Below are 144179 nucleotides of genomic sequence, written 5' to 3'. Positions count from 1 at the left end.
TAACTAATAAATGGGCTAAGTCTGAGAACACAGAAACATGAATTCTAACCAATAAAAATAAAATAGATAAGGCTACAGATGAACCTATAAAAGCTTATCAGTTTCCAAGGAAATCTAAGATTAGATTCTCATCTTTGCTTCAGTAACTGCTGCTTGTAGGCTGAAATACGTTCCTTCACTTTGATTCCCAGGAGGAAAATATCCATAACTGCCAAAAGACAACCAGAAAAAAAAAAAAAAAGAAAAGAAAAGAAGAACTGTTATCTGTGATGCAATTTGTCATGGATAACAAGCTGTAGTATTAACTGCTGAAGCCAAAGTTTTGTTCCAAATCAACTTATTAGGTGCCTACTTGTATATATCCTCATCGTATGACAATGTATTTTTATAGGATAATTGAATGATTTTAGTTTTAAAAGGACAAGTCAATTGAGTTATTTGTGTGCCCCTTTCTGACACAATAACCTGGAAGTTAAGACTAACAAGTTAAGCAACCCTACTGATTGTCAACTCTGTTAGGCAATGGCATTGGGCAAGCCTGTTGCTTAAGGCAGGGTAATCTGAGAATGATAGGGAAAGAAATGTGGTTTGACCAGAGAGAGTAAGTAGAAAAAGGTGAGGGTTTTCTGCAAAACATTTTGCATAATGTATTTTTGTCTGGATTAATGTGAGAAGCAGTTTGTGACAATACAAACAAATTTATACATGTAAAATTATCATCAGAAATTTATTGTTAAATTACTCTCAAGAGGTGAGGTAGGGTTATAAGAGACACCCTTCTCTGAAAATGAAAACCTACTGACATACAAATCCTCAGCTTAACAATACCAAGGCTAAGTTCATTACGTAAGGAATGACTTGCATATAATTATACTATAACTGCAGGCATATACGCTATAACTGCAGGCATGAATATCACAGAACAACCTGCTGTTACTCTTGTGCAATGCTCAATTTGAAGCAAGGTCCAGACTAGTGTGCATGACCATCCAATCCATAAGTAGTAGGATACCACACCTCATAAATCACAAACTTCAGCAAATTTCTGCTGTGACTAGGTTTTAAAAAATGCTTTGAATGCTAAAAGGCATTTTGCAGTTTTGCCATTTTGATGAAAATCACAATGTTTTGTGCTTTAATATACAATAAGTATAGTGTTAAATTATACCAACAAGAAATAGATGCAAAGGTATTAATGGTTTAAGTCTTCTTTTTTCTGGAATAGCCTTTAAATGCCAGTTTATTGCATAGAGAAATTAATCTGGAGGGTGTTTATTGTATTGATATATCAAGATGTATGACTATTTAGATCTGTGCATTATCAGTTTAAATACTGAATTTGCAGAATCAAGGAAAGAATCACATAATCTTGTCAGCGCTTTACAGCATCCTTTCTCTGGTGTCAGGAGCAGTTCACTGTAGCTGTGCCTTGTGTTCCAGCAGTTCCCAGTCACGTAGCACACTTGCATGAATTACAGTTTGAATTAATTGCATATTTGATGATTTGCAAGAACCCCATTAGGTGCTGGTTTAATTGTTTGTGAAAATAATCTGAAGTCAAGGAAAGCTCCATCTGACTCTCCAGCCTTAGGGCTGTTTTAGCTGTTAGTCTTCAGCATATATGACACTTAGCATCAAAATTAAAATATTAATAAATAATAGATATTAACATGTATTACCCCCTGTGTAAAGGGCCTCTGGAGGAGCAACCAGTGAAATAACTCTCAGTCACTAATGCCTAATAATTTCTACAGTACTTTTTCTTTATCTGAAAGATATTAAGTGAATTAATGCCATAGCTGGCAGTACTATGTGTAAAGTGTTCTATGCTCTGGACTAAACACTGAGGCAATATATTAAATGTGGTCCAAGAATATAAAAGCTGTGTTTGATATTGTAACATTGATTTTTTCTTGACCTTGCAGAGCATGATTACGCTCTGTCAGAATCAAATGACCGATTTTAATCTCTCTAAGTGGAGCTTTTCTTTTCAAAGTACTGTAGAGTTTACTTTATTCTTTTTATTATAGCATGTGATAAGTAGGAGAATATGATGATCCTTCTGAAATACTGCTAGATCCATCTATTTGTACTATGCATATTAGCTGCATGTATTTTCATTAAAAAAAAAAATCCAGTAACAACTGGAATAAGAATGACTTTTTCAGAACATGCAGTTTGGTGAGGTTTTCTTGCTGTTTCATTTTTTTTGGGGGGGTTGTTTATTTTTTGCTTTTGCTTAGTGCAATATTTCATTTCTGAAGAAAATATCCCCCTATCATCACAATCCTGGCTCTGGAAGAAGAGGAATTCTGTTTCTCCTGCTGCTAAAAGCCAAGGCAAAACAGGTGATGTTAGTCTCTTTTATTTGCAAACACTGGCACACAGCAAATGGTTGGAAATTATAAATATCTTGTATTTATAATCTCTATACAATGTATTTATAATCTCTATACAATTATATATAATATATATATTATCTATATATAACATATATATTTTATATATATAAAATATATTATAATTTATATAATTATAGAGATAAATATAAATAGTATACTATTATTATAATAGAGGTTTGCCTTTTTCTTTTTTTTTTTAATAGCGTGTTTACTCTAATTGCAGGTATAGCACATTGCTGAGGAGACATCTGTCTTAGGCCTGCTTGGAAACCTTTGACAAGCCACACAGATGGAACTACGTCTTGGCTTGGGGTCTCTTGTCCCAGACTGAAGCTAGTGTGACTAAACACGTTTGTGATTTTTTCAACATTACTGATCCAGTCTAGCTTTTTATAAAGCTAACTTGTTCTGTTTAGTTGTAAGTCGAAGGGTCCAACCTCACCCATTTCCCTTTTATATTTCAATCTGTGTGGGAGAGGGAAAGTGCATTTGGAAAAGCAGAACATAGCTTGGCCATACTAACTGCTAATTTCAGATATGACCCTACAGCACGCACAGAAATTTGTGATAGACCAAATATCTGTGAGGTTGAAAGACTCAGGAGGTAACTTATCACTGTCTTACCATGCAGCGCTTTAGCTTGTATTACAGTAGCCCTCGGCCCACTTGGTTCAGTGTGCTAGCACAATCCTCACACGTTATGGGCAGACCATTGCGTGTTAGCAGTCACAGAGCCACTTAAGTGGAAAATTACGGTGCTGGATGAAATAGGATCCGCTGCAATGACTAAGTCTGTGTTCCCAAATGCTCTAATTGCTGCAACCTAGGTGGGTCCTGAAATAGTTTTGGAGCAAAAACATGAATATACCTGCCAACTATGCAAACATTGGTAATAACGTTGCTGCAGCCTTACAACCGTAAATAATACACCTGACCTCACCTTCCCCGATGTTAGTTTGAGACCTAACAATTAAGTGATTTCAGCTGCAGAGAAGTGATTGATCTGTTAGGAATCAGATTAGGTTAAAGAGGAAGATTCATCCCTGTTGAAGAGTCATGCTACAGTTTCTGGCACAGAGAAATTTCCATGGGGCTTTTCCCTTTTGGAACTACGTAAAGTCAAACCTGAATACATGCTACTAGAGAAATAACAGTTCTTACTTGAATTGCTTCTTTTTGTCTCTTCCGAAGCTGGAAGAGGGAGCAAAGGGTTTTCTCTAGGTCTGGAGCTGAGACCCTGTCCAGCAGAAGTAATCAATTCAAAATACTCTGCTTTATGTTTAGTACATTTCAGAATTAAGTAGTAATGCCCATAAACTTAACAAGGTCAACTGCATAAAAATGTCAGAAATGAAATGTCAAGAGAGAACTGAGTTAATTCAGCTCCTGCTGAAGTCAGTGAAAATTGAATTTATTTAGGATACTGACTGCTAAACTTGAAATTCTTTAGGAAATATAAGTAAAAATACTCAATGATCCAAAATCAGACACAAAAGAAAATTTTTTTGCTATTTTTTTGCTTGTGAGTTTCCCTCCATTAAGATTCGATCACATGAGGTTGTTGGAGCTGTGATTCTTGTTATTCTGATTACTTCTGGTAGCTGATCTGCAATGAAATAAGGAATCAAAAATACGAAAGTAGAACGGAAGCTTCTGACAAATAGTCCATGGAAATTTTCCAGGGAGAATGTCAGCTTTTCAAAATCAAAATTTTTCATGGGATTACCAGGGGACTATAGATGAAAGAGCCTTCAATATAGGCCTAGAATGGAAATTCATACTGGCGCCAGAGATATATCCACTCAAAAATGTCTAGTACTCAAATAGTTAAGGCAAGCATGCTATGTTCTTGCTCCACTGAACGTAAGAAACTTGAATACAGTGAATTAGCACACACCTAGAGCTGCCCAGCTTCATGGCATCCCTTTCTGCACTACAGAGAACTAGAAGGTTTAAAAGTTTCCACGCTGTGCTGCTCAGGCAGTCTGGCATGAGCCCTTAGCTGGTTTCCTGGAGCACCCGTGGCACAGGACTGTCTATGAATTAGCCTGAAGCACAATTCAATAATGCAAGACATTGATAAGCCTGAGGCATGTTCTCATGGCTGCTCCTCAGATGTTTCCTGTGGGCAGCCCTGCCAGCTTGCCAGCGCGTTGCGATTGCTTGTGATCCTTAAAAATACAAAAAGATAACCTTTGTTTGCAACCACATGAGGCCTACCTGGGTGCATCTTGCCTGGAATTACAGCTTCTCATATCTCAAGGAAATTGCAGAACTCCCCAGCTCTATACACGTTATCTAGCCCATGCCTCCATGCTTTCATAGCAAAGCTGCTTTCAGTGGTGAAGTTGGCAGGCAGCACTTCTGAGCATGTGGCTCCCATTTCACAAGGCCTAATTCTGAGAAATCCCTGCTGCCATTGAGATCCTCAGCATAATGCTATTTTGAGCAGCCCGGCTCTGGTATACTTATATTAGACGTGGTAGCCTCCTTCTACCTCTTTTCTGATAAACTTGCAGGCAAATGCAGATGGATTTCCATCCACTTCTATTCTTCTTTAACTCTAAATATAGGACACAGTTCAACAAGCAATGGAAATAGCTTCCCCTCAGAGAATGAGAGTTTTTGTCACAGATTTTTTTTTTTCAGGTTAGAAAGGAAAGAACTTCCTGGTATGAAAATGCATTCAGAAGTATTTAAATTGGTAGTGATGATTATTTTTTTTTCAAAAATAGCAGCTTTATTTAAAGATGATTCTAATATGGACAAATAAAATCATATTAATTATTCTATCTGGATTTTTTGACCAGTCTATACTAAATTATTCATTTTGATATTTATTGTACGGGGGTAAAAAAGGAACTTCGTAAAATAACTAGCTTTAATAGAAATTAGCCTTTTCTAGAAATGTATTATTTTACTTACAGAACCCTTTTTGTTCCCTCAGACCATAGCTGCAAGTGATCAGATTCAGTCTGAGCAAATAAATTCCTATTTAGGTTAGGATAGTGAGTGGACTGATATCATTCCCATTAAAGTAAATGAAGGCTTGACGTCACTTCTAACGCCAGCACAACTGAGCTATTCCACTGGCTTTACTGACTGCAAAACCTAGCCTTTTCTCCATCTCACAAAAGTAATTGGTTGGCAGAAGTGGTACAAAACATATAGATCTTCTCTTCAGAATACCAGTCATTGCTACATTTAAAATTTTGGTCTTATAATAAAAGAAAATAAATTTAATGTGCACATGCATGCCTTTCCCAAGATGTATTTTGGGACAAGAAAAGGATTGCAATTTTGTGTTTCATTTGGACCAATGGCTATGTTATGAGATGTTCTGCAGAACACACTTTTTTATGTTAAACCTCTATGTTTCTTTCATGGCTGAATGTTATTGCATTTTTGCTATTGGCAAAAAAAAAGTTGAATACTATTAGTACAAAATTAAAGTTCTGTAGCAAAAACCTTCTGATGCCTGGAATTCTGTGTGAAAAATTATGTTCTTTTACTGTTTCTAACAATCAAGCTGTGCTAATTTGTCATGAAGTTGCCTTTTCCTCTGGTGGAATATTCCAGTAATTGCAATACAAAAATTTATACCTTTTAGCTGAATTTCTATTAAGAAGGCAAAACTTAAGAAATATTTCATTTTTGCAAAGAAGGCAAATGCCAGATCATTTGCCTTTTCTCTGAGATCCTCTGAAAAATTCCCTTTATATAACAATATGCAACATCTGCTTCTTCTTTTTTTCTTATCTGCTATGAGGAAGAAGGAAATTAAGTGTAGTGTAGTAAAGTTTTTCTACTTTACTTTGTTTTATTCACTTAAAAATGCACGTTAAAATATGCAATATTTTTACTTCACAAGGAAAATGTTTCCTTAAAAATGCAATATAATAGTAATAGTAATAACATTAACAACAATAACAACAACAATAATAATATAACATAATGATATGCTGGCATACATTGATGTCTTAATTTTTTCTAAAGAATAACTTCTCTAGTAGCAGGAAGCAAAAAATAAAAGCTATGATGCTGGAATTTCAGCCCCAGGAATGAGGGATCCTCTTCTATCTGTTTTCCTATTTTAAACAGTACCATGTATTCCAAGCAGCACTTATATTCCTGTCCTTCTTTCAAAATTGCCAGCCTCTCCTACATAAAAAAAATAACCTCCTCTCATGGAGCAGTTTATGTTGGTGCAATGCATAAGAAAGAATTTACTGTAGAAAATAAAAGTATCTAAACAGAGAAATATGTGGCATGTGATAAAGCTGCAAGACAGACCTCAGAACATATGCTTTATTACCCCTGGACATAGAGTGCTACATTTTATTGCAGCTGGCATGAAACAGCACAGAAGTACTATGTGATAGGGAAACAGCCGTTTTCAGCGGCAGCTACATCTGGAGCACATTGTGAATTCTTAAGCAGCTCTTCCTCCACACAAAATATCAATGAGGAATGACTTAACTATAAAATGAGCATGCAAAGACTGACTGCTCTATTTTAAATTATGACTTTTAATTAAAAAGAAAAAAAAATGCTTCCCAGGCACCAGTTTTGAATATATAATAAAGTTTCATCTAGACCAAACAGATTCCTCAGCATAGCCTGTAGTTCAGATCCCTGAACCACCACCGCTGGGGATGTAGACACAGAGGGTTGTTGCTCCCTTTCCTTGCTGTGATAACTGCTTATGCCCTGATAATTTTCATAAAGGATAACCGATCTCCTCTCATGCCAAAGTTAGTCTCCCAGATGTGCTCACATCTGTGTAAAACAGAAGCATGAAGCATGCCAACTTCAGACACAGTCTTGCAGAGTAACTGTGAGTGGCCCTATCTCCAGGACAACATTAAAGACTGATGCTTCATAGGGAATTAGTTTGGTTTTCTCATTGCAGAGATACAGCTAGCATAGCTCCTGTCTCATCCCTTGAGCATAAATCCTTATAACAGATGAAGTGAAATAACTCTCCCTATTTCTTTCATTTTGTAAGAACATGGTTAGTTCTCTGAAATTTTTCTTGTTCCTGTTAATGAAACCTCATCACTTTCAAACAGCAGCCATAAATGCCCTGTCTGTTTACTAAAAAGCTAATTGACGAACATTTCCTTGCCTTCCTAAAGCTGTTTGTTTATTCTTTTGCTCTGGTTGGGTTTACAAGCCTGGCTCCAAGAAGCTTTATTAGGCCTCACCAATGTATGGGAGGTTGGCAGGCTTTAATGCTCTCCTGCTTTCTTGGGGAAGAATTTTGCCACCTGGTACCATCCAAAGAAACTTAACCTCTTGCTCAAGATTTCTCTGTTATCTGAGGACTGGAGGGAGCAAGCTAACTTTTAAGAAGTTTCCACAATTTATTGATTTAGAGGCTTAAAAGCTTTATTCTTGCAGAAGACAAATTGTAGACACTACAAGACACTACAAGAAAAACTGAATTAGCAGATGGATAGATAGATAAAGGAAACCAGTATGTACAGCTATAAGTATTAACTTGTACCTTTTTCAACCATCTTTTTTTTTTTTTTTTTTTTTTTTTTTATGAAACAGGAAAAGATAAGTAATCCTTTTCTGTAAATGCATATATTTACATGCATTTTGTTTTCCAGGCAGCCTCTACAAGCTTCATCTTTACTTTTCAGTGAGAGAATTATTAATGTGAGGACCTTTTACCTTCCTCATTAAGTGGTTAGCAGTTGCATGTACACACAGGACAACCAGCTAATACTCAGGGGAAAGAGTGACAAAATAATGATGCATACTACCTTTCCCTGGAGGATGTATAGGAAGTTCCTGCAGTGACAGTGGAACTCTAAATGAAAATTGAAGCTTTTATCTAAAATTATTACCCCCTGCAAAGTTCCAAAATACTCTTAGAAATGGAAACAATACTATCAGGGACCCAATGTAAAGAAAAAATAAAGTGTTGAGATTCACTGTTGGGAGTGAAGATGAAATGAAAATTAACCTTTTAAATAGAAAACAAATCTATTCAGGTTGCACATCAAGGAATCATTTTTCCTCCATTTCTAAAATTATAGGCTTCTCTTTTTGTATCTTAAATAATGGCAGGCAGAAATAAATAACATCTCAGGGAAGGAAAGGATACCAAAACCTATCTTGTAAAATAAGCTAATCCCCCCCCTTCCAAAATCCCCAGGTTAGTCATGCTATTATCTAAAATGTTGTATAGAAATAACTAGAGGTTAAGTAAAGCTCTAGATTACTTCTAGAGTCAGTATTTTGTTACATGTACCCTTACTATATAGATGAATAAGGTATTTTCTCCTTGTTCTTTGCAAGTATTCACTATTAAACCTCCTACTCCACAAGATGGAACATGCATATTTCTTTGCAGAAGTCTTTGATGGAATTCCCTACAACTTTTTTTCCTCTTACAAAGGGTAGGTGGAGGGAAACCTCCTTGTCACTAACTCTGTATATTTTTATATTTAGATTAGAAGCTGAAGATCTTTCCATTTACTAGAGAAGGCACAGATCTCACCATGCTGATCTTACTGCAGCCTGAAAGAAATGTGCCAGGTCCCACCTTGAACTATGAGAGTGCTTTCATTCAGACAAAGTTCTGATCATCAGATAAACTTTGCTTTAAATTACTTACACTAAACTGCAGACGGGTTAGCCTAGCCATGAAGCAAAGTAGACTTTTAGTCTCAGTCAAAACTGGTAGTAACCTGACTGCAAGAATGAGAGCTTATCAAAGTTTATTATGTTTTGTTCTTTCCTTCTAAATCATGGTTATTTAGGATACAGAAGTGAAACTGATGATAGATTAAGTTATTTTATAGCTTAACTCTTTTTATTAAAAAGGAATATGAAAAAGCCACCTTGTTTTGTATCTTAACCACAATAGGAATCAAACAGGTGACGGCTTTCTCTTTACAGACACAAGCCTCTTACTGGTAAATGCTCTATTCAAAAGCTGTTTTCATCTTTATTCTTACCTTAAAACTTATTTATAAGTATTTCACTAGTGCTTCCATCTGTCTCTTCCCACAGTGTTTCTGCTGCTTTTATCTCTCACGTGTGCCCAGTACTGTTAAACAATATTGTATTTGTTTTTAACCTTCATGAAACCCTCCTACTCAGATAGCTTAGCTAAGCTTACTGTCACTATAGCTATCACTATAGCTTACCTAAGTCTGTGCTCTGGATAGAGCTCTTATGCTTCAGCTTTTTTATTGCACAGACAAGTTTAAATGCTTATTATATTCATTGTAAGCAAAAAAAAAAAAAAAAAATGTTATCTTTCCAGCTTCAATAGTAATTCATCCAGCTGCCAGCCTAATATCACCTACATTTCAGGTTGCTCGGAAGCTACTATCCATACGCAAATGTTCATATATTGTCTGCTCAACAAGTGTTGCTGAGAAAATTGATTGAGAAAACAAAAAATATTCCAGACTGTGGTAATGGTAGGAGAGGAAGAGTGGTGAAACCAGGCTGACCCTTGTTACAGTGTAATTATTTTTAGTACATCTATTACATGGAAGCTCTATACCGTTATAATGAGTTTTTGGCCGCCCAAAATATTCTCTACCAGAATACAGCAAAGACTGTCCCCTTTTCATTATTAATAGAAACCTTCCCTTATGATTCTCTAGAAGTGTGAGGATAATTAAGGAGAAAAAACAGCTGTAGGACAAGAGATTCACTGCTGAACTGAGCCTGTCTAGGGGAGGTGATGAAATCCTGTAATTGTGCCTTGAGTGACTAAAGTTTTTCTCTAGGAATTTTGGCCTACAGCGATAAACTGTGATCATGTCTCAGAAAGGTCTTTACTTCTACCATTTGCTCATAAAGAAAAAAAAGTAGAGATTACAGAAAAGAGAGACAGAAGAGGAAAATAAATATTTACTCATTAAAAATCAAATTAAGGGCCTACTAGTGTTGGATCCTGCTGTTCAGGCCTGAGGTGAATCTGAATTTAAGCTGCAATTTCTGCATAGGATGGAGAGCTGCAGTCATTAGAGGATACACTGAGGCATGAGGGTTAGCTGTGAAATAGCAACCTGAAAAGCGCTTGCAAGACGGTGGGCGATATTTTTAACAACTGCTCTGATGTGCTATATTGCAGTGGGATGTGGTTGCCCCTAATAGATTCCACTGTGGAAAGAAAAGTATCTAGCTAAGTAAGAAAATAATTTGGTTCCTTGAGAGTTTATCTATGGGAAATGAAGTTAGCAGTACTTTAAAGAGCAGATTAGGAAAAAAACAGAGTATTGCCAGCTGCACCCTGATCTTCGCAATGAGTGTTATGGACCGTAGTCCATTCTGCCCCAGAAGAAGATCAAGTGAAGATCATTTATCCTTAGAAAGCATAATCCTTCCCCAAGTAGATCAGCATAAAAACTGATGGAACAGTTTCTTTATGGCAATAATATACTTTTGCCAGACATAACCAGTCTCCTACTCTCTTCAGCTAAAAAACTGCCCAAACTTCTCAGGTTCAATGAACTTCAGGATGTATTCCGCTTGTGCTGCATCCTTGGGTTTATTCAAGTAGGAACAGTCCTAGTATTTTATTACCAACAATCACTTTATTTTTTTTTCCAGAAGCATGGGTGCAGACAGTTATACCTTCAATCTCTCAAGTCTCTGAAGACGTAGTAAGGAATGATGTTGAACCTAAATCACAGACTACCATTCACACATCTGTTCCTCTACCAGGCAGTGTTGTTGATTCAGATGAGATACAGAAACATCCCTCCTGTGTGATTAAAAGTGTTATGACTGAAGAGGAACCTGATCAGGGTAAGCTGCCACTTTGAGCTTCAGATATTCAGCATGATACTATGCTTGTTTTCCACAAAAAGGCAGATTGGTAGCCCAGTACTGCATTGTAGCAAATTATGCAGCAGAACTGCATAAATGTTATAGTCTATATCTCATCATCAGCACTGAATAGCCTGAATATGGATGAATATGAATATGGATGAAATGGGAAAGTGCTTGCCCTAATTCAGCATATGGATAGTAGAACTGGTCCTCCTGAACAAGAAATGCATATCAGCCTTATGCCCATTAAAACCAAAGCCAGTAGGAGAACAGAAATAAACTTATATGTTCTATATCTTAAATTCTATTTTTTAAAAAGGTATTTTTTATCAGAAATTAACCAACGTCAAGAAAAAAATGAGGTTTGTTTTGAGTGACTAAAAATTATGCTCTGATTCTAGTTGTATAGTGGAAAAGGAGAACTTTGATCAGGCTCACAGCTCAGAAAGTATTAAGCTGCCAGATGCTGTGACTTGAACACCTTTATAAGCCAATCTTACTGGTAAAACTGAAAAAGAAAAGGAAGAGTTATTAGAAATATCTAGTACCTGCCATACCATAGTTTTATGTGTATTACCCTACAAGTGTGGTGTGAAAACTTAATATTGAGTATTTCTGGGGGGAAGATCCTCTATATAAGATGCTCAACTAAGGTAAAATGGATAGACTGATTTTTATTCTTCATGAGTTAATCTACACCATGGAAATTTCGGTGTCCTTCTTCTCCATGGATTACTACAAACTGAAAGGGAACTGTGCACTCATTTCACCAGATGCTATAGCAAGCTCCAGCTATACAGTATATATTTTTTCCTAGTAGGAAACAATATCTGTATGTCTGTTTTCCTTTAAGGGTTGCAAGATAAATCTTTATCCTAGATAGGAAGATTGAACCTGTAGTATCAGCCTGTAAGTGCTAATAGTCTAGTGGCTAGTTCTATCTAATTTACCAAAAGCAGAATAATATGTAGTGGAGGGCTTTTTCCAGAAAACCTGTGTTTTATGTTTTCAGAAAGTCTCCAACTCAATGGAAAAAGCCAAATATGAATCAAATAAATGTAGTTCCAAGCACTGAAATATCAAAGTCCTCTGAGAAGTAGTTATTGTCTATATAAATTAACATGCATCCTTAACTGAATAATTGTCAGAAAAAAAAAACTAATATATTTACATATAATATATGTATGAATGTGCTATAGTTAAGCAAATAATAAATTCAAGAGGAATAACAACTTGAACTAAGAGCACTCTTCTCCACATGTATTTATCCAGTTATATATTTTGTAAATCATCAGAACTACGTTTTGGACAACAAGATACTTATGGTTATATGCCAATAGGACCTGCTGATTCTATCTAATAGCTAGGTAGACTAGATTTATAACTAGTACATTTTACTGAAATATCCAATAAAATCAATGTGATGAGACCAATATTTGGCTGTAGAAAATCATTGCACTAAAAATAAATGAATATTTCTTCAGGATCTCACTAAAATGGCCCTAGATCAAGACTTCCCCAGTGGCCAAAACTTCTTTCTTTCTCATCATTGTTTGGACCTATTCAGAGAGTTAGAGGGCTCCTTTAGGTGCAGTTCCACTTTCATACCAGGATACTTGGAAAAAGTGCTTGTATTGAGTGTTTTGGTTTACATATCTCCTAGCAGAAGTGTTCCATGCATGCAGAGTGCTCTCTAAGAAAATTGAGTCAGATGTATCTCCTCTAAGAATCTGATTTCCCCACTCAGAAACTTAATTTCAGAGGCAAAACTGAAAACAGACTAGATTTTCCTGTGCGCAGCAGAACAACTGATATTAGTTGCAAATGGTCAAAAGCTCACCAAAGTTGCTAGGCATAATAAGTGGTCGTAACCAGTAATATCATGAGAAACAAATTTGATTTCAGTATGTCTCTATTTTCAGGATCCAGTAGAATCATTCAAGTCTCAGATATACCTTTGTCCTGCTTATAGCTCTCCCAGTGATGTCCTAATCTCCTCCTGTTTTGCTATCATTTTTACTCATATAATACCATGTAGGGTCCAACAGAATTGGTGTACAATTATATATTATCACATTTTAATCCAGTAGTTTAAAGAATTAAGAGAATTCAGAAAATTACAGTGATTTTCCCTTGCTTTAAGGACCTGCATTTTGTTAACAGATGGGCAGAGAGACTCTTGGCTGCGCAAACTTGGATTCAGCACAAACAAGTGGTCGTTTCTGAATTCCTTGATTGGGTGGAGTGAGAATAGAGCTATAGAGAAAGGTACAGTGGTAAGAATAGAAACTAAATATTCTTGTTTTGTTGACACTTGGTACATTACATAGATGGGGAGGTTTTTTTCCCTGTGTGAGCTGAAATTTCTGAGTGAAGTTGAGGCTTGGATTTGCACAAGTCACCATTCTAAATGATCAGCTCAATCTGTTTTGACCATATACATCTTGTAGTTGTTAATTATGATAGTTAATTAATTATGATACTTAGAATAATTTTGTGTTTCTGCAAGAAGTGACCTGGTCTTAAGACCAGTTAAGGATATCTGATCTGCAAAAATGTAATGAAATGTTTTTTATGAAAAAAAAGACAGTAATAAAAATTTAATAAAGGCAGTAGCTACAACACTCTGAATGGAGTCTTTCAAAACCACTAGCAAAAGGTAGTTGTAAAGGAAGCTTTAAAGTGCCAATTTTAATAATCATAAAAAACAATTTTCCTAAGAGGATGCATCTTTATGCATGATTTTTATCTACGCTTTTATTTGCAATTTTACTGGCAAAAATAACTGTAAGTATTTAAAGTATAAATAGATATGGACAAGTAGTTGTCCTTCTGCCTATGTGCAATTGTATCACAAGTCATAGAAAAGTCATAGAATCATAGAATCAGTAAGGTTGGAACGGACCTCTGGAGAGTCCAACCTCTCTGCTCAAGCAGGGTCACTTAGACCATGGTAGACAGGGTTACACCCAGGTGGCCCTTGAAGATCTCCAGAAAAGGAAGCTCCACAACCTCTCTGGGCAACCTGTGCCAGTGCTCTGTCACTCTCACAGGGAAGAAATTCCCCCTCACGGTCAGGCGGAACTGCCTGTGCTTCAGTTTGTGCCCTTTACCTCTTGTCCTGTCACACGGGACAACTGAAAAGAGTTTGTCCCCGTCCCCTTGACACCCTCCCTTCAGGTACTTGTACACATTGATAAGATCCGCCCCCCTAGTCTTCTCTTCCCCAGGCTGAAGAGGCCCAGCTCTCGCAGCCGTTCGTCATTGGGCAGGTGCTCCAGCCCTCTGATCATCTTTGTAGCCCTACACTGGACTCTCTGCAGTAGCTCCATGTCTCTCTTGTAGTGGGGAGCCCAGAACTGGACACAGTACTGGAGATGAGGCCTCCCCAGGGCTGAGCAGAGGGGCAGGATCACCTCCCTCCACCTGCTGGCAACACTCTTCCTAATGCACCCCAGGAGACCATTGGCCTTCCTGGCCACAAGGGCACATTGCTGGCTCATGGTCAATTTGTCATCCACCAGCACTCCCAGGTCCTTCTCTGCAGAGCTGCTCTCCAGAAGGTCAGCCCCCACAGCTTGTACTGGTGCCTAGGGTTATTTTTCCCTAGGTGCAGGACTCTGCACTTGCCCTTGTTGAACCTCAGGAGGTTCCTGTCTGCCCATCTCTCCAGCCTGTTGAGGTCCCTGTCAATGGCAGCACAGCCCTCAGGTTTGTCAGCCACTCCTCCCAGCGTGGTATCATCAGCAAACTTGCTGAGGATGCACTCTGTCCCCTCATCCAGGTCGTTGATGAAAAGGTATTGAGCCCTGGGGGACGCCACTAGCCACAGACCTCCAACTAGACTCCACGCCACTGATGATGACCCTCTGAGCTCTGCCTTTCAGCCAGTTCTCAATTCACCTCACCATACACCCATCTAACCCACACTTCTTGAACTTATCTAGGAAGATGTTATGGGAGACAGTGCCAAAAGCCTAGCTGAAGTCAAGGTAGACAATGTCCACTGCTCTCTCCTTATCTACCGAGACAGTCCTTCTATCATAGAAGGCTATATCAGATTGGCTAAGCAAGATATCCCCTTGGTGAATCCATACTTACTACTCCCAATCACCTTCTTCTCCTTCATATGCTTGAGGATGATATTTCAAATGAGCTGTTCCATCACCCTTCCAAGTCAAAGCCATGTTGCTTGTCTGTCGCCCTGAATGTCAATCATCTCCTTTGTTATCAAACAAAAGTTTCAAAACTCTACTTACTGTCTTGAAAAAAATCATAAAATGTATATCTGGAGTATCTGTGCATTTTTATGCTTTATTTCGAGTTGTTAAAGGCATTTTTGATATCCAGTAGAGCATTCAAACACATCTGGAATTTGTTCTGCTGACGACCAAAAAGTCACTGAGCTGGAGGAATGCTGGAGGAAAGAAGAACTGCCATATATTCCGTACCAATTAGCTAAATTATATATCACCAAGGTAAAAAAAAAAAAAAAAAAAAAAAAAGAAAGAAAGAAAGAAAAGAGTGAATGAATTATGTACAAAAGAATTACTCATTGATTGTACTTTCTCTTCTCATAGGTATACTAAGTGTGATTTCCCTAGTAGATTTTTTCATACAAATTTACTTTACCATCTTACTGCTTCTTCTGGATATTTGGAAGGCTGCTCTTAAATTTTGAGCATTAACATGGAAATAAAAACATTAAAATGTAAATGGTTAACTTAGTTTAGATCAGGTCTGAGGCTGCTTATTTGCTGGTTCCAGATATTTGTCTACGTAGAAGGAAATCCCTTGTGACTAATAAAGAGAAAGCCCTCCTGTTTTCATATATTTCTCATCACAATCCTTGATTATTGGAAGTGGTTTTTGACTTGTAGTGTGAGGTTTTGTTGCAATTTCAGCAGTTTATGCAATAGCAATACCTAGCACAACTTGGTATTTTCTGCTTAACCATGAAAGCAACCTAAACTTCCTTTAAAATTAATTTTTTAGTTCAATCATTCCCTGAGTTAATGAACTTCATAATTTTGTTTTATATCATGCAATATATATGTAGATATATTCCTGTTTAGTGGTTTTAATGTGCTACCTTTCAATTTCATTAAATATTCTTGTTTTCTTGTTCTTTTATTATGCAGCATAGAATTTCTATGGTGACTCCTCTGGTAGAGAGTACAGATTTCTGAGCTAAGAAGCAAGTTAAAATATCTGAAGCAATCTAATTAAGGCAGCTCAGAGCTCTGTGGGTGACAAGAATGATAAACCTACCTGAATATTTTCAGTCTCCCCCAACAAGAGTCTTTTGATATCTGTTAATATTTCAATTGTGTCTCTGTAAAATTCCTCTGCTTTTGCAATATCATTTCTATTGAGGACAGTATATTTGGCAGAAATTGGACGGTATATTTGAATACCACTTTGCTTCTTCAACTACTTTTACATCTTTGAGCTGTGTCAGTGTCAGACTGTAGGGATTTTTCACTCTCAAATTAACAATTTGCAGATACCCATAAGGATTTAATTTACCGTCACACAGCAATGTTACCCACCACAGCCATTTTAAAATCATGCATCAACCTCCACAAAAGTCTGAGATACTTTCTCTGTTGGTGTAATTTCATCTCAGCTATTCATTGTCAGCCAAATCTGTATCATATTAAGCCTGAACAAAAACCTGAAACCAAGTAAGCCTCTGAGAGGCTCCATACTTTTAATAACTTGCACATAATCATGTTCATTATTGCTGTAGTTCATCCCATAGTGTCTGCTAGTCTCATTTGAAATGCAACAAGTATCAGTTTTGTGTAATTTGACATTGCACCTAACAGATGAGGAAGTCAAAAGGAAAATGGACTGCAGGAACTGGGATGAAAGATAGTGGAATTTCCCTTTTGCGACTATTATGAACAAGATTAGGAACAAAATGGATAAATCTGAGTCACTAAGTCTCCTGATGCAATTTTAAGCTTAAATGACTCATTTTCAGAGGGAAATAAAGGTCACTTTACCAATCATTTATGTATACATCATTTTTTATTGGTCATGAGAAATGCCTTGGTGAACCTTAAAGTCAGTTTTGAAGTTTTTCGAATGATTTATAATGGTACAAAATAATAAATAAATGTGAAGTCTGTAGTAACTAGAATGCTGTCTTCGCCTCTGTTTAATCTCTCTCTTCCTTTTTTTTTTTTAACTTTTTCCCAGCAATAAGTCTCACAACGCTGTCTGTTTCCCAAGAACTTTAGAATGATTGTAATGGTTCTCTCTTCTGTACTTAATTCAGATAACTATTGTAACTCAAAAGATATAGAGGTACAATCCTATGACCAGAAAAGAAAATCCAGGTCAAGCCAATAAGTATACAAATTTATATTCAATAATATAAAATAAGTTTTAATTGCTGAAACCTGAAGGTTTTGGACTGAAATCCTGTTGGTTGTTTGTCTGCTTTCAAGATCAAATTCTTCAGTGTACTGAATTACGAATTACAAATTACGTATTACAAATATAATTTGTCATTAACATTTTGAGAAATATATTACAATGATTGTGCATTAATGATGGTGCATTAAAATTGAAGTTAGTTGCCAGTGTTCTAAGTTGATCATTTTCTTCATCTTCTTCAGATTGTAGAAGACATGCAGCAAATGAAAATCAAACACGTGAAAACAATCAAAGAGCTAGATAACATAAGGAAAGAAAACCAGGTAATTCTACTGAAGCATTAGCATCATTTTCAGATTATACCATTAGCCAAAAGAACTCTGAAGGATAAAATTCACTTCATTTATATATATATCTGCTTTCAGCTACCCATTCAAAGTCTCCAGAAATATTATCAAGTTGTCTGAATGTATCTGACTTGCAGTTTCATGAAATCTGGCCTTTTGTCATCTGTGACTACAGTCCTTGACTTCCTCTATTTCCTTTCACTTTTCTCAGTATTAAAGGTGGGATCAGACTCATAGAATTGGTAAGGTTGGAAGGGACCTCTGGAGACCATCTAGTCCAACCCTCAAACGAGTGGCCTTTACTGGGATTGAACCCATGACCCTGGTGTTACTAGCACCACGCTCTAACCAGCTGTGCTAAGCCAAATGGTCACAGGTATTTTCTAAACTCCATTGTCACAAAACTTTCCTATTAAATGTCATGATCCCCTAGTGACTGATATTATGGCTAAAATATTCACAGTTACATCAAAGGTTATTCTTAAGATGTAGACTTAGATGTTGACTCTCTTAGGAACAAACTTAATGTAAAAGGCTATGCCAAGCTATACTAGTCTCTTCATTGTCAAAGTGGAGAGCACTAGAAAGCTTTAGGGGTTTTTTAATCTGTGGTATATTCTTCTTTACCTTGCATATGGAGTCCTTTCCTCTTCCATCTTGAGGAAGTAAATCCACTGTTTGATTAACCTGGCTTGCAATGGTTACTGTGAGATTAATGAAGTTAACGAACCTAACTAAGATAATGAAGAAATCAGATCTGACAGCCTAGTATTATATAAATACAAAAATATGGTCATTTCTCAAATACAGACAAGATGCTTGTCTCCAGTCCAAAACTGCAGGCTGGCTGACGCTAAAAGTGATGTCCCCATGATTCCTGCTGTCAGCATGCCCAGACAGGTCGCTACGCACCTGAGTTTAGTCACCCATATTCTGCTGACGTATTCTATGTATTCTCTTCAAAAGAGCAGGTCCCCTTGCAGTAAACTCCGCCAAGGTTACAGTAGGGATCTGCAGGGACCAGCCTGGGCCTGTAACCCCATGCTGCCACAGTTGCCTGGGACAAAGGGTGGAGGGGACAGTTCTGCATCAACATTAATCAGTAATGCTCCCAAAATCAAAAGCTGTGCACATCTTGTTTGGCTCCTTTCTACTTTAGTCACTGCCTCTTGTTGTTTATTCACCGTGTGATTTTTCTTTCTTAATCCAGAGTAAGGCAGGCAGTTCGTTCCTGTAGATATACGATTTCCATACAAATAAACTTGATGCTGCCCAAAGGGCACGCACAGAAAAGAGATACAGAAAGTCTTCTTCAGCCTCCAAGGTGAGGTGAACTAAACAAAACAAACTCTTTAGATTACAGAGCATACTCAAGAGAGTTCATTAGATGTAGCGTACACTGACCTTTGTTCTTAGATATGGAACAAGATTTCATTAAAATCTCAAGTTATTTCAGCTGCACAAAGATTGTGATATCTCTTCAAGCCTGATTCCATGCTTCACTAATAATTTAACACTCACTTAGTCAAATCTTAAATTTTTACGTGTCTGTAGACTATTAGGGGTATAGATAGAGAAAAAGAGAAATAGAGTGGGAGAAGAGAAACACAGACAAACAGATGGTTAGAGAGAATTGCCTGCAGGACAACGACATAAGGAGAGGGATTATAATGATTTTTTTCATTGAATTGCTTTTGTTATGGCTATTCTGATGTAGTTAAAATATTTGAAATCAGAAACACTCCTAGAAGCACTGAAATCATTCATTTTTACAAAATTTCTGATTTGTTTGTATTTGTCTGTATTTGTTTATACTAGTAAATATTATACTAGTAAAATTTTACTGCCTTATTTAAATGGAGCCTGATAGAGTTATGTTTTGAGCTGCTTGTATTTTATCCTGCCATGCTTTGCTTTTCTGAGCAAAATTTTATTTCTTTAAAGTTACTTTTGCTCTGCTTAGAGCAAATTCACTCTGGTGTGCTCCCAGAAAGTACTTGGTCTTTGTTTCTTCAGAAAATGAGAGAGAAAATACTTTAGTAGGAGTTCTTGCTCAAAGTCTGCAGCCTGGGAAGAGACAAAACTTCTGTGCCAATATGATCAACATGAAAAGTTTACAGACAATAAAAAATAATGGAAAAAAGAGAAAAAAAGTGGTAGTGAAAACCGTTCTTTTCCTCTTGCTCGGCTTTCCTGTTTTACTTACATTTCATTTAATCAACAATCTTTTGTAATACAGGAACAGACTGTAACTATGATGAAGAAACATTATGGTGATAAAATGAGGAGTCTGAAAGCCCGGTTAGAAGCCTACCAAGAGCTAGTGAACAAGAGGAGCACATACTGGCAAGATACTATTAAGGTACCCAAGAAGTACTGGTTTTACATGGGAAAAAGAAGCACAGGTACTTCCAGAGGTTGCAGAAGCAGCTGGTAACTCATCGTAAGTTCTTATTTGGGAAGGACAGTCAAATTAAGAAAACAATTTGTGAAATTACTAAAGAACCATGTAGATGGTTTTCTGGAGATGATTTTCTTCCTTTGGGAGATGAATAATACCTTAACCAATATGTATTCAGAACACTTTTCACAGCCTAGGCATCTTCACTGCTCCAAGAAGAAATCAGTGTGCTGTTCTGCCTTGCTGTCCGTACACTTGAAAATAGCTGGGTTTTTTAATGAAAAAATATTCACTGAATATTTACAGCTATATTGTACACTGAATATAGTACAGCTAATAATTGCTAGTAGTGAAAAAGGTTTGTGCTATTCCTCCTTTCCCATGGAGAAAAAGGTTTCTGCATACTCAACCCTTTCAAGACTTTGGAATAAAACTACCATCTATATATTTGTTTTAAGATGGTTGGTTGCTTTCTGTGCCCGATCCTCAGGACTTACCAGCCTTGTCCACTCATTACGACATCTCAAAAGGTATGGCACAGAAAAAGATATAATGGCCTTTTTGCAAAATGAAGCCTTGGCATAGAAATTCTGATCCTTTTGCCATGTTCTGCCACTTTCAGAGTCTGAGGGAAAGGAACAGGCAACTAAGCCAAGAAAAGGAAGACCTTCTTCACCAAATAAATCAACAAGCAGAGAAATGGGAAGAAGAAAAGGTACATAAAGTTAACTTGGTTTTCTTTTTGGAGTAAGACAGCATTCTTATTTCCATTTCTTATCTGTGCAGTTCCATGAGTCTGGGCAACAAGGGTATTGTGCTATTTACCTTTAAATATATATTTCTAAATTGGTTAGGACTGAGATGCCTGTGCTGCTTAGGCACCTGTCTTCTAATTTTAGAGCACCCAAATAGTTTTTGAAGATAGAGGCCTTTAAACACCAGTGAAAATACCATGCATTTTTTTTTATCATACTACCTTTTTTTTCCTGCTAAAAATCATGAGTGTAAATTTTCTTTCACATTTCACATTTCCTTTCTTTTAAATAGTTGTAAACTTGCACTAAATCACATTGTTTATTTTTGATTCAATGGTTTTTTTTTTTTAGAAATAACCAAAAATTTCACCTGATCTGAACCACTACAACACTGCAATACAACCGATTAACCTAACTAGTAAAAATGTCTGGCATGGTAGTCAGAAGGAAAAAGAGATGTGCCTAAAATTACTCAGGGCTTGCAAAATTTCTTTCTAACAGTTCAACTTTATAGAATCACAGAATCACAGAGTGGTTGAGGTTGGAAAGGACCTCTGGAGATCATCTAGTCCCACTGCCCTGTTCAAGCAGAATAGGGGGGAGAAAAAAAGGGGAAAAAAGATGGTTAAGTCAAAAGAAAACATATATTTTTATATATTGCAAGACCATAGCAGTTCAACTCTCTAATTTATGATTTAGTTATACTAAAATGAGAGGGGAGTGTCTATTTTTTCTGAATAGATATAGATTACCTTCATGCATCCTTCATGCATCCTAGAGGCAATTAATTCCTTTGTAGAGAGAGAGATCCAGTCCTGACTCTTTTTTCACTACATTAATATAACTGCACAGAATTTCAACAGAATAAGCCTTCATTTTTGCTTACAGTGAGCCTAATAGCAAGGTTATATTTTATGCAACAGTTATGTAGTGTCAAATGTCATGTAACATTCAACAAGGATTAAGTTTTTAAAGAATAAAATAGATTGCTAGGATTAACATCAATAATCTTTTCCTGATATGCCTGACACAGTCTCAATGTTTTACCCAAATACATTTTCAAATTATTTAATTTATTCCTAATTATATCACTGACCTGTTTTATCTTTAACACGAAATCACTTACTTGTACACTGTAAAATTCTATGCAGTGCCAAATTTGGCTCTATGTGTACACTGAAAAAGCATGACCTTCTAAATATTACAGTATGTAGTTCTGGATTTGCCTATTGAAATTTACCTCTAGAAATAACCTCTAATGAAATTCATTTTTGTGGGTACACTGCAAAAGATTTTGTTAATTTGACCTGCCAATTGATGATTTGGTCAGAATTACTCTCCCCTTAAATCCTGAGGTGCATTTTATTTCGCAAATGGAGCCTATCTTCTGAGGTAGGAAACAGCTGAAGTTCACCTCAATTTCTTGTGACTGTGACAAAAGAAAGACATTTGCTGTTTATTGTGGATAGAATCTAAGAGCATGGCCTGATCTTTGTCTATTTTTTCTGAACACTTTTTAATTTTCCATGTAATTCTTACGCAACATTACTTTATAATAACCAATTTTCATTGCATTATTGCAAAGCATTTATTCAGTGACATCTTAACTAACAACTTAGAAAAAGACTCAGAGCCAGATTGTCTTCTGCATTTATGAAACTGAATGCAGATTTCTGTAGTGTTTCAGAGGCCAGGGCTCAGGAAACAGTATTTGTTTAATGATGTAGCACCACCTTTTGATTAAGTTCTGTGTAGCAACAGTATTTAAAGTCAGATTTTCGTTTTTCATGCTTTTTCAACAGTATCTTCCACATAACGCCCACTTCCTGATTGACAAGCACTCAAAAATCCCAGTTTTGGAAAATCCTTTCACCAAATTGTTTTATAACAAGTTTATGCTTATTTAATAAGGAAAGGTGCAACCTACACAATATTAAGTTGTTAATTATTGCAGGTATTCTCCTCTAGGTAATATAATGAAAACTGAGGACACTGATTTCCTGCTGTGTTCTCTTCTTGTCTTGCAGACTTGGATTCTAGAAAGTTTGTCTAAAAACCTAGATCGTCTTTACACCCAGCACACCTTGAGTGAGTTTTGTATTTCAGCCACAGACTTTCTTAGTCTGCCTATTTTCTTTCCTGTTTGCTTTTCTTATGCTCTGGTGCATACCAGCTGAAGTCAATATAAACTTTTTCATTGTAATACTGTGTTTTAACTTCGGATAATAGAAGAGTGTTGGAGCCGCAGATAATGCCAGTCATGACTCTAAACTGTATAAGAGTCATATTACAGTCAGCATCAGTTTTGAGTCAATTTACTTTAGCACCTATAGCTTTCTCTTCAGAATTTTAAAACAGATAAAATATGATTCCTTTAAAATTATTTGAGGTTCAGTAAATAAATACATTTTTTGATTATTATAAATTATAAATATATAAATTTGACTGAAAAGTATAGATTTTTAAAAGGAGAAAGTTTTGGTTAACTGGACAATGTTCTAGCAAATACATATTAGAAATTCTTCAGCCGTTCTTGCCTGTTTTTTCTATTGTTTTCAATTTAGCTTTGCAGGAACTTCAAAACATCAGTCTATATGTGGACAAAGTGTATGACCTTGTGAACTTCCAGATAAAAGTTCTTCAGAAAAAATCTGAAAAGACAGAAACAGAAAAGGCAGATGTGTCAGTGGTTTTAGAATTAAAGGTAGCACAGGTGAGTACAAAAATGGTAACTGAGCAGTCAGGCTCACTCACATAGTAAAAGCTAAAATAAACCAGTGAACTACCTGACAGTAAAAACTGTGTTTCTTCAAATATATATGTGGCTTGAGAATGGTGGTGATGAATGATTAAAACACCACAGTAATGAATGTTACATGAATAGTGTTACCTTTTACCCAGAAACAAAATCTAGTGTATTAAGATTTGTGTTTTGGAAACTAATTGTTATTCAGGAAGATACTATCTATGAAATTTTGGTTTCTCCTTTTCCTTCTCTTAACCCTCCTCTAACCTATATTTTCCTGCAAAAATCAATATTTATTGTTCAGATACTATGAACTGAGTTATAACATGAAAATCACAGAATCACAGAATGGCTGAGGTTGGAAGGGATCTCTGGAGATCATCTAGTCCAACTCCCTACTCAGGCAGTGTCACCTGAACAATGTTGCCCAGGACTCTGTCCAGACAGCTTTCTAACATTCTCAGCAGATGGAGGCCCAGCTCTCACAGCCGTTCCTCATAGGGCAGGTGCTCCAGCCCCTCTGATCATCCTTGTAGCCCTACCCTGGACTCTCTCCAGCAGCTCCATGTCTCTCTTGTAGTGGGGAGCCCAGAACTGGACACAGGACTCGAGATGAGGCCTCCCCAGGGCTGAGCAGAGGGGCAGGATCACCTCTCTCAACCTGCTGGCAATGCTCTTCCTAGTGCACCCCAGGAGACCATTGGCCTTCCTGGCCACAAGGGCACATTGCTGGCTCATGGTCACTTGTCATCCACCAGCATTCCCATGTGCTTCTCTGCAGAGCTGCTCTCCAGGTCAGCCCCCAGCTTGTACTGGTGCACAGGGTTATTTCTCCCTAGGTGCAGGATTCTGCACTTGCCCTTGTTGAACCTCGGGAGGTTCCTCTCCGCTGCAACCTCCAGCCTGTCCAGGTCTCTGAATGACAGCACAGCCCTCAGGTGTATCAGCCACTCCTCCCAGCTTGCTATTCTCAGCAAACTTGCTGAGGAGGCACTCTGTCCCCTCATCCAGGTCGTTGACAAATACGTTGAACAGAATGGGTACAGGTACTGAGCCCTCAGGAACTCCACAGGCCACAGGCCTTCAAGTAGACTCTGCACCACTGATGATGACCCCCTGACGTCTGCCTTTCAGCCAATTCTCAATCCACCTCACTGTCCACTCATCTAACCCAGACTTCCTGAACTTGCCTAGGAGGATGTTATGGGAGACAGTGTCCAAAGCCTTGCTGAAGTCAAGGTGCACAACATCCACTGCTCTCACCTCATCTACCCAGCCAGTCCTTCCATCATGGAAGGCGATCAGATTGGTTAAGCAGGATTTCCCCTTGGTGAATCCATGCTGACTACTCCTGATCACCTTCTTCTCCTCCATATGCCTGGAGATGACATCCAGAATGAGCTGTTCCATCCCCTTTCCAGGGATGGAGGTGAGGCTGACCGGCCTGTACTTTTCTGGGTCCTCCTTCTTGCCCTTTCTGAAGCCTGGAGTGGCACTGGCTTTCTTGCAGTCCTCAGGCACCTCTCCAGTTCTCCATGATCTTTCAAAGATGATGGAGAGTGGTCTGGCAACAGCATCCGCCATCTCCCTCAGTACCATAGGTTTCTCATCTTAATCTGATTCTTTATTGAGAGGTTTATGTATGCAAGTGTTTCAAGGCTACCTAGCTTTTAGCTATAGTATACAGAATATACAATGGTATATGTCTCTTATTTTAGTATTTTCTGTTTTGGTGTGTCTTTAGACCAGGGTTTATTTACTTGCAGAGTTCAGGGATTTCTAGGAGTGCTCCACTACAGGGCTGTAGGCTCCCTAACTGCCCGGTGAGAAAGTTCTTCTGTTGCTGATCACTTTGCTCTTTCACAACCTGGAGTGCTGAGTACATACCACACTTGGGAAGATGTGCCTTGCCATGCAGACAGGCTCTTTAGCTAATCTCAGACATGCCTGTATAAAGGAAAGGCACTCATTTCATGATGATACCTCTTAAATGTATCAGCTTTCCACTCTCCTAAGTTTTAAAATATTTCCATATTTATTTATATTTGATTTGATAGGATAGTCTGAGAACAACTCTTCTGTAGTATAGGTAAAACCTTTTCACTATTTGAAATGGGGGAAGAAAAATATGCATAATAGAAAACACATACAGAGGTGCCCTAACACTGCCTTACAGATTTTTAAAACATTAGGTCAACTTAAATAAAATATTTATTCATGTTATTCAATGGATAGTTTATCTGTGTTGATAAGTGTACAATGAATGAGAAATGGACCAAATTAGTGTTAGTAAAGTTTTATATGAGAAAATTTTTTATGATATTTTAAGCTATGATTATCTAGTTAAAAGTTTTTATATTAAATACATATTATATTTATATTTATAATCTATTATTGTATCCATTATTATAATGCAGACAAACAGTAGTTTTTATTAGAGTTATTCCATTTGGCAGATAATTCTGTAAAAATTACTCTTTTTTTTCCTTAATTTATCTGTAGCTTATAAATATTAGATTCTGGCACAGCCATCCAGAAATGTATGGTCTTCATTTTTAGACTAGTTAGTAGACTGTACTATTTACATCTTTTCAATGAAATAATAGAAGTCTGATTTCTCAGTTTTATTTCATAAATAAGAAATCCGATGTGAAAAGAATAAAGACTGTAGAGATAGCAATAAAATTTCAGGTATTTTAGAATGTGATTTAAGAGCTATAGCTATAAATAGTCATTTATGAAATTAAAAGAAATGTCTTTGTGTTTTTGGTTTTAATTAACATGCTTTTAGTTTAGTATGGTTTTGTAGTTTGCAATTTTGTATGGTTTAGTATTTTTTTTTACACTCTGCATTTTATACAGCAGTTTCTGAATTCTGATTCTCCCAGTGATATTGCAACAGTGTCCTCACTGTAATATTAGATAGTGTAAAGTTTACTTCAGGAATCTTTAAAAAATCTCCTTCTCTGAATTGTGAGCCTACATTCCAAATGTTGGGACCTTTTTCAACATTCCTTTTGCTTTTCTCCTTTTTGCTCTAGCTCACTCATTAAAATCCTGGAAAGTTCATATGAAAGGAATGAAAGTCTAACATACATGTAAAATATATTTTTGTTATCTCCTAGGTCGCTGATGAAGAGATGAAGCCTGAGTGCTTCATGGAAAAGAGATATCTTTGGCAAGCACGCACCATACTGCAAAAGATACAAGAGTCTTTAGACAAACGAGAGAAAGAAGTCGCTGAGTTTCTGCAAAGTGAGAGAAGATATAACAAAGAAATGAAACCTCAAATCACAATGCTGATATTTTTGAAAACTCTTGTCAAGGAAGTAAGTAGCTGGTCATTAAAAAGATGGAAAATGATTTGCCAGGTTTTCTAAAAATTTATTTTTTACTTACTATAATCACTGTTATTACATTAAAAATAGGTAAACTTGTGATGGATGTGTTTGTTTACATTCACTTAAAGGCTATAGTTGAAATTTTTAGAATACCTTATTGAACTCAAGAACGATAAATCTCCTCTGAAATTCAGCCTACACAAAATTGTTTAGATCATCACATTGCTTAATTAGCATTATTTTAAAAGATAAATTAGTGAATCGTAAGAATGGCATTGTGAAAAAATACATATTTTGCTGTCCTTTCAGTTGATTTCTGAACCACATGAACTACAAACAGAGGTACCAGCTTTGCAGCAAATATGATCTAATTTTTGATCCATCGCAGGTTCACAACATATACTGTGATGTTCCTGAGGCACAACAGTACATCAGTCAGCAGATCCGGAAGAACAAGGATGAAAGGACTGATTGGAAAGAAGCCTTTAATAATGCTCAGGCTGACATTCTCCCCTATGAAGTATGTTATGGAAATGAACCCACGGATGACAAAAGGTATACTAGATAATTAATAAAGCAAAGATAGAAATAATGCAGAAAAGTAATTGGTTGTTTTCACACAGAGAAAATACATTTTAATAAATGCTATTAAAATTTCCATGCATAGTTATAAGTAAAAAGCAAAGCAGAATGTGGCTTTATTGAAAGAAAAAAAAAAATCAAGGAACTCAGAGAAACTATCTACAGAAGAGCAGAAAATTGTCTCAGTTCAACTGGCTTATACAAGTTTTATCCAATGTATTATGAAATATACTGAAATAAGCTTAGCTGTCAAGTGTGTGCTACACCATAACCATCTCTTTCTTCCTACATTTTTACAGGATGCTTCTTCCTCATACTCTGGGGTAATTGCATCTTTGTTGTAGTTTAAGTTACTTATTTCTAACAAACTGTTCATTTTCTGGACAATGACAGGACACAACTCTTGACAAAGCTTTTCAGAAATCTTGGGAGAGCAAAGTCTGAATTAGAATACGTTGAAACAGAGAAGATTGTGTTTGATTGTATCCAGACAGGGGAAATCCCCAACTGGATTAAAAGGGATTGTCTTTATGCAGCCTTGACAGGTGAGAAAACCTCTTGTCAATTCAGGGAAGCTAAATTATCCTGAACCAGCTGATTTTAGAATATAAGGAAATACAGTAGCAGTAAAAAGGCATTTAGATTCATGCTTATATTTTGACTGAGGAAATATGCAGCCCTGCCACAAACTACCCATGAAGCAGCTAGAGTTGTGTGTATTTTAATGAATTGGTATATGAATTTTAAGACTGAGTCATGGTTTGTTAAGACATAGCTTCCATATTTACTTCCCACTGTGTTTTTTTATTTGATATCTCTGTCATTTTCAGTAAATATGTCTGTAGGGTTTGGAGAGAGGCAACCCCAAACAGTATGTAAAAGTCCTTAAATATGTACATTGCATTAGTTTAATTATTGATTAATTTAATCATTCTGCACTTCTGAGAGAACTAGCAGGAAATCTTTTTCAAATATTTGGCTTGTTTTTTTTTCTGATTCTGCAACACAGAATAAGTGACTTTGGTAGCTTATGCAAGGAAAGGAGGAGGGTTGTGCAATTCTATTTGAAATAATTTTTAGTTTAGGAAGGTTACTGTGCTATAACTCAGTACTTCCCTTATATAACTAAACACTTACTGGAAACCCCCAGCAGACCCAGGAAAAGATACATGCTCTGAGAAGACAAGCCACCTTCCAGACAAAGTCATGAGGAAGAGTAAATCACAAATCTAGGTAATAAACTAAAATGACATCTGACATGTTTTTAAGGAAGCTATTGAAAAATGCCTTTCTTTTCCTAACTGTTCTTCAGGGATTTAAGATTTGTTCTGGGTTATATCCTCTGACATGTCTAAACGTGTGCCTTTTCCCAAAAAGCAGATCTCAATAGGAACTACATACAGAGTTACACACAGTCCATACATATTATACTAGCACTAAGAATACTTACTTTAAGAATAGTAGAGCCTTCTTAACTAGCAAATTATAGATTTGTATCTTTTTCTGTATGTAAAGGCTCTAATGTTCTATTTGGTCTTTATATGCACTTATTTTTCATTTACCTACAAATCTTTTTACGTATGATGGCCATTGATGCCTTTTACAAGTAGAGGCAAAGTGTTCATGTAGCTAATATTTGGGATACATATATTTCCTACTTAAGTGGTAGGCCAGAAGTGAAATATCATCTCATTTCTTTGCATCAAAGAGTAAGGCAGACAAGAAGTAGCAAGGTGATTTGAATTTTTCCTGCCAACAGTGACCCAAAAAAGTACTTAAGCAACACAATGTGAACCATGGTGCAGTGAGGCCCCTTACATATTGCTGCTGTGGATCTCAAAGCAAATATCCCTCAAATTACCTGAAATCCTTATCTCCCCTACACAAACATTAACACAACAATTATTATGCTGAGTTGATGCACAGAAACTTTGCACTCATAAGTAATGCACATGAACTATAAAATATTTACATTGGCAATTATTAACAACATAATTGATATTTTTAGGCTGCTAATGAAACAAAAGAAGAGTAAGAGAGATACCAGCCCTGGAGCAAGATCCCTGTTTCAGAGGTGGACCTTGGGTAGACAGCCTGCAATGGAAAAGCACTTTCCAGTGTACTTCTGGAGTAGAAACAGAATTAGAAGAATTTCAATTTGCTGTTGCTTACTATAACAACTACTTACTGTTACTACTTAACTGCCAGCAAAGCTTACACAGCCATTTAAATCTTTTCAAAATTATACTCATTTTAAGAAACATTTTGAAGATATTTTAAAAAATGACAGTACTATGATAACGTAAAAGAGTTCCTGACTAACAAAAGAGTCCAGGATTTTGAGTCATAAGGTGTAGATCTGATTGAAGTTGGATGGGATATGTTTTAGACAGCTAAACTGTAGCTGACTAAAACTGGATGTCTGGGCTGCCTCTACAAGCAGTATATAGAGAGACGAGGTTACAGAAGGAAATCTGGGAATCTCAATGTGGAGTATCTGTCTAAAGGGACAGCAGGAACACCCCTATCCCATGGAGAGAGGGAGCTGGAGGGAACCAGAGGAAAATATAGTAATTGTTTGACCAGTTAATGCTAAGCAAGGTCTGTCCCACAGCCACTAATTATAAAAATAGAGCTTTTGTTTGTTTAAATAAAAGTTATACTCTTTGCTTCAAGTGTTTTGGACAAAATAGAAGATATTTATACTTAAAAAGAAGAGTTACATTCATTTTTAAAGGCTTAGATAAGAAGTGCCTGACTGGCTAATAATGTTTGACCTGGTAGACAGCCATCACATATCAAATGCTTATAGGTCAATCCCAAATGAATGACTTTTTTTTGTCTTTACCTTTTAAAAGTAAACATATGGAGAGAATATTGATTTTATGCTGTAAATGATACAATAAAGTCAGTAGATCACTATGGACACACTGTATCTGGTAGATCATGTTATTGTAATGCTGCATAATTGGTACATGGGCTGGAATAAAAGCAGCTCATACATACACTGGCAGCTGGTTTTTACCAGTCAGCCAATTCTCTATATTGATCACTGATGGTGTGGAGATGTGCATGAGTACACATTAGCTGAATTGCTAGCTCCCCAAAAGGGTATAACACATAAGTATGCAGGATTCAGCTGAAGGAGAAAGAAAAGACGGACTGTACTAGGAGACTCTCCTAATCTTGTCAGAATAATAACTGAAGACTTAAACTAAGCCTTTTCCTTTCTTTGATAGTTGAAGAACTATCATAGAATCATAGAATGGTAAGGTTGGAAGGGACCTCTGGAGATCATCTGGTCCAACCCTCAGTTTAGCCCATATAGGGATTGAACACATGACCTTGGCATTAGCAGCACCATGAGCTAGACCTGTTAAGACTAGCCCAGCGATCTAACAAAAGATCTAACTAGCCCAATATCCAGTAAATTTCAGTAATTTTATATTTAGTTCCTTTGAATCTCCTGGTTGAATACTGCCTGAACCTGGCAGTTTCCTCCTGTTCATGTTATTAAGCTGCTTGCTGACACTTCAATTTGAGTGTCAGCAAACACTTAAGTTTGACTCCATTTTGGGAGCCTTCTTAACCTCATTTACAATGAAGTGATGCAAAGAAATTAGTCAGCGGTTCTGGTCCTTTTGCCCCTTGCCCAGTTTTGATCAAGGTCCTGCCTTTCTGAATTCTATCATCTTGTGTCTTCATTTAATTATTTCCATTGCCAAGGAAAATATGGACTTAGGCATGATTACTCCCTATTTATCTATAATATGGAAGTAGGAAAATTGAATACTTTGAAATTTGAAACTTAGAGGGAAAAATATATCTTCAAGGAGATGTTTCTTGTTTAAAGAATATCTTTATCACATATTGGATAAAGGTATTTGCCTTTGGGCCCCTGGATTATATTCTACAGGAGTCAAAGCAAGAGCTCATGTAGGGTTGTTATTAGTTTTGATTAGGCTGCTATTAATCTTTTCAGATCCTCCAAAACTTCTAGGCCTAATATTTTTAATATTGAAATTGTGTCTTTGCATTTAAAGTGCGTATGTTTTCTTTTCCAGAGTCTATGCTAGTGGGTTTATTGGAAGCATAGTTGCATCATGGATAATTTACAAACAAAGCAAAAGGTGAATTACTTTAAACAAATTCTGAACAGTAATATTTTCTGTTAACTATGGTAAGGACAACCACTGAAATTCATTGCTGTATAGTTTTTCTCTCTCTCAAATGTAAATCAAAAGGATCAGAATTGAAAGCTAAAAGGATTTGCCCTAGAATAGCAAAAGTAGAAGAGTTTTATGCTAATACACTTTAATATTTGGACTTTTTGCACTTTATACTGCATTTTAAAATCCTGCAAAACAGCGTTGTGGCAGTACTTGACAAAGGTTATGTTGCATAACATTGGTAACCAAGCTAATAAAAAGAGACCAAAGCCCAGACATCTCTTGGCTTCACTGTAACACAGTATAAAATATGTAACTTTTAAAAATATTTTAAATTAATTATTTGAATTATTTTTAAATATTCTGAATTATCGGAAATGTTCTGAAAATGCTAGACTTTGTTCACTGAAGTCTAATTTAAGTTCCACAGGAGCAACATATTTGTTCATTGTATATCATTTCATATGCTAGTTAGCTCTATTATATGTCAGACAATTCATAGAATCACAGAATCAATAAGGTTGGAAGGGACCTCTGGAGATCATCTAGTCCAACCTCCCTGCTCAGCAGGGTCACCTAGGGCATGTTAGACAGGGTTGCACCCAGGCGGGCCTTGAATACCTCCAGAGAAGGAGACTCCACAGCCTCTCTGGGCAACCTGGTCCAGTGCTCCGTCACTCTCACAGGGATGAAATTCCCCCTCACGTTCAGGCAGGACTGCCTGCGGTTCAAAGCCAGTTTACTCTCTGGGACATTTTTAATTGCAGAGAGTTCATAATTTCTTGTATAATTTTTGGGAGTAAGGAGCTGTGATTTTACATCACCCAGTAGATGGGGCTACTCACACACTGTGTGAAGAAAATGCATTATGGTCACCTGCAAGAAGGCAATGAGAAGTACCAGTAAAAACATGCGTTAGAGAAAGCTGTCATCTTCTCCTCAGCAAATAATGGCACTTACTTTCCTAAAGTAAACTCACCACAACTGCTCTAAAAAGTTGTCACCTCTTCCTACAAACTTTGCTCCTCTTACATATTTAAAGACCACAATAGCTGCAAGAATCACTGATACTCAGCTGCAGCTTGCTACCCCTCAGGACACAGCTGTTTCTCAGTATAGCTAGTACACTTTCCAGGCAAAGAACTCTTACCTTTCCTTATATTTCCTTACAGGTATTCCTCAATTTCCTGCACCTGGTCTATCTCATTTCTAAGCTCCTTATTAAAAAACTTCTCTGTATTAAGTGGAAAGCATTGAATTCTTGCTAGTAAAGAAATAACCCTATTTCCTCCTCCACAGTTCCTTCCTTTAAGAAATGAAGTATACCTTTGTGGTGCTATTTTCACTTCTGACGTGGTTTGAAGTAAGTTGTTCAAAACCAGCTTTATCCTACTCCCACTTAGGCAGCTTTTCATTCCAGATCCTAGGATGAACTTTCATGGATAATATCTCAGTTATACTGAACTTTTCAACAAATGTCCACTTGTCTAGGCTACACCCAAAATACTTTCTGACCTAACAAAGTGCTACATAGTTAGCCCAGAGCAGTGGGACCCGTGGGAGTGAGACAGTCAATACAATCCTTACAAGAGCTGTTAGAGCACAAATGCTTGTATCTCTCTTACCAATCTGCATCAACCAAGAATGCAGCTAATGTTCTGAAAATATTTCAATTTTCAGTTGAAATTTCAGCTATGACTGGACCTATGTTCTCTTTTCTGTTCTCTGCCTTATCTTGTATATCTTTGTTATATCTTACAAGAGCATAATTGACAACTTTCCTTTTCAAACTTCCATTATTACCCTTCTATTTCATTAGGAGTACATTTTTCCAACAAATCAATCCAGGTATAAACACGAAAATTGTACCAATTTCTTTAAAAAGGTGAAAATTGTTCTGAGAAATGTCAAGTACCACAAGAAATAAGCAACAGACGTGAATGAAATGCCAAGGCTTTCATGCAAAATTGCAAGCTATCAAACACAGGAGGGAAAACATATTTATTCAATAATTCATAGATAAGTGTTCCTATCTTGAACTTAGAAAAAAAAAGATTTTTTTTTTCCCTCATACTGTTGAAAACACTGCTACCTCTAATTTTAGAGGTTATCTAAGAAGGTAATTATTACATAGCCAAGACTTTAGAGTCAAAGTTTGTCACAAATGTGTATTTCAGAAATTTTGGAAACTTTTAGCTAAGGTAAAGCCTGAAGATTTTCTTCACTCTGTGGCAACTTCAGACATAGTTCAGTGACTGTCTTGAAGTGCCACTTCTTGTACTAAAGTACTAAGTATCTCAGTTCTTCACCCTCCTTTGCAGTGAGCAGTGAAGTTTGTTTGCAGTGGACAGCTGAGTCAAGTCTCTGATGTTACTCTCTATACACTAAACTGTACACATATTTTAGTCCAGCACAGGCCTGGCATTCAGAAAGTAAATATCGACAGTATTTCATTTGTCTTTTAATGCATATTTGTTCATTATGTGCTTCTAGATTTGACATACCTACCCCCTGAAAAGAACACTCTTGTCTTAAGAAGTATACTTATGGCAGAGGATTTTTCTTCTAACAAATTAATAAATGTATTTTAAATATATACTGCTGGGAACACATTGTATGCTCTTGAGTGCCTCTAATGTACTTATGGCCTATTTCAATTGGGCTGTTAGTCCACCTCTCTGCAGGAAGACCACTGGAAAGGAATGCAAGAGAAAAGAAACAAAGCGGCAGAATCACTAAAATATAGATACGTTGTCATGATGATGCTGTAGAGAAAAACAACCAGAGTGGGTAAGAGAAGGGTTGTCATCAGTCTTTAGTGATGGACACATCACTCTTCAAGATGCAGCATCATTGATCATCTGTCCAAGCATTCGGTGGGAACGGGCCAGTGCTGGTCCACCACAGAAGGTGGAATAACCTAAATATTTGCAAAAGGTATATATGAACTACACATGGACTGTACACGTCCAGACTGCAAACTGATCTGCAACAGATAAGATGTGATACCGTTTTGATGTATTTGGTGGTGAGACAGTCAAGGGTTATATTAAATCCACTTTACACAATGAAAACCATTCAACTAGCCAGATCTTTGCTGTAAGTCAGAGGAACTTTTTGATCTCTACTGCAGTAATCAATGCACCTAGTGTACAGCAACTGAATATTTTACGTATAGTGAAATGAAATTAAATGAAACAATGACATGAAGTGGAATGAAATGAAATGGTGAAATGAAATGAAATGTAATATATTCAGTTGTATTAAGACATTAGCATCCATCGAGAGGGAACTTCTTTATTAACTTTACTTGTTAGCTATCTTAACCATTTAAACAAAGTCATCATATGAAAAGGTTGTACGAGTGAACAATGTTTGACATGATCCTTACTATCCTATCTAACCTTTCTGGATTATACCCCTTGAGAGTCTAATGCCAGAACTCATAATTCAGTCTCTTCCCTCATTTAATCCTATGCCTGTGCTAGTTTACTGAAGCAGTTTCATGGCTTAACATGCAATTGTTCAGATTGCTAGCTTTTATATCTTTATCTAATGCTGCAACAAATAGAAAAGAATTCATTTCTTTCTTTATTAGATGATTTTTACTTGCTATTAATGTCAACATTAAGATGGGGATGAAATTTAATTACAAAAATTCACAAAACAGCATTTAAAATAATAGCTCTTAAATACTTTAGGTTCCATTAAATTATCCAGTGTATCATAAATAAAAAAAAATAAGAACAAGAAAACAGTGTCAACTGATCTAAGCTTGATTTGATTTTAGTAAGAATTGTTCTATTAAGTAAATGTATACTAACTGAAACTAGTGAATTGACAGTTTGTTTCTGATCTTAGATATTTAAAGAAATTCCTGAAATCAAGATGTAAATATATGTCTGGCTATCAGAAGGACTGAGATAGTCAAGATATATAAATTCTATTAGAATAACTGGAAAACGAAAATCCTACTAATCACACTACTTTCTCCTATCTAATCTTTTCAACAACCTCACTTCTTTCACATCTCACTTTCCCACTTTATTTTTATTTTTGAAATAAAAAGGATAAAAAGAAAGTTTTTCTCCACTACTAGCTCTCAATCTATCTTTTTAATGTTTTGGAAGAAAATAATACCAAAAATAAAATAAAATAAAATAAAATAAAATTTTCACTTTAGTCTGAGCAAGATCTGAATCAAGTCTTAAATAGCAAAGCTGAAAAGGGGGTACTTACATCATCCTCCACTGTAAAAATGAAAAAGGCACATTAATTTCTGAGGCAATCTGTCAGTTTCTCTCATTTGTAAATCTTCTCCAGGGCTGGCCTTTTAAGGATGATTATGATGCATCACACTGGTATTGGAAATCCTTCGTTCTTTTATTTTACTCTTCCCCTAGCACATAGAGACAAAAATGAAAAAAGAAGAAGAAAAAAAAAGTAAGAAAGAATTTAGAGGGTAACCAAAACAAATGCAAATATCCTGAAAAAAATAACAATAATTATTTAGAAAACATACATTATTTAGAAACCTTATTTTAAAATGCTTCATTTCTTGTCAGAGAAGAAGCATTTGCTGTAGAAAATTAGTAAATACTCTTTAGTAAAGCTTCCATGTAACATAATTCTCACTTAACAGATATAATCTTTTTACCTGCAAACAGTCAAGTGGGAATATTTACTACAGTTCATGAAAATAATGAGTTTTTTCTGATTAAATACCAATAAATACCAATAATACCAACTTCTTCAAGAAATTCTATTTTAATGTCTGACAAAGATTCATTCCAGCCATAGTAATGAAGTATTTGGTCATGAAGAAAGAAAAAGACCTCCCCCCCAAAAAAGCAGCAGTAAAATGTAAAGTAAAACTCTCATAGTATAGCCATGTGTACTGTCTAATATCTTCCAGGGAAGATAATGGAGTTGAATTATTATGCACTGCAATAATTTTCAGTCTTCTGTTCTAAAATACTCTGAAACTTCCCAAGAGTAATGGTTAAAATGTTTGACTGAATTTATTAATACCTACCAGCTCAAAAAATGCCATTACTGGTACTTATTATATTATCTTTTGATAAGTCTGGAACATTTCCATCAGTTCTCTTTTATTGCTTATACTTATTTGAGCATTAGTAATGTGTCTGAGATGATTCCAAAAAGAAACAAAAATCTTGGATAAATTTTTGTCTGAAAAAGCTTTCACATGACATTTTGTCACGTGTAATAGTCTTGACTCTAATATGAGACACATGGGGCCTATGTTTCAAGTGCCTTAGACATTCCTGCCAAAATTATTCTTGCAAGTGCAATTAATTGAGAAAATCAAAGACATGCCCTGACTCATGGCAGTTATATAAGAAAAGAATCAATCTTGATATATTTCTGCAAAAATAATGATGATACCCTTCTCAGAGGAAAACTCTTGAGATCCCCGGTCTAAGGACTGATCTCATTTGCATTTCATAACTGTATAGCAAAGCCATTGACTTCAGGATAGCATCAAGTACATAGTGTTATATCAGAAATCACAACTCAGCACCACGATGAATCATTTTCTGTGATGGTTTTTACTAGCAGAAATAAAATGGTTCTGCTGTTTGATCATAGCTGAAGTGAAGAAGTATAGGCAGTTTAATCTGCCTTAACATTGGTTTAATACGTTGCTTCATGCAGATTGTGTCATACAAAGATACTCAGTAAAATGAGAAGCAGTCACAGGTTTTCTGTGTTTATTTTGGCGGATTTCCTGCAACTCCATGTAAAGAGAAATGTTCTTTCCTTGTTCAGGAAGTAATCTGAGCTTTCTAATTCAGGGTAGATTTACAGGAGCACAAATGGAAGTTAGCAGTTTAATGCCCTCTGAATTTGAGTAGAGTGGGGACTGCTTTACTATGTCTTTGAAAATTACTAATTTTAAAAAGTCACAGAATCACAGAATCGATAAGATCGGAAGGGACCTCCAGAGATCATCTAGTCCAACATCCCCACCCAGCAGGGTCACCTAGGGCATGTTAGACAGGGTTGCATCCAGGCAGGCCTTGAAGATCTCCGGAGAAGGAGACTCCACAGCCTCTCTGGGCAACCTGTGCCAGTGCTCCGTCACTCTCCCAGGGAAGAAATTCCCCCTCACGGTCAGGCGGAATTTCCTGTGCTTCCGTTTCTAAAAGGCAAAAAATTCATAAAAGGCAAAATTCCATGTGCACATCCCTTGCTCATTGGTATGAAAGCAGGAAGGGGTATAACTGGAACACAGGATAGAGGCATTATCGCCGGGGATGAAACTTTTGAATATCTAGCCTTGCTGTTTCTGTACATAGTCAACAGAAAAATACCAGAATAATGTTGTATTACCCTGAAACTGTATTTCCATAGATCCAAAATGAGAAAAAATTCAAGATGTTCCCCAAAAATTAATGAATAAGGGATATTTAGTTGCTTGAAGCAAATAGCATGAGTCTTCTTCCATTTTCACATATACTGGTTTTACCAATCAGAAAATTAGATCCTATCTCAAATGAGTGTGAAGGACAGAAGAAATAGCTCTAACAGTTACAGCAACCAGTTTTTCACTATATACAATTTGGAAAAAAAAAAAAAAAAAAAAGAATTCTCTGTCTTTTCAGAATAGAAGGCAAAGGTTTGCAAAACTTATTGATTATTTATAGTTTGAAAGATGAAAGTAGTTGTATGAAGAAAGAAGTTCTGAATCAGAAAAATATCCACTCCCAAACATGTTTGAATTTTACATCGGTTTAGGCAGATTTAACATTTTAAATTAAATTATACAGTAGTCAACCTCACTTTTTGGATAAATGGTTTATTAACTAGACATGCAGAGAGAACACAGGTGAGCATTATTCATTGTCATTATCTTTATTGTTACAGCAGCCAAGTATTAGCTTTCTTACTAGAAAGAAAGATTGAAAGAAGCGGAAGGCTGAGTTTGAATTTTACCATCCTCTTTCTGCTCCTTTCCAGTTTCAGGAGGAACAGTGTTTATTGCTCCGGACTACGCTCAGGAGCTGCTGCCGAGCTCTCTAGCACACAAATTCCGAAGATAGTTAACTTGTCTGCATTGATGATGGCTTTCTTCCATAGCTTAGGCTGTGATAAAATTCTGACATTACTATTTTTGATTTTTTCAGATATCACTATTCCAGGGGAAACTTGGTGTACACTATGCGAATACAACATATGAGTGTTTTACAGACATGATTGGGACTTCTTTTCAGTAAAAGGTAGATTACATACAAAATAAAAACACTATTCCTATGTGTAATTCTCAACACTGTCATGTTTTTCAGGTATCCACAGCACTCCCATTAAATCTCTTCAGGCTCAGAGAGGTGCTTTGTCCCTCATGTGAGATATGTTGCTGAATGAACTTTCCGTTAATATGGAAATCTCCAGATCATTAGACAAATTCATTTTAACTACACTCATTTAAATAGATGTAAAAAAAAACTGGCCTGTTCTTGGAAACCAACACACAATAAGTACTGTCTTAATGGAACCATTCAAATTCTACTTTGAATACAGGTTCCACTTTAACAGCTCTCTGCTGACACACATTGTAAAACCATTCCTTGTTTATGGAGCTAAGTTTTGAAATTTTGTCTTTTCTTATGTGTTTTAATATTATCTTATATATTGTGTGATGGAAAAGATCGTAAGACAAATACATGTTTCACAGTAGGAATGCAAGCAAGTGACAGCATGACGCAAAGCCAGCTAGATTGACAGAATACGTGGGGGTTTTGAATTTTAACTTAGAGGGTTTTTTATAGTCTTATTATTGACTTTTTACCTCTGTGCTCATACATTTTGCAAAAGGAAAGGGCAAAACTAAGATTAGCAATGATATGGGTACCAATACCAGTGTGATCAAATTGTGACTGTCTGAGAACATCCAAGATTTTTGTCTTGGTGCTAAAACTCACATGTATAGATTTTTCCAGAAAGTCAGGAATAAGTAAAGACTTTGATTTTTCAAACATTAATGGCAAATTTCTAGCAGAGTTTTCTCTCCTTCCCATGTTCTAAAGAAAATGCCTTCACCTGGCAGCAGAACTCTGTCCATCTCCAAATGGGATATATTTCTCTCCGCCTAAAATACATATAACCAAAGCTGAAACGGTCACAATTATTAGTGGAAGTGCATACCTCCGTTTGGATGCTTTTTACTGATACAGGATTCCCTTAAATCTGGCCCCACTTGGCCTAATCTTCACGGAAGAAATGAAAGTCCTCTCCAGCCCTGACTTCCCCTTATCTTCTCTTCCAACTTGTGCACATGCAATACTTGCACCTCTGGCTTTCCAACATCTAGTACAATCTAATGTCACCTTTTTAATTGCACAGAAACAAAACGAATGCCATACTTAAGAGAATGATCATTTTCTGAAAGAAAAAACTTATCTTCTATGCTATTATAAGAAACAAAGGCTTAAAAAAGGGACCCTTTTTATTGACATTTAATTCATTTTGCAATAAAACAGGACAAATTTGTCTTTCCACAGTTGGTTTTATTTTAATTTATTTATTTATTTAATTATTCCTTGTAGACCACAGCTATGTTATAGCAGTGGAAAGTGAACTAACAACAGCAGTCAGCTAACTCCTAAACCCTACAATTCTGCTTAGAGCAAAGGAAAAGTAGGGCATTGTATAATGAATATTGCTAATTTGATACTGAAACAGAAGAAAATGTTAACCCTATGATATAACCTTGAGCATTTTCTGTGACAAGACCCTATTTTCCGTATATCAGTTTGGTGAGGCCTTGTCCTCCACACTCAACACAGGATAACGCAGAGTAATATGAGCAACAAAGGAAGAACTGGCACAATTCTAGCTCATGACCACAAGAGTCCATATTTTTTAAGATAATTACTTGATAGAGAGGAACAATTCTAGAGAGATTGTGGTTAACAGCACTAGTATTGATTTTGCCAGCCTAGAAAGCAGTCGGAGATCTGCACAGGAAAAGCTTCCTGCTCCTTTTTCCCATCACAGAAACCTGCTCTCACAAGTGCCGGTCATTGCCTCTGCGTGCGCTCTGGATAAGTTTTCTTTTATATTCCCAGGAACATTAAAATGATATTCTTTTCTATCAAGTATAAAAGCATCAATGATACACTGTTGTAGCATGCATTTTGTTGATAGCTGTCTGTCTGTTTTTCTAACTGGGCCTCATGATCTAGTAAACAGAAGTCACTCGTTTCGAATACAAATAAAGCAAATTGCACGTTAACTTTTTTTCTTGTTGTTGCTGCTTAAAGACTTGTTTCAATGCAGTATCCTTAAAAAGTATCCTTTAACAGTGCAATCTAATCTGATTGGTTATGAACTTTGTTTTCTTGTTTATTTGCTTAAATATTTTGGTGCCTGCAGATTCAGACAGTGCATATCTTAACAAAATTACCCAGCCCTAAGTCTCTGCTCTTCATTTCCCCACAAAAGCAACAGTTTAGGAGAAGGTTTGCTTTGCTTTACAATTCCTCAGTGGAGTCTTGGCACACGTCCTGCATATTGGTTACTAGGTGATTAGAAAGGAATACACTCACTGCTTATTTAGCATGAAAACTTATTGTTAACTTAATGGAGTTGCCTACTTTTAAAGAATAGGAATTTTTTACCCTGTTGAAATACAAATGAGATTTTGAATTTCTCTCCTCATACAGACTACAAACTATTTTATTTCAAGTAGGAATAGGTAAGTTTAAAGCCTGCTTTAGACTCAGTGTCCCAAGGGACCAGGGATGATGGTGTGTTTACATGGTGGGGGAGCAGGGGTAGTCTGTCTCTAAAGAGTGAGAACTGGCAGGCCTTATCTCATCAGCTAATAAATAATCACAAGAAATGAAGTTGTGAACAACTAAAAGACATTAGATGACTCCCTTGTGCGCCCAGCAAAGCACTGAATGGTGCTTGCATGCCTCTTGGAAATGGAATAGATCAGCTCTGGCTGGGAAGCTGGAGCTCAATGTCAAAGAAAGTCCTCAGAGCAACTGTTCTGAACTTTAACTCTTTAGAGGAAACTCTGAAGAACTCATCTTTCTTGAGCTGAATCAAATCCGGGTAGACGTAAAGCAGTTACAGATGCTACTGAAACTGACAGCCCTGCGGGGCCTTGGGGCTCAGAGTCTGACGGAGAACGCCGGCTGCCTGCTTCCCGGACTGTCTCCACCCCACACTATCAACTTTTTTCCTCTTTTAATTTTTCTTTGTTTTTCTTATCTCTTTTTTAATTTCTGTACATTATTTTACCTTTTTGGAAAATGTCTTAAATAAAAACATTTTCACCTGATTCTAGTATAGTGATTTTTATTTGATTGGCTTATTTCTTGAAATGTGGTTGCTAAAATATTTTACAGATTTATATCTCTACATTAGTAATGAATAGAACTGTTCTGGTAATCAATGTATCAGATTTTTTTTAATTGAACTTGTTACTTCAGTAATATTTTGTTTCAAATATTAGCTAATCAAATTGAAAGACAAGTGTTTCAAAACTATTCAGACATACATCCTTCCATTAAATCAGGTGACACAAATTTACTGCAGTATAGGAAAGGATTAAAATATTTTGTTTTAAATAACTTCATACTGGATGTTCTTAATAATATATTTTCTACATGATTTAGTCCTAGTCTTCTTTATTTCTGCTCTTATGACAGCTTTTCATTTCTACTCTAAATCTTTCCTACTCTAGAGGTGGAATGGTCTAAACAGGATATACTAACAAATCCATGTTTTTTATGGCAGAAAAAGAGATAAATTATTAAACTTAATTATGATATGAAACTAATATTGATATGAAATAAGTATTGATACCTGGAACTACTCTTACAAGAGAAACCATAGCTTCCTCACCCTATTCAGCACAGCCAAATCTATCACCTCCTACTAAATCTCAAAGTGAACCAGTTTGCAAGCTGTGTCTCCCAGTAATGTCAGGTAACACTACAGGCACGCTTCACTATTTCTGTATCAATACTTAGAATAATAACTGCTCATGTAGAAGTGCAATAGAGAATGAATGTCAGACAGGTTATTTTGTATGAATTATGTACGCATTATACTTGCTTTGCTAAAAATGTAAGCCTGAAATGAACGGGAATTTTGGCCTCACTTTATGCCAATGCTTTTAGGAGCAGTGCTCAAGCTTCCTCTGTTATCTTGTAAGACAGAAAATGAAATATTGACTGCTCATCTAATATTTAGACCCAAATTCTAAAACCTCATGTGAATGAAATAACAATACTTAACCTTTGCAAAACATACTCTTAAGCACCGCCATATACTGAGAACAGCAAAGTTCTTACTCATTTTCTGCAGAAGATACTCTGAGATGTCATAGATATCTGCTAATAACAACATTTATTGAGCTGAAATTGTTTTCTAAAATCTATTATTCTTGAAATAATTCTTTAGACATTATTTCTAGTTGCATCTATTCAGCTGGCATCTATAAATACAAATACAGCATACAAATGTATCTTCACTGAAAGCTTTCCCTAGCTAACAGAAAAAATGCACAAATAATAGACAAATGAACATATTTACCTAGCTGTGAGAATGATACTGTAATTTTCTGTAACTTCTGTAACTTCTTCTGTCTGTAAATTACATTTTTGTTACTCACTTTTACCATCTTTATCTTGTTTTAAGTATCTTTGACTGAATATCCTAGATAGGCAGTTTTATCAAATCAAGGATTTTTTTTTTTTTTTTTTTTTTTTTTTTTTTTTTTTTGCTATCACTTAGGTAATATATAACAATTTGACTAAGTCCATAGTACCATAAAAAAAATATGTATTTCATCCACATTTTTCCTCTGTTGACACGATCTTATTTTAACTAAGGCCTTAGAAAGATGCTGGATTCCTATTTCATTGAAAACAAATCATGGCAAGTTCTGAGGAAGTGGCTTTACCATCTTTTGTGTGATTACTTAAAATGTAAGATTAGAATTGAGATTACTTTTACATTAATCATTTACAGTAGTCATTAATAGACTACTATTTATGCTGCAAAATGTGAGTTCCTATGTACTACATAAAAAATAAACCAGAAAAAAGCATTCTTTAGGAAGAATTTTAATCACCAAATTATTTTTAGATTATAAAACTAAGCTAAAAATGCAACTAAAATAGTTTTGTTCAGAAAAAAGCTCATTAAACATTATTTTTTTAATCCAGAAATTGAATGCTTCTTGTTTCTCACAAAGATTTCCAGATATATGTGCCTTCAAAAAAATTGGGGCCAAATTTACTAAAATTTATTATTGCAGTAAGACTGAAATTTTAAACTGGTTAGGATTCATTGTTAGTCCAACATTTGGAGAAGTAAATTCTAGCCAACTAAACTCTTGGTATTTAGTCAGTGTAGCCACTATTAAACAGATGAAGATTTTCACATGAGCAAACTGTCTCTCAAACATCTTTTTTTTTTTTTTTTTTTTTTTTTTTTTACCAAGCCCAAAGATCATTACTTTTTCAGCTACCTCCCTGTTTATTTGACAATTGTCTCTTAGAAATCTTTCAGTGTTAAATAGGCCTGAGTTCCTAACAGGTAGGTGTTGTAGAATCTTCAGAAACTTTCATTACATTAAGGCATGAGAAGCTTTGGTTAAGCGCTTACAAAGGAGGAACTGTGAAAGGTACGTAGGGTGAATGACTGAACACTTCAAAAATGAAACTTCTCTGTAAGACATAGAAGACTTGCCTAGGCAGCCAGCTTGGCCCGATGGTCTCATCTAGTCATGCGGAAGAAAAGATTAAGGGGGCTGAAGTATTCTTAAAAGCGTATGACATTTTGCACTGCAACTGGAAAGCATCTAGTGTGGCTACTGCAGAACTGTAGCACTCACAAAATGTCTCAAATTCAGAGTATATGAAAAATGTTAAAGCTCCACAAAAATCTGAATGCTTCTCTGTCAATTTTTTGTATGTATAGAAAGAATGTATTATGGCTGTTTTTGCATTTGGCACTAGGCATGCAATTTTAAAACATATAAATTCATTTAAAGTACATGCAAATAAGACAAAATGTGTGATCCATTTTACAATTCCAATTTATCTGTGATTCCTGGGTGACCAAAACAGAAGGAAACTGTAGACGGCAGTAAGAATGGATTGGATGTCTCCCTTGCCCTGGAATCATTACTAAGGATTTCTGGGATACCACGTGTATGTCACCTGCAGAAGTTTTTCAGCCTAGGTTTGAGGATTAGGCAATTTTTACTGTCAGACTGGTTAACTGGAAAGGAATAGAGAGAAACAAAAAGCACAGACAAATAAAATAAAAAAGGAAATATTTTCCCCCATGAGGCATAGAGCAAGAGAGAAAAAAAAGGAGGGACAGAGGGACAGACAAGGAGACAGAGCGAGAAAGGGAGAGAGGGAGAGAGGAGAGAAGAAGGGAGGGAGAAGGAAATAGGGAGAGGGAAAGGGAGACAGAGAGGGAGAGAGAGAGATTTCCTATTTCAAGTAAATGTATGTGCTAGATTGAAAAATTTGAAATTGGTGATATAAATGAAATCAGAAATTTATATATTTAACCAGTAAATATCTTAATAGATTAAGCAATGTCAAGACAGGGATGTAGCAGTCTACTTACCTATGAAGTATCTTATGCAGTAGAGATTAGTATTTTGTGCTATAACTGCAATTTTAGTAACTAACAACATAACAGGTTAGTTGATGGAGCATTTCAAAAAGTCAAAAAATAATTGAAGAAATAGCTTGTATAAGAACCCTGTATGTATGTTTTGGAGCACACAGAAAGAATGTAATAGGATCTATGTTGAAAGGAAATTTATTTTTTAAATGCATTTTATAGTACAGAAAGATCAGTTAATATGGAGTTATACTTGATTTATGTTAATAAATGAATGAAGAAGTTAGTTTTTAGTATTTCTTGTGATTTAAAATAATACTTGATTTTAACTGAGCTTTTCTTCAGTTTAAAAATAAACATTAATATTATATAGAAATCAGGTAACATATTTTAATAAATATGATGTCAAGATTATGGTAACTAAATACTAATAAACTTATTTTTCTTTATAGTTCTGAAAGGGACTGTTATTCCTGCTTTACATTTTGTAACCAATATAGTTCATAGTTCATATATTCATAGTTCTATGAATTAGTAATGAGAAATATATTGAGAAATCAAGGAAAGATTAAAACAATGTTTGTATCAGATTTCAGGAACAAAATATGCTACCATGACAGTAGAAATCTGTAGTTTCCACCAACCAGCACTAGAAAGAGCTTAACACTTTTGTTTCACAGATTTTTTATATTCCAGTTCCTCAGTATCACTACACATAATACTACTAATTTACTAAGGAATCAAACTAAGTATGATCTGTAAATTTCCTTTGACAGCCTTTCCCAAATTTGCAAACTATATGTATTTTTCAGATTTAATGTCTTCTCTTCAAAAATTCATATGAAACTCCTACTGCTATGAATACGAGCCTACAAGCATATGCCATTAGGTGGGAGTACAGGTAGGACAATGTATTTCATGCATGGCGTGTGTAGTGAGAGCTTTTTGCCAGCCTTCTGTGTGCAAATGGGTCCAAACTGAAAACAGTACCTACAAACTTTGAATTTCAGGACATCATTGATTTTGGCTCCTAATGTCACAGCCATAAAATATGTACCTGCTGGGGTCTAAAAACAAGAGCTTAACTAATCTGGGATAATTTAGAAAGAAAGCAACTCAGTTTTCTGTGAAACATACTCTCCTTTATTCTATGCTATTATTACTTCTAGCCAGGACCATGAAACTTTTTGTAGTTGTAGGTATCGCCTGTTTCCCAAAGTGCCTTCCCCTTTTCTCTTTGCACAATAACATTTGTAAAACAAACTTTTTGACATTAGTAAGTGTCACTTTGAAAGACAATTTCTTCAAGCTCAAGAAGCAGAAGTTATATTACTGTCCCCTTGATTTGTACCAACAGGATTAAAAGGGGGAAAGATTTGCCCAGCCCAAACCTTTCCCAAGCTGTATAATCAGAACCAGCTATTCAAAACCAAACACAGGCTGCATTTCTTCTTCTGGCCTGCAGACAAAACATGTTAGTTTTTGCCACTGTGACTATCATACAGCATTGTGGGCAACTTCTTGACAAAGAAGAGAGAATTTTGTATTTGACTTGTGAACTTGATTAAGGTGATTATTACTTTCTTAAAGGTAATATAAAGATGCATTCGCTATCTTAAAAAACTAACAGTTTGCCTCTTTGGAAATATTAAATAATAAGTAACTGATTTAATAAGTAACAAATATTTATTTATTTAGCAGAAAGATAAAATTAGAAGATATTTACATTATGGAAGAAAAAGTTGCTAAATAAACAGACTTCTTAATGTTCACATTAAAAATATCATTATACTTGGTATGACCATTTTTTTTTCTGGACTTGAAGCTTTTTTCTCTTTTAGGATCTCTTCATAGTCCCAAGATTGCTATTTCCTCAACCTATTATCTCTTTTGTCTGCTTCTTCAACATAAGTGCTTAAAATTATTTTTTGGCTGATTTTTAAAGATAAGAAAGTATCTAAAATAATTTGTTATTACTAATGCTCATAAAAGAATAGTGGTTTTTTGGAATATATTATCACAGCTGATTGTCCTTTTCACTTCTGAGCTTTATGTTTGTCCTCTACTTTAGCATACTGGAATATACTAAAACATTAAAATGCTCCCACTGTGCTTTCTTGTGCTTTCTAATAGTGAGGGCAAGAGGACTACGGGGGGAAATAGAAGAATCAATGACTGAAAAACCATTAAAGAAAATGATACCTTTATGAAATGTAAGCATACATGCCCCAAACATGTAACTGACAGTAGAAATGATCTTCTCATTTGTCAGCATAGTTTAATCACCTTAATTTTTTCAGCATTCACATGCAGTACCAGTAATATCTTGAATGTAGTTCTACATGAACTGTATATGAATGATTTATTTACTCCTTAGAATTTAGCACAGGGAGGAGGTATAAAAAGTGTATGTTAAATATAGACATCACAGATTTTTCAATACACTATCCCTGCAACCTCTTGATAATGCTGAATGGAAAAAAAGCAACAAATTATGAGACTGGTTATTTGAACGAGGGATTCTTATAGCAGTTCAAATTAAGAAAAGCAAACCTTCTCATCTGATAGTAGGAGATATAGTGTTCCTAAATATTTTCATTTGTTAAATCCTTCATTTTTTGAATATAGGCAAAGCCACTTCTCAGTTTACAGTCAGGAAGATAATGAAAAATCAGGAACAAACCTGCATCACTGCCAGAGCTAAAGATCCTCATGACCACATGATTAATTTGAACTGTGAGGAACTCCTTGTCATTTTGGTTGCACCTTTTTCCAAAGCAGAGGGTACAGATGGCATTTGCTACACATCCAGTGAAGGAGCTTACAGGAGAGAGCTGCCTTCTCTGTCTGAGAGGTCCAGAAATGCTCTCACGGGATCCAAAGCTTCAAAGCAAGCTTGTTCTTCTAGTAGACAAAAACACGTGGAGTTTTCAGCTTCCTTTGATGGCAGCTTTCTCAGGGCATTTCTTGCAATCATCATGTGAAGATTACAGCCTTCTCTATATTTCTCATTGAAAGTCATAGTTCACCCATTTTCAGGCAGTGAAAAAGTATAAAAATCTAGTCTGCCCACAAAGCTTTCTCCTTCTCTACTTAACTGTGTGGATGCCTCTCAGAACTACCACCAGCATAAATCCCAGCCTTATTTGAAATATGTCTCTGTATTTTTTTCTTAATCGTGTTATGGTTATACGAGGGTCTTCTCTGAGTTGAGACCAGCTTCTGAAAAGCAGCTGAGGGGTTGGACCTGGAGGGGCCTTCATCCTTTTGTTACATCTTTTCTTCCTTTTGATAGCAACAAGGATGTCTGCAAATGCAAGCAGTCCTTGTCATCTCATAACTGCTCAAAAGAGAAATGAACATTTCCATAGGTAGATTCTGAAAGAAAAAAGGATTCAACACAATGTGTTTAATGGCACCTACAAACTAGTTAAGAAGAATGCATATTTCTATGACAAGTAAAAGGAAAATCTAACTACCGCTAGTATAAATTATAATTCTTCTTATAGGTCATGCTTGTTAAAATTTATCCTGTATTAAGAGAGGGTGAGAAATCCACTGCATGAAGTCCTTAAAATCTCTTCTAATTTCTATATTGCTGTGAAACTGAAAATATGATCTTTTATTTCAGTCTTAAATAAAATATAGTTAGTTTTATGATTTTTATATTATTTTCTGACTATAGAAACAATCAAATAAGCTGTTAAAAAGGAAGGATACTATTGCATATGAATAAAAACCTTTCAGTTTTGGAAGAGGAAAGGCAGCAGAATTAAAGTACTGCAGATTCAAACTAAGAGCTGAACTAGGAGATGTTATCTGTCCCTTTCATTTCTACAAAATGAACAGCTGCAATATTATGCACCAAAGCAGAGAAAATAGATCCTCAGTAAGTAACACATTTATAAAAATCCTCAGCTAGCCTCACATTTAAAGAAGATGTTGATGATAACACTTCATATTCGCAGAATAAGAAACAATTAGTTTAAATATTTTTCTATTGTATAATTCTCAAATATGTTACACATCCATTTCTATAGATAGTTATCTCCTATAGGCAGTTAGTCACATATTCTTCACTTTTTCTCTTATTTTTAAATTAAATAAATTATTCTTCCATTCACTACTGCTGAATTTACTTTTCATTACCGTCACACTATTTTGCTTTTTCATCATGTGCTTATTGAAAATATATGCAGTATATGTTAGATATATAGTCTTTTGTTGTTAATAAAAAGCAGTTTAGTAAGAAAACCATAGACTTTTTTAAAAAGCATGCCACTATAAACTTAACTTATAGTAACATATAACAAACAAAAGCATATTAACTCTTCTTTTCTAAATGAATTAATTATTTTTGTCCAAATATTTCTTAATTTGTATACTATTCACACAGCATAAAATTATATAACTATACAGTACTGAAGAAATATGATCAATTGTTTATCCAGTAAGAAAAAAGATATTAAAAACAAATACTTGGATAATTATAAAAAATTATGCATATATACACAATACTTTACATGAACAATTTTTTCTTATCTAGTCTAATTTCTGAATAAATTCAGTATTTTAAGTATAAACGGTATTCTCATTTTTTATATCTTCTTTTATAGAGAGCAAATGATCATAAGAATCACTCCTGATACTGTTCTGCTCCTTTAATGATGTAGAATCTATTTTCACAACAATTCCTTTTCAGAATTTGATTGCAGAAGGGGTGTTGGCTCATTATATTAATGGAAATCAGTACTACCTTGATATTTCCAGCCAGCTCCCTTTTAGCTCCTGCAGCTGTTTGAGGCTACAATGAAAAACTTTCAAACATTCCTGCTCCCAAATTTTAGGGGAGGAGAAAAAGGGAGGAGCTGGTGATGCCACAGAAGACATAGAAGACAGCAGCAAATTACAGAGGATGCAGACTCTTAGTTCTTAACTGCTGCTGAAGTACAAACGAGTGCTCCTCACAGGAGTCACATTGGCTGGATAAATGCATGTTGTCACACAGGTCACCGGGCTTTGATTTCCTTGCTAAATTCTGTTCCTGTCTCATCATTTCGTTACATCGTCGGCTCAGTTCTGTTTTAGGCAGACTCTCTCACCACACACACCGCTGCTGTATAGTGACTTCTCATCATGCACTAAATGGAAAGTGATTGGTGTCTGTCCTGCGTGCTTCATTTCTTTTTTGTATCCTTTTTTTCTTTTTTTTTCTTCTAAGGAGCAATGAGTGAGTTTTGCCTGCATCAAACTTAGCCCTCTTTCTCCTCTCTCCCCATATCTTATTCATTATTATTCATTCATTCACTCATCATTCATTAGCAAATTAATTATATTTCTGTGATAGTTAGATGAGAACTTCCAGTAATTCTAGAAATTGTAGAATGATCAGTGCAACATCCTGACTCTATAATTAAAGCTCAGAGTAAAAGCAACTTTTATACATAACATGGAAACAAAAACCATACTGGATACACTAGAAACATTATGGTACAAAGGTGTAAAACCTTGTTGCTTTTCTTTACAAAACGTCAGTATCATCTTAGTGAGGGACCACAGCAGCTGAGCTACCAACATTTTGGGACATAACACTGAAGCTGGGAGAATTTTTTCTCCCTTTATGAAAGGCATTCAGTATAAGTATTCCCTGAGTGGTGACAGCCATGTTCAGCATCCACTCCATTGGATGCTTGTCTAACCAATATACTGCTTTACTGCCTTGCAAAAATTTTTCTAGAGTAGAGATCTGTATTAAATTCACCTTCCATGAAAGCAAAGATAAAAATATAGGCTAACATACTACCCTGCTTAGATTGCTCCTTTTTTTTCTCTGTCTTTAAAGAATATTGATTGTCAAGAATCCCTATTTTAAATGCTTAACACACATTGTAATGGCATAGACCATACACAAAAAAAGGGCATGCCAAAAGGGCCACGAAGACATGTATTCCCTGCAGCAACAGAATCATAAATTAAGTATATGAGCTAATGTCAAAGGCCAAGAAACACAGAAGGCAGGAGAACCATTTAACCGAGAGTGTCTAAACAGTCCCTGGATCTACATACAGCTCTGCCTGAATGGACATTTTAACCTCCTAGCACTGAATTTTGGAGCTTTCTAAAACTAGACATAAGTAAGTTTTGGATTGTAGTTAATTTTTACAGTAGAATAAGTATAAAACCAAAAAGCCTTTCATGCTATAAGGTGCATTTCAGACACCAGATTAAACTATTGCCTATTCCAGCTGGGAACGTCCCATGTGCATCCAGCCACAGCAATATGCACATTTGGAAAGGCTATGGCTCCCTCTGATGTTGGTTTTTTTGAACTTCATTGAGAAATTTTATGTTCAAATTTTAATCACTTGCATTTCAAACTAAGCTCACTCATACAGTGCCCGTTAGCACATGTTCCTCTAAGCACCGAAACATCCTTTTTAAAAAAGCAAGAATGACATTTCAGTCCACCTCGATCCTCCATTTACGGTAAAAGTCTTTGAAGGATGATGCTCCTTTGATCCAAAAAAGATAGTTCTGTTCAGGCTATTTAATTTGAAGAAATCTTTTACAGATTTGAAAGTTCTCTTAGGAATGGAGTGCCACCAGGGGCACATATATTTATAGCCATTATATATAAAACATTCTTGTACTCGCAGTTTTCAGGAAGAGGAGAAGCTCATGATGCCAAAGAATCCAGCACTAAATTACAGAGGAAAGGCTGTAATTCACATAGCTGCATGTAAAATATCAGTGTGTTTTCTGAAAAGGGCTTCCAAGCATAGTCTAGACTGCCACAGACAATCCAAAGAGTACCCTTGAAGGAGCTGCTCTGTATAGCAAATGCATGTCTTGACAGGAGGACTCTAGACTCTCCTATTTTACATCCTTCATTTGATTTTACTTGTGCAGATGTTCATGAATAAGTGTTCCAGGAAAAAATCCCTGCTGGGTCAATAAGAGCAAATTTTGACCAGATTTCAGGAAGATCTGTCCATCATTCTTGTAATCTTCCAAATCTTTTCCTCCTAGCCAAAGCATAGACAAAAGCCAAGTTGTGTCTATTGAATGAGTGCATTCAAAAGATATCTGAGACCGTATTATTGGGACAGTGTTCACTGGAACACTAGAAAAATAAGCAAAGTTGTTTCAGTCATGATTTTTGATCAGTTCTGTCACAATGTGTTACTAGTACAAAGACAAGGTTTGGGGATAATAACAACCAAAGAGTATTAACAGCTTTACCTACAATTATGTGTCATTTCCCCTTTATAGAATGGGCCATTCTTTCTACTTCGTTCTTGCTAATGGCAGAATCTGGCATCATTTATCTGTGTTTTCATAGTGAAGCTGTGGCTAACCATTATTTCCAGATCTCCTAACATCTGGCCATTTCATTCCCACTTTGCACACTTATAGTGGTTGGCAGTTCAGATAAGTTTAAAGCTTCTCCAGTATTACATTAATGTTAAGCAAACCGCGCTCTGCCGTAGTTGCAATGTACTATTTGTACAAGTTATCTTTTCTCCAACCACTCTACTTATTCATTGAAAAATGATGGAGGAGATCATTTCAATACAGGCATTCCAGACTAACGGAATTATCGATAAATATCGAGGTTGTCCAAGCATTTTTACTACAAAGGGAATTGTATTATTCAATTCTAGTGGAAAAAAAAAAGAAAAAACTTCTAAGTCATGTGCATGTAATATATATTTACAATATTTTGTTAACAAGACGAGGGTTCAGAAAAGCAAAAATGTTGCTTAAGACTGTTCTGTATCTTCAACATTAATTTCAAACCGAAAGTTATGAACTGAAGTTCATATCTAGCAAAACTTTCGAATCTTCAGTTTCCACCACTATCCCCAATACTCATATTTATACCAGTCCATTCTTTACAAGTGATAATGATAACATTGGACTGCACCTTTACCCACAACAAAAAATGACCAGGAGTAAGGGAATAATCGCTAGACGTCTGATATAAAGCCACTGAAATCTCATGACATATACAACTGTATACCTAAGCTATTATTTCACCAAGGTTTGTAGAGTCACAATGCACTAGTATCAGCATTTGCAAATTACTTTCCCAAATATAACTCATCAGTAACAAAGGAACAACAGTCTGCCTAGTACCAGCTTCTGATTTTTTATTTATTTCTCAGTCTATAGAAATCACTTCCATAGAACAAAAATTCTATAAATCCTTCATTTAACTCCAGAAAATCTTACTGAATTCTCTTAGGGGTGCGTATTTCACCTGTCTCATACCTGTTCTGCAATAAAAACAGACAATAAGAAGATTACTCAAATGAAGACTGTATTAAATATTTTATCTGTATACTTACATGCCCGTACCATCTCTAATGGAGACAAACATATTAAAGACCAGTCTGAGAAATGAAGTGGTACAGGCTTGGGTGGCACAAATGAGCAGAAACACACAGATAAATTTGCTGTGATTGTACAAGCAGCTTCCAGCCTTTGGAGACATCAGAGTTGAGCTTCAGAACTTCTTTTTATTTGATCTATCTTTTGAGCATTTAGGATTTTTTAACTTTGTTGTTTTATTTCATTGACTGAGTTGGTTTGTCGTTTTCTTTGGTAGATGTACAGAGCTTTGATCTTTAGCTTCTCAAAGTGACTGCTAATGAAACAATACTCCCCACACAACTCCAGGGAAAAGCTTGATTGCTCAGGATCTGCACCTCAGGGGAAACGAGATAGCTGGAGAGTACCAATACCTCTTCGTTTTGCCCACAATGCAGAGGGTAGGACAGTACCAAAACTGTGGCTGGGTGGAAAGGCGGGCAAGGTACAATCATGAAGTGAAGACCTGGTTGAGATGTGTGCAGCCCAAAGGCAACCTCAAATGCTACACGGTCCTCTGTAGTTGTGAGTATATTGGAAAAACCCTCTAGCAAAAAAGTCTACTAGCAGATATTTGAGAGTGGAAAAAAACTAACACAGGGGCCTTAAATTGGATCAATAGTACCAGGGCAGGAATGTGACCAACTTTGGGTCATAATTTGATGTAATTATGACAATATTTGACTATTATTTTTGAGGTACTTGTACTGGTCAAAACTCACATAGATCTTCCCGTAGGCAGATTCCTATGACCAGTAATTATAGACCCCTATTTAATGGCATTTTTGCAGTGATCTGCTTCAAGATCTTTTACACAGACACAGAAAAAGAAACATTTCTAGATAGCTGCATTTAATGCTTTTTCCCTCATGTAATCTCAGAGTATATCGAAATAGAATTACCTTTGTTGACTCAATTTAGTAAAAACCAGCCATGAGTCAAAGATTGAACAGTTTTTTGGTACACCACAAGGAGGCGCAATTGATCTTTTCAAGCAACTAACTTGTTTTTTTCTTTTCTTTTTGGCCTGCCGCACTTTTAATGCTAATTGTGCTGTGAATTTTGATGGTTTTTGACATTTCCTTTTTGGTGTTAGATTAAAAAATAAAGTAGTAAACTTTCCATTTCTTTGGCTCCTTGCTAATGTAACTGACCTCCTCTCTAAACAGCATAGCTATGGGGGTTTTTTTGTATCTGTGTTTTTTCTCATCGATATTTCATTTCCCATGCGCTGCTGATGCTGATGTAGGAAAAAAAGAAGGGCCATGAGAAAGTCCCCAAATTATCATCATGATAGTGAGGTTTATTTACTTGTATAAAATACCTTAAAATGTAGACGTCCCAATATTTTGAGTAAAGATAGATAAATAGATAGGTAAATAGATAGATAGATAAGCAAACTAATAAAGGATGAAATACATAAGACAGTTCTACACTATAAGGAGGTAGTACTAGTTCAGTATAAAGAATATGTCTAGCTGTCAATTCTGTTCAAGTTTTGACAAAAAATGCATTAAATATTTTGCATCAGATGTCATTCATCTTGCTCTTTGATATGGTAGATAAAGAATATTTGTAATTTCACCTTGGTGTTGTTCATCAATTGCTTTACACAAGTACAATCAACCATTCTGGTTTAACAAGACTAAATGGTGTTTATATATCAAAAGGTTGTTGTTAACCTCTAGGCAAAACTAGTAGTATTTATATCTCACTGTGTTTCAGCGATTCCAGGTTACATATCACTGTATTTCTACAATGTGTCTTCTGTGATAAGAATAAAGTAGATTTCCTTTCTTTGCTGATTTTTATCTAACATTCAAGATTTTGTGAATATGGAAAATACGAGGCCAGAATATGATGTCCTGAAATATCTGTTGCTAATATCAGTATTGAGGAAGTGTTGATGACAAGTAGATAAAATACTTTTTAGATGAGGTTGTGCTGTTATTAACAGATGCCTTTTCATATAGATGCACAGTGGTCATTTCTTAATCAGATTCCCTTGAGATGACTTCCAAGAATCTCCACTGTTACCTTCACCTTTTATTTTTTCCTCCTGCAAAACTATTTCCCCTTCAAATCTGAACAACTATCTAGTTCTTAGAATTCAACATTTTTATATTGTTCTTGTTTTCCTTTGGGTGGAAAACCTGAAAACAGAAGCAGCAATTTCTTCAAAGCCATTGAGAATGTCTACAAAAGTTGCCTATATGTGCTGTTTCCTTTAGCATTTAAGTAAATAATTGTTCATTTTCTCACCATTCCTTGCTTCTTTTGGTCAGCATTTTGTCCTGAATCTCTTTCTTAGCTCTTTCTTTGAAAGATTTACCAATAAGGCCAATTTGGCTGAGATGGGAATACTTTTCCCACAAAGGTCCATTGAGCAGTACCTTTGCTATTGCATTTACGCATGAGTGTTTAGGCCACATCACTCAGTTTCCACTCTCGCCTAGCCACATGTTTTAATTGTAGTGGCTTTTATTGTTTCAGTTATCTGTTCTCACAACTGAGCTTTATTGTTTCTTCTGTTTACTCTGTGTGATAAATCATGATTAAATGCCCTGTGACTTTTCACTCACTCTCTCTATACAATAAAGTTATATTCCCTTTTGTTTCCTACATCTGTCATAATTTGCTTATTCCGCACCAGCCTCAGTTTAATAGAATCTGCCAACTCATTCTCTCCTGGCAGGGAAAAATTTATGACATTTGGTTGAGTTTAAGTTATCTTGCTGTATTAAAAACTATATTCCAAATGCTATGAGTACATAAAACTTTTTTTTTTCCTGAAGGCTTTCAGAAGATAAAATAGATTGGACTCATAGAAATGAAAATGCATTATTTTATGATTTTTTTCTTTTAATTTCAGTTTATGTATGTATTCTTTTGTTTCTTCAGAAGCTAATTTAAAACTTTTCTTTTGACAGACTATGCTAAAATAAGTAAACAAAAAAAAACTTTAAGAAAAGCTCTTTTCATTTTCTTACTCTCAAAGTAGCATAATATATTTAGAATGTGTGCTGAAAGAATGAATGAATGAATGAATGCTTATTTACATTTTCAAGAAGGTGATGAACCTGAACATATCAAAATATTCATCGTTTGTCTGGTAAAGACAGGACAAGATCTGAACTCCTAACTCATTGTAGATACAGCATGTTTCTCCCTCTCACTCCATGAAAAATACCATTCTACAGATATCTGTATGGACATCACCTATTTATCTTTATATCTAAATAGTAAAACTGGACTTGTCTTCATTCTCTGCTCTTGTACACAACTTTGCTCTGATGAATCCATCTTAAAAGTCCATGTAAGCTGTGACTTTCCTCCAACACTGACAACCATTAATAACAGCTGCAGTGATAATTTTGCAGAGAAAGGCCACCTAAACAGCTCTGTGCTAGCATGAATTTGCTAACTCAAATGAAAATAGTGTGTTCTGAAGAGCTAAAGATGACTTTGTGAACTTACATAAAAATGAAGCTTACATAAAAATGAAAACTGAAAGCATTACATTGAGTGAGATGTGTGTATTACATCTGGTAGACTAACCTTCCTGAAGGATGGTATTCCTAGCCATCCCAGTGATACGTGTTCCAGCACAGAGCTGGGAGTTGCAATCACCAGCAGTGGTGTCCCTTCTGCTGCTAGTGGCTCCCATCATTGCTGATGCTGACATTCAGCAAAAGGGCTTGGGAACTAACTGGTAGTTTTAATTATTGAATAGTCTGTGACTGCCTCACAATCATTTTTGAGTCTGCTCAAATATGGGCTAAGTTTTGCTGGCTTCTCACTGAAGGTTAAATGAGTGAATGACAGTTAGTTCATTAAAAGACTACTGACAATGAGAAACCAGACAGTTTAATCATTTCATTAACAATCTTCAAGGTTAAATATTTGTAAGGCGAGAGTTTAATATTCTGAAATAAGTATTTCAATATCATATGAGAAAGATGTGTAGAGAAATGCATGTATGGTGAGGCAAAAAATATCTAGAGTTCATACTAAAGGAAGCTGAAAATGTCAGTGGTTCAGAAATAATTTCTTTAGGTACATCTACACTACCTAATTTACTAGGAGAATCAGATCTACTGCACTTGTTAGTTGCTTCTAGCCTCTCTTTTGAAGCAAGCCAGCAAACTTCCTCTGACATAAAATCCAGATGGGGTCAGGAATATATCTTTTCAGGAAAAATCTTTATAAAAATTCTGAAAAAAACCTACCTTCAGCAGTATTCCAGTGGGCTTCATTCCTTCTTAACATCTTTCCTGCCACAGACACTCCTGAAGAACTGAAAAACAGCTTCACATTATTTCATGAAGTATGGACTGAGACCACATACACATAAAACTGCACCCTAAGGGCATGGGGGAGACACTCAGTGCTACACAGTGTGAACTGAGCTGCTCTGCACTTCAAAGACTACTCTTGAGTAGTGGGGTCAGAAACCACTCCATATCATTTAAGCCTGGGAGCCAAGGGAATGGCTTCTCCATAGTAGGTGGCTTTAGAAATGGTGACATAGCCTGGTGATATAAAAAACAAAGTTTGGAGTTTAGTAGGCTGTATCATTCAGAAACAAACTGTGAATCATTCCACTCTGTGCTCAGTCAGAATAAGCTGTAGGGTAGGAATGATATACGGTGGGGAAAATAGAGGAAGGAGGAATTACCCATTCTTCAAATTCCCCATGCTGTAGAAGTTCAAAGAAATACTGAGCCCTCTTCCTGAAGTCTTGGGCTGAAATCTCAAGGGCCAGGACCTTCAAAAAGCCTCATTTAGTGCCTTGTTTTTATAGGGGTTTTGGAGGTACAGTTCATGGAAGTCTGAGCTTTCCTGCAGGCCATCAGTCAGGAGTCCAGGAGGGTTTTTTTCTTGTATTTTCTCCTAGATAAAACAGCATTTTGGTTGACATTCTTTTTATTTTTGCAAAAAAAGTTCCAATTAGACCACTGCAGCATGTGTGGAGAGTTCTCCAGAAGGAATTCTGCCTCAGACTAATTTTCCCCACAATCTAGAAATGTAGCTCTTGTGCTTCAAAAGGTATAAATATACCTTTTCCTGAGCCAGTTCCTTGCTCATTGTGACCCATTAGCTCCTTACTGTGTGCCTTAAAACATTCCCATACTGTACTGAAAATGCATACTGGAAGTGTAAGCAGATATGTGCAGATAAACTTTTGCTAGTTCTGCAGTCATGCTGGCAAAAGCTCACATGCTTGTGGTGTCACCTAGTCTTTCCTGCAGTCTCATCCTCACTGGTTGCCTTCCAAGATGTTTTTATTCTTACCTCATTCAAATATGCTGAGTCATACTGTAAGTATTCCTAAGTAAAGTAAAATAGAGAGCATTTTGCCCTTATATTTTGGTTACTCTTAGCAACTATGCAAGAAAGAAAGAAAGAGATTCCTTATATCACACTTTTCGTCATTCCTGGAGGAACGACAGCTAGACAGGTACTCAGGGAAGAAATATTACGGCAGCCAATTTCTTCCCTTTGAAACCTTCCATTCAAGGTCTCATTATCCCTGAGGCTGCTCAGGTTTTGCGATCTTGAAAGAGTAGAGCCTTGGGTTGCATGGCTGCAAGTTAAGCAATGGTGGATATTTAACTTCAGCAGCTAAGCACAGATTACTTTAAATCTCTGGCAATATCTTCAAAAACCTGGTGTTGCAGGAGTACAAGTTTCTATTGACTTCTAGGTATCTCATTATCTTAGTTTCTTATTTACTTTGTTCTGCCGCAGATCTCCTCTAAGGTTTCTGATTCAATATAAAGTTATACTAATTTTATATTAAATCCAATACTAATCTTAGAAAAGTGAACACAATGGTGTTATTGTATTTTTCAAGAAATTTCAATTTTAAAAAGTTTGAATAATACCATTATTCAACTCATTTAGCAAACATGCAGTAAAGATACACAGACAAGACTTATGCTTCACATGTGCCCAACAGGAGTCTGGGCCTGGAAATGTATCACGTTGTGAGTTGAAATCAGTGCAAAACTTTATAGCACTTAGTGGCATAACGAAAAGCAGATGCAGAAGACAGTTGAGCAAGGAAAGTAAATCATTAACAGTCTGTGAACATGAAATTGCTTTATGAAAAGATTAAGGAACTCTCAGACATTGTTCAGATAAAATGCCGATACAGTTTTACTCTTACCAGATAAAGAACAAAGTTCATTCTTATTTATATTATCACCTGAGCTTAAATTGCAGTTAAAATCATCACATCATCACTACATCAGTATCTCTTCACTGATGTATTATTTATGTAAAGATCTGGCTAAGAGCATGGTTTCCAGATATCGTTCCTAAATATAGGCAGTGTTTAAGCTACATATCAACACACAGAGGTAGCTTTACAGTTATGCTGTATCTGTATTGTCTTGAATAGCGTTCTAGACGTTTCTCAAACAGATACAATAAAGACAATCACAGGAATCAACTATGAAAGAGTGAAGAATAACATTCAGGTGAAATTTCAAGGCATACAGTGTACAACCAAGACTCAACAAAAAAAGGATAAAAAATATTTTGAATAGCATGGTTCATCTCCCATCCTGAATTTCTGGATGTTACAAAAAGCCTAGAAAAGTAAGAAGTTCCTTAAAAGGGCTGAGCAAGATGAAGCTGATGAAAACACCTGAGTCAGGCTACTTTTTCTAGAGTACACTGGATCTAGACTACACGAATTCAGAATTCATTGAACTTTTCCTTAAAAACAGTGACTCTTCAATTGCCTCCTTTAGGCTCCCTTCTGCCGTATCATATAATTCCTTTAAAAAGTGAGGAAGCCTCATGTTTTTAGTCAGTAGAAGTGACAGGATAGTCTTCATGAGTGAACCTTCCCACCTGTGCCTCTCTTTTTCCTTTTCTGCATTAGTGAATTGCAGGAGCCAGCAGTATCTTGCAACACTGCTGCAAGTAGTAAAATTAAATATACTAGGAGCATTTCAGACTGAAATAACAGCAAATGGCATTAACAAATGTAACTTGTCATATCTAATTTACCATTTATTTGTTATCATCTGCTCGATGACAGATATTTTTCTCGTTTAACTTTCATCTTCCAGGTGACTGGAATGGAGGCTAAAGAAGTTAAAGCATAATCAGCGAACGTGAGGGCCATGAAAAGGGTGTTTTTCCAGCTGGCTGAAGTTATCCATTCCAAAGGAATTCTTAAGTAAAAATTGCTTCTTGTAGAAAGCTTTTGTGAAGCTGATTATTTCTCAGTTGTATGAACAGCAATAAGATTTATAACGTTGCAAAATCTTTGCTACTGTGCATTGTAAATCTCATGCAATAAGCTAATTATCTGTATTTCACTTTCTTTCCTGTTGTCTTCTTGCCATGTCCTCCCGAGAGCTGAATAAAATTCAACAGTACTAAATGTCATACTGAAGTGAATAAGACTATAAGGAAATGCACAAAATTGAAGGTTTGGTGTTCAGAACTGTAAGAAAAATACAGAACACTAGCCACAAGGTTTTCTATTTGGCAAGTACTGTAGTAGTGCCTGTTCTGGGTTAAAATGACCTTCAGGATTTTGTGAATGATCTTCCATATGAAGATATGGTCCTTGTTCCATCAGGTAAGCAAATATCACGTTTGTATTTACATACACTCTGATAACCTGGACTTTAAAGCTGAATGAATTTTACCTTCAGTTGTTATTGAGCTCAAAAGTCCATGGGTTATATTTTATTACATGTTTTAAGATAAAGACAATTTACTGATTACAGTTTAGTAGAGGACAAAGCTGGCCACATACTCTCCTAACTTTCTTAAAATTTCACCTTTGATATAATTAGTACTTTGATATAATTCGTGGCTTCTATTCTTTAGAGATCTCCATCATCCAAATGGTTTTGTGTATTTTGAAATCTTCCAGTTAAGTAGAACAAATGGTTATTACCTATTTAAGCTGCAATGATGCATTAAGAGAAGCTCTTTGTTTCCCTGAGATCCCAACATTTGTTTCATATGCATGCATATACTTGAAAATATATGCAAGAATTCAGTTTTAGCGGCCTAGTTCTTTTCTATTTATAATGGTCTGCCCTTCATCTCTGGTTACAGTGTTTTGTAAAATACTGTGGAATTTTTACTAAACCAGTGCTCTTTTAGGATTCACCTACTTCTCACAGGAAATAAATAAATTTACAGACATTAGATTGTTTATATTAGAGAAAGTTTGCATTGCTCACTTGCTACATTATTTTGTTTAATTTAATGAAGATCAATGCACATTTTAACACTACTGCAAAATAGAAACTTTAGAAAAGTAAACAACTTTAGAAAAGTAGGCCGTAAGGGAATGAAAGACAAATACTCACAATGAAATCTAATGAAATAACTTGTTAGAAAATCAAAAACGTACCTAATCAATTAGCTATTTTCATACACCAAATAATCAAGGTACAATAATCAGTATATAATAAATCAAATCCTATTTGCAATATTTCACAATCAATCAGCAATAATTAATCTGAATTCAGAATTATCTTGAGGAGAATAAGCAAACTACTTTTGTTCACTCTTGGAAAAGATAAGGAAGTCAAAAATTAGTAGTGTTTATGAATTTCTTGGCTCACAGGTTTATTTCAAAATTTAACAATCTAGGGAATAAATTTTTATTCTAAATGTCCCATCTATTAATTTCTTCCATGAAGATGAGTATACAATTTGCATAAGAGGGAGGCAAGAGACATTTTGAAATGTAATTGTATCTTAAGACAGTAGGTCTCAAGTACACTCAGTAGAAAAAAAGAGTATCAAGATACACAAACCTCATTAATTTCAATACCCATGGTGAAACAGAAAATGAGGTAGCTCATTCATAAATTCATTTCTATGCACAAATTCAATTGAATGAAAAAAAAATTTTAATTAATAAAGATTTTTATTATATGTATACAAATAGCCACAATTGTAAGGAAGAAGAAATGATGATGGAAAAAAAAAAAGAAAAAAAAAAAAAAGAAAGAAAAGAAAGATGTGAGATTCTAATAACAGACTTTGAGAATAAAGGAAGTCTTTCTGATGAAGCAGTTACAGTCTGAAATTGCTTATTAGATGTGAGTGTTACGGTGGGAAGAAAGAGAAGAATAGAACTCTGGTGGTGCCAGCTCCCCATTAAAGTGATAAACAGCTACAGGACATACTTAAACTTCCAGAAAAACGTATTTTCCAGAAAGTGATCCCAACTTCGATTGAACAGTTGGGAGTAGAAAAACAAGCAAGAAAAATCACTCAAGGTAGATGAACATGTTAAGATTATGGCTACATTAAAAAAATAGAACTCAATTTTTATATTTAAATGTTAGGCAACTTTTATCCAACCTTCCCTGGTGTCTTCATAGTTAATGAAACTATGTGCAAGCCTCACTTAAGCAATATTTATTGTGGAGGATTTTGGAAGGCTAGTCCAATTTCTAAATAGTTTTTTAAGCCCGATAGGAAGTCAATCATTTATCATTCTCAATATTTTCTGCAATAAATCTTTACACTAAAATGCATTCTGCAAAACTGGAAACTAACCACTCAGTCCTGGTAGTGGACACAAAACAGAAGAACTTGTCTTTGGCCATGTTATTTAGATGTTAACTAATTTGCTTAAATATATTGAATTTGTTGACACTTTCTTTTTAATTTTTAATTAATATCAACATTTCTAAAACAACTATATGAATTTCTTCTTTTGCTATTCTGATTTTATTTTTTTGAATCTTAGTGAAAGTTTGAAAACTTGTTGGTCAGTCCCGAGTAGCAGAGGTATACACAGAGGCCAACAGCTCTTCGCTGTGTCCTGTAACGATGCCAACAACACAACCCGAAACTGGAGTCCAACCCTTTCTTTGGTAAATATGTCTTAGCTCAGGTATTAATACCTGATGTTTTGCTGTGGATGACCTGAATAAGAGCGTTTCTGGACAAAGATATGCATGTGTAGTTATTGCTTGGGGTGGATTTTTATTACCTAGGAACTGTTGTTTCAGTGGATTGGACAGTCTTAATAAAGCTCTTAAGTTTAGTCAGTATTAATTCAGTCTCCTTGCCCATCTAAAAGCACCAAAATTCTTCTAGTGTCGAAGTTCTTCTATGCAGAAAAATAGCTGATTTGAGCAGTCAACTTGAGCAACACTTTTCTGGTAAAGCAGGTGTCTTTGGAACAGGCATAGCAGGTGCCTCCAATCCACTGAAACGACAGTCCCAGGGTGCTCTGGAAAACGACACACTGCAGAGGCAGCCAGTCTTCTCCACATAGCTCTGTGGTCTGAACAATGTTGCTTTTCAGGAGCTTCATCCCATATCTTCCGTATCTGACAGCTCATAAAACTCAGGTGTTTTTCTGACTGCCCTGGAGCTGTTCTTTTCAGCTGCTAGAGCATATGCTGTAAAAAGTAACACGATTAAGGCATTTCCTGTTAAATTGTCTGCTGTATTATTTTACAACTGTCAGAGAGTCATCCTTTACTTTTGTTTTGGGGAAGACTTTTCTAATTGAAGTTTATGCAGAAACAAGATTACAAACTTTGGAGACAGAGATTTGTTGCTTGGCAACAAATTTAATAGTGTCATGCCTAGAATCTTCCTAAAGTAATTCTCCCAGATTCAGATATACAAGTGTGTCACAGCTAAATTGAACATCTAAACATTTTATCTCCTTTAACAAAAATTCAGCTAACAGTTAATCTAGAGAATGTGCTAAATGTTTGCATTATTTTTTACCTTAGTGACCATAGTAATTTTTTTTTCCTTTAGAGTAGCAGAAACACTTGACTGATGCTTGCTGCTTAGTTTTTTCCTACATATATCTAGTTAAAATAAACTGTGTATTTTATGCTATATATTATGATAAAATGTGCATTTTATCACTGAGTTGCAACACATAAGATTGCTTCAAGAGGCTGATTCATCCTACAAGAAGTTTAATAACAATATCATACTATATTCTGCTCTTTTATCATCTCCTCCAGAGTGAAAGACATTTGTTTCACTGCCATGGGCAGAGATATGCCTGAAGCAAACCCATTCTAAATGACACAGATGTAGGTTTTGTCATACCAGACATCATTTAGAGAGTGGACTTGTCCAAAGCCACTAAGCTTCTGCTAGTTTGATTTGGCTATTGTTAAAAAGTTTTACAGCAGAAAACAGGAATTGATGGACAAGTGCCAAACAGTCCTTCATCCTCCACTGATCTGCAAATGATTGAAAAAAAGGTGATGAATAATATGAAGATTTCTCCATATGTTAACACACAGTTTCTCCACTGCATAGAGCATTACCATCCATAGGGAGTTATTCAGGTTTTGTGAGCATAATATTACACCACATTTATGTTTCTCAGGAATCCATGGCAGAACTAATAGAGACACAAAAGGTGTTAAAATATTTGCAAACTGTGAAAATACATGCAATCTAAATACCTAAAAACATGCCTAAAATGTAAATCACCCTTTCTTATAAAGGCCCGACCTTGTTCTCCTGCTGGGTTAGGTTAACAGTAACGTGACTAAACTCGGTGAAGTTATGCTGATGTAAAGCTAGTGTGACATTAGCTTCAGGCATGAGTCTGTGCTGAGCGCTGATAACTTTTTTAGAGCCTTCCTTGCTCCAAGGCTAGAAAAAGCAAGCTGCAGAAAAGGCTTGTGCTCAACAAGCAGATCTAAAGCCTAGGGCTCTGTTGCCAAATCTGGGCCACTCAGCTTCATGCAGGTGACCAAGGCATATGCAGTACTATGAGTAGTGGCTGTACAGAGGTGCACTGCTATAATTTACCCTGATTTACAAGTTTGGTAACAGTGGTCTGTTAGTGGTCTGTTATTAAGATGTTTAATTGCTCTGATTCCTGTCCATCTGGCTGCTGCTGCTTATGCTCAATATCCTGTGATGAAAATTTGTCATGATTTCAGGAGGGATGGTTTTCAAGTTCAAGTAGGCAACCTATACTCACCAGTTCCTTTGGATCAATTGCTTGTGTGTTGGCTGCTATAGAGCTCTCTGGACATCTAGCTCAAAAGCCTTCTTCCTGTGTGCATGGCAAGCAATCCCCTCTCACTTGGAAAGCTGGAAACCAGCAACAGACGTAAAAAATTCCTGCCAGCACATAGTGATTAAAAAAAAATGTTACCTGCAAAATGGAAACCTTTGTGATCCAATAATTAATTGAATTTTGAATGAATTGAATAAAAAATTTGAAGCTACTGAATTCCATAGCATCTTCAATTGAAGAAGAAAGATTAAATTGGCTAGCAACATTGCCTCAGCAGTCATAAAAAATAAGCTGGACAGGGCACTTCTTTTAACAGCTATCCTTTAAGCTGTCTGAAATCTCAGGCAGATGCCTTCATGTAGAGACTCACTGGGTTCACAGATGAATGTTTTCCTGAACAACCTACCTTCAGCAAAGGTAAAGAAATGTAAAATTCAGCCAATTTTGATAGCTGAAGAGTCATACTGTCTAAGGTACTTCGTTTATCCAGCAGTAGGGTGCATGTCAGAAATGTTTTCTTGTCATGATTTGTCTTTTTGATTAACAGCTTTTAAGAGAAAGTTTTAATAGAGAAAAAAATATATATTGCTTTCTGAAAGTAAAATATAATTCTTAAGTAATTCACACAGTAAGTCTGTGACAAGTATTGTGCAGAAGATGTTATTAATGGTTTGGCAGTTTGGCATTGCACCATTCTCAAGACACAGATTTCGTTTGAGTAACTTGAAGATAAATACACCATTAAAAATCTACTTTGATACACAGGAGAAGAGTGAGTAATTCCATATTATTCAGCGGAATTCAAGCTGTAATGAAAGAAGACTACTAAGTGTAGGGGTAATATTAACTGTACTAGAGACTTTTCAGTTAATATAGCTTTGCTGAGCCCAACACACAAAACAATAATCTGAACAGTTTCTTGTTCTTTACATTTGGGCAATGTAAGAGGCCTTTCCTTTTTTTTTACATTAGGATTTGTTTGTGTGGTGCAAAAAGTGCATATTTTCCTGTTTTTTTTCTTTTCGCAAAAAATATCTATATGTCAATCGATATTTGGATTATCGCCTCTGATGAGGATGAAAAACCCTTTGTTCTCCAAGTAGCTGATTTTTGTTTTTCTGCAACTATTTCCATTACTATGCCAATAACTGCAGGTTGGGAAGGGTGAGATGATTCTGACCCTCGTCTTCCACAAGCTATCCTAGCAGTCAGACTGACAGAAGGGACAAAGCTGGGGCCATCCCCTCTTCCTCTGCCCTCAGCCCTCTATCCTCTCTACCCGCACCCCAGAGGTTGCTGAGCTCCAGGGCTGTCAAGTCTGCTAAGAGTCTCATGAGAGCTGTAAGCCTATATTTCCAGCAGCCTTTTGTGCCAGGGTGTCAATCTCCTGAGAGGTCTTTTACAGCCTTGTTTAATCAAATAAGAGCGATATGCAGTCTAGATCCACGTTAGACCTAGTTTGAAAAGGTAATGTAATGTGTGCAGGTAACATAGATGTGTGTCAGGTTTTTATAGAGTTTTGGCCTATTTCTGATGGGACTGCAGCTGAGCTGTCATTATTTTTTCCTTTTTCTTATTTTTTTTCATGAATACAAACCTTCAGGTGACATATGATATTCATTTGGATTTATAGTTTATCTCTCTGATAAGGGGAAAAGTATTTATGCCCAGGAAAATGCATAATTCACAGAGATAAATTACTTTATACTTGGATAAATTTGTCATTTCTCATTTACATGCATGTACACACATGTACAATACAAAAGAGTTCTTCAATTGAAATGTCAAAAATAGAAGCTAGCTGAATTTTCTTGATAATCATTGAGAAACAAAGATTTATTATTTGCATGTTTTCCAGTGCAAAGACAAAGAATTGTGGCATGAGCACAGAGGCATTATGTTCTAGATAATCAAGTATAAAAATGGTAAAACAATAGACTTTTTGGCACCCTGCACCATTTGATTGCCTTTGACTCCAGACAGTACAGTACGGTAACCACAGCATGGTTCCCATAACATATTACTTCCTAGTGAGAATTTTACACAGCCTAAGCCTACCTAATGTTACAACTTAATCTTATGTTTGTGTATACATCCCCATAAGATAAAATCAAATTCAACATACTCAGAAGAAAAGTATAATCTAACAATATTGCACTACTGAGGACAACAGACTGTAGATTTTATCTTACTTTTTTTTTTTTCCATTCTTCATTTTATCTTGTTACTCCTTTTATTTTAGAAAATAATAGTAGCAAGGGATTGGAAATGCAACTGGCATGTAGCTGCATAAAAATTCATCCAGATCTGTCTTTGCTTGCTTTTAAACCTTAATGACAGTTGCTGTGTGTTTCTCAAGAGGAGAACAGCTTAACAGTAATCAGAATATTCCATACCATGGTATGATTCTAATTTCCTCTTTCAGACAACCAGACTTATGTGCAAGCTAAAACAGAATGTCCCCAATCATCCTGCAAAAGCCCTGCAGCAAGGTTCATTTGTACAGAGCCAAAACCCCTGGTTCACACAGACCTAGGTGCACCCGTAAAGGTGCAAACCCCCAGTTAAACAGCATACTATGTTTATCATCTGCTGCACTGATACCCGTCCGCCAGGGGTGTAACTTAGTGCTTTGGGATGCCTGGAGCCACTAAGTGTTGGCAAATATACAAGGGCTTGTAAGTTTAGGTCCTGAGGGTCAGGCTGTTTATCTGTGCCTTTGTTTCTGGATACATTTTGAAAGAAAATGGTGATGTCTGTGTGTATATATACATCCATCATATCCCCCCACTACGGAAAAAAAGAAAAAGAAAAACTCTGATTTTAATACGAAGATATGAGGATTTTCAAAGTTATTTTTAACTAAGGAAAGAGGAGATGACAAAAATTTCCTTGGAAAAAAAAGCATCCATAGGAAAGCCACCTCCTTCGGGCAGTGTTTGAGCTCTTGCCTCAGTGCTCCCCTCTCCCTCCCCGCCGGCCGTGGCGGCGGTCCGGTCCCGTGCCCTCCCGCACATGTCCGGGATGGTTAGGATTCATCAGGTCACACCTCGGTCTGTCAGGGCACGGCGCCTCCTTTGCCCTGCTTCAGCCCATCGCTTCATTTCACCCGCACAGAGGCTGGCGGCGAGCTCTGCCTGCTGCCCTCCGTCCTTGCCGCTGCGGCTCTCCCCTCCCCGCGCCGGCACCTGCAGAAACCCCTCCGCACTCGTCCTTGCACCCTTCTTGTCTCCCTGCGCTGCGCTTTTCCCTGACCCCAAAGTCCATTGCTTGCCTCCGGATGTGCAAGAAAGGAGATTCCAGAAGCAGAAATGCGGGACCATTAGCCAGGGTCATCTCCCTGGGTTTGGGCAAAAATATGCCCTTCTGAACACTGCAATACCCACAGCATATGCACACGTGAAACCTGACTCTTCACGCTTGCTCTGCAGTAAAGTTAGCCATTGCTGTAAGCGGCCACCATCAGACACAGCTAACCTACTCAGAACTTCGATGTTCAGGATCTCAGGAGGTTCAGACTTGTGTTTTTAAATAGGAAATCTTCCAAAGAAGCACTATCAAAAAAATGTGTTATAACATCTTCTATAAAAACCTGTCTATATATAAAGTAGATTATATCAGCAAAATCAACATAGTATATAAAAATTATACTATATGTATTATAAATAAAGATATATCAACAGAAGTCAGGAGTGAAAACCTCTTGTGCACAAACATACAAGCTCAAAATGAGTCTATTCATGGTTCAGAAAGTAGCATGCTTGTTTTGAACTGGAATAATTCAGTTCTACCTTCTTTATGCATTTGTGCAAATTTATAACTTCTATAATAAGAAAAATGACATGTAAATTTGTTCAGTACAACACAGCAAAACCTGATGTTTTCCTGGCATTTTTTTATGGGGCTTGGAAAGAACAAACAGCAATCACTTTCTTCCATGAGTAGTTGACATGGTATTTAGCTGGCAAAAAGAGCAACATCAATAAATTGTGGAAACATGCTGGAGAAAGCTGTTGATAGCATAATAAGAGTGAGATTTTGGAATCTGAGCTGTTCTCTAGTGGGTGCTGAAGTATTTCCTAACAAGAAGCAAGAATTTGAGTTCAGTACAGTGTTGGACTGCGTATATTTCTTTGATACTTTTACGGGCCTTCTTTTCCTCTTTTTGGAAATGAAGGGCAAAACTATTCAAAGGCCATTCCACTCCCCTAGTTTGAAGCCTAACAGTATCTGCATTACCTCCCCCTCCCCCTATTTTCTTTCCCTTTCTCCATCCCCTTTAAGTTGTAATTCAATCTCTTCCAACTCATGATCTCTTTTCTCTTTTTGGCACTCCCTCCACCCTCTCTCTCTCATTAGTTTAACTTGAGTTAATTAGGAATAGTAGGCAGCCTTCAATCTGTTATGTGTTAAAATAGAACAATCCAAAACAGAGAGGCACAGACACAACTATGTGATTTCATTGTCTAAGGGAGACAGAAAACCAGTGGGGATTCTCTTATCAAGACTAACATCTTCCCAATGGTTAATCTAACTGGCTTTAAAATGTTCCGCAAATGGAGATCTAGGATAACAATCTTTCCGCGTTTCCTTTCTTTTTTTTTTTCTTTTTTTTTTTTTCCATTTCATCATTGGCAAGAATGAGTGAATTGGATTGACACAGAGGTGATAGAGGAAGAGAAATAATCTGCATGTCAAAATGACAATGTATATTACATGGTTAACAGAATGAGTGGTACGTGCAATGGCTGCCGTTATTTTCATCTGCTGTCATACAATAAGCTCCTTTTTTTGCAAGTGTATCATCAAGATTACTCCCAATTCAATGCAGATTAAGTTTTTGCTTGAAGGATCTCTTTCTATGAGTAATATCACTTGATAAACGTGGAACTGAAGTAAGAATCTAAGTATTCACTTGTTGCTGTTACTGCATTGTGTATATATAGAGGTCATGCCTGGTGCTGTGACTGTAGTGCTGGCTACAGACCTTAGGGCAGTGTGTGCTGCGGAACTGAAATATAACAGATCTAGGAACTCAAGCCTTGATTGTAAAGGTAAGGCCTTGCATTTTTGACTGACTACATACCGTACTGTTTGGCCTTGATGAAATACATGCTCAGGAAAGGCAGGTCGAACCGCACAGGTAATACAAAGATACATGTGTGAATTATATTTATATATGTCTAGGTATGCTTGTATGTATGTATAAATATATACAAAATGTTCCAGCCTTTAAAGAAAGTTGTATGAGATTCACAGTCCATCAACCGTCAAATTTATGACAATGGCTAATTTTGTATGTATGTGCACATGAAGGTGGTGGCAGTTAATAATTTATCCATTAATTAATAATGTTTTAGCAAAAGAACTCTGAAGCTAAAAGAATTTCAAAAGTCTTTTTGACACCTTGTATCCAGAAAACAGAAAAGAAAAAAAACAACAATTTGAAACAGGTAAGAAAGGGAGACTTCAGAAGTACTGCTATCTAAATATCATTTTAAAAAAATAATCTGCTTTTCTCCCCTCCAAATTTCTTTATGACAGGAAGAACATCAGATTAAAGGGAAACAAAAACAATGTATAATGAAAAATAAAATATGTTTACTTATCAGAAAATATGAGAATGTTAAAGCGTTGGAAAACCTAATATCACTTCTAAAAGGCATCCTTGGTACTTTATTTTTGAGAGTGTGGGAGTGAGTTTCCAGCTGGACAGAATCTACATGAGACCAAGCAGGGAGATGTTGCAGTAAGTTTATTTTTCCCACAGCTTCTGATTTTAAAAATTGGTTATTTATTTCCCCAAGTATTAGAACATTTATGTCCAAACTGTATAAGATTCACAGATTTGTCCCTTATGACAGCCATCCGTTTTGTCCTTGATTTATATAATAAAGCAAAAATGTAGTGACATAGGCTCGTGTATTTTACACCCCAAGTGAAAAATACTTTTATTCCGCTATGAAATTAAAATAACTTACAGTAATATCTCCTGTTTCAAAATCAATAATAAAAAATCTGTTGTATTTACACAATCCTTTTCCACTGTATCATAGATTACAGTGGGAGAATTACATAAGGCAAAGGCATAAAATTTTTGTGTAATAAAACTCCAGGACTTGTTTAAACTCTACAGTAGATGATTTCAGTGATTTTATGCAGATTTAATATCTGAGGTTATATGGATTATAGTTATATATGTAGGATGAAACACCTTTAAAAAGCCATAAAACACATATAAACTCACATAAAAAACCATTCCTAAGTTAAAAAGTAAAATAATACAAAAACAGTAATGGCTGCATGGCCAGTCATGAGCTGCAGTCTGAGGACAACCACTTTAGTACATAATTAACTAGGATAAAGATTTGTAGCAAGTGGAATTACTCTAGAAGATTGTTATGTAACTCAGAGAAAAATACAAAATACAGGCTGTTTTTGACATATTGCTGCCTATGAAACTATGTCCAGATGCAGTTTTCTCAGGAAACGCAGCTCTAGCTGCACGAAGTATGAAACTTCATCAGAGCTACAGAATTCAGGATGGGAGAACAAATGTCTAATAAAGAGTTACAGAGCTATGAACAAAGTGACACTGAAAATGTACAGATAGTGCAGGGGTAGCTGTGTCCTGCAGGACATGTGGTTTTCTAACTGGAAACACTGGAAGACATAAAGCTAGTTTTGAAATTTACCCTTTAAGAAACACTGCCTCTAGTAGATTATTAACTAGAAACTACTGCAAACCACTCTAGTGTGCTGCTACATTTTCAGTACTTATGCTTATATTGTAGTTGATTTTACAATATTCTTCAGATATGTAGATATAGAAATATCTATGTAAAGTATATGTACAGAAAGACAAATACATATAGGTCTAAACAGTGATATTTTTTGCACCTAAAATGGTGGTATTTTTGCACTTGACATTATCCCAAAAATTCACATCAGAACTAAAATTCTGGTTAACAAACATTTAAAACGTAGATTTACCTAGGTAGATTTTAAAAATTTACATAAAAACTAATACTGGCACCTACAGAAACAAATCCAAGAAAGCAGAAAAGAGATGCTGAGTGACAAATCTGAAACTGTTTAAATTGTAACACTACATTTCCTGACAGTGAATCTGCTCAAGTTAACTCTATGGAATATTAACAATAATCAAACAGATTCTTCTTACGTGCAGTCTCAGGAACATTCAGAGCATTAACCAGCATGCTAATTTCCTGGGAAGTCAGATATACAGCAGAAAATTTTGATGACATTGATAAGCCTTAATGCATTAATATGAGCACTGACAAGGGATTCAGGACAGTTTACTGTACACAAAAACATACAACAGTTTTGGAGTATGCTTCTCTGAGTAGCAGATATTACACCTTGCTTATTATTGACTTTTGCAAGAAATTTGGAGGTAAAATAGAACTGTACCTTTAAATGCAATTACCATGGCAGTTCACTTTGTGAGAATGATGCTAAAACAATATAATATATTGGATAATGAGGCCCTATATTCTTTTTCCCACAGTTCCATAAAAGTTTGGCATTAGCGTCACACTTTTGAACAATAAAGAGACTTCTTGGGCCTTGCATCTGAGCAGATTATTTTCAGTATGTGGTAGGAATAACAGAGTTTGGTATGCAAATGTCATTCTCTAACTTCACAAACAAGTGTCTGAAAACACTCAGAAAATACTGCAGGGTCCAGGCATACAGGACAAGCACCCGTGCCCTTCAGCAGAGAAGCTGCTCTGAACTAGCCAGGTGCCCTGACTCCACCATCGTAGATACTTTTCACCCACTGACACTGTCCCGCCTTCTGAAAGAAGCTCTGCTTCCATAAAGTAAACACATATTTAACAGAATATCAGTTTTAGGATATTGCTAACAGTATAAAATAGTGTAAAATCATGCTGATACATTTCTAGTTTTAAACGTGACAGAATCTAATATCATTATTTTAAAGCTTGTTTGTTGGGTACTTTACCTTTTAACTGAAAAAAATAGAGGTTTCTAAGTAAAACTTCATATTGCAATTGAGTATTTTTTCCAGGGATATATGATTACATTTATATGTTGATTTTGTAGGGTATTATCTGAAATTACTTAATTTGTAGGACAAGTAGCAGGCAACTTCTTCCTGTAATAGAGTACCCTATCTAAAATGTCCTTTCCTTTTTTGAACCCTGTCTATCCCTTCCCACCACACTCCCTTTTTAGCCCACTGCATAGCATTACATAGAGTCCATAGAGAGCACAGAGAAGCAGGGGCTTCTGCAAATGCTCACCACCAGGCAAAGCAACTTCTGCCATGAATAGTCATGCTGTAATTCCCTGTATTGACTATCCAATTCCAGCCACAAATCTACTTGATAAAATGTTTGTAAATGATACTGAGGTTAGTATCTTTTCTTGATTGTTAGCATATTACTTAAGCCTGAATGGGGGTAAACAAATATATTTTTTCTTGTTTTCTAACTTATGTAAGCTGTAATCATTATTTTAAAACTATTAAATAGATTTTAGAGACCTAAAAAGTACTATCTTTTTAGATCAAAGCAAGCACCTTTTCTTATTTTGTGGTCAGATCTGTAAGAGAATTAAAAAGAGCTTGGAGATTTTTATGTGGAAATTTTTGTGAAGTTATGACATTCTCATGTGTTTAGAATTTTACAACTTTCTCCAAAACAAATTGCCATGAATAATTTTAAGTAGTCTTTGTGCTCTATGTATAAATTGAACTATGAAATGTACAAATATACAAAGCCATATCCTCGGTGTGGAATATTTAACTAACTCTACATTTCACTTCATGACAAAATTAGGGACTGGACATTATGCTGATGGAATAGATTTGAATTATCTTATCAAAACTTCATTACTTTTAAGTTCACTCTTGCTGTTTCCATAGTGGTAGCATGGACAGAAAGCTATTCATCTATCTTAATAAACAAACATATAAAAATTAGGTAATTTGTTGCTGACTTGAACCTAAATGCATTACTTATATGGTTGTAACTACAGTAAAAACACACAAAACACAGTAGTCTGATCTATTACAACATTCATATTATTTCTTTTTACGTGCTGTCACAAACTGAAGAAATAGGAGAATAAATTCTGAGATTAATATTGTTAAATGTCCTGTGCACTTTGTCTTTCAGAGCTTCTTATGTTGATTATCCTTCCATTCAAAAACTGCTGTCTATACTGAAATATTTTTAATTGCATCAGGTGAATTGAAAATGCAATTCTCCAAACACTGAACATTTCTGAACTGTGAGTACTAAATGTATCTATAAATTTGTTTAGATACTAAGTGACATCTTAATAGCCCCCCCTTGACTTAATATGAACTTGCATGACTTTTCTAGATAGATGACCCTGCTCTCATCTTACAACTGTTCTTCCTCTCCATTGCAAATTGCAGCACTCGAATCTCATGCAATTTCCCCTCTGAGAACAGATATTTTGTAGCTCTTCTAGGAATGATCCTGAGTAGAAACAGATCCTTCTCTGCTTTTTGCAGAAGTATGACAGTATTTTCTTCCACTGTTAAGTTCCCTTGGCAAGGCAGGACACTACAAACAAGCAAATGAACAGATAGGTTTCTGCTTCTAAGACCTTACAATCTTAGGATGACACGACACAGTTGAAAGTTGCAAACTATGGATGTATACAAGGAGGAAGAATTACTCTGACTGGGCAAATATGCATACTGTCAGGTATCTTTTTTTTTTTTTTTTTTTTTTTTTTTTTTTTTTTTTTTTTAATTTTGGTGTCTAGCAGCAAATCAAGTACATTTATTTGGTTGACAAACTGATAGACCAGAACAGCTGGTGGTGATGAAAGGTTGAAAAATGGAAGTGAGTCTTGTGAAAAACAGACCAAAAAATGTAGAGATGCACAAAGAGCAGACTGTAGCTTGATATCCTAGCTGTCTCAGTGCTTAAAGAGCACTCACAAGAATGCCTTGTGAGAGAGGAGCAGAATGGCGCGTCTTCCAGCGCACCATGCATCCTAGCACACCAGCTTTGCTACTGGCAAGTCACGGCCAGAGAAATGGTTAATATAAGCCAGAGACAAAAGCAGATTCATTAAGAGTTCTATGAAGGAGACAGTGATAAGAGTCAACTTAAGAAAGAAAATGAGGAGCTTCTGTATGGCTCCAAAAGAGGTAACTGTCAGATTTAAGTGAAATGGAAGAAAACCAATTTTTAAAACATATTTGCTGCAGTTTGAGCCCCAGCTCCCAGAAACCGCCAAGTTTTACAGTGGCTTTGGAAATATTTCTCTTCAAAAGTCACAGTGCAAAGATATGAACAAATATGCACTGGAAAGCAATGTAAAATTGTCTGTTTGTGCTCTCACACAGATAACGAAAGAAGGATCTAGCTATACTTAACCTGTAGCGGGAAGATATTTGGAGCGTAAACGAAGAATCCTGCGTTTCCTATTACAGGAAATAGTAGTTAGCTATACATAATTCGCTTTGATTCTAATCTATATCTGAGTCTATAGCGGAATCTTCATCTCAAACATTTTTTTTTATCTTTATTACCATTGTAACTTTTAGTTTGCATGTATTTTGAAAAATCTCATTCCCCCTGCTGCTCTCCTTGACCCGTTTCCTTTTTGCCTTATGATTTGGTAAAAGTGTTCATACTTACAAATGCAGAATTAATACAAAACTCAAGGTGAAACTCAGACGTAACCAGCATTTTGCTTCGTTTTGAGATGAAATGGTAAATCTTTCTTGGCAATAATGGGACAGGAGTGGTTTCATGCAACCCTCACTCTAAGCAAAACAGACATGAATTTATATTGGTTATGAAAGACAATTCTGTTTGATGGCCTGCAAAACTTCTGTGTCGGTGGAGTTTGGAAAGGAAGGGTAGCAGTGTTTTAATTTTTCTAGTCCAACTTTTAACCTTAGTTGTATGTCACTTGTTTTTCAGAGAAAAATTGTAAGGATTCAATAGAAACTTATACTTTTAATAGCTCTCCCCTGCCTCCAACCCATTTTTGCCTCTCTGCCTTCTCCAGAATCTGCTGATTGTTCAGGTGAATTTAATTTTATTACTATCATTAACATCATTTTAGATTACAGCTTTGGTTATCATCCAAATAATGCATAATTCTTAGAATTTTTTGTGAGTTTAGTATAAACATAATTATTGTGCATACGGCATAACGTTGTCACTCACCACCAAAGCCACAAGTCAGAGGTATGAGACAGCTTATGTATTTGACAAGCCTCAGCAGGATCTTGAAAAATGCATTGAAATCTTATAAACATACACCAATTTCTCCTAAGAATAAGAAACCTTGATGCTCTCTGGTCTCATATTCTTCCTTACACAAAGTGACAGAACCAAGAAGTCTTTGAATTACTCTGCTAGCTAATAACTGCAGCAGTCAAACCAAAATAATTTTCATTTTATTTTAAAGCTTAAAAAAATATTAAGCTCCACAAACATTTGCTTTAAAGGTCTGAATTTTTTTTCTTTTCTTGGAACACTTAGGCAGCAGTAGCCAGAATATACTAGATACAAATGGCAATAAAAGAAGTTTTATTTACATTCTTAATTACATAGATTACCAGTGCCCCAAATCCACTGATGATCAGAACAAGCTTTGGAGCATTGGCCTACTTAAAGCTGCCTCAAACACAATCAGAATAGGATGAAATATAAAATGTAAGATAGGAAGGTACTTTCACTGTTTAATATGTTTGTGAAAAGAAAAACAGCAACTAAAAAGAATCAAAAATAAAGATTAGAATCACAAAGAAATAAATAGTTTTGTTACTCTACTTTTCTTAGAAATTTGTAATTGGAAAATATTTGCGGTCATTTTTTTCTCATGATTATATTTTATTGGGCCATACAATTTCTGGGCTAAATATTCTCATTTTTTAGAGAAAGGATTTTTTTTTTCTTTTGTCCAATTATCCTCTTAGAAGAGAGGTGAAATTAAGGTATTAAATCAATCGAAAAAATGGGTACAGCGCTATCGATCTCTACTATACTCTACATGCACTCTACATGCAAATACATGCACGTGCAAATACATGCACAAATACACATACACCAAACATTTTTGTTCACAGTACTTCTAATTTTAGATGAAAAAACTAATAATGTCACACACCACATGCAGGAATGTGATTTTCATTGTAATCATGGCTCCTTCCAAGATTAACTCCAGCTCATCTTGTATTTGTAAATCTGCTAGACAACATTTTTCTGTAACAAAGCCAGAAATTAGTTTCCCAAATTTATTTTATTTATCTGATTTCTTGCATAAAGAGGTTATCATCTTTTTCATTCCTTAATTGAAAGGCTCTTGTAGAAAGGTCTAATATATTTCAAATGTGCCACAACACATGTTCCTTTTAAAATGTTATTATTTATCTAACTGGTACACAGGACTTAAAACTACTCCTTCTCAAGACAATGGGAAAGTTCTCAGCAGCATCCAGTGGGAGCTGGGCTAATTGCTTCATCTTTCTTAAAATCATAGTCCAATGTTTTAGTTGTTAATTCTCACTTACTAGTGATGCTAATGAATAGCATGTACATATTAGTACAATACTCCTGTCAACAAACACATGAGAATTGGATTATAACCATGACAAAGTATGTGAAGAACAGGAATTACAAATGACAAGCAAATGGAGTCAATTCACTCTATCTAACTTGAAATTAAGATGTGAACAATAGGACAGGGATAATGTCAATCTTACTAATTACCTTAAAAGGAGAGTGCATTCTACCAACAAGAAAACAGAGACAGTTCATGATTTATTCAGTTCAGTTTTATTCTATATTGGGACTTGGATTCTGAGTCTGGTTCCCCCAGAGCACATGTATGCACAGATCTACAACTTGGTTAAAGCCCACTTTTCATTATGAACATCACTGTCAGACAGCATCCACAGAAACCTCCCCAGACTCAGTAAACAAAGAGGGGTTTTGCCTAGTGTTAGATGTTTGTTTGTTTAACTAAATCCTTGGAAAACAGGGGAGTTGGAAATCCATCAAAATCCCTCCTTGGTATTGTAATACTAGGAAAATACTTGAGTGTCATAGTTAATTTGGAAATGCTGTATGATGGATCACTCTAACAAGTTCTTTTTTGTTTCTGATAACTCATATTCAAGTATGGTACTTTCCTGGCATTCCTTATTTCACTTCAATTGTTATAAAAGTAAGCTGTGATCTAAATATTTCTTACCCATGTGAGTAAACTAAGTAAAAATAAAAAGAAAAAGTAGATTAAATATGCCTCTGACGTTTTTTTAGTTGTACATTAAACATGTTTTTAGAGGCTCTTTAAAACTTCAGAAGTAGAAAGAGGGTTATTTTCACATGTGAGTTTCATAACTGAAGAACACAATCACTACACATAGCTTATAAAGTACACATAGTAATTATGTAAAATCAATTGAGGCTGTCTAAATCTTGGCTTTGAAACAAAGGTTCATGGAAGAAATGCTGAAAGCTACTTGGCAGAAATTGTTCCTAACAGTGCAGGTTAATAACTAACATTGGGCCTGATTCCGATCCAACATTCTAATCCAGACTAGTTTTGCATTTACATAAAATCCATGGATTTTCAACAAGGTATTCATGACATTTACTTGTAAGAGCTTTTATCTGTGACCTGTGGTATAAATTTACCTCCTTATTCATAAGCAACTATTTGAGAAAACTTTAAACTATTTCATGACGTATTTTCAATAAATACTTAAATAAATAAATATCTGGTTTAATTTTCAACAGAAAGGCATGAATAAATTTGTCATCCTGACTCAGGCAAATTGCCTCTACTTAAGGTTGCATGTCTACAACAAAAATTAAGGACAAGTATAACAGTATTCAAGAAAAATATCCAAAATTTCAAAAACATTCTTTGCTTCCAAGACAGGCATGATGTTTCTGAAACTATAATGGTGAAAACAGTGTTCTTATTTATTACTGATAAGATGTTGCTGTGGTAATACAGTTCTTCTATCAGTTCTTATTTGTTACAGCCCACATACAATATTCTTTCCACGGTTTTCTCAAAGCACCATTGCAAAAGAGATACAAATCTCTTTTAAATTGCAAAAAATAGTTAAAAAAGCAACGGACCATTAATAACTTTTTAATTGAATAATATCCTGTTGACATGAAAACTAGTTTAGCCTGAGTGAAAAAGGCATACTTTTGTCAGTTACTAATTTACGAATGGACGGTTTCTATGACCTTAATTTTGCAAACATTTGATACCATGATAGCAGATAAGGAATGAGTAGAGCAGGAAAAATTCTACTGACAAAGGACATTGTTTAGAATTATCTGCTCCATATTTTAGGGCAAACATGCAGAAGCAGACCATTAAGATTCACAGTTACATTTTTCATTGGTATAGTTTCTCTCTCTGCCATGAAAACTGATCTTTTGTTTTTCTATGTACATTTCAGAGACATTAGACTATAAATTGTTTGCATTAGTTGCTCTCTTCAAGGACACTACAATCTGTTTTATTTTTCTGTTAGTTCTTTGATGATAAATTCAGGAAGGTAAAAAAATAATCACATGTCATTTCCCTCTAAGGAAACTTAATACATTAAATGTTACTAAATATTCTTGCAACTTTTAGGAAGTACTGTAATGCTGAAGTTTCTCACTTCAGCATCCCCCTCACACCCCCCCCTCCCCCCGTGGATGCTACGTGGTAGCACAGATGTGGACTGCTATGTAGGAATTACCTAAATTTGTTCAAATGAGTACCCTGCAGGTGGGCTAATCATGATGAATCATGTCAACTCAGCCCAGCAAATCCCAGAAGGACTGGGATTACAACTGGTTTTCCAGAGGCAGTTTCTGACTAGTGCTAATGCAGCCTAGGTGACCTGCAGTGTCCACCAGGCAATCTCCTGTCCCTGTTCTTGGGGGTTACTGGCTATCTGCACTGTGGCACTACAGATGTGGGCTGTGCATTTTCCATATGGAGACCCAAGTTTCCTTTCTAGGTATTTCGTTCTCTCCTGCTCTGTCTTTACTTTCCTGCCCGTTGTGAAAGAATATGCAGTGAAAAGTTGAAATATTTGTTGCTGTGTCTGTTTAAAGGTCTGAATTCTGCATACAGAATACAGAGTCGAGAAGGGACTTTCTGACCTGTGAATGAAATCAGAAGAAAATCTTGTTTCACTAGTAGATGGCTGTCTTTCTGAGTGAGAAAGTATTATATTCTGGTTACCTATCATCTTTATATAGGAATAGAGGGGATAATTTGTCCCCCTTTGCAGAAAGTGTCTTGGGCGAAAAGCGTCAGTGTTGGATTCAGCAGAGAATAGGCCTCACTATGGCTTCTGCAAAAGCGACCCAAGCACAGGTGGCTAGAAGTTATGCAACATCTTTTGATACCAAGATTACAAAATAAGCGGCACTAGTTTTTCTGCTTCTTAGTCTGCCTCTGCCCTTGTTATAGAGAACCAATGCACCTTAACCCTGGCCATTACTGGAGCAAAGGTGTTTGCATGAATCAGCAAAACAGTAGCTAGCATGATATGTGCTCAGACTTGTTTGTGGAGGCATTATCAAGAAATATCTTCCGGGGCATTTCTTCATATGCCTTCTTCATATTATTTTGCACTAGCGACAGGGAAATATTTTTCACTAAATAAAATCTGTTAAAATTCAAATATATACTTATTCGTGTGTCAGCAGCTTCTCTCCTGAAGTTTGTACCTTACAGACATTTTATAATGAATAAAGAATAGTTGTACGCAGAGATATCAGTAATTATATAAAAGGAATGCTTGGATTTTCAGAAATGCAGCATATTCAGTGTGCTGCAAAAGTCAAGAGAATTTACTAAATTGCTTTGAAATTTGGTTATTTTCATTTCAATATTTCAATCTCAAAATTAGGGTTATTAGAGTTTTTAAATCCCAACCTCCACTGACCTTTCAATTTAAACTACAAAATTCACACAAGTTTTGACTAGTTTCTAATGTGGCTGCCTTTCCACCACAATCTAAATAGTGACCACCCTTCCTGTTCAATAGTCTTCTATGCGATATCAGAAGAAAGATTAACAAAATGAATAAAAGATTTAGAGTGAAAGTCCAGTGATTTCATGAATATCAATGATTACGACTGTTTAAAAACATGTTTTCATGCTTTTAACATTTATGGCTTCCACCCCTTCTGTCACATCTACAAGAAGATCTATATGAATCACTGAATCATTTCCATTCTTGACTCCCTGAGTAACATGAGTTTGGAAGAAGTAGTTCAGCTAATCATAATTTTGAATAACATGGATATTGTCTCAATGGAGATTTTTCAAGCGATTTTTCATGATAAAATTTTGCAAGGTAAAAATATGTTTTAAGCATTAACAGCTTGTCTAAGTTCAGGACAGATGATACAACGTTACCAGCCTACTGAGTGCATCAGATGATTCAGTTCATTTCCTATTCCAGAGGACATTTGACAACAGCTCTTAAAACTGCTATGTTAGGCTATTCACCTGAAATGTTTTAAAACATTTCTAAAAGGCATAATAGTTATGTAGCTCAAGGGCTAATTTTGGTAGATCATCAGATGCCAAAAACATGCAATTAGGAACATTCTCAGAACTATAAATGACAACAACTGAAAGTAGAGAACATTTACTGTTTATTTCTGTGCAATAAAATCCTTGCATTGTCCTAGATTAAAGGTAGTGCAAGCTAAATATATGAATCTTATCTGATCTACCTAGTTTTTAGCATGTCTAGTGGAAGATAATAGTTAGATGTCTTTAATGATCAAATATATGTATTCTGAAGGGCATACTCTCCTTTATATAGAAACTATGGCCAGAATGTCTTACTGCTGTGATCACAATCTCAGCATTACACAACGAGTAAGTCACCTGTCCCCTATGCCAGGGAATGGAGGCACAGAGACTGTGGGAATTGGAAAGATAGCTGGCACTGATTTAAGAAAAAAAAATAGAAAAAAAAAAATAAATTGCTTTGAAAAGAGATAAGTTTGTGTCTATTCCCATAACAACTTTCAAATGAATATCTGAGAAACAGATCCTTTGAAATAATAATGTATAATTAGAAGGTAAGTATTTCTATACTAAATGCAGAAAGGCAGAGTTCTGTAACAATTATATAGCTTTCAGACTGTGTCCTGCCTGACATAAACTAATGCAAAAATACCAGGCAGAACCTTAGCTCATGGCTGCTCGTGCAGAAACCTGGCAGAGATGACATAGGGCGTACAGCACTCTCCTGAACCTACATCCTGGGGTTGGTAAGGCATATCAGATAGTATTTATATTGCAGTTAGGGAAGTGAATCCAGTGACAGGTTACCTCTGGGTGATTTCATTAGCAGAACACACTGATTTCGTTAGTTGAAGATTTCCAGCTGACCTAACCGAAAACTTTGCCTTAGTCTATGTGCTGCTTGCTATTAAGTGGTATCTCATGCACAGACCATGCTGCTGCGATGAATCACAAGATCTACTTCAAGCCAAATAACTTGCCCATCTAGACTTCAATAAACCTAATCAAAAAGCAGCTGCTAACAATATTGGTAACATTTCACTGTATTGCCACATCTGAGAGAAAAGGTAAGGTTCATCCAACCCAGATCAGGCATTTTACCACCTCCAGTATCCTGCAGTAGGGAGTTTCATTACTAAATTATAATTTGTATGAAGAATCATCATCTACTTTTCTTTATTCTTTCTTGATCATGTATTAAATAGAGAAAATAAGTAGGTTTAAATCAGGAGTAAAGCTATGCATTAAAGAGTAAAGTACTATCACATAGTTACATATGATATGTGTAGGGTGGCAGAGAAAATGGCTCTTATCTTCACTATGAAAAAGATAACAATAAGTAACAATCAAGACAGTGACAAAAAGAAGAGAAAAAAGTCAGATGGAATCTGAAGTCTTCAATGTTAGATAGAAAATATTGAGAACTAAACTACGTAAACTTTCATAAATAATAATATCTGTAATATGAGAGTGTTGTTTAATCCACTAACTGAAAAGAATAGTGGAGTCTGCTAAAGAGAAGCTCACATCCTTATTTTGGTGAAATGTGTAATAGTATTGTTGCAGCATAGGGGGAAAAAGAGCTCAGAGAATGAAATCGAAGGAAGCTATAATAAATAGGAAGACAGGAAATGAGGAAAGGGAAATCATATCTACACTGGGCCAGAAGGAATGCTGTGCTGAAAGTGAATAGGGAAGTTATTGGATGAGAATGGGATGACCACGAACAGATTCTCTAAGTAATAGAATTTCCTGGAAAAGGGAGGGGAGTCAGGCATTCATAGATATGAGAAGACAAGAGAAGTTAAAGGAATTATTGACATTAATGGTAAAGCAAGGAACAAGTTTCAGCAGATAAGGTCAGACAATAGGACAAGCAAAGAGCTCAAGATAGCAAGTAATCTTTTTAAGAGATGAGACTTTTTTAACAATGTACAAGGTCTAGAGAAAAAAGGAAGGAGTCACTGGAAGTGTAGTAGTGAAGGTGATTCATGCAATCCAAGAGTGAAAGAAGGAAACAAAAAAGGGGAAAAAAAAGGTAAAATAAGTGTTAAATGAGTGAATGGTGTGGAAAATAAAACAATGATTACCAGAATGTTTGGAAAAGTTGAAACTTTTCATTCTGGGTAGTATCTCTAAAGCCTGTCTGATGAGATTTCAGGCTCTTCTTACAGACATGGAAAGCGGATAAATGTCATTGTTTTTCAGAGAAGTTATCTTAATTCACTTGTGGTTCAATCATTAAAAAAAATAGGAATGTATAGTACCTAAAAGATAAGAATATATTTAGGTGGATCTCACTTGAGATAAAGAATTTTTTGTTTGTTTATTTGTCTGAAAGCTTGAAGCCAGGCGATTCCACTGATCTGTGCTTTATAGCTCCAGTTAAATTCAGTTAAAGTCATGCAAATCTGAGCAATTAGCAGGTGAGCTTAGTGGAGATCAAATCTTTGTAGGTTAACTGAGAAATAGGTAACAAGAAGACTATTACAAACGTCAGAGTTTAGTATCTAAATCAGAAATTTGCACAGAAATAAAAAAGAAAGGTACAAAAAAATGCTGAAGGAAAATAGCACTGAAAAGCTTTTGCAGGTGAAAGTGTGTTCATTGGATGAAAATGCTTAAGCATCTTTAGTGAACAAAACCTATTTGGACACTGTGCTTTTTCTTGGGGGTCAAGGATATTCTTTAAGACAGGTAGATGCTGTAACCCAAAATATTAAGATCAGCAGGAGTTGAACACAGCACTTTTGAATATATCATTCTACTTTAGGTCTTGAGCCAGCCAGCTGATATAGAGAAGATGAAGGATGCATTCAGAAGGAAGTTGCTGAGCTAGTAGCCTTAGAAATCATGGCATTATAGAGATAAGAACTGGAGCCCTTTTTTCACATGAAGAAGTGGATGGCCAAAACTTGCTCAGGTCCCTGAAGCTCTTTACATCTCACTCGGAGAAAGTTATTCTGAGAATTGGACCATCTATTTTCCAGAAATTACTTAGAGTTTTCTAAAAGCCAGAAACTCTTGCTACAATCATCTGTCCAAACACAAAAATCATCAATGAGAATTATAGCATGCTCTTTAATTTAGAAAGTATGTTACATATAACTAATGCATCATAAGATTAATCTCATGATATGTCCTATATCATCCATCAGTTAAAAGCAACAAAACTTCCATTTCCAGATGGTTTAGATGAGTCCTGATACAAGAATTAACTGATCTCAGTGAGTTCTTCAAGCATCTGTGTAGTCTCAATGAAAGCAATAAGACATTTCTCTTTATTTCTATGGCTTAAATCCTTTGTGCATATATAAAACCTTAGCATACAAAAATAAGTGTTAATTCAGGGGGAAAAAAAATCCCTTTTTTTTCTGTGATATCATTCTTCAGAAAAGGTAGAAGTTCATGAAGAAAGGAGTTTCATGTGCCTTGTAATGAGATTTGACTGTACCATAGATATGCTTTTCATTCAATAGTCAGAACTGGACATATATGCACCAGTATCTTCCACCTTTAGCAGAAGGGTTCTGTCTATTAATAAGTCCTTTGGCAGGCACAAACTCAGATTTTTCAAGAGATACTGTGATAAAAATTCTGTCCTTACAATCAGTGGCGCTATCCAAAAAAAAATAGTAAGTGTTTGGTTTTACTCACAAAGGCTTTTCTGGATCCATCAACTTTGTCCCACCTCCATGTTAACTTGAAAAGCACATGAGGAGCTTTGTAATTACCATAGTCATCTCCTATCTCTATGATCTATGCAGCAGGTACTAATTACAGGAATAATAATTTGCTCTGAGCATATTACAGTACAACCTAGACTGGTTGTTTTTTTAGTGAATGTTTTACAGCTCTGGGAATTATTCTCACTAGCTCTACTGCAAGGACTTAGTCTCTGCCCTGAGATAAAAAGTCTGTCTTTACCTCCAGAACTGCTTTCAAGAAAGCAAAGAACTCCACTTAAAATCTGGGGACCCGCCTACTGAAAAAAAAAAAAAAACAATTTTACTGGTAAGACTATGCTTTCCAGTAAGAAATATATTGTGTCTGGGTGGGCAGATTGCTACAACAGAATCTACTTCGCTGAGGTCTCAGCTCGGCAAAAACACTGTTGCTCTTGGTCTTAAAAATAAGTAGTGTCATTTTCTCTTTGCAATGAATTCTTTCATCCAATCATATTCCTGTATGCAAATATACTATAGCTGGTACAGATAAAAAAGCACAAATAAAGCTAAAGGCTCAGTCAGGACAAAAATCACTGTGCTTCTCTGATACCTCATTTCACCTGTGTTTCAGGAACGTCCCCAGACTTCTCAGCTGAAAATATGAAGAAACAAGGTTCAGACAGCAATCCTGCTCTGGTTAATCCAGCATTGCCAGAACCACTCAAAGATTTAAAAATTAAGTACACTAAGGTTAGTAGCATTTGCGCTTGTTAACTTTTCTTATGTAGTCAGTTCAGAGTGTGAGATGTGCTAATTTAATTTTATTAGAGCTATTGAAGTAAAATTAAGTCAGGAGTATGTTTAAAGTGTTTATTCCAATTGTTTCTGATATTGTACTTGTTAGTAATTAATGTTCTGTGATCCTTTTGCCTAAGAATTTCAGGAAGCATGTAAGTGTGTCAGGGAATGTGCAAGTGTGATAGAATTATTCTATGCTTTCATAGTAAGGGGATTATTCCTCCTAACACTCCCCCCTGAAGTTTCTGCAGTGATAATTTTCCTAGAAAGTCTAAATGGAGCAAAGAACCAAAAGTTTCTATTATTTTTCCAAAAAGCAATACCAAATTAAAATGTTATGATATTGCAACATATTATAAGCATATTTACACAGTTATGTCAAATATGCTCATGTGGAAATGGATGTGTGAAGAAGAAACTGAAGTTCATATATTTTTCTTAGAGATAGTAAGTTTGCTTTTACTTAAGCAAATAACTGTCAATAAAAAGAATAAGGCTATCACTGCTAATTACTCAATACTATTATTCTTTTCATAAGCAGTTAGAAATACACAGATAAAGAAGACTTGTATTTGCAGCTTTAAAAGACTCCTTACCTGTTTGATAGCCATAGTACACAGATATCTGCAAGAACTTTGAACAAACTGTTGGCAAAAATATTGAAACTCTGCCCTCTGAAACTTTCTGGTAGAGCATTGATGAGAAAGAACCTCTTCTCTTTGACGATTACTCAGTTACAGTTCTGGGTTTTTTATCATTACTGATGCAAATGAAATAATTTTTACGTTTCTAGAACCACTACTAACTTTCTTTTCCAAAAGCAAGTTGCTTAAGTGTTCGACCATTACCTAGACTTTGAATTCTGTTCCATTCTATCATTTAATACTTTTAATGTGAAAATCTACCCAGATTTCAATGCATACCTTTCTTAAATAAAGCATACAGGACCTTAGTTTGTAAATATTTAACAGACTGGGAAAACAGTGTAGTTCTGCCATGTGATAGCTCACTACTGCTCTTCCTGGCTCAAAAGAAAAAGGAGGGGGGTGATAATATTCAATTCAGAGAAGATACTTTAGTTCCTAGTGGACAGTGATGTTCCAAAAACTACAGTGATATTTGGTCAATCTCTGTATTTTCCAACAGAAAACATCTACTAAACCTAGTTACCAACTCAGAAATCTGCTGTCACTGAACATGACAAAAAAAAAATGCAATAAACCTTTCTGTCCTTCTAAAATATTTAGTAGACAAAAGCCTACTTCATTAATATCAGACATACTAAAGAAAACCACAAGATAGGCAGTGTAGCAGAAGTTTCTATATTTTGAATTAAGGAGAATGTCATCTAGATTTTTTTTTTTTTTTTTTTTGCCTTGACAATAGATCTTAAAAACTGCATATATATCTCCAATATAGATCCATCAAAACCTGTATATAATACATTCCTTAACAAAAATTGCAAGGCATTTGCAGAATTATAGATCCATAACTGATTAAATCAAATATACCCTTGCAAAAGCTTTCCTTTTGCAGTTCTTTCCTCATCTCTTCACTATTGTTCAAAAGCCATAAAAGTGAAGGAGGAGGGAGAAGAGATAACAGAAATTTCATCCCATCAGCGACATATCCAGCAATCCTCCAGCAGTTTAATATGGCCTTAGTATGGCCGGACTGACTTTCCAATAGCCTTTCCATTCTATGTCTTTTTACCTGCCTTGTTCCTCTCCTGTGGGTTTGCTTTGATGAGTTGTGTTGGACCATTGTAGGATCGAGATAAGAGAAGTGTTAATTAGTGTTTACACACTAACCCTGCCACTTGAAGTACCCTGAGCATCAGCAGCCCCTCACTTTCAGGAACTCACTCTTCTCCTTGTATATAACAACGTAAGGTCAGTTGCCATCACACAAGGGTCCAGGGAGAAGTATACAGGAGATGTTCTAAGCACTTAGTTTAAGTCCTCTTAAGTTAAGTCTCTCCTTATTTTGCTTTCTACAAGAGGAATCAGCTTGGGCTTTATATAAAGTTATTTTAGTTAAGTTTTTCTATACATCTGAGGGCATATAGGTTGATATATTTCACATCATGCCTTTCGCATACAGCATAAAACTAAGCACACTACAGAGAATTAGAATTTCAAGAATTAAATTTTATCAATTTATTGTGACTCTGTGATTGAACCATTATGCAATCTTAAATTGTTTTCCTATCTGAATCTCCTTTAAAGATATTCTAATGAACTCAAAGAGTGTTTCAATGTTGGTAGCTGGCTGCAACAAATACACTAGTAAATATTTTACTTACTCAGCTCTGAAGAGTTAGACAATGATTGTTTGACAAATTATTTTAGTTATTATTCTTTGAATATATAATATATATAATATGTATAATATAGCAAGCCCTATCATGCTCCCTTAATGAGGGAAATATTAGGTTGTTAAATTGCATTTGGAGAAGAAAAACAGCAAACTATTTTCTTACTAAGCTCCTTATGGGATACCAGAAAGCATAGTAAGCCACCTCAAAGGAAGAAAAGTTGCAGCCAAGTATTATGTAGGTTGTACTCACAATCAAAAATGAAGGGAAGGGAGAAAGGGAAAAAAAAATAATTACAATGTCTGCAATAAAGGTAATCAACTGTAACACTGCTATACAATCCAACTTTTTTTTTAAACACTGCAGACTTTGTGAATAGCAAGCCACTAACAAACACATTAAAATTTTAAACAAATAATAAATAGAAAGAGTAGGTCTCTGGTTGCTATTTCACTGCAGAAGTAAAACGTAATGCCTGCATCAATAGTAAAATACAGTTCTCAGAGAAACCAAAAATTGTCACATGAAATAAGAAACATCAACTTCCTGTAAGGGAAAACTTGAAAAAAGAAAGACTTCACCGAGGGTATTCTATATTAATATATAGGAAATATTTATTTAAGGCTTACAATTTCTTACCTTGAGAAGCTATAAAAGTAATTTCACTGATTCTAATAGTGCTGCTTAAAGAATGCGCTGAGACCTAATGAAACATATTGGGAGAAGTAAACTGGAGCTGATAGCACTTGAAATGATCTGCTCTTAGGCCGTAGATCTCTTTCACATTTGGATATAGCTCTGAGATTTACTGGCAGTGTCAACCCAAGAATAACTATTAATTCTTGCAGACTGTAAGAGCAGGTATGAATAGGCATCAACTTTTTCTCAGCTTTGTGCTTCGTCTCACCTGAGCAATGCTGAATTAAACAGGTCTGTCCTGGTGCACCCTTCTTATTCCTGGTGCACCCTTTAGAAAAGCTGGCAGTTTGGCTTACTGGTTGACCATCTGCGCTAGAAAGCTTGTGAGCAGAGTCAGCTGAACAGCTGTTAAAACCTGGTGATCACATTTAGCCCTACATACAACAGGCAACTGGACGCATTTGAAGAGCATTGTAAAGAAAAGCTTTATCAAGACAGTTGTAGATTATCAGGCAGCAGATTCATAGCGGGAGGAGATTATGCATTTTCTGCATGTATTGGGCAAAACTACTAGTAGCTAAAGAGAAGATAGATTAGACATATCCTTGCACATGTATAAAGCCACCTTTAGGTCAGTTTGAATTGTTCACATTTTTTATTGTTACTTTACTTTTCTTGACTAGATCTGTGCAGTATCATTTATATATTATAAAAATAACATTATAATAAAAATTCTTCCCTACTGAAGAATAAATTTATAGACAGATTCTGAATATGGGACCGTGTATAGGATCTTGGCAGCACTGAAAAATAAAATATTTTCTCCAGGCTGCACAACTGACTAAAACTTTTAATTTACTTCTACAGAAGCACTGAGGCCTGAAAATCCTGTACAGACTTTGCACAATAGGAGCCCACAAAAGGGGATCTTTATCTCTGGGAGATGCTGTAATGAGCTATGCTTTACTAAGGGCTGGCACCTAAGGCAGAGTCCTGAAATCCTTCCCAGCAGAGCTAAGGCATGTTCCACCTGACACAAAGCTGTCCTGAGTTAGACATTTTCCCTCCATAATAAAGATACAAATAGGGCACCTTCTAGCTAACAAATACTTTGCAAAATGTGGAAAATGATTTCATTGTCTTTGCAACATACACAAGGACTGAAGGGAGGAAAAAACAAAAAACACTGGGATGAAAAGAAAAGAACAGGTCTTGTCTCCCAATTCTCTGCTCAGATCACTTAAATGACCAAATCAACTGTCTAAACAAAGACAGAAACACTTCAGTCTTCTAGATAACATAAGTCCCAAAAGGCAGAAGCTCAATATCTGATTATCTGAATTTAAATCAAACAATTCAGAGAATCAAGACTTTATTATACTCTGACACCGGAAAATAAAACCAATCAAAAGCATTTTGACTGCAGTAGACTGTTACTTGGGCTTAATTTGAAGTACAAAGCTTTAGTAGTGTCCAGCATCATCTATATCAAAAGCTAATTTCCACATCTAATGCCAAGAAGGGTAAAAGTTATAAATTTTTATTTGCTGTTTCTTAAAAATGTCAATGAAGTAGCAGTTACAAAATGCATGCAACAGTATTTCTAAGATGTCAGTTCTTGCCACATAAGTTTGCAGTCCTAAGCTCTGTGGGGTGTATTAGACACCACTATAGACACTATAGACAACCCCCGGCACAAGAAGGGGGTCCAAGAAGAGTAGTGCATCGTTTGCACCTGTGTCTGCTAAACAAACAAAAAAAATTTAGATTTTGGCTGCAAAACAATTTCTGCCTGACAGAAAAAACAACGTAACCTGTTGCAAGACAATCTCAAATGTTTTTTTCAGTAAGATGAAGCCAGAGACTGTTTTTGGCTAGGATATCATGCTTCCCGGATTTAGTAATAGACATCCTGTTTGTTTGCAGCATATACTCCTCAGTGTTAAATGAGCAGGGCTTCTCACACAACAGGCAGTGCAGCTGCCTGCAACATAAGTAATACTGCTTACATGGAGAATTTTGATGTTTTTCTTTCTCTTTTTCTGTCTTTCATACCTGCCTAAGGAAGACTGCCATCTAATTTAGAGAAGACATCTGGACGGTTTGATTTATATAATCAAGATACAACATTGTGTACATATTTAAAGTAATAAAGTTGTTTTTTGAAAGGGAATGGTATTAGAAACATTAATAAGAAAGATACTCTGAAGTAATATCATGAGTGATATTAGTTGGTGCAATAAATGTAGTATTTAAACAAATACTTTCAAAATTTCCAAAAATGGTATGTTTTACTATTATTCCTTTCACAGACAGATATGAATTTGGCATACTGTAACATCATAGCAGTGTTATGTTAATATTTACCTTTTACTTTGTCTCTTTTCTTGGCAATGTAACTAGTTACTAAAGATGGCTTTTTTCATATTAACTATTTAACTGCCATCTTTACACTTTCATAACAATCAGAATTTTACGTGGAGATGACTGAAATTTCCAGGGACTCATATATCCCTTAACTCCTTACAGCTTTTGATAAGTTAAGATTTTGCTGGCCAACCCTGATAGCTAAAAGTAACAATGATGTTGTATATAAGGTACCCACATATAAACAAACTCAAACATATAGGAATATAATAATAGCAAATTATTACCCTATCCATTTTTATTGGCCTTGACAGTTCATTATCAAATTATTCACCAGTTACTTATAGCTGCACAGAGAGTCAGTATAAGTAATTTCAATAGTATGCAGAAACATCTATTCCCTGAAAGGTTTCCCATTTTCATAACATATAGGGTTGTGGTGGTTGTGTTTATGTTGCACTTCTGTGTAACAGGATGTATTTATCCTGTAGTTATTGTGCCTTGTCTCTGCCTTTACCTGATTCAGGTGTTATTTGCTTTGATTTGCCTGCCCCAAAGTATTTCCTGGTTCTCTATGTAAACGTAGAAATTCCTGTTGTTATGAGCAGCAGTAGTGTTTTATCTTGGTGGAGAGGAATGGGAATGGTACCTTTTCTACTCGTTGGTCTTATTTTGACAGCGTAGTTATTAACCAGTGGGGCAAGATGGTTGTTTCAAACCACGATCACGAAGATCAGGGAATAAAATACCCTTGTAGCAACGGCGGCACAGCGGAGCCCACTGGCATCTCCAGGAGCGCGAGCTGTGCTCACGCCTGCCTTGCGCAGGGACGGGCAGTGCAACGGTGCCGGAAGCCTACGGGAAAGGAGGATGGCGGCCACCAGCGAGGAGGAAGTTGGCCCAAACAGAGGAGAGGGGGCAGCTCAGAGAGGTGATCCCATTCCTACAGTGCCCTCAACCTAGAGTGGGCAGGATGTGACAGAGACGATCGCCAATGGTAATATCGGACTGTACACATAACAGCATCCACTTTAAAGAGCAACCTACACAGCACCAAACACAGCCTCCTCTTTTCATCACCTGGTCTTTCCACTGAGGTTTCCATTGAAGTTTTCCCTTCTCTTTTAAGACAACTTACAGAATTAGAAAGAGAAAATTAATTTTTTCAAAACGTTACCAGTTGTGGTTCAAAGATGGCAGCCTTTAGGATAGCACAGATCGAGCACTTCTACTAAACAGGCCCAGATTCCACTCTGAATTTATAAGCGGAGATAAGTAACTCAAATTTCACCCAGAAGTCCTTGGCCTTTACCCTGCTATTGTCTTCTAAATTTTCACAAATTTGTTGTTTTATGTAATATCTCAGTAATTGCAACTAAGATGGTGAATATTTTTAATAGATCTGTTCCTTCCTTCTCTACCATCTACCCATTGCTGAATCAGTTCATTTTGTATCATCTTCAACATGATGAAAGAGAAACTTCAACAGTATCATGGTCTTTTTATAAAGGTATAAAGTAAATGTTTTAGAAGACATAATCTTTACAGTGGTGCGAGAGGTATCATATTTTTTCCTATAGAATCAGAAAGAAAGGATTTTTCAGTAATAATTTCTATGGTATATTTCTTTTTTCTGTTTTTAACGTGGAAGCAGATTAATTTCTATAGATTGTGTCAACTGTCATATTATCCCAGATGGGATTTACCAGTAATCAAAAAATCTACACGGATGCAGAATTTCTTGCACCGAAAACACTCTTGATGTAGTATTAAGGGATGTATAGCAAAACTTAAATAAGAATGTCAGACCTCGGAGGAGCAGGAAAGAGCTATTCTAAACAGATAACAAAATAAGAGGAAAAGCAAACTGGAAAGGATTTTGTGCTGTCTTTGGAGGATATATTCTTGTTTGACACTGCTTTCATTTAGACCTAATGAGGAATTCAAATATTTAATTATTTCTTCTATGATAATATTCCATTTACCAACTACTTATCACCATATAAAAGAGTATAGATTTGAATTTCTGGTACTATTATACTGTGAAAGATTACGGATCATAAAAGTTCAGTATGGGAAACCACAATTCCCATTTTGTCTTATTTTGTTCTTATTATATGTGTGCCAGGAGCGTTTCAATCAAGATGGAATGGTGTTCATTCCAGCCATGCAAAGTAATTTTGGTACACACTGTGATTTCAGCCTGCCTAAAAGCTTAATCTCTGAATAAGGACACAGTTCCTAGCAGTTATTAAATGAGCTTTGGGTATCAGTTTCATTGCTGCTGGGTAAGCTGTTATGATTGACTTTGTGGGCCAGCCACTGTGCAATTGTTGCTTTTATATGCTTAATTGCTAACTACATGTTTGGCCCTTTATTAAGAGCTTGAAATAAAATGATGCTAAACAAAAAGACAGAATATTCCAGTGAGATTGAGGAAAGCATAATTTTAGCTTTTTTGTGTGTGCTTAATATTATTAGACTTGCTCCCATCTCTGTCATGTAAAGTCATGAGAAAACACTTAAATGAGCAAAATATGGTTGCGTGGAATATGGATGTTCAACTTGATGGCAGCAGCTTAGAAAAAGGGGCCAAGAAAGAGAAAGAAAATTCAAAAACAAGATGCGCTCTCCTGAAGAAAATCAGGGCAGAGACAGAACAGCGATCCTCAGAATTGGAATGAAGAATGAAAGATTGTCAAGTTGGACACAAGTACTATTAATTTGCTGTGATGCTTTTTGCCGTTCCAATAAAAATATTCCAACTGGTAGTGACAGTCAGAATGCCCGGTGTATATTTGCCCTCTATCCCTATCCACTGGATGGAAGTCGGGAGAGCAGACTGATAGCAGGCAGACAAAAGATTTGGAGCCTGTGGCAATTAAACTGGAGATAATCAGAGCATTGATGGAAATTGCTAATTAATCACTGAATAGCAACAAATGATTGCGACTGGCTTGAGGAGAAGATAGTCGTACTGGTTATACAGTAATGACAGCCAAAACTGTCACACAAAGACCATCTCGTTGAAAGCTGAGTTGTATAATATAAGCAACTTCACCTGAAGACCAAAGAGGTCAAGAGAGTTGAATTCCTAATGTGTTGGAGCGAAAAGCTGAGGTAGGAAAAGGAGAGAGAAGAGCTGCCCATAAATGTGACCATCTGCTGTAATCCTGCCCAGCAGCGAGGGCACAAATAATGCCAGCAGCCACATTCGCTGCATGTTCGTGCGACTACACCCACAGGCAGAGTGAAGGACTGTGATCATATGATTATAACTCCACATCTGGCATCCATCATATGACCTCTGTGATGAGAAAATGTTCAAGTCAAGATCCTGTAAATATTCTTCCAAAAAGAGGAGTAGCAAATAGCTTCTTAAGAAATGATCAGAGATCACACTGTTTCTTGTACACTTTCAGCTAGGGAGTATTTAGGTGTATCAGATAATATGCATAGCTAGGCACCGCTATCATCTCAAGAGCAACCCTTGAAAGTCCCCATTTCATTGGCTCTTGGACTTTTTTAGCTTGGTCAATATGAATATTTGATGTGCACCAGCTACGATCTGGAAGTCAAGACCATTGTATGGAAGGCAAAAACTCCCTTCCTTGTAAAAGGAGGATAGGCTGAAAAAGACAGTAATAATAATAATAATAATAAAAAAAATCTGAGTTTTAATCAATGGATTAATTCAACTATTTGCAATGTCACCATGGTATATGACAGAGAACATTTTTCACACTATTGAAGACCTTTCTGGTATTTTTTTTTTTTTTTTTTGGCATGTGTCTAAAATGTGCTTGCTACCAATTGCAAAGATGGTCTTGGATTTCTCCATCGATGTTAATAGTGCATTTTTGGCAAACACATTGAAAACTACCTCTTAATTTGGGATTCCTCCATTTATTTGATGGAATAGATTCTATTTCTTCCATAAAAGATTAATTGAATTATGTTTCTGCTTTTAAATGTTGATTGTGATCACACCCAATGAGCACCAGTCCACAAACCTAGAGGATTTTGTTGAAAAATAAAACTGGCTCCTAATCTCTGATTATTTTTCTCCTGCAAGATGGAAATAGACAAGTATACAAACAACTGTGCTTGACATTATAACATTATATTTTGTCTAAATGAACTTCGTTTCAGGAAAATATGCTACCATTTACTGTTGGGATTACTTTTTGGGGGGGGCAGAAAGAAAAGAAGTGAGGGAAAGCTGTATAAAATGGCATTCTCCAAGATACTACGTGAACTGCACACATTAAACCCAACTGTTGACTTTATTTCTGTAGGGGCATGTTTATTTCTGCAGAAGCAGAAAGGCCCTCCTCAGTTACTGAATCAGTGAGCAGAGTAAAAGGTGGATAATTTTAGGTAGATCACTTAGGACTGTATCTCCCTTGTACTTTGCAAACCTTAGTTTGACAGAGGAAGGACCTTTACGAACCAGTATCTTTTCACAATATGTGACAAACTGAAAATATCTTGTGGAGAATGAAAGTGGCTTGCCTCCATAGGAAGTTAATTTTAAAAAGCTATTCTTGGTTAACTGCCTATATGAGCACTCATTTCTTCAGAATAATGTAGAAATAACTATTAAATTTTTCATTCAGGTGCCAACCAGACAGCTCTCAATTATGAACAATAGTCATTAAAATAGATAATAGACATTACTAATAATAGATATTACTAATAATGTTGCATTATTTTTTCCTTTGCAGATATTTATAAACAATGAGTGGCATGACTCACTCAGTGGTAAAAAATTTGCGGTCTTAAACCCTGCAACCGAAGAGAAAATCTGTGATATTGAAGAAGGTGACAAGGTAGGATTTTCTTTCATGTTTTTAACCTTATCTTTGAATATAATTCTGAACCTTAAAACCAGGAAGGCAACATTTTTATTTTTTCTTGGAAAATACTACCTCAGGTGGAGATATATCTACTTCTTCCTACATTTGACAACATAATTCTTATTTTTTTTATTAAGATTTAATCTTGTGTGTAAAATTACACTGGAAAACCTGTTTACACTTAGGACTGTACACACATGAAGAAAATTATGAAGAAAATTTTTTTGCTAATTTTTGTCTATTATCTTTGATCAGTGGCATCCAGTGATTTTACTGTCATTTTAGCTATTTTTCACCTGTCTTCCCTACACAGTAATGTAATCTGTTCAAAGTGCATATTACATAAGACCTTTCTTTACCAATTATATAATAAAGTAGACAAATCTTAGTATTTTCCCATGATAGGCAAACGCTGAGAAAATGTTAATGACTAGCTACATTTACAGCTGTGAATTTCTGTCTTCTCAGTATTGCCTCCTTCAGCAAGGTGTTTTTCCAAAAAATATATTGGAATACACTACTAGAAACACTGTGAGGATTTAGGTTATATAACAAATAGACACTAATTCCATCAAAACTGATTTACATGTTGAATTGACGATTTTAAGAAAAGGTTTTAAAAAATTGTTTGCAGTTACAAACAAACATTCATTCTGATATATATGAGATTTCTTAGTGAGAAATTACAAATATATGCAGCTTAATCAAAGCTACAATGAAAACCTAAGCACTCAAATAAGCAGATATATATTTTCATCATTCTAGGTAAATTTAATTTGAAAAGAGTTTGCATAGTGGTACTGTATAGTTTAAATGCATGTTATCAAGTAGAGGGTACTTGTTTAAAAAGAACAGACACTGCAGCTTAAACAGTTTCAAAACTGATGACCAAAGAAATTTTTTGGATAAACTCTGAGAAAGTAAGTTTAGAAACGAATGTTCTTTTTCTAGTTGACAGCTATAAAAAACAACCTGCTAGCTGGGCTTGAAAATAATACTCATTTTATAATTAATGCTTTAATTCAAGCAAATATTTATTTATTTTTCTACACCTTCCCACCAATGGCAAATTTCCACATCCAAAAGCCAGAAATATTTGTTCACATTTCTTACAAAATGACATTTGACATTCAATTTGTTTTCAGTAGGGCTCATTTTTGATCAAGAAGTATGCATGCCTATAATGAATTGTTTGAAGAATCTGTTTTATATTTAACAGCAAAATAGTTTAACAGTAGACCCTCCTTATCCATGAGAATTATTATGAAGCCTATAAGCAGTATCCTATCTTACCAGTTTACTGACACAATTTATTACCGATATAACAAAGTCTATTTCAGGATATTTTAATTTTCTGTATTGAGATTCTCCCTGAAATTAAATTTTCTTTTTGAGGAATTCAACTTTCATTTCCCATTGAATCTCAATTACTTGATTTTATAATTTTGTCATGGATCTCCTGATAAACTTTAGCCCTAATGCTGTCAACAGAGATCATGCAAGCTGCCAGTATCAAGAAAGTCGTAATGAAGATATTTTTAAAAAACTTTTTGTTATACAAAAGATGGCAAAATTTGCATAAATCTGGCTTTCTGTAATCTGAGCATGAACCTTAAAATGTCTCGTTCTCGCTTTTTAGTTCTTGGTATCTGTATCTAGAGATCAGTCTCACTGAAATTTTTTCAGGCTCTTTCTACCTTCAGCCAAAGAATTTCATCAGTATGCTGTTAAATGCTGAATTGTATCACGCTAGCACATCATAGGTGCTTTTGATGTAAAATACTACCCCTTCTACCTCTTCTCTGTTCAGTCTTTGAAAATCAAATTACATTGCAAATCAGGTTGGCCTGATATTTGATCATCCTCAAATTAAATTACTCATGACCTGCAACTGTTCACTTAGCATTCAAAACTCTTGTAGCTTTCATTCTTTACAAGCAATCTAACAAGTCATTAAATAAAGAGATAATACTGTTCGACACACAGGTTTGCTTTCTCTCCAGTAATTTTGCAGACTAATGTGTAATGACAACTGCTATTAACTAAATTGCCAAGTGAAATGTACAAATCTAGTAAATTACACAGTCATTGTGAACCTAATATTCTAGAGCCTAGTCTTTAGATAACGAGCCAAGAGATTTTAGGAATTTAATTTATGTGTACAATAGAGTTGACAAAGGGCTGTACACTGCCTTGCAGTGGTATTTAAAAAAAAAACAAGTGGAGATTACAAAGCACAGACACATATGTGGGTGGGAACTGTTTTCCTTTCAGTTTGATGGCTCTTTCAAGCTACATTCCCTAATCCTAAAGGCCCCTGCTAATAATAAAGGACTGCATTTGCTTAATAAATGGTCAGTGGGATGTAAAGTAAAAAAATCTATAAAAATCTATTAGAACAATCAGCTCTGCAAGACACTATCAGTCTTGATTCTCTCAGTGTAGATTTACGTACCTAAGTCTAATTTCATATAGTTGAGGAAAATCTTTTTATTTTTATTTTACATTCACAGAATTTAATTAGTTTTGAAAATTATTTTATTGATTTTTAATTATTTCTTTCTGTGGTAAAAAGAATTCATGACACTGTATTTACTTTTAATTTGCACCAATCATGAAGGTATGACTTACTTAAATTCTCAGCTTGTTCTTTCTTTTCCAGTACTTATAAATGCCAGATATTACAGGCCAAGGCATACATCCCAAGCTGTTGTACTGAAAAGCTTTAGAATGCTGACATTGGTTAAATATAAGAAAATAAGAAAGTATTATTCAGTGAATATAGTTTTCCAGTCCACAGATAAGTGATGAGGTATTTGATGAGATTCTGACAGTTCAGAGGAAAAGCAATCCTTCTTAATCTGATAGGTTTCATCTACCTGATAAAAGTGACTGGCTGGAACTATTATATAATGATGAAGCAGCTGATGGATCCTTCTGATCCATCCTTTTCCCAAATCTCCCATCTTTACAAGTCGAAAAGGTTCTGGAGAGTCTCCTGCCTTACAAATCTGTGCCGGCTTGGGGATTTCTCAGATTTCTAAGGCAAGATTTGAGGCTTTTTTTTGTCCCTTTAAGAAGAATTAATTATTAGCTATCAAAATCAGTTAAAAGTTCTGGCGCTGATTCACAATTAAAAACAATTGACTTTGGTGTTGACTCAATCAGCTTTGCTGACTTGGTCCACCTTGACAGTGATTTACCCAGAAGAGAAGAGACTCTAGCAACACAAAAAAAGTTCAAAAGAAATCCTCTAAAGAATGCACGCACATTTTTCAGGGAAATCAATCATAGATTGATTTGTCTTTTTTTTCTTTAAATTTGTTTTAATGTATAATAAAAGACTAGAATAAACCTCTTTTTTGTTTTGCTAGAAAAACTTTTACAAGATTTATGAAATTCAGAAAATTTCAAGTATTTAGACCTATTTCTCAGGAGATTTTTAACTGAGTTTTTTATATTCCAGAACATTCTTACATACAGAAGCGTTTCATGTAATTTATTGTATGTCTCTTCACTATAGCAAAAGCCAAATACTAAATAATAAATTGTACTATGAAAACATTCATAGTCTGAGAAGTTAACTTGTTTAATGTAAAGATAAAGCTCAGACTGCTTAGACTCAGCATTTTAAACCTAGTCAGCTAGTCAGTTGCTCACATTATTTTAAAAACTTATGTTCCTTAATGTCTTCAAATACAAATACAATGATTTGTGTCTCCCAATAATACATGTGTGTTCATGTTACAAAACATTTTAGAGAACAGATTTTTCTAAACTAGTCTTCATCTCCAGATTTTTTAGATTATGTTGGACGCCTAAAAATTTAACTAGCAGATTTGGGCATTTTTTTTAATGTGGAGGAGCTTCAGTTGCAGAGGTAATACAACTTACGGGTACATCTCCAATTATGGATGCTAAAAGATGGACAGGTTTGAAAAAATAAACCTAAAAATAGTGTTCCTTAATATGTTTTTATTTTAGGAGCTTTGAGAACCCATCTGTTTCTCATATGATTTCACATTGCTGAAATGATAGCGAAAATCTTTGAAAAGGAAAGAAAAACATACATTTAGTTTATTACTACAAAGTTGCTAAATTAATTTTGATTAGATTTAAAGTTTTCTAATGGGATGAGTGTTTATTTATTCTGCAAAACACCTTGCATGTTTGACAACAAAACTGGGTGACATAATCAATTATTGATCATAAAATTTTCCCTGTTTTCCCTACAGGCAGATGTAGACAAGGCTGTTAAAGCAGCCAGAAAGGCTTTTGAGCTTGGTTCACCCTGGCGAACGATGGATGCTTCAGAACGAGGAAGGCTCTTGAATAAACTGGCTGATTTAGTTGAAAGAGACCGGCTAATTCTTGCAGTAAGTACAAGTGAACAAAAAGAAGGAGAAAAGGTCTGGGCCCTGAATTTTAAAGGAAAGAGGTATCAGCAAGGGTAACATGCACTATCCCTTGGAAAGTCAGGCTATCTCAGTACTTGGTTTTGCTCTGTATTGCAAATGGACCTTATTAAACCAGCCTGCACTCTGGTCCCCTAAGGCCCCAAAGGTGGGTACAAAGTGCTTAAATGTTTGATCAGCTTTAAGAGAATGCTTAAGCTCCCTACAACAAATGCAGTTTTAATTGTTTATTGTTAAGGACACAGTAACAACCAAGATGTGCTTAACACTTGGCTAAATCAAGACCTAAATCACAAGGCCTAAATCACAGCTCAGCTCAAAGGTTCCATACTTACAGGAAAAACAAGTCATTACTAGGAGAAACCTGAGGTGATACTTGTTTGCACTATCTCGAAGGTAAACTCTGTTTTCTGTGAAGAGTGTCAAAAATTTAAGAAAGCATAAGGAGCATCGAACATTCAGGATCATCACTTTGAGTTAATCACTACTCAAAGTATTTAGACATTTGCTACAAATAGCACCAACAATAAGCTAGTAAAATTTAAATCTCCAAAATACATAAAAATTTTTAAAAGGATTTAATTGTCCATGGTTTCTTTCTGGCTCTATTCTAGATAGATACTTGCACTGGAACTGAGGTTTATATCATATAAAATATAATTATTTTTATAATATATGGGGTTTTTTGGATGGTCATTGGATGTGATTGTAATCCTAATACATGTTATTATATTTTCAAATTTTCAAAGTTCGTAACTGTCAGTTTTACACTTTTCTTCAATTAAATTCTTTCCCTAAATTAATCCTATCACCTTGATCTGCAGTGATAATTAATTTTCTAAGGAGAAAATTCAGGTGGTTATCCTTTGTACCTTTAACAATGTTAAGTTTACTGGAACTGAGAGACTACATTTTAAAGGATTTGCACACTTTATAGGAAAAGTTGCCTGCCTGCCAGCTAAATATTGGATAAACTGGCATTTTCTTCTTTGTCATACAGCCTATGACATTACACTTGCAATGAGGAAAGGGAATAATCTTTCTTCCTCAAGGAAGCAGAGCAGCCGGTTTCTGTTCTTATTTGTCATTTTTACAGTAGCAAAGTACTCCTTCCCTCCAGAGCCCATCCCTTGGTTCCATTTTACTGTCTTTGTTTTTATTTCCCACAGCTTCAATACATTATTGGTTAATTTTCCCTTTTAGGTAAGGTGTGTTTGAATGAAGTGCTTTCCAGACTCCATCAGAATAGAATCACAGAATCAGTAAGGTTGGAAGGGACCTCTGGAGATCATCTAGTCCAGCCTCCCCGCTCAGCAGGGTCACCTATTAGACAGGGTTGCAGCAACAAGAACCCCCCTTGCTGAAGCCCAGGGTTGAACCAGGGACCTTTAGATCTTCAGGCTAACGTTCTTCTAGCTGAGCTATTTCATCCCCCCAAATAGAATGAGTTACCCAAAGAGATTTTATCCACTCACAGTTTAGCCAAGGAGCCACAGAGCCAGTAGAGAGAGAATGAAAATCAGCCTTGTAAACCACTAGAGGCCAAACTAGACCTCCAAAGTTCATTGTAAATACATTTTCACAAGCTTGTGCATTTGACCAGGATGAAAATTATTCCATTCATTGTTTCATGTAATGATAAGATGCCTCTCTCACAAGCTCCGGAGGCTGAACAGTTTTGTAGGCTACTGGAAGAGTAAGTCCTAGTAGATTACTGAGAGATCTGCAAAGATTTTTGTTTCTAAAGTTTCAGTCTGTTGTGATGTTCAAAGTTAGAGTTCCTAAGTTTAGGGTCAGAGAAGAATTTTTTCCTATTGCCAAAGAGAAAGTAAACAATATAGACAGGGCTGAGTTACCATCTTGAGTAGCAAGGGTACATTTCATTTGATCAGTTCCTTCTTGTTGAAAACCATCAAGCATTGCTGGCTTCTCCATTTAGTTGCTCTCTTCCTGCAGTCCTTTCACTTAACTAATACTATGCACAATACAGGGAGTATTTAGGTGAAATAATACCTTTCCAAGATCAGATTATAGGCTCTGCCTGAAAACTACATTTCAAAAGAAAAGAATATTTCCAGAATTTGACTAGATCTTGATAAATAAGATAAATTGAGATTCTCCTGCCAAGCATCCTCACAGAATTGTCCACGAAGCCAAAGGTCCCCTCTGTCTCTGTGGCTGGAAAATTTGGGGAAAATTTTCTAGGAGGATCAAGAAGATGTTGACATTATTTAAGAATTGTATATAGTCTTTAATTAAATTTTCCAACAATTTGGGGTAATAAAATGGTGCTAATCCAAACCATATACTCTAAATTTGGCTGTAATTCCACCATATTCAGTGCTGGGATCAGTGTGGGATCATTAGAGCACTGTGGGAGGAACAGAATTGGTCAATGGAAAAGTTATAGATGAATACATGTTAATTGTGTTTCTACAGGTTAAGATTTTGGATATATCTTTACCAGGCATGGAAAGATGGCTTCATGTTGACTAATTAGTACACTCAATTATTAGCTAGCCAATGAAAAGATTCTCTTCTACATTTATATATATATATATATATATATATATATATATATATATATTTTTTTATTACCTTACTCTTCCCTAAAGTTTCCTGAGGGCTCAAGTCTTTCCTTTCCTCATCCGGTGACTCAGGGTTTATTTTGGTACTATTATTGCATGCTTTGGGTCTTCTTGCTCATATAATTTGCCACTTATGCATTCATTAAGCACCTAGGAAGTGTCCCTTGGTAATTAAAAAACATAGTAGCCTAAATATGTGTGATAATCATTGCCAGGAAACTATTACCTACCTTGGATGTCAGTGCAAAAAGCACACAGAGTGACAGGGACCAATCATTTTATTTACATCAGCTAACCCATAGACTCCTAGTTGTAGTTCTTTTCATCTACACTTATAGAACATTCAGATTAAATCAGAGACATTTCTCTGATTCAGCTGGGAGGAATTTAATGTTTTCAGAACCTCTTTCATTTCAAATGTACCATGACCAAGTTATCTGCAGAGATTGCTAAGAATAAATCTTTATGAAAATTTCTCATTTGTAAACTGCCTGCTTGGGCTTTTCTTCAAAAGTTAACTCTCCCTCAGAGAAGAATTAATATTCTAGATGATTGTAGAAAAACTGAAAAATTGAACAACTGAAAGCTATATGACAAATTACTGACATAAGAATGTTTATCTATATTTGATATTAACTTCTTAATTGTTGCTTTCTGCAGACAATAGAATCCATTGATGGCGGAAAACTCTTTTCCACTGCCTACCTAATGGATTTAGGTGCCTGTGTTAAAACATTACGCTACTGTGCAGGCTGGGCTGATAAAAACCATGGCCGTACTGTGCCAATGGGTAAGTAATTTTGAGAAAATGAAAATACAGGATTGAATCCATGTGATCTGTTTTTAAGAAAAAAATACCTGTTCTAAAAGTGATGCCACATGCAAAAATTTAAAAAGGAAAATATTTTAGACAGATTTAAATGTAGGTTAATTGAGGTTTATTATAGTGCTCTCTACACATATTTAATGTAGTTATTCAAATTTATTTATTTGAACCACTAATAAGTATTCCTTACTCACTAGAAAGGTGTTAGCCCGCATGTACATCAAAAAGCAACAGGTTTCTTTTACATAACAAAGTGTAGTTTACATGACGGTACAGTAATGCAATAATAGTCTTCAGTTATCTGATAGTGTATTTGAAAGACTTCAGCAGATAGAAATGAGGAAATACTCTCTTATTTTGCTGAAATTCCATTCTATTCACTCTTCCTATTAACTAGCTCTGTGAAAACACTGTGTCTAACTGCCTTTTTTTCAGGAGCAAAAAAAAGGGATGGTAATAAAGAAGGAATTAAGGAACACTACAGTGATAAATGCTTCCAACTTTTTGCATCACGCAGATGCCTAGACTAGGCTTAATGGAACACATGTTTATCTGAAACAAAGTGAATTTTATACTTAATGGATTTGATTTAAGCTAAGATCTAATATTAAAAAATGTCTGATATGTATCTGGATTGCAAGTAGCTTTTAAAAAAGAACTTTCCAAAAAAAGGTGATAGAAGAAAAAAGAAACAAAGAATGTCCATTGGTGTTCTGTGCATACCATATTGAGAAGCAGGGTTACCATTGCAGCAAGTTAGTCAGATTGGCAGAATCCAACTTTGAAGCTATGAGGAAAGTAGAGATTGAATCCAGATGTACTTTTTGGTTGTTGTTGCATAGTTAAAATTTTGAAAATGTCACTTATAAATAAAATAGTATGCAGCTAAGTTTGGTATCCAAGTTTATCTTCTTTTTTATTTAACGGTTTCTCCTAAATGCTTTGTCTGAATGTCTAATTTATTTCTTCTTCCTCTAGATGGAAACTTTTTTACATTTACAAGACATGAGCCCATTGGTGTATGCGGCCAAATTATTCCTGTAAGTTGAAGCCATTTATCAAATTGAATGTTCCTATTGTAAATGAACTTGCTTTTGAAATTTTGACTGTACCTATGGATACATGAAACATTACCAGTTAGAACTTTTCTGGTCCTATAAGATAGTGACTACTCTGAATATTCCTCAAAATCTGCAAAATGGTATTTTAAAGAACGTTCACCTGTCCACACTCACTTCCCTCTTCCCTGAGTACAGAAAAAATAAATAAATCTCAAAAGATTGATTGATAGATTACTTTGAAAGACAGATATGTGTTCTGTTCGAACTGAAAAACTTGGGAATAAACTAGTAAGACAGGTGAATATTTACAGCCTACAAATGTCCCTCTTTGGGACGTGGAATGTTTCCAATTCTGTTTTGTACAGCACCTAGACCACTGGGATCTTTATTTATTGCTAAGACTCATACATCCTGCTGATGGTAGAAGTAGCAACACAAAGAATGTGTCAAATAAGCTCAGTAACATTGAGCTACATGTTCCCAAGCTCCTGTTCAGAGTGTCAAAACTCCCAGTTTTTTAGGTTACTTGTTCCAAGTGGAGAAAAAAGGATTGCTTGAGTCTGAATACCCAAAACCCTGAGCAATTCAACTCTGAGATTCTTTGGTAAATTCTGCACAGATTTGATGGGTTGTTGTGAGAATAGCTGTTATTTGTTACTACAATACTTCACACTCCCAATCCACCCACCTCTGTGCACATGGCAGGGTGTGGGCAACCTGACCTGGCCTGTTTGACAGCCTACCAGTTTCTGAAAGAGTCAGCTTGTCCACCAGGTCAGCTCAGACCTGTGGGTCCCACACATGTTCCCAATGTCTTTCGGTTGAGCTTGGAGGTTTAACTTCTTTTCAGACCACTACACTGGTGGTTGTCAGAATAAAGCATTTGGATGGAGCCTCCAGGAGAGCTGCTATTCTGGGTTTCCCTGCAAGTCAGGCATGAGCTGTTTCAAGTAAAGCATTCAGATCCAAGATAATGAACTAGACACATTAGATGTGGTGACTCTTAAGTAAAATTGCAGCCATCAAGTATAAGAGCTGGCTGTTAGTGCAAACACTGGCCACCCTTATAAAATATTCAAGGACTCCTAAGCGTATCTCTCTTTGCTCTCCATTGAAACATGAACCCCTCAAGTTGGAGGGTTTTTATATAAACAAAATCTTGGAGGATTATGTGAATGTTGCAAAACACTTCAACTAGCTCTGCTTTTCCCTTCGGCTTGCGTAATTCTACTTTACTCAAGACAACCTAGGAAACTCTGTACTCCCTTATTTTGTGCTACTTCGTGTTTTTTTATATGTGCATTTCTCCAGGCTTTAAGGGTAATAACCTTTTTTCCCTCTTTCTTGGATGTAAGACCCTTGGTGTCTCTTGTGGTGAGGCTCATGGGTTCAGTACTCCACAGCCACTAAGAGTGTTTTCAAAGGGGCAGAAATGACCCCCCCCCCAGTTTGTGCCCCAGCCACACTGTGTGACCCACATGACTGAACGTAGGGGCTGAGCAGTCAGCCGTTCTGCAGCCTGGCTGGGCTCACTGCGACAGACAGCTGCCAGTGACGCAGCCAGTGAAGAGGGCAGTGTTACAAATTATTACCTTATCTCCCTTAGAAGGCTGAACTGATGATGGATGTGATCATTTAAGAAAGAAGATAGCAAAACTCCCAACTTCACCTCTAATCCAGCAACTTTTTGTCAAGCTTTGTTAGAGGCATGCTTTTATTGTCTCCTGAGCTTTTAACTAACCCTTTGGATCCCCTGGACTCATATGTACCAAAATCGCTGGTCTTTGTGTATCACCGCTTTCCAGTTGCTTTTTCAAAATATCTTCACACCGAAAAGAGTTCAACAAAGAGTTCAACCACCCAGCTGAAAATTCATGTTATTATTGCAGAAAAAGCAAAAGCAATTTGGTGGTGTATTAGAAACAGGATACACCTTCTCATCTGTCTTTCAGTGGAACTTCCCATTGCTTATGTTTGTCTGGAAGATCGCCCCTGCCCTTTGTTGTGGAAACACGGTGGTTGTCAAACCAGCAGAACAAACTCCACTGAGTGCCCTTTACATGGGATCCTTAATTAAAGAGGTAAGTCGGTAACAGCCAAGTTTTTGCACTTCTCAGAAATGTAAGGGAATACTTCGGCTGAAATGCCACAGCAGTAATACAAGCCCGGCTGCTCTGTGCAAGTACTTCGCGTTGCATGTCTAGCCTTGTGCTATGGAACTCGCCTTACTGAAAGCAGTGAAGCAAAACCAGGGCAAAAGGATGAATATCTTTCAGCCTAGTCCTAGCACAAAAAAAACCCACAATAGCAATTTAGTAAACCCCATTCCTTGGCAAACGTGTGTGTTACAAAAGCACCATACCTTTCAAAGTCAAAAGCAAACAAGAAGTCAAGAGCAGGGTTTTTAGAGATGGGTGGCAGCAACTTTATTAGCATAGTTATCACAGAAAGGGACTTGTTTGTACAGATAGTAATAATAATAATAATTATTAACTGAACAAACATTTCATCCGTATGAGTTTATGATTAACAGAGAGCTGTAAAACTAAACTACCTAACTGCTGCCAAACGCATGAACTCTCTTCACACAGAAACCGGAGAAGGATACACCTTGTGCTTCTGAGAACAGGGAATAAGGCAGCTTCCCCAGTGGTTCCAAAGCAACCTTGATTATTGTGCCCAGCCCAGCAAACGCCAGAGAATATCAGTGAAATAGTTTAACTATCTTGCCTCCCCATAAGGTCAACAAACGTAAGCTCACGTGTTCGAGGAGTCAGTGCAGATGCCAACAACCGCCAGCTCAGTGACCTTCCAAAGTGCTAATGGCAATGACTTAGCACATTTCAGCAAGCTGAAATGCTTCAAAGCAGTGATTCAGCAGGACGCACCGGCTGCCTACTCCCTGATACTCAGTGCAGATAGAGGGGACTAAACGAGTGAGTGTTATTAAGAAGCCAAATCCCGCCAGTAATGCATTATGCAGGATTTGTTATTAGAAAATACTGAAGAAGAAGGGATGGCTTTTGAAAATATTTAGAAGTATCTTCTCTATTAAATTTTAGCAAATATCAAAAAGTTTGTTTCTGTAGAAAAGCAAGTTTACAGGGAAAAGAGCTGTTCTGACATGAGTCTAATAAAGTATCTGTTCTGATACGACCTCTTGAAAGAGAGCTAGTAACTGGGACTGTGGTCATGATTGCATTCAAGCTCAAGACTTTTACACAGTGATAATGACTGCTGGATGCTACAGCATTTTCAGTAAAAGACAAGAGACGATCCACATTTTACCTTTTCAGTGATCCAGATGAATGACAAATTTAAATATATCAGTGTTAAATGTCTTTAGTGGATTATCTGGCAGACATTGTGGGGCTTTAATTAAAGCCAAATATTTACCTCATCAGATGACTCAAAAGAGTTATGCACCAAAATCTGAGTTTTTGTTTACAGCTGAATTACCTAAATAAAGTGGGAGCCCAAATTCTTGTAAGAGATCAAAACTCAGCTTCTTTAAAGTTCTAGCAAAACTAACTGATGAGCTAGTTTTATATTTCTCAAGTGCCTGAATAAAAAAAGAAATATAGTCATGGCTAGTAATTCTTACTATTCTTATTAACAGCCCTTGTGAGACTCGTTTGATATAGCTAATAGCTTCTACTGCAGACACAGAAATTAGATGCCTAAAGTGAGAAGATGTGACTTCTCCACACACTCCACACACACATACACACTCTGTAGAGAATATCTTCCGTATTTTTCTCTACAAACTATTTGTCGAGATTAGGTGTGAAGCATATTGCTAAGGAAATGCAAAGAACCTCATTGTCTCATCAGTCCTGGGTAAATATTGATCTGAACTGTTAAATAAGCATAAAAAGATTGATGGAGTGTATCAGAGTGTAATCCTGTGAGCAAACTAAGTTGCTAGAACAGAAATACTTGTCTGGTGTCCATAACACAGGAAATGAGGCCTAGGAGCTATAATTCACCAGCAGATAAATGGAAATGGAATCTAGGCATGTTACAAGATCTGTTTAACCCTTAAAAGTGACTCATTTAAGTGATAATACAGGAAATGTGTATTTTTGGTCCTGTAACTCTGTGCTTTCTCTCTTCCTAAATGCCTCCTATGGCAGCTTCAAAATTGGGAAGAAAATCCAGCTGCACCTCACGCTTTCATACGAATTTGAGCGGATGAGCCATTAGAAGACAAATAGAGGCAAATAGAATGATTCGAATAGCTTTAATGAAGTAGATAGGAAACTAACTAACCTTTTTATTTACACATCTGACTGAGAGAGAGAATAAAAATAAATTAATTGTTGGGAATGGCACTGAAAACAAAAACTAAAATAAAATAGAGAGTTCTTCTTTTTGAAGGGCAAGTTTAATGGCCTAAAAGACAAGTCTGGGGGAAAAAATGTGAAAAAATAACGTATTTTGGAGTCTACAGTTGAGAATAACTATGCTGGGGAAAAGGTGGCTGGAAAACTTAAAAGGGAAATAATATAATATGAGACACACTTTTCTAGTGATTATCACTTCCTCAGCTTTATGGGTTTCTCTTTCTCTCTTCCAATTTAGGCTGGATTTCCACCTGGAGTTGTGAACATTGTGCCAGGCTTTGGACCCACTGCCGGAGCAGCAATTTCTCACCACATGGATATAGATAAAGTGGCTTTCACAGGCTCTACTGAGGTATTACAATGAATGCAAGCAAGCAAAAGCAGGAACTCTGCCCCTCTGATTCTCAGTAATGATTTAATGTCTAACTTGTTCTGTGTAACTATTTTAACTTTTTTTCTTTCTTTTGGCTGCTGGTTTGTTAAACAAAGTCTGTTTAATGATTTGTTGGTTATTATTAACTTCAAACATATTTAAACAATGCTTGTATTGCAGGAAAGCCCTTCAAACAAAGGCACTCTATGAGCTACAATTGGTTCTAGTATACCAATGCTATTTTAAGGCTTGTCCTTTAAAAAAAGAAAATATTTTCATAACTTTTTCAGTTTGTTTCTTGTTTAAGAATGTTATTTTTTACAAATGCAAATGTGAAGAAAGCTGTGCTTTCTTCTATTTAATTTTAATAACAACATGATGGTAAGAATGTACTTCCAGAAATCTTATTTCTGGTTCTGCAAAGGTTTAGATTAGGTTATGGATTTTGATATTTGAATAATACCGATGATAATTTGCATAGCCCTGGAAGTGTATTTGAGTATGTATCAATTTAATAATTGAAAGGAAGGTCACTTTTATTTTTTTCCTAGCCTTCATTATGAAGAACAGTGATTCATAGGATCAAAGATTTCTTATATAGCTATATACTTAGTACAGTGCGTTATGCTGTACAGCATGCATGTTATGCAGAAGAACTGCCGACTGGTCTTTTGACTTCTTGGATGCAGACTCCAGATAAATACCATTGCCTCATGTCAAGGGTCAGTACACACACAGTGTAAGAGTTACATTTATTCTCAGAAACCCTCAATGCTAAAGCAGTGGGAAAAAGAAAACAACCCAAAAGCGAAACCTCTGAGAAATGTCTTACAGACATTCCCAACATACAGCAAGTCCCTAGTGTTCCCAGGGAACCTCATTCCCTCCAAGGGCATGTGGAACAGAGGGAGTATCTGCAGACTGTGTTGACAGTCCTCTTCATGTGACCGAGCAATTTAGCAGCAAGAAAGGAAGGAGAGGTGTTCTCAAAGGCCTGAAGGCAAGCACAGGGAAGAAACTGTCCGAAGTTTGCTACTCACTGGCCACAGCCACAAGGGCTGTGAGCAGATTTTCCCCATACTAGTGAAATCGACATTGTATTTTTTTTTTTCCAGGACAGTTTATAGAAGAAAAGTTCTTTTAATTATGCTGTCAATGCAAAGAAACAGGAAATCTGCCTAGGTCTGCCCCTTTCCTCTAGATCTCTCAGGCCTCTTTATCAGTGAAGAGGCAGAAAGAGTAGACCATGCAGGCAGTGTGGGTATCTTCATTTTCCCTCATACCTTGTTCATAAGGCTTTCCCATGTATAAAATAGAGAAATCTTAACCTAATGGAAAGAATTGGCAGAGCAGAAATCAATGTCTGATCTAGATTGTAGACAAGAGAAAGCAGAACAGTGGTACCAAGCAAGCACCAGATATCTTTTAGTATGAGAAAGTCCAAGGGAAAACTATATTAGAAAGTAGTCCTGGCTTGTAATTCATCTGCAACTTGATTCCTCCTTTCCAAAGCTTCTTTCTCTTTTAGACATTTATTTTTTTGTTTTGTTTTTTTTTTTTTTTGTTTGTTTGTTTGTTTTGTTTTGTTTTGCTTCTACAGTTACTGTGATGGCGGACAATTGTGAAATGTGATTTTCACTTCTGAGGAACAGAAAAATGCTACTGAGGTCATGATAAATTTGTTGAGATACAGTTGTCTTTCTTCTACCTTTTAGGTTGGCAAACTGATCAAAGAAGCAGCAGGGAAGAGTAATCTGAAGAGGGTTACACTGGAACTTGGAGGAAAAAGTCCTATGGTTATATTTGCGGATGCAGACTGTTAGTAGTGTTTTTATTATATAAACCTGATACATTTGCAAGTCCTACTTTTTTATTTTCTTTATTTAAAAATGGTTTGTTAAGAGGAGAATTACCACTAAAAGAGGGGTAATACTTCATTTTTTTCTGATCATGCCATAGTTTTCATTTAGATTGCCATCAGAAATTGATGGCTTATTGATGGATTGGAGCTTCTGACAGCATCCCAACCCCCACTGTAATTAAGTATCATCCTAATTCAACGTGAATTCAAAACAATCACAAAAAGACCCAGATCAATGTTATATAGGTATATTAACTTTCTAGCTAAATATGTCTCGTGGTACTGCTTACAAAGCTAAAAAAGTTGAATCAACATTTCACCTGGCACGGTCAAATATGTATTTCTCCAGGCAGACCATGCTATTCGTGATGAGAGTAGCTTTGGACATAAGTAAACAGATGAACATCTGTGTTTTGAAGGGTGAAAATACAGAAAGTACTAAAAAGGCAAATGAGGTGGTATGACAAAGGGTAATAAAGAATTTGTGCTGTGACACTCAGGTTTTTGGTTTGATGAACTCTGTGTTTCTTTGCAGTGGATGCCGCTGTGGAATTTGCACATATGGGTCTATTCTACCATCAGGGTCAGTGTTGTATAGCAGCATCTAGGATTTTTGTGGAAGAACCTATTTATGATGAATTTGTCCGCCGAAGCATTGAACGAGCAAAGAAGTATACCCTTGGGAATCCTCTGTTGCCTGGCGTACAGCAAGGCCCTCAAGTAAGTTATGTTACATGATTCTAATATAATTTGAACAGGACGTCATGTTTTAATGTTGTTGTAATAGTGTTAATAAATTTGTTGTTGTATTAGTGTTATGGCTAAGTACAACTGTCAAGTGGTTAGGCTGAAAAACCAGAGGAAGAAACCTGAATTCTAGTCATTACTGCCACCATCGTACGCCTAAGGGTAAGCTTTGATCCTTTCCTAGTTCCCTTTACTATGGAATAGGATCAAGCATGTAGAACTTAAAATACCTTGAGAAAGCTAAGATTTGGCTGGTGAAAAAGTACAAGTTCAGTCATCTGTGTCAGAGATTGCAAATAGCATTATATTCAAATAGTGCAACTGTAAGTGAGCAACTTGAGGAAATTAAAGTTAATAGTGTCTTTTCCAGAGTGCTAGTGTTTCTTTACCAAAGTCAATTTTAGAGTATTAAACAATTTAAACACAGCCTGCTCATGTTATAATATTATTCCAGTAGTTGCCCCATTAAATGAATGCTAACATGCAACATTACTGCCACAGGTATGCAGCTTACATTACAGAATTTTTAAATTATTTTTCATCTAGAGTCTTATTCACATATCAGTTTGTACTACAGGATGTAAAATTTCTTGGAAAAGTTATTATGTACTCATTTTATCTTTACAGAATAAAGGAACTATATCAGAAATAAAGCAAAATCCGGAATAAAGGAAACCCCCACACATTTGACAATGATAACATGTTCTCTATTGGCTATCGTAGGCATTTTATATAACAACAGACACCAAGTAAATTAGAAAACTGCATTCCAAGCTGCACAAGCTTAGAAGAATTTGAAAATACTGTTGCTATTTTGGTACCTGAGGTGTGTCTTCCTAATAAACTAATATCTTCAGCTGAATAAATCCAAATACTAGAGATCAGGGAGTCTGTAACAAGGAAACTCTAGGAATTTAGTGTCTGTTTTTCAGCCTAGTATATAGTTAATACCAAGCTAAGAGGAATCCACTCTCACATTAATGTTTCTTTGTTTTTGTTCTAATAGCTGTTGCATTAATAATTTGAATGATAGAAAAAAATAAATTTTACTAACCAAAATGGAAGGCAACTTGAAAATAGCATTGTTGAATAGTTGAAAGAAAATGAAAACTTCTTTCTCCATCAGGCTCAGCATTTGCCTTTCTTGACCTCTTTTTCTCCCTGGCAAGGTTTAGCAGACAACTTCTTCACAGATTACCAAAGTTTCAGCTTCTAGAACTTGTGCAGTCCAGCTTTTGTCTTGCTGCTCTTCCAATCCAGTTTTAATGGCAAATTGTAGCCGCGCAGTTTAGAGGCATTTTGTCTGTGGTAATTACTTTAAATACCTCTCTTTGTCTCTAACTTCCTTTCTGTGCTTTGCCTGCTTCTCAGGTGTCCTGGGGCAGGCATACCGCTACATCCTCTTGTCATACGGTCTCCTCAAAAGCTGTATTTGCCCTTACTGCATCATGTAGGCTCTGTGGGCAGCACCTGCCTTGGCACGGCTTTGCACAGTAGGCGTGGAGGAAGAGCTGAAGGTCCTGCTGGAATACACAGGAACATATATATGCTAATCCACACACTATCAAGAAAAATAATGATGATGATAATAATAACAGCAAAGGGACAACTGACAGCAACATAAGCTATATCATCTGAATGTTTTCTTCTCTTCATGAAGTTTACGCACAAGAGGTCACCAGGCTAGCAGAAATTTTATGTCTTCAGTGTGCAATGAGGCAATTGTTTGAAAGCACAGTGACAAAGGGAGTGCAGGGAACTAAGAATCACATTCATATAAATATCCTCATAAATAAATGTTTTTATAAAAATAAGCTTTTATCACATTTTTTGTTGAATAACTGTTTAGTCTAAAATGTCTCCAGGATTCCCCAAAACCTTTTAAAAATATTGTTTTATTTAATGACCACAGTAATACTTGTTCCTTATGCTGACATGGTAAAAGAGAGTAAGATGCAAATGAGCCGTTGCTGAATATTGTAGTATGACCACAGAGAAACAGCTTCTGTGCAAGAATAACTGTTCCTTTGGAAGTAATCTCAGTGTCTTCATGAGCCACTGGTTGGAGGGTTGAACTTTGAAAAAATTCAGAAAAGAACAATGAAATTGTGAAAGTGGCTTCTAACAAGCAAGATTTACCAATGATTTTCTCTTGAAATAAATGTTACCTTGTACAAAATTTCCATGTGGGCATAAAGTGGTGGAGTGTTGATGTGGAGAGGAATGGTAAAGTGATATATTTCTATACTGCATTTAGAACTTTCTGAGCCCTGTTTCCAGTTATTTCTTTGCCACTGAAAACTGTAAGGGACTGGAGGAAGGCAAGCCTCTTGGTACTGCTATCATAAACTCCTTTCCTAGCAAACACTGTAGTTCTGCTATACTATAGAGCCGAAATGAAAATGGCACAGATTATGTTTGTCTGTGGATTTGTGCATAGAGCAAGAGTTGGCTTCATCCAGCAGACAATTTGCCATCTATGTTTTTCAGGCTCAGATGTAAAAACCTTTTTTCCACTAACATGTGGGAAAGAACTGAAAACAGGAATGAATTTCAGTTATGTTGTATCATTGCTGTTTTTTAACTTTCTTTAAATAGTTTAGGAAAACAGGGTGGCCGGCCTACTGGCCCCAGTGAAATGTGGAAGAATCCCACCAGCTGCATCAAGCTCTCTGCTACAACTGCAGAATCAAGTCTAGCAATTCTCATTTTAATGGGAAATTTGTAGTTGATGCAAATACTGAATGAATTATAGAATACATTCATTTTATAGAGCATTTTTCTTTTTCCTTTACTTTCTTCTTTCTCCTCTCCTCTCCTCTCCTCTCCTCTCCTCTCCTCTCCTCTCCTCTCCTCTCCTCTCCTCTCCTCTCCTCTCCTCTCTAGGGAAAAAGAGGATATCAGACCCCATAGAGCTGATTCTCTTATGCCTAAATTTTTTCTTGCTGATTCATCTGAAAAGCCTGTAAAGTTTTCAGAACTTAAGCCCAGAATCTAGGGCTTTCCAGCTGTTTCACTTCAATCCATACAAAGCTAAAACATTGTTACAGTGCAGCTAATGGGTTAGAAAATAATTTTTATCAGTGTACACTGTTTTCAGCCCTATAATATCTTATTTTTTTTTTTTTTAGATTGATAAGGAGCAATTTCAAAAAATCCTGGAGCTAATTGAGAGTGGGAAGAAAGAAGGAGCCAAACTGGAATGTGGAGGAGGTCCATGGGGAGACAAAGGTTACTTCATCCAGCCCACAGTGTTTTCTAATGTTACAGATGATATGCGCATTGCCAAAGAAGAGGTAAATAAATTCTTAGCAGTTTGTACTTTCACTGGAGACTGCATGTTTAAGTATCTGTACAAACTATCCATTTAGAAGGTCAAGTGGTTACATAAAATCATAAAATTATTCCCAGCAAACCTGTCATTCTAGCCTGGTGTAGTTTAAGATGGTTTCTTGTGCCCATCCTGGCAGCTCTGTGGAGGTGAGAGAGAGGAGAAGGAGGCTGGAGCCAACAAAGGCTCCAGCTTAAGCTGATAGGAGATAAGAAGTGTTAAATTTGGGACTGTTAATTGCATTGCTCCCATGTCTCTCATACCAGAGTCATGGTAACCTGTAACAGAGAAACAAACCTTGGAGGCATAGCTTGCAAGTACATTGCCCCTCCCTGTAAGGACCCATGGCATTGGGGTTTTGACACAGTTCTACAACAAGGAACTATTCTGTAATGAGAGAAAAGTGTTTAACTCTGCCTCCACAAGTTTTATTTTTATTTTTTTTCTTTTTGGTGGCAAGACAAAAAAGCAGAGTTTTGCCTCTGCAGAGTTTATTTAACCTAGATCAGTTTGCGGATGCGCCCATGTAGTGCTGAAGGAGGCTGAAACAGTGCCTAGGCAGCAATGGCCAGCTGGAAGTGAGAGGACAGGGTTAAGAGTGCAGAGCTGCTTTGCTTGAGAAATTTAATTGGTTAAACAGAGCCTTAAAGTACAGTCTTGGCTTCCTCTCTTATCTGCTTTTTTACATTCACCTTGATTTTAACATCTGCAATTGCATTGCAATTGGTGCCCATTATGCTTCTGCATACTAGATGGCTCCTTTGAAATCAGCACAGCCCTAGTTATTACTTTACATAGCCATCAATACTGCAGCTGCATTCTGCTAAAAGTATCCAGTGCATTCATCCAGAGTAAATAAACTGACTTAACACTGGAGCACACAGAGTTCATTACATAGGGGAGAAGAAAAGGAGAGCACTACCTAAGAAGTAAGTCTGATTATTTTGCAGTCTGGGAGTCAGGTGAGAAACTACACAGAGATATGGATTTATTAGTATCCTGTGGGCCAGCAATATCACAACTGCTCTTCAAATCTATTGAATAGTGAAACCGCAGTGAGCCAGGGAAATATGAAAATACTCAGGTTCTGAATATCACAGGTTGAACTCTGGAACCCTGTTCAGTAGTTTTCTGATTTATTTAAATCAAATCAGGCAACTATAGTTAGCAACTTAGCATGAAACTCTGTTGCCAGTTATATCACAAGGAAAGCTCGTGATGATTTCTATGGGAAGAAAACCAGTTTGATGTGTCAGTGATCTCCTTCCCCTGCCCAACATTAGCACCATGTGGTGGCACTGACACCTCTGGATGAGAACACAGAGTGAAGAGGTGGCAGGAAGCTGACACTGACAGAGTATTCTCCCATATACTACTTAACACCCAGAAGGAGATCATAATTAGTTACTTTACTTCATGTATATGTCTGGTTGTGAAGCTACTTGCATCAATACAAAAAGTTCAGGAGAAGAAGAAGCTGAATGTCTTTTTCAATTAAATGGAGTTTAGAAAAGAAAATGACAGTTTACTGGTATCTAACATAGATCTATATTGCGATTTCATGCGAGGTACCTCTATGCCAGGTGTCTCTTTCTTATTTTCATCATTTATTTTCAATTTATTTATTATTTATTGCTTTATTATTCCTTTTACAATAAGCTATCTTGATATGTGGCATAATACACGAATCTTATGGTTATGTGAACTTACAATTCTGTTCTAAGAGGCATAATCTTGACTAAATGGAATAAAACCCATTTGAAAGAAAATAACTTTTAAAAATGTAAATTATTCAAAATAATGAACTATACTAATCCACTTAATATGTATGTGTATGTTTTCAAAATAGATATTTGGACCTGTTCAACAAATCATGAAGTTTAAAACTACAGACGAAGCTATCAGGAGGGCAAACAACACAACCTACGGCTTAGCAGCAGCAGTTTTTACCAAAGACATTGATAAAGCACTGACATTTACAGCTGCTCTTCAGGCTGGAGTAGTATGGTAAGAAATGATTTTTTTTTTAATTCTTCCTCCTTTAGATCTGCAAGTTTCAATGGCAGTAATTGGCAGGGGTAGACACTTACATTTCAATCCTTGGCCATCTTCAAAGAGGTGGACTAATGCCATCCTCCTCTGCTTCTCTTTCCTACACCTTTCCACGTTTAACATGCCATGAAGTAAATATTTTTTGCAAGTCCCTACATGATTCTCCTGTAAAGTCATTTTGAAAAATGGAAGACTTGCTTAAAAGGAAAAGAGAGAAAAAGGATCCAGTGAGAGTGTCGCTTTCCTTCCCATTCAGAATCGTGGGAGAGCCCAACACATACTCAGTTTGGAGGGATCACTTTTGTCCGATGTAAAGAAATCTGTAATTGGAAGGCTTTTGGCCAATAGCTTGGGTGGAATTTCCTCTTGTGATTAAAGTGGTTGATTGAGTGTGTCTGCAAGAAGGTTGGAACCAGAAACGGGAGGAGATCAGGTACAAGGAGGCAGGATCAGATGTATGGCAGGTACTATGAGGCAGGAGAAAGAGCCAAAGAAGCTGCCATGCTGAAGTGGAGCAGAAAGTGGCTCCTTTCCTGCAGGGAGCTGGAGGGGAAAGGCTGGAGCAAAGGAGAATGAAAGCTTGGAGGAAGAGCAGACTGAATCTCATGGCTATCGTTGGCAAGAAGACCTGTATTTCCCTACAGACATCACAGCACATCAGACAGAGAACAGACGGTTTGCTTGAACCCAAAACGCGTCTCCCTTTTATAGTACATCTCAGGGAACTTGTAGCCAGCACAAATTCCTGCCCAGGTCCTGTGCCCTAAACAAACGTGCTTTCTAAAACTTCGTTAATATTTTAACTCAAGTATTGATGTTCTTTTAAAATGAAGAACATTTCTTTTTAAAAGAAAAACAAAAGCTTTATTTTTTATTCTTATGTCAGAGTTGATCTTCCTAAATCCTCAGCTACAAGAAAAATCTCTAATTTGCCAATGTTGCAAGACAGAAAGAATTTCTCAGCCAGAGAGCAGAATGCTCATTCCAATAAAACTCTTCACACTACAAATTCACAATACGAAATTCTCTTCTTAATAACAAGCCTACCGGTTAATGTATTTCTGCCCTCAAAAACAGCATAGAATGTCAAACAGCATCAAATACAATTCCCTAAATAGGGACTGAAGTGATCCTTGTTGGAAGCATACCTGCAGAAGACTAACCATGACTAGTCTATGATCTGTAAGCTGATGCAGTAGTGAGGAAGGAGATTTACCATAGTTAGAAAGATTAGACTGTCACTGTGTTTGAAGACCTTTGATCAATGGTAACACATGGTCATATCCAGTAGTATAACTTCCAGTGATATTTTGTTTCTCTGAATCTTCATTTACATGGATTTTTGAAATACATTTAATCATAAGTAGTTTGTGAATATCACCATAAGTTTATTAAGTCAAAGGAACAACACTGATTTTTCAGAAATGGAAAAATTGTACTACACTGTGTAAAGTCATTTTTCTGTTCTTCCAGGGTTAACTGCTATAGTGCATTGTCTGCTCAGTGTCCTTTTGGAGGATTTAAGATGTCAGGAAATGGACGAGAAATGTAAGTAAATACTTTTCTAAGTGTAGATTTGCAAGAACTGTAAAATGAAATTCCAAAGCCCAGTGTTAATATTCATGACTAGGATGCCCAGTTTGAGATTTTCTCCCTGTTATTACAGAGCCAAGCAAAGATTTGCTCTATAAAAGCAGTGAGAAAATTATTTGCATGTCTTTTCAAAATTATACCTTTTAGTATCTTTGCTATATATATAAAACTGATCATTGTGTTTACACTGTGTAGTTTTTGCATACCTATATACAGTGTCGTTTGCATTAAAGCATATATACAGTCCTGCATAGTTTGTCAAATCCCTTCTAAGTGTTCAGTTTTTGAAATCAGAAGACCTTCTTGCTCCAGTTTCAAAATCTTTGATTTACAAAAAAGTTTTCAGGTTGACAGTGCTGTGGCAACAAAGTTTTTGCAATACTGTCCAGCTTGGTGAAAAGCTATGACAAAAACAGCTCTCTGAAGTCTTTAAGCCTTTGGCCTTTTCTCAAACTAGTAGTACGAAAGTATAAACAACTGAAATGCTAACTGAATTCTTTTGAATATCTAAGGTTTAGTCCAGTTTCAATTTGAATCATATCTTGTTTATCTGTATTCATTTTTATCTTCCTATTAGCAAACAAATCAAGTGATGTGTTTTATCATGAAATAAGAGAGATCATATTTGTTTGTTATATTATATAGCATTATGTCTTCTGGGGGTTTTGGGAACATAAATCACAGCAGCCTTTTGCCAAAGAATGCCACATAAATGAGAATAACAACCAAATTATTTTTACAGAAAATAATAAATATCAAAACATGTAATTTTCTCTTTTGTTAATTCAAATACAAAGTACTTTTACAAAATTATGGAAGTAATTCAATAATGTATGTGCAGGCATAATGCATCAGAGCTTCTTTTCCTTTCTTTTTTTTCCTTTTTAAAAGGGAAAAGCTAGGGTTTTCATGCTTGCTCATCACTGGGCTCAATCTGCTCCTGATGGCAAGATTCCCACTGACTTCAAAGGAAACAGAGTTATGCAAGTGCTGAGAGCTTTAGAAAATGTCAAAATGAAAAAAATATATATATAATAATAATTTAGGCCATTACTATCAAGGACTGTTTTACATTTGCTGAATACCAAAAATTGGAAGATCATCAATTCTGAATTATTGTCCTTTGCAGAAATACTTTTGGGATTTATCTGCTGGAAATGATAGAAAAACAATAACATAGTAAGATAAGGATTAATATTGTCTGTAATAATGCATTTTAAAGGAGCCTAGCTTTTGTGCATAGGAATTTTTTTCCTAATGTTTGGTGCATAATTGTAAGTAGTGAACCAACAAAAAGGTACTTCTGCCATAAAGAAATGAAGGAACTACTATTAAATAGATTACTGCCACGGAAAAAAGAAATTCAATGCCAAATAATCTTGTAAACAACATGTGACAAAAAATTTAGGAGTGGAAGAAAAAAATGTGTGAAACAATTATACTGTAATAATCAGAAAGTCAGTGTATCAAGGCATAGCTAGAATTTCCTTGAATCACAGAGGAAAACTCCCTAAATTCCTGGAATGATAATATCATTGTGAAGTAAACTATTGAATGTTACATATTAACAGGATGCCTCTTCAAAATAGCTTGAAAAGGAAATTAGTAAAAATTTTCCCACACCATACAGTCCTGAGCATAGATTTCTGTTTTGCATACCTACATACCTAGTGAGATGACCATGGGAACTGAATAGCATTATATTGCGGCAATTATTGTTCTATAAAAGAACCAAATTTTATCTAAATTATGTAATTGCATCAAATACATAACACCTAGGCACACAAGCAATTTCATCTCATAAGGTAAAATTTAAAGGTGGAGTTATATTACGTGTCACTAAGAGTTAAGATCTTTTTTCACTGTCAAAGAGATATTTTAGTGGATTATTTATGTCACCTCCATTTACCTGAGATGAAGCACTGTTCTCTGACTCTGAGGAAAACTGACAGCTGAGAAAGACCTTTGCAAAAGACTTGCTGAGTGTGCTTGTGAAGACTTAGTATGTCCCTGATTTGGCGATCAGAGACCCAATTTAGAAACGCACTAAACTGATTAAACAGCATTCTTCTACACAGAAATGGAATTGTTCTCTCTCCCGCTTTTCACAGTAAACCATTGCCATTCCTTTCAAAAAACATCCAGCAGCAATCCAGCTGCATAGACATCTTCAGAATATACCTAGGGTACTTGTTATACATCTGGTCAATTGTACAATACCACAGAAAATCCCATCCAGGACATAACTCATGTTAAAAAGCATTAGTCTAAGTATTGCCTTTGTTTCTCTTTTATCTAGGGGAGAATATGGCCTTCATGAATATACAGAAGTTAAGGCCGTCACAATCAAAATCCCACAGAAGAACTCATAATGGTGCCTGAGGTGTCAAATTCAGCTTCTTCAAGTGCTAAATGACTCTGCAAATGCCATTTGAATTCTCAGAAATTTTATATCCCAAATTATTCATTAGCCTTTTGCTTTCTGATTGCATAAGAGATACTTGCTTGCATTAACAATATAAACAATAATGTAGAATATTAAAATGTGATTAACTGCGAGAAGGAAACTTCAGTGTCTGGAATATAGCTAACATTTTGAAAATCATATTAAGAAATGACTGTCTTTCATCTTCTTTGGAAGTTATCTGTAGTGCTGTGAAAATATTCCTTTTTCAGTACACCATACATGTACAGCTTGAATTTCTGTGCTCTTCTAAATAGTAGGTGGCAATCTTCTCTTTGTATTTTCTTTTCCTGTGGCCTTACAAAAGCACTTATGAGTAACTAGCAGATAGATATCTTTCTGTGTCTTTGGAAAATCATAAACTACTCCTAGATGTAATTCTTAGAATGTTGAATTTATTCATATTAAGTACTACACAAATATAATCTGGATATTATTAAATATTAAAATCCACCTTAAAAAGAATATTGTTTCTGTTATTCTTTTCTATTGCACTGGTTTACCACTGGGCACTGTATAGCACATATTTTATACCCTTAAAGAGGCACTACTGTCTCGGTAGTGTGTTTAGTCATGAGAAGCATATTATATTGGCTATACGGAGACTAAACTCCCTAGTTCTTTGACAGTATTATAAACTGAAAAATACGAACACAAACAGAGAACACCAGCCAATTTGCCAGGAGCCAGCACTGGGCTTTGTAGTGATAAGTATATCGTAAAGTCTTAAACAGATGACAAGTGAGAAATAAAAGTGCGTCGGCGACAGGAGGGAAGTGCAGGGGAGGCAAAGGAGGCTCCTTTCTGGTTTATATTGGCTCCATTTTCCCTGTACTCACACACCTACATGTCACCCACATGCACCCTTCACTCCTTCCTCCTCTTCCCAGCCCACCTGTTTCCTTTCAGCCGCTTCCTTCAGCGTCTCTTTTCCGCACAGTTGCTCTCACAAAGACCTTCCCCAGACCCACACCTCTCAAGATGACGGTAACCCTTTAAGGTCCCTCCATCTGCACAGCTTTGGTGTTTTCGTTATTCCCCTCCAAGGGTGGCTTGCGTCAGCAGCCACCAGACCAACTCTGGGGTGGTGATCTTCAGGCACCGAGTAACCTGCTGCCAACAGGGTCATATTTTCTCTAAACCTCACTGAAGTCTAGAGCCACAATTCATCTCTTGGTAATATACACACACTACATATACATATACATACATACATATATATATATATATATATATACACACACACACACACACATATATAGCCTTATGTACAAACCCTACCCATTACGAAAAATATGGCACATTTAAACGCTTAAGCAGGAAATACTGAGAAATTGCACAGTATTGAAAGGAATGCAGTTTTGTTCATTTGGGTATATTGTCCTTTTTTTTAAAAAAAAAAAAAAAAAAAAAAAAAAAGGATTACAACAAAACCCTGATCAGGTTTTCACGTTGTGCCTCTTCTCTGGATGCAAACAACTTTGGTCTTTAGGGAAGTTAAGAACAGAAAGCAGGCCTTGTGACAGAGGTCCGTCCCTTCACAGGCATCCGTATCATCTGACTTTGAAGGGTGATTCTTCCAAATCCCATTCATTCGCCCTCTGAAACAATTTCACTAGCCATAGTTCTCAAAAAACCCAGTCCACATCCCATGTTAAGAAATGTAAAAAAGCCATAAAAGAGAGAAAAGAAGGAATACTGAATTGAAAATAGAAATGCACTGTGGTAATGTTTACCAGAGCTTATTCAAAGGAAGAAAATGTGCAAAAGAAAGCACAGAAATCAAAATAAATACCAAATAAATAAAAAAAGAACATCATGAAGAAATAAGATGCAAAGAAGTAAAGAAAGACAAAACACTCCAAAAGACTTTAAAAGCAATAAGGGACAGTGTATTACAGGAAATCTGGATATAATAAAAGATTAAGCATTTAAAAGGAAATACAAGGCAGTATGTAGAGCAGGTATGGGGCTTCATAAATCTCTCATTCTCCAAATTCTGCTCTAGCTGGAGTCAAAAAAGAATAGAAATAAGCCAAAAGAGGGTAACTTTTGCATTATGGTTTGGATTAGGAGTGCACCTTTGAAGTGATTTTCCCAATGGTCCCTATGTACTGCACTTTGGTTCACATGGGGAGATATAGCTCACAGGGGCAGACTGGCACCAGCCTGAAGCAAACTCCTCTGACTGCGTGCAGTGTGGGCAGAGGTCTCCACCACCCAGCAGGGTCCTTTTACAGCATAGGGCTGCAAATCCAGCGCTGCTAGGCTGCACTATCTGCTACTATAAGCATAAGTAAAGAGTGCCTTTGAAATCTAAGCCAAGGAATGGAGGGGGAAAAAAGCACAAATACAAAGGGATACAGGAACGACTGATTCTGTCCTTGCATATTTGTATGTATTCTTATTTGCAATACCTGAAATATTTTTATACTGCAAAAGAAGCTTGGTGATGTTCTTGATTTGTCAATTTAAAAAAGTCTGATCTAAAGGTAACATCTATCACTGACTTCTGATCACTGAAGTGACATCTATCACTGACACACAGAAAGTTCTCAGCTTTGCAATAATTTTGAGTCAGAGAAGTCTGCACTGTGTACTAGGAGCAAGAGAGAGAGAGAGCAAAAGAAGGCAAAGGCTACCATTCAGCCAAGGTGAAAAACACAGGTATTTCAACAGAACCAAGTACAGCTTTGGGTTAAACTGATGACAAGCTAAAGTTGTTCCCAAGAAATGCCAATGTAAAGAGATACACCTTATGGCTTCTGCTTGGTTTAAAGAACTCAATATGAGTGTGTTTGTCTAAAGTATTTGAGATATGTTTGAAGGAGGCACACCAAAGTCTCCACAAATTGCACAGCCCATTTTACCTAACAAGAGCAAGTCAATTCACACTGTTTGACAAAAGCATCCAACCCAAAAGAATTTCAGAATATCGCCCCCTTTTTCCTCATCTGCTCAGTTGCTAACTCAGCATTGCAGAGTCAACATCAAGGGTGGATTCTATCCACGGTACGCACACTGTGAATAAAGCAAATTCTCAGAAATGAGCTCTACCAAAGAGTTCTTTCACAATTAAGAGTGTTCTTAAGTTACTGCTAAAGACTTCATTCATCTTCCGATGAAATATCTTTGTAACATCTTTGCAGCTACATCTGCAGATGGGTACAGTGGCTTGTGATTACTCAGCCCGGGCAGGTTTAAATGAGGACTTACACCCTGTAAATATTACAGAGGTAATTAAGGAGGCCCTTTCTTTCTGGGGTTGAATCACAGTCTTGTTACTCTTGTTATATGCCAAAGTAGCACCACTGAAATTTATTTACTAGGATGAAACATAAGAGCAATAGTTGATCTCTGTTTAAACACTGCCCATAACATTAGTGAAGTTGTATTCAACATTTCACAGAAAAGAAAAATTAAGAAGGAAAGTGAACTTGTTGCACTTGTTTTCAAGCTCCTGAAAAATGATTACTATAATCAGCAGCCATTACTGAATATATGTTTTATGTTTAGATTAAAATGCTGACTGTTTTTAACTATGCTCTTCCAAGGCAGTAAGTGCCCTGATAAGCAATCTACAACATAATAAAATCGTAGCAGCATTGAATATGACCTTTCCTCCAGGCATCTATCAATGTCCTTTCTACTTCTTTAATGTTATTGAATGCACACATCTAATTTTGAACAAAAGCTTTGCTGAAGAGATGTTTATGTAGAGTTCTTGCAAAGCTATCTTTTCAAGTTATTTCAGACCATGTGGAAAAGCAAGTCCTGGAAATTTGAAATCCTTAACACCAATGTCCTGCTGTTACCCAGGTTGTCCTTCCCCCATATACACACTACTTTACATAAAGAGGGGGAAAGTTGTTGAATGGCAATAGCAAGAAAGAGAGACCCTCAGGCTATTTCTGGCAGAATAGTGAAGCTGTAAGGAATTCTCATTCTCTCTCAAGAAAGAAAATTACTGATAATCCCAAGATGCCAGATATCCAGGTCTTAAGACAGAGAAGAGAAGATATGGAAAAAATATTCAGAGTAAGAAAGGCATCTGGCTTGGATAAGGAGTGAAAATTCCCTGATGAAGTAGGTTTTAGGGAGGAATTTGAAAGATGTGAGATCTTGGCAGGCAGAAAGGTTTGGGGGGAGGAGGGGGGATATTCCATCTGTGACACAAAGGATAACACAAAAGACAAGTGCAGGAGAAAAAGGGAGAAAGGAAGGGAGCAATAGCAGAAGTGAAAGGAGTGAGACCAGGAATGAAAGGAAGGTTGTGTGTCACCTTGACACTCTGTAAGATGTCTGAGTTCACATTAAGGGCTTTAATAGGCACTCCCTCCCACCCCAATGTTTGCTGTCAGGTTGTATTTGTCCTGCCTGATGGTTCCCTCTCCTTCTTCTCATTCAAGTCATGCTCCGGTTCTCTTGGTGTTAAGCTTGTCTTCCAACTATCCATCTACTGAAAACTGATGTTTAAATAACTATTTATTAGAAAAGGACCCTTTTAAAATAAAGAAGCAAAAGCAGAGTCTCTGAAAATTTGCAGATAATAGTTCCCTGTGAACTTACTGGGAGGCCCTAAAGACTCTTCTCAAGGGCTGAATTATAACCTTTGCTATGCAGAGAGAAAAGCGATGGCTTAATGAATCTACTGTTCTGGAAACAAAAGTTAAAGATCTGGGAGCACAACATAAACTGACTCAGTCAAATAAAATGCTACACAGTTTTGTAGGAAGGACATAAATCATTTTTTCCATTAAAAATTGAACAAGCATAAAGGTTCAGTATTCAGAACTGAGTATTGGAAGAGCTGACTGCTGAAATGCCAACCTGTGAAACAGTCTCCAAAGAGCACTAACAAAGATGATTCACACACAATATAATAAACTGGTCAAGCAAGGAGAGACCACAGCTGCTTTTGCACGTTATTAGCAGGCATTGCACAAAGACTGGGGAGAATTGTAAACTAAAACTCAAGAATGTTGTCATGGATGGGGACAGAGTAGCAGAAGAAAACTCTTCTAAGAAAAATCATTAGTACTGAGAGGACTTTAGAAGTAAGCCACAAGCAGAGCTGTTCATTATTTTAATTTACACTCCTCATACTGTTTTTTTTTCAATATGGAATGTAAGATTACGACTAAACAATAGCAAGTTTGCTTAATAGTTATGAATGCTCAAGACACTAATCTAAGAGCGTTTGAGCAATTTGATGGCCATTGACAAGCATTACAAATTTTTAAACAAACTACTTAGACTGAGCACCATCCCGTCTCTGTCAGCCACGGATACCTCTTTCACGGAAAATTAAGAAGCTTTGCTACTGCAGTATAGCGTGATACATACAGGACAAATCCACCCGTGGCAGACAGACTCAGAATATTGTCTTTGTATCATCATACTTTGCAAAGTGATACCAGCAGTCAGTGCCTTACCTATTAGCTTCTAGTAGGAGCCTGGTGACTCCAGTGATGTGGATTCCGCATTTGCACCTAAAAAAGCTCCTTATTATATGTATTTACCATACTTCTCTCCAAGAGACATATCATGTAGTGACAACAAGAATGACACTGGCAAGATTTGAGAAAGATTTGAGATTGATTGCACTTGGAAAAGAGGAATCTCTGACAAGCAAAAAAGTGAACTCAGAATAGACAACACCATCCACAACTAAGTCTACTGAAAAACGGAGAAAGTTTTTATGTGAATGTGAAGGAAGAAATGTGTCATGTGAACATTGCCTCTGGACTATAAATGTGTCCAGAGTACAGGCACATAGACATATATCATACTTCTTGCTTATTACAGACAGTATTTTTCTAAGCCTAGAACCTGTTAGAGATCTGACTATTGCACAGAGAATCCTCAGTTTTGCTTATCCACTTGTTGATGACATTCTCTAAGAGACCTAAGGTCCTATTGCCTTTTCCAGCTCCAGAAATCCTCAAGGAGGAGAGTCCACGCAAGAGAATCCATTCTAATTATCTCATATACACCCTCATGACTAATCCACATAGCACATATGTTCAGCATTGTGCGTCAGCCCTTGGACTATGAACTGACTATGAATAAACTACAGTGAAAAAATGCCAATGCACACATTTGGATGGTGATTGACACAAGAAAATCATAATCTATCTGCAGATATTTCTCCAGAAAAGGAGGGAGATGAATGCATAAATATTTCTTGAAGATTATTTGTTCAGTGTTAATATACTAACTATTATTCAATATTCCTCATCTATTTTTCTCTGAGCAGGAAATTTCAGGGGACTGTAGGTCATCTATATCTCTTATGCATACTGGGTCAAAATTCTCAAAATGAAAAGAATATATGAATATAACAGACTAAATGTAAGTACTCAGTTTTGAAAGTCTTAGGAAATTAAGAGTTTCAGTTGCATATAAGAAGCTTGAGGCATACATTAACTAAAGGTAGCAGAAGGAATCTGAAGTTAAGCCTCCATGTATCCATATCTCATGAGAGAGATTCAATCTGAAGGAAGAAGCAGACACAAGCACTCACCTTTCGTAGTCACAATGCTATTCTAGTTGCAGTGGTCTAAGTCTAAGAACTCTTGCAAAATACTGTAAGCTGAAATCTTTTTTAAGACCAAGAGAAATAAAGGGATAATTACTTTAGGCAGCTTTGGAAGCTTTTGGGCACAAAATCCCTCCTCCATGTCATCTGCTGGCTGCCTGTTTTCAGTGCGAGGTCATGAATGAGAGTGGACAATTAAAGTCAAAATATAGCCATTTCTATCTCAATTAAAAAAAAAAAAAAAAATATCTGCGTGTCATCTACAGTGCAATGGGAAAAGCTGTCAAGGTTTCTGCTGCCTCAGCCTCCTTCCATTGATTCACATTTTTACCAGGGCTGTGTGGCTACTTCTCTGTTATCACCTTCATAGGACTTGCTATGAAATTAGCTTACCATGTTGAGTTCCATAATAAATAATTTTAATATGATTAAGGAGATACCGGTATAGCGTTATTTACATGAACAACTCATAATAGTATTAAAATGGGTAAAAAAAATAATCCTCTCCATAAAGCTAAAGAAACCCTTACTGAATCTATAAACAGTGTGTTTCATGTCATGTATTTTGATGAGGCTGGGTTTCATTGTTTCTCTTTGGACTTCAGCAAACAAATGCAAGCAAACAAATGGTGCCATTAACACTAAAGAGAGATTAATCTCCATGAGGAAATATCTTAGGAACCTAAGCCTTATAATCAACACAGCAAATTGTCTTCAGGGTGTGTGTTTCATTCACAATATGTTTCTTCAACACGTGTTGTGTCACTTTACCCCTCTTCAGAAACATCTTAATTACCTATAACAAAGGAAAAATGTCTATGCATTAAGCTATTCGCTGATACAAGACTAGTCATGTCTCACTACATATGTTATTTTCTCAGGAACTGCCTGCAATTGTTTTCTGTATGTGATATACCAGCCATCTCTAAGCAAGGGAGCCCTTGCAAAACTTCTGATATTATATCCGTCACTTTTCCTTGCTTTGCTACATATATAGTCTGATTTGTTAATTTCCACCACCTTATTCACTACTAGGAATAGAACTACTGATGTATGTGGCTTTATGGATGCTAGAGGTAATTTAGTCAAGTGACTTATTTTTATGATATATTTGTTGCACTAGTAACACATTTTACTTTGTCTCAGCCTTGTTTTTCATGTAAATACTCTGCTTACAAAAGACTACATTTAAATACTAATCACGTGCAAGTGATATACAAATACTAATTTACATGTAAGCCACTTTATTACAAAGTATATTTATAAGAATGGAACAGGATGATAGAATTTTATTTCATAAAAGGGCATTATGCAAATTAACAACTTTTGGCATACTGGGCAGTTAGGAAGAAAAATAACTGCTTTCTCATCCACACTAACAAGCCTGTCCAAATCAAGGACACAGTAGATTCACTGCCTGCTTCTGTGCCTGCTTCCCTAGCATGAAATCAGCTGCCCAGGAGGAACTGGGTGAGCCAGTTTGACTGGGACATTTGGGGACGGTGGAGGAGGGGTATGTAAATATTGTGACTGGAAAGGACAGCTCATTAGGAGTTCCTTCATGCCATATAAAGAGCAGTACTAAAGAAGTCACTTCTATTTTAGAGCACTCACCACATGACAGACTGAAATGTTCCAAAACCACCAGATTTAGCAGAAATAGATTTCCAAGTATTTCCTAGAGATTCAAGTAAATATCTTCTGAGTAAATATCTATCATTGTCAACAGAAGAACTAGTTATTCACCATGCTCTGGTGCTTTACTATCCAAGATTGCTTGTGTTACTTTCCTGCTTTAGCTTCCAAATGCATGTTTTATCTGAAAGGTGCATTTTAGCTTTTTGTTCTTTAAACAAACCAAATGGACATCTTTAAAACTGCTCTTTCTCTTGAATATACCACAGAATAAATTATTTTGAAGGTGAGACTTTTAATAATGGCATTCAACCATGGAAATGTATAACAAATGTGAAGACAGAAAAAAAAAGCCTACCAGTTGAGAGAATCCAGAAACAAGTTAAATATTTAAAACTAAAATTCTCATCATATAAATAAGACATTACATGATTAAACAGAAAATATGTGTTTACTTTTTAGTCATTGTGGTCTGTGTGAGAAAACTTGCTGCTATAAAGTACCAATGCACAAGTCTGTGAGTGCGCATGTCAGTGTGTATGTGCACGTGGCCCACTACACTTGGCAAAATATGTAGTGCTAAGGTCAAATCTTGTTCATGATAATCAAATAAAGGAAGAGGGATTTCTTGAGTAAGATGAACAATATTTACCCATTTTATCTCCCCAAACATTTATAGGCTTAAACAGTAAATTTGGGAAAAATAAGCAGTAGCAAGAAATAAAGTAAATTACGAATCCTTGCTGGGAAGGAAGAATATATACACAAGTAGAAAAGAAGTAAATGTCAACAGCAAATCAATGCAGAAAAATACAAAGAATTCTTTGCAGAGGTAGAAATAGCAAAGAAAATGACTCACATTATGTGAAAATAAGTCGATTTCATAATTGTTTTATATATGTAGGAATGAATTTCTAGTGGCATAATTTTAAATTGTCAGTAAGTCGAACATTCTACTATATTCTTTAAATTTGTCGGTTGTCTCCTAGGAGGTCCTAAGCTTTATAGGTCTTTCTTACATCCCTACATATTTCTTTAAAGAATACTTATCCTAGGAGGCTATAGTTCAACATTTATATTGATAAATGTAATGAGAAATGTAAGTTCACAAAGCATAAACGCCACAGTGCAGCGTGCAAACTTCTGTAAACTTTATGGTGATACTCTCTAGTTAACAAAGACTTATGAAAAAGCTGTGTTAGACCCTCTGCAGTGATTAGAGTCACTAACTGATTTTTGTTTAAGTTATATCTAAAATTTTTGCATCTTTTTCTCTGTCTTGTCAGTACCTGAAAAATAACTGTGTAACAGTGGAGCCATCCACAGTTAACTTGTTAATGGGCAGTATGCCATTCAGTTCAATTGCTGATGTAGATATTAATGAGAATTTCAAGAATACAGTGAATAATGGCTTATCTGTGAAATTTGAGTCTAGAGCTGTGACATTTGTGACAGATTGGCCTTGTTTTCTCTGTAAATACAGTTTTTCCTTTGCCATAATGCTATGCAAACACTTGTTCAACAAAAATATATCATTACATGAAGAAATATCATCTGTCAAAAAAATATCTGCAGAAGGATTTATAAAAAAGAAATGTTCTTAGCCTCTAGGAGGTAATGGCACAATATTAGTCAAAATTCAACTTGTCTGTCAGTAAAATAAGAAACACACAAACAGAAAATAGCTCTACAGCTACTGCCAGTAGGAAGGCTCCTAGTTTTTAACCCAAGATTAGAAAACTCTTTATTTAATTATCTGTCTGGAAGAAAATCATGCTCTTTATGCCAGAATCTCATATAAATCAGGTGTAGAGCTACAACAGGTTTGAGTCAAAATAGCGAATAAAGAATTTTTAATTCACTCTTCATTTAAATCCCTCTGTACACACATTTCCCACTCCTAGGAGACTGCTGGTGAAGGCTGCAGTCTTCCACCTAAAGACATTCTACTATCCACAGGTGCTTCCAGTAAGGTGTCTCAAGAGTAGAGCAGGCACAAGCAAGTCCATAAAGGCTTGTATACTGAGCACCAAGCTTCTCTGCCAACAGCTACAAAATAGTTGAGAGACCTGAGGCAGCTAAACACGGCACAGATGAGAGGCTGGTTTCCTGCATGTGCAAGGAGTAGTCCCTAATAGCACTAGGCTCCAGGGCTCACAGTTAAGGGATAGCTGGGCTCACCCCCTGGCCTGCAGACTCATTTACTGCAAGTGGAACTGGAGAAATGCTGAAAGTGATATCCCTGGAGTCCTCTGCTGCATCCTTATTTCCTGCAGAGAGGAAACAAGATGAGGAAAGCCTGCTCAGATACTAGAGATTTAAAACTGGTCCCATGCACAACAAATCAGGTCTCTAGGGCAGAAAAAGGTAGTTAACAGCCTGACCTTCCATATGGTAGTCATTTCAAAGCTTACATGCTTAAACCAGTTGGGGCTGAGTTACTCCAAGGAGAGCTTGGGTGACTTGGTGAGTAGTACAGTCAAGTTTTAAGCAGGTCTGCACATGCTTTAGTAGACATCTAGGTGCTAGGGTATCTCTTAGAAACTTTTGATAACATCAGGCAAGATAGTAAGAAAGCGAAATTTTTAACTCTAAAATTTTCAATACATGCAATAAAAGTGAAAGCTAAATGCCCATGCTCTTTTGCAGATTCATTTACTGCTCCTCTGCCTTATATTTCTCAGACACTAGTGTAGCGGATACAGGAAACTTATTCACTAGTTCTTTGGCCATCTTGCTGAGATGGTTCAACCAGATTGCTTCAGAGGGCCCTGTATTTGCTTACACTTGCCATAGCAAGGGAAGCTGAACTACAAGGACAGTTTTGAGCAGAACAATCTCCTGCAGCCTTTGAGGGGGTGTAAGTAAAGTTCAGCACATGTGCAGAGATGGTTCTGTCACTTGAAACATAGGATGAGGGATTCTGCTATATATCTTTGACATGTCGTAAAATACTTCAATCAGTAATAAACTACTGCTAGCAAAGAATACAGTAAAGAAAATTATACTTATAATATTCTTTTCATTCTTCACAGGAATTAACTTCCCTCATTTCTTGCTGCAAAATTCCTATGCCATTTTAGTTTAGTCTGTGACTCTTAGGAGACCAGAAGGCATTTATTCTATATTAACCCTAGGCTGCCATTGTGCAATATTTGTCTTTTCTGGAGTAGTGCTGGAGGTTTCTAGAGGGAGTATCCTTTCCCGCTGCATAAGTATTCACCATAGTTAATAAAATACCAAGTGAAGATTACACTTGCCCCATTGCTCTCCAAGGAACCTGGCTACACCTCTGCCTTGCACTGCACTGAAACCAAAATTCTTCCCACACCTTAATACTTGTCTTTTGTGTTAGGAAAGAGAAAGATATGGTCTGATCAATCATGATGTGGAGAAATTCCAACATGTACCTGTACTTTGAACTTGTATTGTACTTAACTCTATAGGCATTTCTTTTTTGTGGGGGGGGGGGGGGGGGAAGAGCAGTTTTTACATTTTTCCTGTCTAGTCATAGCTCTTAAAAGTGTGGCTTTCTCTTCAGTCAAATCTCTGCATGTGATCATATTTCCTGTCATATTTGGGCCATTACATATGCTCAATGAGGTGGAAAACTGTGAATTCTTTGCAGCCTATAATCAACAATGAGAGAATAGTTGTTTACAGTTTGTCTAAAAACCTGTGCTTGACAAAATTCTCTGTTGAATTATTCTGGACATGATTTTTTGTCTGAATAGTACCACATCTCTACGGATTGCAAAATGAAAAATCCTACTGCATTTGTCAGTTTTTTTAGACAAGACACTTCAGTTAAACAGTATTGTTTTGCTTTCCCCAACAGAGTCAGGTTCCTGACAGAAAAAAAAACACTTTCAGCTTGCAGTTCAACTTCTCTGTGTTTTTATTAGTAATGCTTCAAGACAGATTTTTCCAATGAGCATTTAATCGTCATGTTTTAAATGAGAGACTAGACGGAATATTTTGGCCTGCTTTATACCTGTTGGTCAGACTATATGATTCAGTAATGTTGTTTTTGAAAACAGAGATCAGAAAACTTACTCCTGAGTGATTATACTTCTGAGTTGTTATACCTGTGATACAGGAAAATATTGGAAAGACTTTCTTTCATGAAATTTTCCCATGAGATATTTCACATCATCTTTCAAATTCTTTATTTCCATCCTTTTTGAGAGTCACAGTACAACAATCACTGTACTATAGGTATTATTCCAAACATCATATCAGCAAAATTCTGGCATTCCCATTAATTCCCTTTGATCTGAGGCTCTACAAGCATCCTTAGTTCCATCAACTTTTTTTTATTCTTTTTTTTTTACCCTTTCTAATGCAGCTGCTCACATGGACACATGGCAATACATTATGTTGTTGTGACCTCTGCTGGAGAAAAGATCAAGGTACATACATTTTTCTTTTTCATTTTCCCTCTCTGAGACAATCGAAAAGGAAAAAAAGGGGACTTTATTGTAAGCTTTATAAGTATTTCTTCTTATGCACTAGAATGATAGATTAATTCATATAGGTTGACACATACTCAAGTGAAGTTGTTAGCTAAATGCTCTCACACTTAGATGCTCACTTCACTGGTAACTCTCAAAGATCCCTGCCAGATTTGGACGGTTCCACAGTGGGAGCTGCACAAACAGCTGCACTACTCCAAAGAACAGTCAGGAAGCCTGACAAGGAAGAATAGCTTAAAAGGAAGCAGACAGACAAAGTCAGTAATAATAAAAATATGGATTTTTTTTTTCATGAGTTAGCTTTAGCATCAATTCAGTAGTTAGTAAAGTGGATACACAACTTTAAGAGATGTCTCTGAAGTCAGTGAAACTGCCTATTTCTTAAGTTTATGCTGGATAATGAGCTATGTAGCTACAGTCTATAGCAGTACAGACTGTATAAATATATACATATGGATAGAATAGAGTAGTATAGGGCAGAATCTAAGCTATCAGCCAAGTTCTGAGGTAGCAAGGAAGAAAAGCAGAGAGCAGAATTGAAGAATTTCCAAAGAGGACTGAAGATTAGAAAAAAAAAATGAATTGTGGGGTACAATTTCATTCAGTTCAGATACTGACAAGAAAAATGTGATACGTTTAAGTTAAAGCTAACAACCTACTGAGACAAATAAGCTCCTAAGTACACCACTTTGGAATGCAAATGTACCAAAGGGGCTGTATCAATCTAATTTCAGTTAGCTTTAAGGTGTTTTCTGATAAATAAGCAGGATAAAGGTGGGATTCAAAGAGATACTGAGTGCCCTGAAGAAAACATTGGAGTCATGTTGGAGACAGCATATAATCTGTAAAAGAAAATCTATCCAGCCTGAGTTGCACAGGTAAAGGCAGAGGTTGCTTCCCACTGCCTAAATATATGCATAACCCTATATACAACCAGTATCTTTTGGGGGAATGATCTGCATATCTGGAAGTGGCTCAAGACTGCCTGTGCAAAGAGAGGTGTCCCCTGCCTTGGCCATCATGCCTGGGGGCAGCACCCTGTACCACCCGTGTAGGCAGCTTCTGCCAGAGGGAAGGTTCCTCAAACCACACAAGATGCGAGGAAATGGTTGACTAGGAAGATGGTCTGGGTCGCAGAGAGCACACAGGCATATAGCATGAGCTGAGGGAAAGCATGAGGGTGCCTTCCCTAACCATGCACAGCACCAATGCTTCAGCAGAGCAGGATGGTGTAAAGGGAAGGGAAGCCTCTCTCCATACGGGAAGGAGACAGTGCAACAGTCTCAAAAAGAAGGGGTGGTCCTGCGCCAGCCAGGTCTAGATGGGGCTGGACTGCAGCACATGACTAGGCCACCTTGCTGAGACAGGGGCTCTGGAGCTATAGTTGGGGCTGTTGTGAGAGCTGAGGGTTTAAAATAGCATATCCATGGCACTGCTGAGCAAAGGGAAAGCGAGTTAGTCCTTCTGTGTTCATGCAAGTATCATAGAATCACAGAACCGGTAAGGTTGGAAGGGACCTCTGGAGATCATCTAGTCCAACCTCCCTGCCCAAGCAGGGTCACATAGAGTATGTTAGACAGCGTTGCATCCAGGTGGGTTTGAATATCTCCAGAGAAGAAGACTTCACAACCTCTCTGGGCAACCTGTGCCAGTGTCTGTCACTCTCCCAGTGAAGAAATTCCCCCTCAAGTTCAGGCAGAACTGCCTGTGCTTCAGTTTCTGCCCATTGCCTCTTGTCCTGTCACACGGGACAACTGAAAAGAGTTTGTCCCCGTCCCCTTGACACCCTCCCTTCAGGTACTTGTACACATTGATCAGATCCCCCCTCAGTCTTCTCTTCCCCAGGCTGAAGAGGCCCAGCTCTCGCAGCCGTTCGTCATTGGGCAGGTGCTCCAGCCCTCTAATCATCTCTGTAGCCCTATGCTGGACTCTCTCCAGTAGCTCCATGTCTCTCTTGGACTGGGGAGCCCAGAAGTGGACACAGTACTCGAGATGAGGCCTCCCCAGGGCTGAGTAGAGGGGCAGGATCACCTCCCTCCACCTGCTGGCAACACTCTTCCTAATGCACCCCAGGAGACCATTGGCCTTCCTGGCCACAAGGGCACATTGCTGGCTCATGGTCAACTTGTCATCCACCAACACTCCCAGGTCCTTTTCTGCACAGCTGCTCTCCAGAAGGTCAGCCCCCAGCTTGTACTGGTGCCTAGGGTTATTTCTGCCTACGTGCAGGACTCTGCACTTACCCTTATTGAACCTCAGGAGATTCCTCTCCATCCGACTCTCCAGCCTGTCCAGGTCTCTCTGAATGGCGGCACAGCCCTCTGGTATGTCAGCCACTCCTCCCAGCTTGCTATTCTCAGAAAACTGGCTGAGGAGGCACTCTGTTCCCTCATTCAGGTCGTTGATGAAGAAGTTGAACAGGATGGGACCCAGTCCTGAGCCCTGGGAGACGCCGCTAGCCACAGGCCTCCAACTGGACTCCATGCCACTGATGAAGACCCTCTGAGCTCTGCCTTTCAGGCAGTTCTCAATCCACCTCACTGTCCACTCGTCTAACCTACACTTCCTGAGCTTCTCTAGGAGGATGTTATGGGAGACAGTGTCAAAAGCCTTGCTGAAGTCAAGGTGCACAACATCCACTGCTCTCCCCTCATCTGCCTAGCCAGTCCTTCCATCAGAGAAGTCTATCAGATTGGTTAAGCAGGATTTCCCCTTGGTGAATCCATGCTGACTACTCCTGATCACCTTCTTTTCCTCCATATGCCTGGAGATGACATCCAGAATGAGCTGTTCCGTCACCTTTCCAGGGATGGAGGTGAGGCTGACCAGCCTATAGTTGCCTGGGTTCTCCTTCTTGCCCTTTTTGAAGACTGGAGTGACGTTGGCTTTCTTGCAGTCCTGAGGCACTTCTCCAATCTATCCTTCTCTCTGCCTGGGTCTGGAGAGAAAGGGAAGAGGCCTCTCACCAGATTTGCATTCATGGCTGGGTGTAAAGTAAAACTGAACAAGGTTTAGAGGTAGCTCTGCACTGGCATCAATGAGTTTGTAACAGATATGACAGAGGGCAACCCTGAAATAGACAACGGAAACTTCCTTTTGTCTTCCCCGTATATCACTTCCTTTAAGTTATCATTTTGTGAGTAGTCCAATGGAGAGGGATTTCCAAGAGAGTAAGTTTTGATGCTCCGTTTTGCTAAATCCTCAGATGAAGTTCTTATCAATGATTTAAGGTACTGTTTGGAAGGCAGGCACCCTGAGCCAGAGACCGGAGTGCCCTCACTGGCATCGTGCTGGTTAGCTCTGCAACATAGCACTCTGGTGGGGAGGGGATAGCTGGGGAGAGGAAAGCTGCCAGTAGAGCAGCTTTGTCTACATATGGAAAGTCTCTGGGGGAGACCCCTTGAATGGGAGAGAAATCAGAGATAAATTCATAAAGGGCTTTGTTTTCTTTGCTATTACTGATGTTCCATCTTCTATACCGTCACAAAAAACCATCTATGCTGTTAGAAAAGTCTTTTTTTTATATGCAAAAAAAAAAAAAAAATCCTTGGAATCTTTATTCTTGTCTTGTAATGAAAGTAACTTAATATTATACTGGTGGCTAGTGGGCACTCAGCTCCTCTGAACACTGCTATTTGCAGCAATGTGTCACCATGCCCCCAGAGTATCTAACTTCAAATGCATGTTATGCTGCTCTCCTGGGGGGGAGTACAGGAGATTTGCTTTCCCTTGCACAGCAAAGGTCATTTAGGGATAGCAAATGGCAAGTGCCAAGGAACATGCCTCAGCAGACAAAATTAGTGAAAACACAGCTTATGATCAGAGATTATCCATCTGCATGACACTTGTGTAGCACAGGAGAGCAGCAGTGGCACAGGCAGGGTTCTCAGTCTGCTCCTGCATGTGACCTAGAAGTAAGGCTGATCTCAACAAAAAGAAAAAGCTTATTAAAAAAAAGAGAAATTGTATTTTTAATCTGTTTGCAGCTGGAACTGATTCAAGGTCCATCAGTATGTGTGGCCATCAGAGATATTCTGAAGGTGCCACACGCTGTAAAATAAAGACAAAAATATGCTTTTAGTTTGGGATAATGGATTTTAGAGGCTTTCTGTGTTAGCTGTTTACAAGCAATAACATGACTTATAAGCTGTTTTGAAAAATATCCTGAATATTTAAAATACAATTCCTTCAAGTGAATGAATTTAGCATGCAGACTTTCTAAAACTATTTTTAGAGAAGGTACCTGGAGCTGTGGCTTTGTCTGTGCTGCATACCTTCCAGTGAATTTTTTAAAAAGCAGAAAGGAATGTTCTTCAAAACTAAAGTGTAACACTGAAAGTACTTTGGTTTCATCGTTCCTACAAAAAGAGAGAGAGAAGGAAAGATAAAGGTTTTGAAATACCACATTTAGCTCCAGCTGGTAAGAGAAGAGCCTCATATTATGACAAAACTGTGCTTCGTGCTTGCAGGCTATAAGGACTGAAGTGCTACTTTATATAAGACAGATATATCTTACTGGTGGGTTTTGGTGTCTTGCTGAAGATCTGGCCCTCATACTTTAAGCAGCTCTGAAAAGTTCCATTTTTTTTCCTAAAACTGTTATATTTTACTCTTTTTCTATTTTCCCTTCATTTTCCCATTTTTTTAATCTCCTTGAAAAACAGAGATGCTTCACTTATCAGAGTGCCAAGAAATGGTTTTACTTGTCCATTATTCATTTGACTCTCTCATGGCAAAAGACAAAAATAGCTTTTAGTTTGTGGAGCCAATCATTTATGAGCACAGGTAGATCTTTGCAGTCAGAAAGTTCAAAGTGTGAAACTAACAGTTTTAGTGAATAGTATTGTCTGCAAGTTGCTCTAAGAATTATTCAGTTAAAATACCTGTAGTATAAATATTTTGTTTCCTGATTACAAACTACTGGATTTTGGGACGGGTATTTGGATAATGGATTTTTTTTTGTTTGTTTAATTCCAAGAGACAGATGATAATGTTCTGGTTCTGCTTTTATGGAGGTTCTTCACAATGCTTTAAAAGTTTGAAACATTAAAAGCTTTCCCCACAGTCGTGTATCATAGGCCAGAGCACAAGTAAAGAAGCAAAAAGGTAATCGATAATCACAACTTATTGCAAATCTATTAGTTATTGTGTGATAGCAGTACACACATGATAAGAATGGATTTAAGTCAGGAATTCAACCATATCGTTTGAAACGTAAACTCCTTTCTTTTGTAGTTTCGAAATTAAAAGATAATTTTTTAAATGTAAGCACCTGTGATATTAACTGCATGGAATAATACATAGAAATATACAAAACATTTTCCAAACATCAAGAAAAAAATCAGATAAAGTGTGTGATACAATTTATTTATTATTATTTCTGTAACACTTCAGTTCACAGCTTTCTGTGACTATGCACTGCAGCTGAGATGTTATGTCTCAAGAGAAAAAAAATTTGATGTGGCATATGAGCAACTCTTTAAACGTTTATACTAAAAGACTCCCACTCCTGATGATCAGTACATGCAGGTGTTCCCCAGACGGGCAAAGACCTGATATTTATTCCTATCTTGAACTGTTATTGTCATAGCCAAATATCTTTCAGCTCCTCACAAGAAACTAAAAACTTCTAATAATGTAAATACAAGCAAATACTCCATGGTGAGCTTTGAGATCAAAATACAGCATGACTAAGGTCCTAACCTTAGGAGCATTTTTACTTGCAAGAGGCCAACAGGATCTGTAACCTTCATACAGACCCTTTTATCTTAAGGTACGGTCTGGCCTGCAAGTCACTCTTTAATTTAGGGAAATATTATCTTTCATAGTTATTTATAACTATTTTTTATATATTAGTGTGTATGGATGCACATGAGATACCTCCTGCAGAAAAGTTCGTAGTTAAGGGACTAGTGTTTGTGTCACTTGTGTCACCATATTTTTATAAGCTTTTTTTTTTCTTTTGACTGTTCAGTGATTACAAGAAATTAATATGCGCCAGTTACATGGCACAGACAGTTCAAAGCTCAAAGTGAAATCACATAGCCTCATTCTTTAATAATGGACAAACACAGAGCGGATGTTACCTGCTGTTGAAGTTAATCTCTGGCTATTTTTTCACAGAGAATTAGGAACTGAAGCAAAGGACTCAGCACAGATAAAAATTGTATCTAATTTGCCAGTGAGTATTTTATGACTTGTTTACCAGTGTAAGGTAATTAAATAATTCCTTCTCTTTCAGCTTCACAGTTGTTCTAAATTTCCATGGATTTCATCTTATTTTCAGCTACTGGCTGCTATTAGAGATAATGTTGAAAAGATATGTTATAAAAAGACCTGTTGCCAGTTTATGTGAATTTGGTCAAGGCCTGACTTTATTTTCATGATTGTGCTTCCACTCCTTCTGAGAGCATTTCAGAGTCTCAGGGTACGATTTTGTCATTGAGTAAAAATATTTAATTCAGTAGCAGGAAAAAAAAAAAGATGAATAGGAGAAGGGAGATGTGTGCAATAACTATAATTTTTCTGTAATTATAATTTTCACAGATCAGCATGAAATTGAATTTTTGTCAAGAATTTCAAAATATTTTGAAGGTCCCTTTGTGGCAGTACATGAATATAGTGAAATGCACTTCTATTATGTAGAAAATTGCATAAAATACTCAGACAAACATTGTGAAGACATCATGTAAATTGTGCAGAGGAATCCATGGGACGTGGGAAGATGCACTGAGCCCTTGTTTCACTTAAAGTAATTTGGTAGTAGGGCTCTGGGATTTTCTCAGCACAATTTGCAGGTCTCAGGCAACAGCACAGGAAAAAAAGAAATGTGTCACTACTGAGAACAAAATATATTCTATCTCTATAAGCGAGATCCTCTGGCATGATCTGAATCAGAGTAAGCACTACTCCTGCTGTCAAGAATGTTTGTTACTTGTTCAGCACTGTTCAGGACTTAAAGTAAGGTAGGTTCGGCATTGGAGGTTCAGTGAGGTGCTTTTTTAAAGAAAGTAGAGAGGGAAAAGATTTGAACTAGAAGATTCAAAATATTGAAACAATTAGAAAAGGCTATACAGAAAGGAAATGTGAGTTGAAACCTGATCATGCCCAATTATTGTAATAATCCTGGAACCAGTCTTGCCAGGAAAAAAGCAAGTTTTCTGAAAGGTGTATTTAGTATAGAACGTTTAATATGATAGTATTAGATCTTCTCTACTAAATTGCTGTTTTATTATCAGTAGGGTGGCAGACAATTAAATAGAGCTAAGGAAGCATTGAAAGCACAGGCTCATGAAACATAGTGCTGAAAGGTCTTTACTTAAAAGCACCAAGGAATATGAATAAATATTTCATTTTCAGTCACAATAATTTGATGCTGATCACAGCACACGTACAACATCTAATCTTATTGTTTTTCCTGTTAGCTATTACGTGCTCATCAGTGCACATACAGATGCATTCTAAGAACAAATTTGTTGTCGAAAAACAATACACATATAGATCTAACAAAGTTCTTCAGAATAATTTCAACTGATGTTTTTATTATTGTCTCTCTCTTCCATTTATAGTTGTAAAATAATCATGCACAACAATATAAAACCCACTAATAATGAAAAAGCCTTTAATATAAACAGAAAATTTTCACTCCTAGGAATCTCTAAGATCAGTGTATACAGCGTAAATCCCCTCTATGTTTCCAAACAGCAAGCTGCACCTAAACCAGTTTACAACTCCATTTTATTCCAACACCTTTGAAAAAATGAAGTTCCATTTGATCTTCTCTGAAGGATCATCAAACCATAAAGCAGCTCTGAAATCAGTTTATTCACCTGTAGATGCATCAGGATGCAATCTACAGTCTTGATTGCAAACTAGCTTTTTCATTTTTCTAAGGAATATCCTGTATTTTCTCATCTAAAGCTTTCTCATTTTGAATTTCTCTTCCAAATAATAAGAGAGGCGATATAATCTCTATACAAATCAATGACCCCTAAATCACAGCTCATAGAAAAAAGCATGGATGAGACAAAGTCTTAGAGCATTGGGGCACATGTTTAACTTTGAAATCACTGAGACTACTCATTGTCTTATAGGTTTATGGTCTAAAAACATGCACACTTTAAAAATTAATCTTGTTAGAAAAGGATTTGAACCTTTCACTTAAAACACAAACTGAATTACTGCAGTGTTTTTGATATGTCTGAAGTCCATAGATTAGAAATCTTATCAGAGAAAGATGATACATTTTATGTCACACTTAGCTCTACTTTATCTAATTTAACAGTACAAGACCCACTGCTCCCCAAATGCGGTCATAGCTTGGGATCTAGTCTTACTGCATTTGTCCTGTCATTTAGTAGCAACTTACTTCCAGTTGTTCGCTAGAAAAGACCCTCACTTGTTATCATTGTGATTTACTTATCTCTTGATTTGGTTAATGTTGCTCAATGTTTGTGTGCAGAACAGCCGTGCTTGTGCTGACTAAATGTCTGTTTGATCTAATATCTTATCTCCAGCTGATAGCAGATGCTTATGGAAGCAGTACAAGAGTCAAATCAAGTATAAAGAGAACTTTCCCTTGGTTCGTTCTACCAGAGGCTAGCAATTGATTTAAAGACTTCTTCAACTGGAAATTGCATCAGGATTATTGTGTATTATGGGGATTTTTTTGTAATTCTTTTTATGACTACCTTTATATCTTTATGTCCATGAC

The 144179-nt window shown here is 36.3% G+C and overlaps 1 protein-coding gene across 2 annotated transcripts; it reads left to right on the top strand.

Annotated features, from left to right (window-relative positions):
* The first annotated feature begins 74218 nt into the window (after window positions 1-74218).
* ALDH1A1 (aldehyde dehydrogenase 1 family member A1) lies at window positions 74219-123218 on the top strand. Of its 2 annotated transcripts, XM_062599226.1 has the most exons (15): window positions 74219-74351; window positions 75118-75232; window positions 86810-86928; window positions 97027-97131; window positions 101394-101534; window positions 104822-104951; window positions 105966-106027; window positions 108001-108129; window positions 110633-110746; window positions 112483-112585; window positions 113164-113348; window positions 116507-116671; window positions 118556-118713; window positions 120232-120306; window positions 122651-123218. In XM_062599226.1, the coding sequence occupies exons 3-15, from the start codon at window positions 86839-86841 to the stop codon at window positions 122721-122723; spliced, it is 1530 nt and encodes a 509-aa protein (XP_062455210.1). In that variant the 5' UTR covers window positions 74219-74351; window positions 75118-75232; window positions 86810-86838; the 3' UTR covers window positions 122724-123218. The 2 variants fall into 2 exon arrangements, with proteins under 2 accessions (XP_062455210.1, XP_062455211.1); XM_062599227.1 differs by lacking the exons at window positions 74219-74351; window positions 75118-75232 and adding an exon at window positions 76945-77017.
* The last annotated feature ends 20961 nt before the right edge of the window (window positions 123219-144179 follow it).

This window comes from Rhea pennata, chromosome Z (assembly GCF_028389875.1).
Source record: "Rhea pennata isolate bPtePen1 chromosome Z, bPtePen1.pri, whole genome shotgun sequence".
Taxonomy (NCBI): domain Eukaryota; kingdom Metazoa; phylum Chordata; class Aves; order Rheiformes; family Rheidae; genus Rhea; species Rhea pennata.
This window is presented reverse-complemented; position numbering and strand designations above follow the sequence as displayed.

Bases quoted from the DNA above. Each gene is read 5' to 3' on its own strand.
- ALDH1A1 (XM_062599226.1), top strand. From the start codon at position 86,839: ATGAAGAAACAAGGTTCAGACAGCAATCCTGCTCTGGTTAATCCAGCA. The intron at 101,535-104,821 runs GTAAGTACAAGT...TGCTTTCTGCAG, and splicing joins GAGACCGGCTAATTCTTGCA to ACAATAGAATCCATTGATGG. The intron at 112,586-113,163 runs GTTAGTAGTGTT...GTTTCTTTGCAG, and splicing joins TATATTTGCGGATGCAGACT to TGGATGCCGCTGTGGAATTT.